We start from the raw sequence: 144,179 nt of genomic DNA on the forward strand, positions 1-144,179 counted from the left end.
AGGGAGCACTTTGGTTACTGTGGCAAAGCACAGACAAAATCTTTAAAAGCAGTGGTAAATGCTCTCCGAGCCAAGTTCTGAAATTTCAGTTGCCTCATAAAAGGTGTGTCCGTACCCAGTGATTTCTAAATCCCAGCATCAGCACCTCCGTGCCCTGTCTTTTCACGACAGGCTTTGTTTTCTGCTTCCTCCACAGAAATCCGAGGAACTCAGCCCTTTGCTCCCACCTAAATGCACAGCCATTGTCCGTTCACATGAGCAGCCTCTGGTGGCTCCTGGTACCATCTTCTCCATGCCACGCGATTCTAGTTGGACAGCGGAGGCACACAGCTCTTAGAGGGTAACAGTATGAAATCAGTGTATGAAATGAGTCAGATGCATTAGTCAGAACGCAATTTAAAATTGCTCGTGTCGCCCATAGCACTTAAGTGATTCCTATGTCATTTTGCTGGCCTGCAGAATGCAGTGTTTTCTGTTTCCTCGTGCTGATGCTGAGTTGTTTTTCCTGTGAGCAATGGGCTGCACCATCCTTTGTCATTCCTTGTCACAAAATGGCAGCCAGGGCCAGCTGCAGGCCGGTGCTCACCGCTCACCCATCGCTCCTCAGCTTTTGCAGCCCTGTTGCAAGTTAAGCATCATGTCTCTCATGTGTAGGCACACGGACATGGGCCTGGTTTCATTCCCCTCCCTCCCAAACGCCTTCACTGTATTGCCTACAAAGAAGCTGAAAGCAATCCTGTTGCCATGGCCTCCTCCAGCAGGGCTGATCGACTCGGCCCGGTTGTTTCCCAGCGTGCCGCCGTTGTTTTACAGGCAGATAACGCTGCTCAGAGGGCTAGCAGAGAAGGGCTTTTTTGCTCTTTTCTCTGTAGCAGCGTGGGAGGCCTGCTATGCCATGCAATCAGCAAGTTCAAAGCAACGAGCCAAACATCCATTTCAAACAGTGCCCCTAAGCCAGATGCCGTATGGCACTGCTGACACCGGGGTGCTGTGAGGGGACAAGCGGGGCCAAGGGGCTGCTCCAGCCGCCAGAGCTGTCTCCGCCGGGAACGGCCGAACCGCCATCTCCCCGCCGCCGTTGCCTGGCGACGCCGCCGCGTCCCCTCCGCGATCGGGCCGGAGCATGGCGGAGCCCACAGAGCCGCCGCTCCCCGCTCCGCTGCCGCGGCCGCTGCCGGCTGATTTCTTCGGGGCCGTGACGCCGGGCAACCCCGTGGTGGACAGCCTGGAGACCGAACTGCGGGACGTCCTGGGCTTCCTGCGGCGGCTGAGAGGCACAGGGGAGTCCGAGCCGCGGAGGCACGAGCGGCACCGCCGCGGGTAGGGCCGCGTCTCAGCCCGCTCTGGGGAGCCCCACTCCGTTCGGTTCTTCTCCGCTGTCCTCGCCGCCTTCCTCCAGCCCCTATCCCTTCCCTGGGCCGCCTTACATAGCACCCATGGTGCAGGCGGCCCTTCCCTGTCAGTTTATCTAGTGGTGTGGTAAGCTGCTCAACCCCTTTTAGCTTTGCTTCTTATTTTCTCTTTTTCTGCTTTATTATCATAGAATCACAGAATCGTAGGGGTTGGAAGGGACCTTTGGGGATGTAGTCCACCCCCCTTCTAAAGCAGGTTCCCTATGGTAGGTTACATAGGAAGAAGTCCAAGCGGGTCTTGAATCTCTCCAGAGAAGGAGGCTCCAGCAGCTCTATGGGCAGCCTGTTCAGCACTATCACCCTCACAGTAACGCAGTTCTTCCTTCTGTTTGTAGTTCTTGATGAAGTTGTGCCCATTGCCCCTTGTCTCATTGCTGTGCACCACTAAAAAGAACGTGGCCTCCTCTGTTTGAGTTGACTTTTAGATATTTATAAGCACTGATAAGATCTTCTCTCAGCTTTCTCTTCTCCAGGCTGAACAGCCCCATATCTCTCAGCCTTTCCTTCTAAGGGAGATGTTCCAGGCCCACCCTCTTCATGGCCCTCTGATTGACTCTGTCTTGAAAGAAGTTCTCTCTTGAACTGGATGCGGTTCTTCATATATGGTCTCACCAGACCATAGAGAGGAGGATCACCTCCCTTTATCTGCAGGCCACGCTCTTTTTAATACACCCAAGATACCTTTGGCCTTTTTGGCCACTAGGGCACACTGCTGGATCATGGCCAACCTGTTGTCCACCAGGACACCTACGTCCTTCTCTTCAGAGCTCCTCTCCAGCAGGTTATACCCTAATTATCTTTTCCTAATTAAAATCTCCTCTCTCAAACACGAACAGCTCATGTTTCTGCACTTCCTAGCGTTTAACACTGTATAAAGATAACACGAGGTGCTGTGGCTGTTGATAGTGCCGCTGTTTGCTGTGTCAGAGCTGCTGGAGCTTTTCAGCAGGGAACCCCCCTCGCTGTGCCAGAGCGGTTGGCAGCCCACCAGCAAGTGCTGCAGGTGCAAGCATGGTGTGGATGGCATACACATGCCTTGAGAGCTGTGCCCATAGCAAGGCCACATGAGGACAGCCCACACAGCTCTTTTTGTGCACGTGTCTGCGTCTATGTAGGTATATTTTTATACCCATCAGTGCAGGCAGAACATATGGCAAGTGTATTTGTGCATATTTGTTTGCTCACATACATGCATATCTGTGGGTATGCATAAGTCTAAATTTTCTAATGCAGGAAATGTAGAGCAACTAAAATTGGAGGATGATTCACAGTTCATGCATATGTCTTACAGGGACTGTGCATTTCTCGTGTAGCTCTTTCTGCTGTATTTAGGTACATTATGACACAAATGTTCAACTACCTCTTTTGAACTAATTGTTGATTTTCTACGGTTATTATCTGAACAATGTTCTGTTCTAAATTTACGGATCTTAAACATGAATATGAAAGCCTCCCAGATTATCAAAATTTCATTCAAAAGGAGCACAGCAGTTAGCTGTAAGGGTGGTTAGCTTACCACTATGTGCGACTTCTACCCTTACGTATTTTGCTTGGTACTTCCTGAGATGGAGCCCACAAATATTACTTCTCTTATGGAGCTGTACACATTTTATGTGGCACTCAAATTTGGCAATCTATTATTTGTCTGCACGGGAGATCATTTGTTTTCTAAATGTACTGTATTTCTAATTTGTTTATGTGGCACGTTTGTCCCTAGGTCCAGGCCTATGTCTCTCACACTGTCTGGAATCTTTGGACTTTTGTCTCTAGTTGTTTTTTTCTATATTGCTTCAGCAAATGATTTCTGTGCTTTGGCATTTTTAAGCCTTCCATTTACAGCTTCAGACTGTTTTTTGCTTTAGCTAATCTGTATTCTTAGTTTGAAAGTATTCCCTGCAGGCCCCTCAGAGGAAGGAGTGTCACTCAGCTGCTCCACACAGCACCAATTCAGCAGAAAACTACTGATCATGAACACATCCATTTTAACTTCTGGCTGTGAGTTGGGCATGCTGTATCTGATCTGTTTGCAGATATAATGCCAAGTAATTGGTTTCTGCGTCCAGTGTCTCCAAGCCATACTTTTTCCTGTGGAATATTTCGATGTGAGCAGACTCTATCTTTTTAAAACTGGTATTTTGTAGCTGTTTCTCATGTCCATGCTGGCTCAGCTGATATGAGAACATTTCCCAACCTGAAGATTCTGCAGCATTCATCACAAAGACAAGAATTAGCACTACTTGGGGCTTGGTTCCAGAAGTTGTTGACAGTACTGATTCATGCTGGAACTCCAAGGCACTGAGAAAGTTGCACAATATCAAACTCCCCATGGCTCTATGTCTTCCAACATTCATAGTATGTACAGAGGCAGTGCAGAGATAGAAGGCTGTAATTCTGATAATTAACTTGCACACTCAAGTAGCTTGCAAATTTACAGGTATCTGTGATTGTGAAATTTCTGCATTGATTTTCCTTTTACTCTCATTGCTCAAGTTTGGAATATGTGCTGCTTGCAGAACTAGTCATAGTCTAGTTGTTTCTAAGAATTGCTGAAGGTAATACCTGTTACAGATGATTTCCTAAATGCTCTGAAGGTTCTTGCTTTGTCATTTGTCAAGCTATGTTTTCTGCCTTGGGTTGGTGATCAAAGTGCTTACTATTAGAGGAGCAAGAAAATGAGCTTCCACATGGCACAGTTTAGAAGACTGACAGCTTCACTGTTCCATTGCTATCAGCCTTTGATGTTGATAAGTTAATAGTAAGGCCATAGGTTAGGTGCTTATAATGTTCTAATGTAAGAAATAAAAACACTGATTATATGCCTTGTACTGGAATTATGAATATTTTACATTGGAAGAAGTAGTAAAAAGAATTTTATTTTATTTTATTTATTTATTTATTTATTTATTTTTTTCCATCAGATAAATGAGGAGCTGTTTTAACCCATTTCTCTGGTCAATGGTCAAGTTCCTGTGAACTGCTGGTTTTGTTTCATGTTGTGTGGTTCAGGTATCCTCATTCAGCATGACATTTTTTGATCTGTATCAGAAAATCCTTTACTAATTCTAGTAAAGACATTTCACCCAGAAAGAAATCCTCATGAGCCTTACCCTGTACAAAATATTATGGATTGACCTTTCAGGAAAAGACTTTTCTTATCCACAGAGTGGCTGGAAATGAAGAAGTTTCACCTTTGTGCTCCAACAGCCCGATTTTTTTTCTGAGAATTCACTTGCTGCTCAACTTGTTCTTCTGGTGTCCTACAGCCTCTTTAAAAGAGAGACTTATTAGCTGTTTGGAAAACATCTTGCTTACCTTTGTCTGTGTAAGACATTCCTGTGTCATGCACTCACTTCTACTTAGTCATGACATTGTAGCAGATAGATTTTTATGTTGATCTCCCCACTAATTTTGACAGTCTAGTGAGATTTGACACTATTTTATTGCTGCAATGAAGAATCTCACTTGTTAGTAGAGTATTCAAAACGTTAAAAAATGAAGATGACCTTCTCTGGGTTTTTTTCATCTGACCAGCCCTAAAGAAGTTTGTAAACTTACCTTCCAGACCTTTTCCCACAGCCATCACTATCAGTTACTTTACAGACTGATAATTAGCTTTTTTCTTCTCCCTCAAGTAGTGTCTATCAAACTTCCAGGATTCATGAGCTTCTTCCCTTGGTAGTCAAGGGAGCTTTGCTCAGAAACCCATTAGGTTCTTTCCTGTGGAGCCTCTGACTGCACTGGTAGTGCTCTCTCCATGTTAAGAGGTCAATAGCCACAGAGGTTTTTAATTGCTTACAGGTGGACCATGAGAAATACAGTCCCATTTAGAAGGCTCTCTTTACTATACTGGGCTATGATTCTTTTAAAGACATAATGTGAAAGCAGATTTTATTCAGGTCTTTGCTTTTGGCCTAGTTTATGCTTTTACTGCATTTTCTCTTTAGGATACACCTCTAGAATGTCCCATTTATCTCTTTGCTGTTTACTTTGAAGAACTGAGTATTGTGTCAAGCTGATACTTTTAGGGAAAAAAAAAAAGTGTTATAATTCTTTGGTGTAGAGATCATTTTGACAAGTTGCTCACACAGCCATCTGTTTCACCTTGAAATGTGAAGGTGACTTGTAGCTTTCTATGTGGGAAAGCTGATGTTTCTGGTTATGTTTTTTTTATTCTTTCTTTTACTGGGAGTCTTATCATAAGATAAAATGAAAAGCTGTCTTGGAAAATGGAAAAATGAATTTGAAGTTCCTGAATATCAGAAAACAGCTGAAGAAAGTGTCTCACATTCTAGCCTACCATCACTAAATTAGGAGAGTGAAAAGGTCCTGAAATCTCACACCAAAAACCTTAAAGCTCAGATGTGTAAATTCAGCTAGAGGGTTATTTTCAAACATTAAGCCCTCTCTTCCCAGTTGTTTCCCTTTCTTATAAATTGCAACCTATCAATAATTTAGCTGTTGTGGTTTCACAAGGCAGTCTTTGCTGAGGTTCCTGTGGAAACAATTAGTTAAGTGATTAAATGCAGAAGATGCCTGGCACTATGAACACTGTCAATATTGTTAATTCTGTAACAGGATTCTTTTCAGAAAATTCCCTGTGCTTATTAGCAGCCTGCCTGAGCAGATATTGTTTTCAAGCTTGAATAAAGATTTCTTTAAAAAATCTAACTCAGCAAAGTAGTACAAAGGCACTAAGATGTCAAAGGCAGCCAGAAGGGACAACACAGCAAGCTGAGAGCAACTCAGGAGATTCCTGGAGTCAGTTGAGGATAACTTTCTGGTTTGGGTATTGGACACACCAACAAGAGGCAAAGCGTCACTGGACCTGGTGCTCACCATTGTGGAGGAGATCATTAAAGAGACTGAGATTAGAGGCAGTCTGGGCTGTAGATACCAGACCCTGGTTGAGTTTGTGATCTCAAGGAATATGGGCCTGGCAAAGAGTGGAGTCATGACCCTGAACTTTGAGAGAGTGAACTTCAGGCTGTTTAAGGAATTATTAGATGAGGTCTCCTGGGAAATTTTCCCTAAGGACATGGGAACAAAACAGAGCTGGCAGATCTTTAAGGACACTTTTCTGAGTGTACAAGCATTCCCCATCCTGCAGCATAAGAAATCAAGCAGAGGAGACAGGAAACCAGCATGGTTGAGCAAGGACCTTGTATATACCTGGTATGAAGTATATTGGTCAGAGGAAGTAGGCAAAGGAGACTGTACCCACTCTGATAAATGAGAAGGTAGAACTGGCTACAACACACATGAAGAAGGCAGAAGATACTCAACAAGTTCTTTGCCTCAGACTTCACTTGCAGTCAGGCTTCCCATGCCTCTCATGTCCCTAATCATCTAGGTGGGAGCTGGGGAAGAAAAATCCCTCCCACTGTAAACGCAGGGCAAGTTTGAGTCTGTGTCATGAGGCTGAATGTGTTCAAGTCTATGGGGCCGGACAACATGCATCTCAGGCTCCCAAAGGAACTGGCTGATGTAGTTGCCAAGGCACTCTCTATCATATTTGAAAAGTTATGGCTCAGGTAAAATCTCTGGTAATTGCAAAAGGAAAACATTACTCTCATTTTTAAGAAAGGGTGAAGGACCCAGGGAACTACAGGCTGGTGAACCTCATCTGGGCCTCAGAAGATCATGGCACAGATTCTCCTGGAAGATATATATGTTGCTCTGAAAGTAGTATCTCTTAGGATAATAGAAGAGAAAAGCAGCCATAGCCATAAAATCTTTTCTTTTTTAACGAATGTGTCATTTACTTGTTCTTTTGTGGAGTCCCATGCTACAGGATTTAATACTCATGAACTTTTCATGCTAGATGCTCTTCAATGCTAGAGGCTTTCTAATAGGCCTCTTCTTTTTGTGACTTGTGGTACAGCTCTATAGTTTATTTCACAGTTACAAGTTCTTAAGTTTGCTGCTTCTGGATAAGCATTGTTATTTTGAGATTTTTTTTCCCTGTTCTAAGTGTCTGTAGCTTCTTGTCCAACAATTGCTCTGACTTGCAATCCACTGAGTTAATCCTTAGGATACCAAAATGTTTCTTCAAAGCTTCTCAAATTCTATCTGCAAAGTGGATCAGATTTTTCACTTATGACCTTGTTTCAGCATTACAAAGGAATTGATATGAAGTCATTCCAGTAAGTATTTATGTGTGAAACAATTCATCCTCTTTTAAAATCTGTGCAATAATGACTGTTGACAGACATGAAACCCAGAAATGTCCTTGGCTGCTTGTTAAATCTAGCTTTAATGATCACTTGTTTTGAAATATTAAGAGATTTCAATACATTTAGAAGAAGGAGGTTTTCACAATTTGAAGCTTTCTTGATTTGTTTACTTGTTACGATGGCTCTACTGCCAGCTTAATCTGGAACTTTTTTCTCCTGTATTTTCTTTTAGAGCAAATGTTCTGTTTAATATCTGGATCAAATACAAGCCTCGGCTGCCAGACTGGTATTACAATGACAAACTTGTGGAAGTTGGTGATTCCCTTGCTCAGATCAAAGTAAGTCATATCAAAACAGAAATGGTTCAATCACAATTTTTTGTTTCATTATGTTTCTATGCTGCTTTAATTTTTAATTATATTTCATAGGAAGCTACTTAGAAAGTTGCAAAAACTTTTGCAAAATAATGCCAATGAGAGTAGGTAGTTTGAATCTCTTAATGATTATTGTAAAATCTCCCAATTTTTAAAATGTATTTGCTATACCTGCATTTTCTATGCACCTGTTGCTTTTTAAAGTTGAACACCCAAGATCTTTATACAGTAATCCTTTGTAGTGGTGATTGGCTGCACAGAAATGTCAACTCAGTGCTCAGTTAAGCAAAGTGAATGTAAAGAATTGCCAGGAGGGGAACACAGAACAAAAATCAGATTTCAGTTACACATCTGTATGTATTAATGGTGCTCTTGCATCTTGAATTCAGTATGCACGCATGGACATAATTTATCCTTTTGAGAAGACCAGAATTGCAACAAGAAAAGACTGAGGAGAGAGATATGAGGATAACCAAAATCATGAAACAGCACCACATAACGAATGAAAGTTGGCTAAAACTATAAAATTAGGAGCAGAGATCAGTGACCAGAGTGTGATGCAGGTATTTGAATTCAAGAGTGAAAGAGGCTGAATAGGACTGATATCTTCCAATATAAGAACACTAAATGAAGCTAATAGGTGACAAGTTCAGAGGAAAAGCATCTTCTCTGAATACATACTTAACAGTGGAGATTTTTGCTACAGGATAGTATAAATGCTGAAAGTTTGTGTTCAAGAGGAAATAAGACAAGTTCACAGTTGAAAACTGATCGCAAGTCATTCTAAGAGTAAGGAGTGGTGTGTAGTTCTGAGTGATACAGTTATGGAGCAGAAATGCTAAAGGATTACAGAATAGCTGGTTGATTATTTATAATGATTCAGTTCTTAATACGTTGCTTGACAAAATATACATAAAGATCAATGAGAATTTGCATAATTTAGAGAAAAGTACAACTCATTAATAGATGCTATCTGCTTAATGTGATTTTGTGTTTATAATGACCCACCAGTGGATTTTCCTGCTTTTTCCTAGGAATTTAGGAATCTAGAAGATCTTTGATCAATACTATGTTTCCAGGTTATAACTCTGCCTGTTTAGTGTCCCTGTATTAGGAGACAATTGTGTAAATGTTACGAATGTGTCCTTCAATCTTCCAGGACTGTTTCAGACAGATTTTTGGTATTATTCTTTTGAAACATTGTTTGTAATAGAAAAATTGTATTTATAGCTCAAAATCTAGTAAAGTCTATAATTTATTTATCAAGCTTTTCCATGGTTTTGGAATGGATTCTGTAAGTTCTTTATTTAATATAATGGCAATAACAAATAGATCAAACTAAAAGGATATTTTTTTAGAAATGAAATGTTAAAATATTACTGAAATGTCAGCATGATTTCATTTGCTTTATGTTTTGTATTAAGCTCACTATTAACAAATTCAATTTTAATATATTCAAGTCTTTATATTGCTTCACTCTGTATGATTAGCATCTGTGATTATGTCTTGCTACAAACCTGACCTTATTGTTTAAATAATTATGTTTTGTGAGTTCTTAAATAGTTATTGGAAACTTCTTTAGATGAAATGTTATTTGGGTTTTTTATGACAATATTGAAGAAACAATATATTTGGATTTGTTTCCTGTTGAAACAGGAAACTTATTCTGTCCCCACCAGCAAAAGAAAAATAGGTAATTGGTATTGTGCTTAAGCTGAAAATAATTTTTAAGATTACCCCATTGAATTTTCTATTAAGAAAGCAATTAAGTGCCATTTGTCATGTTTTTATTATCTGCTGCTGTTAGACATTTACTCTCTGACACTATCAGATTCCCCCTTTTCACCTAGAAAAATAGCAAACATAACTGGAAACTCATCGAGACATTTTGATGAGCCATTTCTTTGAAAGAACGTATCTCCTGAAACTGTTCTCCCTTTGCTTATGAAGTCCAACAAGGATAAAAGCTATTTATGTTATTTATGGACAGTGTTTATATGTTTGCGTGTGGCTATTGGGCCACCTTTACTGAAGACCTGGAGGAAGGAATGATGATCATGTAAATGTTGCAAAGTCTTACCTGCCCTAAAGAATTGCATAGAGGTGGCCTGCCTCCTAAATAGAGAACAGCAAGATATAGCTCAACTGTGGCAATGCTGAATACTCACTGGTAGGTTGAAAGCACATAGAAGAGTTTGTAATTGTGGCATTATTATAACTGAAGATATTGTCTCATGGTATAGGTTTAGAGCTATTCACAGAAATTCTCGTGGTAGTTCTCAAGTAACAGCATTTCTTAATAGCTCCTTCATCGCCTAGGCAATTCCACTTATATTTTCTTCATATTCATATTTTCCTTAAGCTTTCATAGCTTCTGGGTCTTGGCATTGAATTGAGTATTATGCAGCAATTTTAGTGCTTGAAACTGCTGCTCTCAGAATGCACTCAGAAAAAAATTAATTTCAAGTAAATCAAACCTTACCCTCTTTGTTTTGCACTGACTTCCCATAGCATGACTCAAAGATGATAGTTTGCTCCTTGTATTCAAGGGGCTTCTTGGCATGGCCCGGTGTTGCCTAAAATAATGATTACAAATTAATTCCTCTGTTATAATGTGGTGTTCTACTTTAAAGTTTTCAGAGTCATAGAAAAGCTTGTCTTGCTGGCTAGCATAAAACTTTGAAACGAGCTGTCCCCAGAACTCCCATTTTTAAGTGTGTTGCTTTCACATTTTTACAGATTTAGCTTTCAATGTATCCACATTTTTCTCAGGAGAAAAGAGGGAAAATAATGTGATGGGTGTTAGTTACAAATTTCAGTGCATTATGGGAAAGACAAATGTGGTGTAACAGCAAGTTCCGTAATAAGTCGGGTAGAATCTATTCCATACATGAAACATTCTTTTGGTCCCTTTTGATTCATAGTTGAAAACTGCTGACGGTCATTTTAAAACTGAATCCTCCTTTATGTTCTGTAATGCTTAATGATACATGGTCTTTTAAAATGAGTTGCTGGTGATTGAGCACCAACTTAACTTTCTGTCCTCCAGCAGTTTATTTTAATGCTATCTGAATTCCCTTCTATTACACATCTGCTATGTATCTTTTAGGACACACCTAAATTCATTATGTTATGTATATTGAAATTAGATACCTGTTAGTCATCATACTAATCAGTACTGATTCATTTCTTTGCCCCCTCCCTCTGCCTCTATCTGTCTCTTATCTCCAGTCTTACACATGTATTTTAAACTGTCTGGAGGAGGAATCACATTTCATTAGTTAGTAAGTAGCTGATGCGTGGTTCTGATCCATTGGCGTTGTTGTTACAACCGTCCATGGAGAGTAAAAGTTTCTGTTCATCACCACTCCTTTCACACAGCAAAGGTAATGGGGTCATGCGAGTAAGATTCCTCAGACATTGAAATATTTAGGGGAAGTGTTACTGTGGTGGTGGGAATTTGAATGGAAGATAGCGTTTATGAGGAAATACTTTTGGATTTTCTGGGATTAAACATCAAAGGACCATTTTCTACAGATACAAATTAGCTATTTTTGTTCTTTCTAGAATTTCTCATGATTGGTGTTTGTGTGGTCTAGCATTAGTGAAGTTGGTAGAGAAACCTCTAAACAGTCTTTGCTGTAGGAAGTGACAGGTGATTCATTAAGTTAAATGGCACTTGGGCAGCTGAGTCAGAGCTCACTGTCACAGTATGATGTCAGAATGTATCAGAGTGCTGCTGGGGAGCTGAGCACTGCGTGACACAGAGCTCAGCATCCTGTTTCTTAACAGTTCTTAAAGTATCAGTGGGACTTCTGCTCTATTAATTCTGACCTCTTGGCCGTATTTAATTCCAGTATTCACTGGTTATGTTTTTCTTCTTCTGCATCTTGGTTGAAAAGATGAGCTTTGACATCAGGGAAAAGGGGGAGAGAAGTGATATCTGCATATTTTTTATAAAGCTCTGCCTTGTGACATTGCTCAGTGTAGCACCGTTGTCATTACTGTTCACAAATTGCAGGATATTCCAGAAATTTTGTTTGATTTTGACTTTGATTTTGTTATTTTGATATTAGCCTAAGATCATACTCTACACTTGTTCTCTGGTTTGTCATATTGTAGCAGAAATGCTAAGTCAGGGCTTGAAGTAATGGTTGAGCAACTAGCGGGAAGGCAGGGCCAACCCAGGGGAGCTCAGGTGCATGCAGTGCACCTCAGCAACCAGAAGGGATGTGAGCAGGACGCACCCCTTCCCAGACTTTACTGAAGGGTTGGCAGTGGAGGCAGTGGATCTCTTGCTGAAGATCCCTGTGCACCTGAGGCATTTTGAAGATAAGGAGAATCTTTCCTTTGTTTCTGTGCCCACAGCTGTTGTATTTGAGCAAGTCCTCACTTGCTGCAGTCTGAGACTTTGCTATTCTGTTGTTATTGCTGTGTTTTCCATCATGTTACAGTATTGCAAGTATTTATGACAAACATTAACAAACTCTTATCATGAGCTCTTCTTTTAAGTATTTTAGCTCTCCTCCACTGAGGATTTTCACATTTGAAATAATATTGATGAATGTTTGCATGAAACTGTTGTTTTACTTCCAGCTGATCTCTCATGTTGATACTTCTTACATAAGCATAATAAAATGACACGTTTTATAGAAACAGATGTAATATGTAAACTATAAAGGTAACTTATTCTTCATTTTTCAGGAGTATAAGTTGGCACTTATTCAGTGCTATGGAAGATACCTTCAGCAGTTCTGTTCTATGAACCCTGATGACATCACAGCCGATGAAAATCAATTTAAATCCACTTTTTTTCCAAATGGTCTCAGGGACCAAAATGCAGCTCTTACGGTAGGATGGTGATCATTTTTCTTGTTAAAGACATTCACAGTTTCAAAGCAAGTAGTGTGTTTTATCACCTGTAAGTGTGCTTCATGTTGCTCTGTTAATTAAATATTAATATTAATGCATCTTTTGCCTTGCCTGTACAGGTTATACAGACTTAAGCCATATGTATAATATGAATATCCAGAAAGGTGTATGCTTCGGAGAATGAATAAGTGTTTATGCTTCTGTGACATAAACCAACCTCTGTCAATGTGAAAAAGGCAATTTTCTCTGAATAGGCTTTGTTCTGAAATAATTGCTAATAGCCACTGTCAGAATCAGGGTATGGACTGAAGTTGTTAACTGTCTTTTAACTGTTGTGGAAATTTCCATATGGTGTGACCTAAGAACTGGACAGAATGCAAGAGAATTTAAACATCATGCTGTAATCGTTATCGTATATATGCAAGAATATTCCTAACAGCAATGCTGCATTACAGTCAGTAGATTATTTGCTCAGTATGAGAAAAACAGAAGAGGTTTTGTAGGTGTTCTAAGCTCTTGGGGGGCTAAATGACCTCAAGAGTATATTAACAGTCTTTTGTATTAACTTTCATTTTAGGGATAGGTGTTTGCAGTTTTATTGCTTTTTATCCAAAAAAGAAAATGTTTCAGTTGGTATAGCAAGAGTGCTATAAGCATACTAGATTTTATCTTAACCAGTGCTTTGCTGAGAAGCTTTCTTTTCATTACATGGTGAATATTTTGAAATATATATATACATATATACATACATACATACATATATATACATATATATATACGTATATATATATGTATATATATGTATACACACACACACACACACACACACACACATATATATGTATATACAAACAAACAAACAAACAAACAAACAAAAAAAGTAATGCAAGTAATAGAATAGATTGGCCAGAGAAGCTGTAGAAACCCGGCCCCTGGAGGTGTTGAAGCCCTGTGTTGAAGATAGGCAAATTAAACCCCAGTCTTTTGAGTGCAGTTTACATGTCTTAACATTTCTCCCTTCAACTATTTAAATGGCTTACATACTAGGTGCATTTTTACCTTGTGGTACAGTAGAAACTGATCCAACCTAATAGTAAATCAACCTAATACCTTTGGCTCTTTCTCCATAGTCTAATTCTCATTTAAATGTCATGCTGATTTTTTTTTTTCTCTGTGTGTGTGTGTTCATGCTGGATCTTTTCATGCTCAACATTTTATTATAGTTTACCAATGTAAAAAATGTGTGCAAAATATGTGCAAAAGTATAAAAAGTTTTAAAATATGTGCAAGTATATTTTACATGTATTTCCATGTGTTTTAGTTCCATGCTCTGCAAGAGAGGAATGTTTGTGTTTATCAGATGGTTTGTAAAAGTGACAGAAATCTTCAGAAACAAGAATCCCTGCAGGCTTGTTTCAAAGTCTTGTCATCATTACGACTCACCATGCAAGTGGCTCTACCTCAGCAGAATTTGTGTTGGCTTGTCTACAATGGTATCTTTGCATTTTTTTTTGCTAAGCAAGCCATCTTGGACATGTTTTTAAGGTCAATGTAAGGGTTGTGAATAAATCTCTAATTAGTTTTTAATAAACTTCTAATGAGTTTTTAATTGCAGCAGGGGATTTTAAAAAATGTCTCTCGCTCTAAAATAAGAGAGTTCTGAGTCTCCATGATGTGCTTTAAATCAAATGGATAGTCAGAAAAGTCATAGCTCTTCCATCATAGCTGTGGTTTGAGTGTATTAATGAAATGAAATCTATGAGTGTATAACAGGCATTTTTTGAAACTGTGATTAAAAAAACCTCATAAGAATTCTTATTGATAAGATATTTGTATTGATGATTTTTTTCTTTATTGAAAATGGAATTGCAGGTGAAAGAATACAAGATGAAATCTTTGTATTTTTAAAGAAACATTCTTTAAGGTTGCAGTTAATAACAGAATTCTTATCACATGATATTACCACATTTACAAATTTGAATGCATCTGTGTATGATTTTAATGTGAGTAAATACTTAAACTAGGAAAACTGTGAGGCAGAAAATGGAGCTTCTGTGGTCTAAACAGACAGAATAGTGTATCAAGGGTTTTACTTCAAGAAGACTACCAAACTATACATGTACTTTGAAAGGCCATTCTATTTAGTCAAAACTTTGGACTATCATATTGTTCTATCGTGGTCAATTGTTGTAATATAGATTGAGGATAGCATTTATTTTTAGTTTAATTTATCAAAAATACTGATATTTATCTGAGCTATAAGCAGTTGAAATTCTTACGTGTGTTTTCCTGGGCCTTATTTACCTTCATCCTAGCTGAGGTGTATTTTTGTTTGTTTTGTTTTATGGATAAATAATTAAAATTAAAATATAATCACCTTCCATTCTTAAGTTCAACTATTGGTCTCTGTACAAAGCCCAGACAATAAGGAATTTTTTTTTCTCTAAATAGAAATTAATACTAGGTAATTAGTCTGACTTTTCCCCATTCCCAAGCACTTCCCTGCAATTTCTGGTAACAGATTTTATCTTATTACATTTGAGTGATTAAAAAAATAAATCTTACTAGTACTTCCTAAATTCTTATTGTTATTATTATTATTATTTTCACCCTTTGGAAATACCAACTCAGATATGAGGAAGTTCCAGTCCCTTAACATATTTCTTCTAGGAATCCAGAACTTACCTGTTCCTTTATTTTATTTTTACAGGTACGATTCATATTTATACCATATGCAGACATTTGATGAGGATAGGTCAGTCTGCTAAGGTATGGAAAATAAACAGAAATATTTGAAAAGATGCACAGAAGATTAGAAAATGCATCTCTGTCTTGCGTAACGCTGTAGCCTGATGTCTATTTTATTCTCCTTGCCAGCTGTAGTGCTTGTCGCACTCAGATAAACACTCTAGGTGGCATAATGGCCAATTCAAAAGTCCTTGTGCCTTGATGCGGCTGTACCTCTTTAGCTATGGAATGGAGCCCAGCTCATTGTCTCCCTGGACCCTGAGATGGAATGTTTGACAATTTTAGAGCGCTCTGGATGTTTTTCTGTCTGAGCAACTCATCAGGATCCAGGGATTGTTTTTGTTTCTTAAAAAGTGGAGATATGCTGACACCTGGTGGATAGATTCTTTTTTAAAGTGCTGCTTACACCAGCTGTTCCCCGAGCAAGAGCTTTTACTCCTTGTATGTCCTAATAGGAGCGAGTTAGCATCTCCTTTAAATTTTAGCCTTATTGTACCATATTCAGAGAAACTAATCGTTGGCATTTCAGATTATTTTAATTTATGTAGGGCGTTCCAGAATGTCTCCTATTTATTTCTACAGAAGCTACACTAGCTGCAAACAGCACAATAACACTCTTTGACAGAGCAAATTCTCAGCCACAAAACACTTTATTCAACTCAGTCACCACTGTTAGCTGTAGGTTTTTGCCACGGATGGATGTGCATGCCACACTAAAAATCTGCATGACTGTCTGGAATGTGGCTTATCTTTCATATTGCTGCTGCTACTACTGAAGTGCACCACTCACTGCCTTGCTTTGCTCACATCCATTGTTTGGTCTCCATAAACATTCAGGAATTGTCTCTGACTATCAGTGGGCACCTTTTTTTCCATATGGAGGAAATCAGTTCCACAGCTTTGCTTCATGCACACTTTTCTCTCAGACTCCATTCTGTCCAACTGCCCCTCTGCTGCCATCTGTTGCACAGCAACAGAAAGTAATGTTGGTGTAATCTTCAGTCTCTACTGCCATACCAACATCTGCCTTGTATGTAACAGCCCAACGTAATAAGCCCTCATCTATTTAATATCTGTGCATTGATTTAGTTTGGAACTAAAGCTGTGTGTATATAGTGTGCCTTGTGGAGCCTCACACCAAAGAGAATGGAAAGGAAGATATAGTTCAGCCAGTATTAAAGGGCTAATTCTTTATACAGTGTTTGCTGCAATGACTATGTTAGTAGAGACAGATGTAACTTAATATTAAGAGCTGATAATGTGGTTCCATGGTTATAAATTGATTTCAGTGCAGGCTGTCACCAAAGAAGGCAGACTCCATTGTGTCACAAGTCCGCTTGCTGATCTAATTGAAATGTAACTTAGAAAAAAAGATGATCACTAGAGGTGGCACAAAGGAGAGAGAGAGCTCTCATAGTAAGAGTAGATGTGAGAAAAGGGTGGGACCATTGTCTGGTGGCTAGTCTACAGTGAAGTAGAATGGCAGAGTAGCTCAGAGGTTAAAATGCTTGCCTGTAGGTTCTGATAGAAAACCAATAATAAACAGGAAGGTTACTTCTTAATCAACAAAATATGTTAAAAATCAATATAAATTCTGCACCTTCTTTTTCCTCTTTGAATTAGTCCTACCAAGAGGAGAAGTCTCCTTACCTGATAGAAAGTATATTGGTACAGTAAAAAATGAGTTCAGTTTGAAACTGGATTTTTTTTATTACAGGCGCTGGAATATCTACTGTGGGCCAGTGTATGTATGGAATTATCCATTCCACTCTTATCTGTACATTATTTGACATGGAGAGCCACTCTATATGTTGCAGTTTCTCAGTGTTATTTTGATTGTCAAGCCGGCATTCATGGAGAGGTATCTTGATTTACCATATGTCTATTTAAATATGCCAGCTTATCAGACCATATGCATTTAGAATTCTTTCTTTATTCCAAAATTTAACTGCATTGTGGAAGTATTTTGACTTGTAAATGAGTAAACGATTAAATTAGTACTTTGCATTCTAATAATACAGATTTCTATTGCTGAGTAGTGGCAAACCCCAGTGCAGATGTACGAAATATATCTTGCAAAAGTTTTCTTATTTTCGATTGACTTTCACTGAACTTCTTTGCAGTTTCCTGAATTCAAGAATGATGTGACTCTAAAATTACATACCTGCAAACAGAAAAGGAAAACCTAGTCACAGGTTTTTGGTTTTTTTTTTGTACTTTGGACAGGTATTTGCTCGCCGTGGTCTGCTTCAAATCCATGAACTGAAGCAATTAGAAAATATCAGTTCTTCACAGAAAAGTTCAGAAACAGAAAAGATTTTTAGAGAGGCCACTATAAAGGTATAATTCTGCTAGTAATTATTAGCAGCTACAGTAGCTATGCAATCTCTGTGCGGGGCATATGACACAGTTGTTTGCTTTTTTCTTTTGCTAGATGTCAGTAATGATTTTCAAAAGAGCAGTATATGAATCCAGAAGAAAGCCAAAAAGCCATTTTCGACCTAAGTTAAGAGTTAGCTTGAAAGAAGCACAAAATGTAAGTTTAACATTTTGTATAATCCTTCTCTTTGCTTATTCTTTGTAGGTGATGAGTATGTGACAGTTCTGCTTAGTGCATATGATGCTATATATACAAAGAGGAAGTATTAGTCTTTCAATTTTGTAATTAATGCAATTTATCATTAAAATGCAGAAGAAACTTGAAAAAGAGAGAAAATGTGGCAGTTCTATGAGAAATACTGACTTTTGTACTTTTTTGTTTCCTTAGCAATAAAACCAAGAAAAATCTTGCTTAAATTTATACTGAATGTATGGGCTTTTGCCCTGCTGTGTTCAGTTATTCTGATGAAGGGATACCTTGAAAAAAAGTTTTAGTGCTTTCATTTTTATTTATTTATTTCTAATCTGCTTATTAGGACCACTTTTCTGAAAGATGTTAGAGAAGTTCGTTAGAGAAAGGTATTCAGAATACAAAGTAGTCATCTACGGATGTAACAATTTCCCCTAAATACCATTCTATCTTTTTGTTCTTTGCAGCTAGCATCGTAAGATAGGTAATCCACTGGCATAAGAATTATAAAATATTAAGGTGATGATTTTTGGTATGTGATTGCGTTGTTCCTCTTCTTTTTCATTAAAAGAAAATTGCCTGCTGATATTAGAAAGGCTGATCAGGAGTAACTGAGCTTATTCGTTTGATGCTGCTAATGGCTAATAAAAAGGTTATAATGAAGTTATACTGATGTGCTACAGATGCAATTTGATCATGGTGAACACTTTTTTTTTTTACATAACTTATTCATTTAAGCTTCACAGAAGACTGTCTGATACCTCAGTTTTAAATCACCGACTTAAATCAGAATTGATATTGAATTACTGTGTGGACAGCACAATTGTTTTGTTGCAGACTTACACTTACTAGAAATTTCCTATTATCCAAGATGGGGCTGAAACCTCAACATGTTCAAATATGTGTGGTTTGTTCATATGAAGCAGCTGGTTAACTTTCTTAAAGTCAACTGATTCCAGAAGACTTAAGTACTACTGAATGGTGATCATTCAAGAGTTTTGCTCAACAGTCAGGATACTGGGAACTCAGCATACTCTCTTATTGTTAGTTCATCAGGCATTCACAATAGTACTATGTCTGTCACACAGGAGGAGCCTCACGTATCTGGTCTCCATACAGTGGAAGAATCTACAGTAATTAATTTTGTTCTGCAGTTTCTGATTGAATGCCTGACATTAACAACACATTGTTAGAAACTGTACAGTTTCCCCACCAAAATTCTTTTGCTTCTAAAATGTTCTCTGACAGTTTTCATGAATTTATGCAAGAAGCAGTAATACTGAATTTTCATAAGTGTTTCTGCATGTGTTTAGTAGTTTTAGAAGATTTCTCATGTGCTGTAAAATCTGAAAGCACTCTTTTATATAATTTGAGAATACTTTGTAGATTTATTGTGTCAAGTAAATTTGTAAGTGTAGGACATTTTTTTTTGCTTGATGTTCTGACTTTAAAAACAATTTCCTCTGTTATTTATAGAATATTTACAAGAATAGTATGACAGGTAGAGCACTTGCATTTAGAGCTCATTCCAGCATGTTAAAAAGCACATAATTCTGGAATTAGCAAAGAATTAACACTCTTCCTTCTAGAATGTGTGCAGTGCAAATTATTTTTACACTTAAATCAGCTTGAAAATTGAAGCAGGCTTGTCACATCTATTTAGTTCTACTTAGCTTTCACTTTTAAGATTATTTTCCATTAATACAATGCTTGTTTTCTAAATATGAAAGAGCAATGGTTATGTGAAATTCTGCTACTTGCAGATTACTTACCATTCTGCTCTGCATCTTAACAAAAATATTTAAATGAAACCTGCAGTTTGAGATCAGCCTACCCTAGAATATATGTGAAATGTGTTGCTTTCTACTTGAATAGATCTGATTCCTGGATGGATTTGATGACAATGAATCCACAGAAATGTTGCATATGACAGTGCAGTATATTGAATAGCTTGCTGTAGTTTTGTATAGCTTGCTGCAAACATTGTTGCAAAGATTTAGGGGAAAGAAAACAAGAAGTGTGGAGAATTTATTTTGGAGTTATTTTGTTAGGAGGAATCAGAATCCCAGAATGGCTGAGGTTGACCTTTGGTGGTCATCTGGTCTAACCCTCCATTCAAGCAGTGACAAACCCAGAACAGGGTGCCCAGGCCCATGTCCAGGTGGCTTTTGAAGATCTCCAAGGAGCTGGGCAGCCTGTGCCTCTGCCTTTGCAGCGAGGGTACTTTGTTGACTTAGCTTCAATCTGATGTCCACCAGAACCCCTAGGTCATTTTCTGCCAACCTGCTTTCCAGCTGTGTAGCCTCCAACATATATTTCTGCTTCTGTATGAAGTTGCTCCTCACCAAGCTGCTGTCAGCCCATTTCTCCAGCCTGTTGAGGTCCCCCCGGATGCCAGCACAACCCTGTCATATATCAGCTGCACCTCCCTTTTATGTGTCATCTGCAAACCTGCTGTTGCTACGCTCTGTTCCATGATCAGTATCATTAATGAAGATTAATGGATAAGCCAAACTGGAGCCAGCAATTATCTCTGGAGTACACTGCTACTAACTGTCCTCCAGCTAGACTTTCTGCCACACACCAGCACCCTCTGGCCTGGCTGTTCAGCCCATTTACAGTTCACTTCACTGTCTGTTTACCCAGCCCCTGCATCAACAACTTGTTAATGAGTATCTTATGGGAGACAGTGTGAAAGGCCCTACTGAAGACTAGCTATACAATAATCACCGCTCTCACCTTGTTTACTAGATGAGTCATTTTATCACAGAAGTTTATGAAATAAGTCACGCGTGACTTCCCCTTGGTGATTCTATGCTAGTTACTCCTAATGATTTTCTTGTCCTCGATGTGCATGGAAATGGTTTCAAGGATCATCTCCATTCATACCTGGTATTAAATGCCTTTCTGTATTCGCTTTGTATGCTTTTTACAGCATCAAAATAGTTCCTCTTTCATTGGAAAAGACAAATAGTATTAATGAGGTTCACTTGTTACATAAGCTTATTTGGAAATAAAAACAGCCTGCCAGCTTTAATACTTAGAATACTGTCTGATATTGAACAGATCAGTTTTATTTTCATCAGATGCACAGCTCAGCTTTTCTTTAAGCATTCATTTGGAAGCAAAAATATAAGATGCTAGTGCAACAAAGTGAGAAGGAAATTCCAAACTTTTGTCTAGTTAAAAGTGCCTAGAAACCATTCAGAGGTGTTTCTATGTGGGGAAGTGCCAAATAAATAGAACTGGAATGTTGCTGGAGTTATAAGCAACTTTTTCAAGCACCGTGTTTCTGATTTACTTTGTGTCTGGTAATGGTTTAGTTAGGAAAATTAATAATTATGTGGAAAGAATATTGAAATAAAATTTGAAAATGTTTTCTTATGTAGATCTCTAATTTCCTAATTATCAATAGTGAAAATGCATTGTTTGTGTGTTTTGTACTGTATCTTATGTTAGACTGCTTGCAAATGTGCTAGCCAGTGAAGGTAGTGCTTTCTCTGCAGTACAGAAAATCCGAATCTTTCCCTGATTCTCTGTGAAGTATATAGAACTTGGTTTGTAATGGCCCCGTTTGTATCATGATAAGGAGAGTTCTGGATGGCTTTGAACTGTATGACCTCTTTCACTCCTAATTTCTACTCTCATGTTTTCTAAGTGAAATAGTATGGAGAATTGTGTGATTGCAAAGAAATTATAGAACTTCCTAAGTACTGTACTCACAGCATGAGGCTTTGCTATGCCTCTGAAACACAAAATTTGTAAAAACAATGTATTTTACCATATATTTTATAATGTTTTAAATATGTTCTTTCTTTCTGAAAGAATACTGTTTCAAAAGAAGTTCTGCTTTTTTATGAGATATTTAGATATTGCAAGACTCGCATTCTTTTTTCTTACACAGTTATCATGGCCTCGCACCACTACTGAACGGCTGCTGACGGAAATGTTTGCTGGTACTGCAGCTCAGTTCCTGGCCATCCTGGAAGCTCTGTCTGATAGCAGTAGGCGCGTGCTGCACCCTACTCCACCTGTTCCTGATGAACCTGAAATTCGTGATGTGATTTCAGAGCTTTTTTTTGCAGGCCTGGAAATCCTCTCAGGTAACAGCATAAAGAACCAAGAGTGTTGGTGAGGAGCACAGACTTCCATTTTCTTAGTTTTTCCTTGCTGTGAAAGAAAAAGCTTGCCTGAAGGCATATATTTTAAGAAGGAGAGGAAATGGAAGAGTGGCTGGGTGGCAATGTGACAGACAGCCAAGGTCAACCTGCCACAGTGATTTATGGTTTTTTTATTTTTAAGTTCACTCAGAGTTTGATTTAAAACTTGAGAAAAGCTTTGGACTCGTTGATTCCTTCCAAACCATTTTGCTATGCTATAGACTGAGCATAGCTATAGGTATAAAGAAATTCTGTTAATAAAATTATCTAGAGAAATTAAATGCTCTTCAGTATCATATTTACTTTGTATGACTGTTGGCTAATTGGCATATAGCGGGTCAAATACAGTATAAAGCAGTGTAATGAATTGTCTGTTTTAAAGGTGGAGTGAGCAGTACTGATGTTCAAGGAGATGACTGCATTGATAAACTTGGTATAATTAATGCATCATCAACTCTTCTGCAGTTGATACGAACAGGTAAACTAGCTTTGAATTTTGAGAGGATGCTGTACCCAGCAACTGCACTAATGCTTGGTGAGCAGAATTTGTTTTCATATTAGTTGCATATATGTGCATGAAGGTATTGCAAAACACTGTCCTTTTCAGGTGAATTGTATATATATAATGCTAAGGCATTTAAAATGAATTATTTACAGAAATTGTTACAATTTCCTTGAAACAGATGCTACCTAATTAACATATAGACATATATGTACATTGTGGTGATTATGTGCTGTTCAGATATGTTAATGTCCCTAAGCCATTTAAAGGCCAGCCTCTATGGTGATGTCTTGGTATATTTTTGCAAAAGAGAAGTGGGATGTGGCAACATTAGGACTGCCATAAGCTTCTTGAGATTCTACAATAAATCACTGTGCTGTTTCAGAACATAGCAGCTCTCTATTACGAAGTCTGTATATTTTTTCCTCTGTGTGTCCATTTGCCCAGATGAACTGTGGCACTTTCTTAGGATAGTATAACACTACTGAAGATACTAGCTAAGCCACATTCCTAGAGTTCGCATGATCAGAAAATCACTCTTACACTTGTCTGTACTTAGGATAAACTTGGAGAGTGGGGAAAAATAGACTCTCTCTGTATACATTATGCTTTCTAACACTGCAGTGAGAAATGCTCAGTTGTTCCTGTTTCTATGCATTGCTTTTTAAGTGAATTGCTGGTGAGGAGGGTTGCCTTGAGAACATATCCAGATTTAATCTCTTTCTGCATTAGAAAGGACTAAATCCTTGATGCCCTCTACACAGACAAATCAATATCAATGAATACAGCCTCTTCATAGTGAAGCAGGACAATGTGAATACATCTTTATGGTAGTATGCAAATGTAGATACTATGGCAAAAAAACCTCTTCATTGCATTGTAGAGATATTAAGAAATCTTTCAGGATTATGATGAATGTACAAAAACAATTTAACCTTTGTATTTATAAACACCAAATTATTGCTTAAACTTCCGAATATATATATATGTGTGTGTAAACTATTAAATATTAAAATGTTTTGTCATCATTATAGGAGAAAAGAGAGTGTCTGGAGAGGCTGCTGTGAAGTTTGTAAAATTAGCTTTCAACTATGAAGAGTGGGATGTGTTTGATTCTGCTGTTGTATTTGTTACTAATTTTCTTCAGGTAACCATGATTTTTATTATTATTTATTATTAGTAGTATTTTATTATTTATTATTATTATTTATGTAGACATTCTTTTTGTAGTCTATTCCCATGAGGAACAATATTCAATTTGCAAATTTTAAGACAAATTTCTATTGATTGTTTCTGTCAATTAGGCTCAGGATGACCCAAGATGGAAGAAGGCAGAACTGGAACTCAAACTTCTTACCTTGATGCGACCATTCCTATTTCCAAGAAAATTTAGGCATGGTTCTTCTGTTAGTGAAAGCAATACCAGGACTGATCAAATGCCTCGCGTTCCTGGTAGGAAGAGTACAGTCAGAAGTGAGTGTTTTTGGTTATGGCTCTGTTTGCATTTCAGATATTTTTGTGGCAAGAAATATTGTTTATTGATTAAAAGCTATATAATATGTTGCATGCAGTATTCTGTGAAACAAACAAACAAACAAACACAATAGCCAGCAATTGATAACTTGCCACCTACTGACTTTTGTCCAGTTGTCATTTGCCAAAACCTGACTTCATGCTGTTTCCCTCACATGAAATGGCATGACCTCTATTTGAGATGTATCATCTTATTATATGCAAATATGTAAAATGAATAGATATTTTTGAACAGGAAAAACACGAAGCAGACTTTCTTTTGCCCATTATTTTACTTTGTTTATTTTAAAATCCTTGCCATTGAAGCAAGAAAAAGCTTGTTAAAGTAACTAATTTAATTCAATGAAATTCCAAAAATACAAAATCTTGAGAACTTTTTAACTGCAAAAATAGTAGTGTTTGTTTTACACAGTAAGGGAATTAACTTAGGAAGATCTGTATTCTTTGTATTTACTTTTCCTCATACTATGTTATCTGCTGGTATAACTTTGTAAGTTGATTCACTGAAATGTTTTTGAATGTAAGGTTGTATCCAGAAATAATGTCTTTCCTTTTCTCTCCTTTGTATAAACACTGAATGTAGCAGGTTCCTTAAAGATTGGAGAGCCTTCTCATGATCTTATCAGTTTGGCAACAACAGTGTTTTCCTGTGTCTCTACATCTAAGCAGGTATAACAAGATTAGAGATGTGTCTTATTAATTATTCACTTAATCTGTAATGAATGTATATAATTTAAGACCAAAGGAATCAGGGGCATTAACAAACTATAAAAGAGAAATAGTAAAAATGAAAAAAGAAAGCCTCTAAAATGTGATCTATTGGGATTTTTTAAAAAAGTTTATTTATTAAATCTAATCAGGCTACCAAAATTTAACAGGTATTCATTCAGTCCATTTGGAAAACCATAGGACTGGTTCCATATTTCCCAAGCAAGCAAAGATAATAAATCTTTTAGTATATTTCATAGTGGTGGGTGAATATGGTCAGCTGTAGAAAACATTCCTGCAACATTTTACAAATGAGAAGTGTGACCCTGAGGAATGAAAATACATTTATTGTAGCAGCATGCCTGCAGTTTGTGGTAAATTCTTATTGAAAACAAAGAATCAGCATCAGCAAAACCAAGATGACTTGGACTTTCTTGTACTGAAAGCTCTACTACAGAATAATGCCACTATTCATCTAAATTCATCTAATTTATTATAGTATTTTCAGTCAAAAAATCTTGCCTATGAGGTGATCGTACATTTAGATAGTGTAATTTGTCTTTTTTTTTTCTTCATTGATCACTGAATTTAAACTATTATGGTTCTTCTGCTCCTTCCCACAAATCTCTGTACCTTGTCTGCTTGATGGAAGGAAGAAAAATTGTCCCTTAAACAGCAGAGAATCCACTGATTATGAAGTTATGTGATATATAGATGATCCAGTCTAAGATCTTGATACCACATAGCAAAAGTGTCAAAAAGGTCTTCATTTATTTGTTTTACAATATTTTTCTTTACTTTTCCTTTTTTTTTTTTTTTCTTTTCTTTTCCTGATACAAACACCCATGAAATCTTATGCTGACGCACAAAGAAGCGCACAGATACTGTGCAAATAGTGGGCATAAGTTTCGTGTACTTGAGGCAGTAGTTCAAAACTAGCATAAATTACAGTGAATTTGTACTTAAAGTAATGGTCCTTAATAACACGGTACATACATGCTCTTTTGCCTTATTAACTGTGTTATTTAGAAGGTTAACTGAATGGAGTTTTAAATTTGTTAATTATTCTCTTCATAAGATATATAGGCCAACAACCTGTGGAAGTACTCTGTCGATACAAAATAATACCTACTGATTTTGACCTCCTGCAAATATATACAGTACTCCAATAAAAAAATTCCCAAGGATAATGTAACAGTTAAATTACATTACAGTTTTCCAAAAATTTATTGACTATTCGAATGTTTCAGTGACTGTTAATTTCCTTGTTTCTCCCTTGTATTTTTCATCTCATTATTATCTTGGTATGACTTTTAAAAGCTTGCCAATAAAGAAGGAAATAATAATAATACTAACAAGCTTCTAAAAGCACATGTATTGTCAGCAGAAGAAAATTTGGGTGACTAGAAACTACTTTAATAAAATATTTCTTAAGCTTTCAAAATGTTGCCACTCCTTATCATACAGATAAATATGACAATGGTTATTTACTTACTTTGAAAACTTTTAATAGTGTTTATGTACAGCACATGCAGATCTGTTTCTACAATCGTGTTCTTCTTTTTTCTCTTTAATTTCCAGAATATCCTCCCTGACAAAGAAATACTTTTTGATGTCCTCACCTTTTTGTGGCAGAAGTGTAAAACAGGACTTCAGTCAAACCAGATGAATGGAAGTGGCTACTTTAAATATAACCACAAACACAAAGCTTCCAAAGTACTCCTTTATTATAATGTGTTTCTCTTAATACAAATGTCATCTGTTATAGTGAAGCCAAGAAAAAATACTAGTCTCCAGACTAAGTGCATTTTCTTATGGTAAAATGCAGATAATTCACATTCAGAGAATGTGAATTGTACGTACACTCAGAACAAACTGTGCTCTCATATGCCATATCCAAATATCTCAGCCTTTTCCCAGTAAAGTAACCCTCTGTCTGGCAGTAGGCCAGTCGATTTCTATAAAAATTATTGATAGATTCACCAGAAGGGAGCTTACAGTTAATGTCCCATACATGTACAACAGAAACACTGAGGTATCTTTTACGCTGGTTAAGTGGGAAGATATGGAGATAACTAAGTGGCAGATGATCATATTTGCTGCAAGGCTTACTATACTATGACCAAGTATGAATGTTCATAGTATTTTCCCTTTCTAGAATAATAATAAGTAATAACTTTCTAATGTTTTAGTGGCTTGCATCTTGGTCTGGTAGCACTAAAGAATAAATGTCGACTACCAGTTGTGTTCAGATTTATGAATGTCTTTAAACAATGTTGAGTGCAAAACCCTACCTGCCTCTAATATATAAATATCTTAAAAATGTTTTAATTCTATCTTGATCCTATTTTTATTCCCTACTTTTTTAGTGGGTTCGTGTACTTTGGATAATAAACAAAGTAATTTTGCAAAGTGATGTAGCAGACACTGATGCTGTAATGGTAGCGGAGATAACCTTATGTCTGACTGCAATACTGGAAAATATGGCTGATTCCGCAAGTAAATCTAAGAAAAATGCAGGTAAAGCTTTCAACAGAAAAGTGATTGTTTAGAACAGTATGATGCAGTTTTGTAAATGCAGCTTCGTGAACAGCTCTATCTGAGAGCGAAGGAGCTGCTTCCCCTTGTTAGGAAAGGAAGACGTAATTCTCATTATTGTAAAGATGTGACCTTACATGTTTAGAAATCGAAAAGTTCTATGTTCATTAAAAAACTGTTGTGAATTAAATAAAAATAGATTTGGATTGATTTAAAGCTAAAATGCCAATGTGGATCATAACATAGTGAGAGGAGGTGTGGAATGAGTCCAATTTTCATTGCTTGGATTTAATATTACTATGAAATATGGGGCATACTGAAAAATACTACTTTATTCAATAATCATATACTAAATTGTTATAATTGCATGTAGGTAACAGTGGTGTTTAAACTCTCAAAACCTATTCAAGAAACAGTATAATTAATGGTCAAGTATAGAAGAACTGAATTGCCAAGCTCTTAAATTAGTGGTAAATTTAATCCAACAGTACTTAAGTTGAGCTTTTTCATTTTTACTTTCTGATTTTTTTTTTTTTTCTATAATAAAAGGAAAAAGAAGTGTAATTCTCTCTGAAGATGAAACCTGTGACATTCCTGAAATATCAATGGTAATGTCTAATATATTTTCTCTAGTACAATGTTTTTGAATAGCATAAGAACACTTATTTCCACTAGTATCATCTTTATAACATTTTATCTTAAATTTTATAAAGTTGAAACGATTCATGCAATGATACTATTGAAGAGGAAGAATAAGCAAAGATTTTTAAAAATGAAGTAAAATTCATAAATGTTTGTGTCATCTTTTATAATAAACAGTAATATGAATGAAATTTTGTTTGAAATGTTTTTAGCAGCATGATCATCTTGATTTCCACTCTCTCATGCCAATGCTTATAACCTGCTTTTAAATGTTTAATAACACTTAGTAACATCACACAGTTTTTATGTTATTTGGGGAAATACTTAGAGTTGTGCTTTTGTTTGTTTTGTAAGACTGGTGTGGAGCACATGGAACATCCATGTTCTGTTCAGTCTTTTCAGTGCTCAGCACTGTGCTGGGATGTCAAACCAAAAGGCCAAAATTTCTTAATAAAACACAGTAAAAGAACCGGTATGAGGATTCAGAAATTTTATCAGTATTGTGTCTTAATGCATCACACACAGAGAATCTTCAGTGCAGTGACAGTCAGCTTAAAACTGTTTGTTTCTGAAATGGCAATGTTTTCTTAATAGCTAATGAAACTTTATGAAATGACTTCTGAAAATGTCGTTTGTAAACTCAGTTCTCTAAGTTCAGTTTTATTCTGCTCTGAAATGGATTCTGTGATATAGCAAATTTCTTTTTAAGAGCTTAGGGAAAATTCTAAATTAATTAAAGTTTTGTGTTCATCTCAGAGAAGTCCTACAGAACAACTGCAGCTTGCTTATGAAAATCTTGAAAAAACAATTAATGAAATGAACAAATCTCGCTCAATGACCTTTCTACCAGATGGAAAGTCAATATTTGACAACTGCTGTACAAAGGTAAATCCTACACAAAGCTGTATTGCAACTAAGTATAGAAATAATATATGGGACTTTTTTTGTCACAAAACTCGTATTTTCTACTTAGAAATCTTTGCATTATCAAATGAACTTCATCTTCTGGTCTCCTGTAAGATGAGGTAGAAAGAATAAATCATTGTGTGGGAGGCATAACATTTTCTCATTCAACAATAAACTACAAACTCTTCTAGGTTTTGCTGTTTTTGTTTGGAGTCATATAATTTGTAACTTTCTCCTATATTGCAGAAAAATAAATCATTTTCATCTGTATTGTTTGCAGATATTCATTACTAAAAGTAATTTTGGTTGTGGGAAGAAATCTAGATTTTCTAAATTTTGTCATTCTATGCCAACTCAATCTTTGTTTCATGATGTGAAACTATGAAAATAAACCAAAATCTTTTACATTTTCCTGTTTATTATTAACCCTATATCCTATTGATTATTAGTTTTTGCATATTCCTTATCCATTATCCATGCTCTTCTCCGTCTAGACATTGTCCTTGTGTGCTTTCTTTTATGATTGCATGCTACAGCTATGAATAATTTCAAAGTGTTTGTTAGCTTACTGAAATAACAGTATAAACATCAATATAAATGTAGAAAAACATTTGAAATAAGCTTGTGTTTGCTTATTTAACATTTTCTATTTACTAGGTGGACTCACAGAATTTGAGTTCTGTCTTGGAATGGAGCAGTGATAGGACAAGAACAGGAAATAGTTTTTTAATGGATTTACACTTGGAGCTCATTCAGGCTCAACATCGAATAGCTGTGAAAATTCTTAAACTGACACAAGGTAAGCTGCAGTAAAGCTAAACGATATTCATAGCTTGATTGCTGTCCTCTGTTAATACTTTTTGCAATACTAATAAATAATGGAGTATCTGCTTTCCAAAGAGGAGCCAATATAGGACTATTGGTGTGCCCTATGCTGACAGAAACAGGATACCTTATTTGTAAGAATTTCAGTTTACCACATGTTTATCTCTAATCCATAGTCAGCTGAAGGCAGTTAAACTTTGCTAGCATCTACTAGATCTGATTCCTATAGAGGATTTTTTTTTCTGTTTGTTTGTTTTGTTTTGTTTTTTCCAGTTACAATATATTTTCAGTTACAGTGTCAATAACTGTGCAGGTGTTCTTTTTCCTGCAACATAGAAAATTTTCTCTGGAGGATTATACTTGGGTACTTTCATAGAATTGTGGAATAATAGAATCACAGGATGGCTCAGGTTGGAAGAGACATTTAAAGATCATCCAGTTCCAACTCCTGGCCATGGGCAGGGCTGCCACTCACCAGATCAAGCTTCCCAGGGTCCCATCCAACCTGGCCTTGAACACCTCCAGTAATGTGGCATCCACAGCTTATCTGGCAGCATGTGCCAGTGCCTCACCACCCTCTGAGTAAAGAATTTACTCCAAGAATTTAACCTAATTTTCTCCTCTTTTTGTTTAAAGCCCCCCCCCTCCCCCCCCAACCTCCCCTCCATCCTATTACTGTCTGCCTGTTTGAAAGGTCAATTTCTCTCCTTCTTATAAGCTCCCCTCAAGTAATGAAGGTTGCAATGGGATCTCTTCAGATCCTCCTGCCAACTGCCTCCTGCAAATAGTGTTACTTTGTCTTCCATTCCTGTATTTTTGTTTGTTTGTTTGTTTGTTTGAAGTTATTATTAACTTGAGTTCCTGTGTGAACTGTACTCCACAATCAGACAAGATCCCTCTTTGTGTGATATTGGCATAACTACTCAAGTTGCCAGAGTATATGGGAGGGACAGGGTTACTGGCATGGTCTTTCCAATAAGTTCTCCTTGATCCAACATAAAGAGCACATGGTGAAACAGAGCCTTTCTACAGAGCTATGTGTTAACCCTTCTTACTGAAATCTTTTCAATGGTACTATCAGAATGAATTACTCAGGATTTGCTTCCCATATAGGTGTTCCAAAGAGTGGCAGAAGTCTTAAGTCTAGGAAGTATCATGTGAAGAATACTGAAGATTCCCATTATTTAACAGGTAAGGCCTATTCATTAAGATTTTAGGAGTATAATAAATGATTACTGCTGTTTTACAAACGCCTTAAAATATCTGTTTTACAGAGGCAGATATAATGGGAAAAATAAAGAAGAATAAGCTATCCAGAGCAATCTTTTTGATGGAAAAAGCTGTACAGGTGTTCCCTAAAGACTTAAGTACTTCTTCCCAAAGGCAGCTACTGAAGGTAGTATCACCTGCAATATCACAATTTTCCATGTTCTGTAAAATTAAGGCTTGAATTACTTCTTTTTACAAACAGAAGAAAAATTGAAGGAACTCTAAGATCAATTAGTGTTTTTGGCAACTTTTGTTGCCACATTTTCCTTGAGAAACTTCATCATGGTGAAGAAATAAAGAGACTTAAACTAGGAGAGAGGATATCTTCAAATTTTGTGCATATGTGCAGGTTACAGGAAACCTGAAAGGGATGACTTTTATTTCTACACCTAATTACCTAGGTTTTGCCATTTTCTACACTTCCTCACCTATGCCTTGCCAAAATGTAATGAAGGTTTCTTCTTCCCACTGCAACCTTCAATATTCGTATTTTCTGAAAAATCTGGAAATTGTTTTTTTTTAGATTACTGTGTCTGGTGATGATGACATTAGTTTTATTTAAACTTAATAAAAAAACATTTTAGAATTTAGAGGTTTGGGAATTTATGGAGGTTAAAGGTGGACTGTGCATGGGTTCCCTTCAAAGTCTTCTGAAATCAGTGGAAGTCTTTCCACTGTGTGACCTTAGTGACTTTTTTAACCTGTATCTATCCATGAAAATAGACTATTCATCAGTAGGGCACAAAATTTGTCCATAGCCTGTAGAAGGCATATCTGAAATATTCAGTTATATAATACATGAAGAAGTATATTAAACAAGAAGTTACAAGAAAGTGTTTTTCTTTCAAGTGCTACAAGTTTAGAAGCATGATAATGTTGGTGTGCCTCCGGTGGCGCAGCGGTAGAATTCCCGTTTGCAACACCAGGGGGCCCGGGTTCGAATCCCCCCCTGTGGAGCAGGGGGTAGAAGTGCCGCTCTGCTACACAGAGGGCTCGAATCCCGGGAGTTGGACTCGATGATCTCTAAGGTCCCTTCCAACTCGCACAATACTATGATACTATGATACTATGATAATTAAAACATGCTAAATTGATTTGAGTGCAAAAACTGCATCAGAAAAGGCACACTAAAGTTAGCAAGAATATCAGATATATCAATATGTTATGAAAGTTGTAACTGTTGCCACCAATGAAGACTTCAAAGCAATTCCCGAGAAATGTATGGTTATCCCAAATAAATGTTTGTATAGGCCTTATGTTGACCTTCCCTATATTTTTGTTCTGTGCACTCTTTACAGAGAAGGGAGTAGGTAAGATTATACATTTGCATCTGGTTACCAGAAAATGCCAGGTTAATTTTGGACAAATTTAACATGGCGATTTTAGATATTTTTACTGTGATGTACTCTATTCCTTTTCCTTCTTGAGGTAGAGAATACTCGCTTCACAAACAGCAAATTTATGTGTTTGTTTCTATGCTTCTGTGTAGACATTATTGCCTTTTTATAGTGGAATATCCAAGAGCTTTACATAGAATCACCTGTATCTTTTGATGTTTTTAACAATAAGATACGAATCCTTACTTATATAGCAAAATAGAAAAACATTCTTTCTGCTGTTTATTTATTGTGAAAACATAGATAAACCTCTTACTATTTATCAGACCACTGGACAGGAATGGAGACTTCTGAGTAGTATGAGTATGCTCATCCACATCACACTGTTTAACTACTTAAATTGCTATGCCTCTTTTATTTTGTTTGATTCCCTCTCTTGTTTCATCCTTCCTTTCTGTCCTCTATGGCTACTTGGATACACTAACAGTTCCTGTTGTCCAGCTCTAAACTGAATAAACGTGATCAAGCTCCTGCTAGGGGGCAGGTCTGTGCCAGAACCTTCCTCAATCATAAGATTATTCTTTCTCCTCTTGTAGCACTGCCACACTGATTGCCTCCTGTTCTTCAGTTAATGATGTAGAGGTCATGCAGGGCCTCTTGCAGTCCTAGTCCTATCTTTATTCACGCTGGGGTAGCGTGGATTGCCCTGATAAGAATTATGTCCTCAGGGAAGAATGATTCTATGATCCTTTTAATTAAAATTTCTATCATAGTACAGTTTGCCATAAAGAAGTATTATTTTTAAGCAAGCAATGGAGTTCTTCCAGAAGTTGACTGGATTTGTGATTTCTTGTTTATGTTATATTCTTCCTTAGACATTTCCCACTAGGGTTGAAATCTGAAAGTGGAGGGAGTGGGTAGAAATAAGGGGACTGAGCTGTGCTTCCCCTGGGGAAAAGGATTTGAGGATGCTGGTGGGCTGAAGACCCAATATAAGCTGTCAGTGTGTGCTTGCAGCCCAGGTGGCCAACTGTATCCTGGATTGCATCAATAGAAGCATAACCGTTAGTTCGAGGGAGGTGATTCTGCCCCTCTACTCTGCTCTTATGAGAACCCACCTGCAATTTTGCACCCAGTTCTGGGGCACCCAATGCAAGTAGGCCATTGAGCTGTTGGAACAGGTCCAGAGGAGAGCCACAAAGATAGTCAGAGGGCTGGAGCACCTCCCCTATGAGGAGATCTAGGGCTCTTCAGCCTAGAGAAGAGAAAGCTCTGCAGGGAACTTGTAGTGGCCTTCCAGTACCTGAAGAGGTCCTACAGGCAAGCTGAGGAGAGACTTTTTATAAGGCCAGGTAGTGACAGGATGAGGGGAAATGGTTTTAAACTGGAAGAGTTAGATTAGATATTAGGAAGAAACTCTTAACTGTGAGGGAGGTGAGACACTGGAACAGGTTGCCCAGTGAGTTTGTGGATGCTACATCTGTGGAAGCATTTGAGGTCAGACTGGATGGGGCTTTGAGCAACCTGGTCTGGAGGGAGGTGTCCCTGCCTGTAGCAGAAGGGTTGGAACTAGGTGATGTTAATGGTTCCTTCCAACCCAAACCATTCCGTGGTTCTATGTAATCTGATTAAGACTGTATTAAATTTTAACTTTCCATTTTGCTATAAGTTTAGTTTTTTTGATCATTTTGTGGAGATGAGGTACAAGATGAAGTTGACCAGTAGCACTATGGCTGTTCTTATAACTTTATCAGTGTCTGAGAACAGAAGTGAGGAACTGTTAAGGTGCAAGTTTATAGGACAATGACTGAATTATCAGTAACTTGGGATTTTCTTTGTCAGTTCATCATCCAGAGTCAATTCAGCCTGAACTTTTTGTCCAGTGTATGGACAGTGCTATAAATGTGTGAATAAAAACTCTAAGATGTTGCATTTCTCCCAAAGAAATGTAATTTGTCCAAGACTTCCTTGATTTCTTCATCTCTGGGAGCTGGCCTTTTTGATTTTGTTTTGCATTGAACAGATACTAACAAGTAAAGATATAAATGTAGCAAGTTCTTAATATTAATTTTTTAAGCAATATTTCTTTTACTGTGATGATACAAAGTAAAGAAATCTACCAGTTTGGCATTTGGTTCAGTTGGGAAAAAATGTACCCTGTAAGCCATGTAATTGCTTTATGTGGGAGGTCCACGCATTTCTGAACTAATGCTAATAGACTATGATGGCAATTATGACCATCAGTCAGATTTCAGCTATCTCCGGCTAAACAAGAGGACTGGAATAGCCCTAATTATTTCATGACCGCATCCTCCCTTTTCATTATTTCTTTTCTTTCTAGAAGGTGAGTCTTCAAAAATGCCACAGGTAGGTCCTCAGCTCTCTCCTAAAGAAAAGTTGTTTATCTTTTTTCATATCTTGGAGCTAATCACTCTTCACCTTAAACTGCTAATCATTAGTTGTAACTGACTTTCTTTCTGTAGATTCTTTCAAAATTGGAGATGCCTCATCCCTGCCTCTTTCAGACATAACTCTGCATTCACTTTATTGTACAGTGTAAAATTAATCTGCGTATGTAAGGCATGCACAACATACCATTCATACTAATTTAAGACCTAAGAGAATGTGCAAGTCTGAAAAAACTTCTCTATGTAGCAGTGATTTTTTTTTTTTCTGATAAGATTTCTTCTGAAAACAATTTATTACATTTGCTGACTGTTGTTTTAACAATGTTTGCCTTTTGTTTTAATTTAAATCATAGGAGGCACTAACTTTAATTGAACAAGTTGAAGCTGAACAAAATGCATTGTATCACAGTCTCAAAGAATTTATGAGCAGCAAGAAAAAAAGCAAGATTCCTCCTCCTCCTCTATTACTTTCTAGATCGCATTGCTCCATGACATTTAAACCAGCCTCATTCTCCTCAGATGTTCAGGTAATGTTTTTCATAATGACTGTGGAAGAAATATATTAAATAATGCATGAGAGAAAAAGTTGTTTCAGCAGTGCTACACCATCACAGTTTTCTCTGTTAGTCTCAAGAAGATTATGTTACCCTGGCTTAATTAAGTATGCATTTTTTTATATCCTGTGACTCAGTCATGACTCACTGTTTTGATCTTCACATTTACATTGAACTTTCTTTATCTCACATATAATCTTCGGTTTTTCTGCTTTATAATTCTCATTTATTATAATTGTCAGAAGTTCAGTCTTTTTCTGGGGATTGACATATGCCTAATCACTCTCTGAAGAGAAGGAAGACTGTTGTATCATGTGTTGCAAGGAAGTATCACAGTCAAAGCTCTGTTAATAAAGTGCTAATGTGCTATAACTCAGGTAGAAAATCTTCCTCCTATCATATGTGTAGAGTCAAACCAACTCAAACCAGAAGGTATCTTTGGAGAGTTCTTTAGTCCAAACTTTTGCTCAAAAGTGAGTCAGCTGTGAAATTAGACCATGTTGCTGGGCTTTGTCAAGTCCATTCTGAACATCTCTATGAATGGACACTGCACAACTTCTGTGGTCAGCCTGTTCATGGGGACATTTTTTTCCTTATGATAAACTCTCTTGCTTCAATTTAGGACTGTTGTTTTTCATTATCTTACTGTGCACTACTGTGAAAAGCCTGACTACATCTTCTTAACCTTCTTGCAAGCATTCAGTGACTCCTGATAGATCCACTGAGGCCATCTCTTCTCTGGGCTGAATAAGGCCAGCTCTCCCAGACTCTTCCGGCAGGGCTAACTTTCTATCTCTCAGCCATCTTGCTGGCCCTCTGCTGTAATCACCGAAGTTAGTTTTTTAACATCTTTCTTACTAGAATGGTGGGGGCAGGAGGGAAATGTAGTCTAACAAGTTCTACGGGAAAAGAGATAATCTTTTTCCTTAATTTCCTAATTCTATTTCTATTAAGATAGTCCAATATGATTTTATACTGCTTTCAGGCCAAGGCACACCTCTGATTCATGTTCAGCTTTTTTGTCCAGCACAACCTCCAGATCCTTTTCAGAAAAGCTGTTCTTCAACATGCCAGTCCATTTCCTATATTCTTGCAAGAGATTCTTCCTCAGTGCAAGACTTTGTGTTGTTTTTAAATTTCATGAGGTTCTTCTTGGTCCATTGATTTGGGAGCTCTATGCCAACCCTACCCTCAAGTTTCAAGGTATCAACTATTTCCCTCACTTTTGGCATCATCTGCAAACTTTCTGATTCTTCTCAGGTCATTGCTAAACATATGAAGTGCTCTGATTGCTAATATATTTTGAGTATGGATGCTTAACAACCACTCCAAGTCTGATCTTCAACTGTTATTTTACCCATTTATCTTTCTGACCCATGTCATCCTACTTCATCATAAGAATAATAGAAGACTGCTGAAAGCCTTGCTAAGGTCCTGGTAAAGGCCAACTATTCATCTTGGCTCCTCCATCTCACCTGTAAATCCAGCCATTTTGTCCTAGAGAACAGTCATGGTGGTCTACAATGATTTGCCCTTTGTAAATTTGTGCTGGCTGTTCTGAATCATGCTGTTCTCCTTCATATGCCCAGAATGCCCAAACAGGGTAAGATATGGAAATTCCACTAGTTGCAGTTTTTCCGAAAGAGAAATTTTCATAGTGATTTTGCAAGCTATTGTAAAATAATAGCATGCTTTGTAACATGTATAGAACCAATAGAAAACTAAATTGTAATACAAAGGATGATTTTGTGAACAGTTGTTTTAAAACTTGCAATTTAATTGCTGCTTGGTTAGCAAATTTCAAACAAAACGATTAGGAAAAAGTCTTTCATTTTTATTCCTAATGCACATAAAATTAAAAATAGATACTCCTTAAGGTCTTGGTGTTCTTTGTTAGTAACTGTTTAAGCTTTTATTTTGATACAGGGCATTGAATATAATGCAGTGGGCCACTAGATGGTGCTATGCGATTATTATTCTTATAATTTGAGCTAGAATATAATTCTAGGATTATTATTATTTTTCCTAAAGATATGTAGCTGTTAAGCAAACATGAAAAGCAGGTTTTTTAATGACAAACTTATTAATTGAAAATAGACACCTAGTATTAAGTGAAACATATATAGTTCTTGTACCGGAAATCCAAGTATCTCTACTTGTTTTCTGAAAATAATTTCCTCTACTTCAATATGAAATTTTGAAAACACAGTCAGGATTTGATACAAGACAAATTGCATGTAACACAAGAAAAATGAATGTTCCAATTGTTCAGAAATTTCTTATGTTGATAAATGATCTCATCTGTCCCACCTGAGATCTACTGAGAACAAATTGATTTAGTACAACTTAATAGAAGTTTGCTGTAAAAGAAGTTACTGTAATCCATCTGCCCAGTTCTGCGGAGCTGCATCAAAATGATAATGTTTGATTTCAATGGGCATGTCTGATCAAGGTATACATGCTCACATTCTCTCTTGATTAAATATATTGTAGAACTTATACTGATATACCAAATGAGATTATCAGAAACTCGATGGCATGAAAAAAGCATTTATTTCAATAGAAATTAAGAACACGGACATTTTTGAAAATATTACTAGGTTTGTGCATGCATTTCTATTGCCTTCTTGTAAGGATTTTTCCTCAAGTGATTAGCTGAATCAGAATGATGTCAATTTTAGAAGAAAACCGTTGCAAAAATGAAATAAGGGATCTTTTTAATTTACATCAGCAAGATGACTTACTGAGTTTATACTTTGGGATGTGTTTGAGGTATAGGATAGGACAAGGTAGGAGACAGAAAAATGGAGTTATCTGCTTTCATCATCACTATAGTATACTTGTTTTTAAAACAGCTCATTCTGTCCCCATTTTCTTTAAAGGTTGCATGGTACAGTATTTTGGGCTGTGTAGCAGAAGAAAATAATCAGAAAGTAAGATTAAATAACAACAAACTTCCAAATGCTGGAGAAGAGGTAAGACAGAGCTAAAATCCATTCAGGTCATCCTCTAATCCTTAAAAACCAACTAACCAACCAACTAAGATAGCAAACAAACAAAAACTACAAGAAAAAAGACCACTCCACATGCATCTGTTATAAGTGTATGTATTTATGTCTTTTTAAAATTAGGTAACGAGCCAAGTCTTTGACTAACAGTTCAATTTTTTTTATGATACTGAAACTTTGCTAGGTGGAAGGCATGATATATTCTGGAAACCTTTGTTGAATAAGGAATTAAATGTTTTCAAGGGCTTCGTGTTAAAGAATTCTCTGTCATTTCTATAATAACTTTTTTTTTTTTTTGGGGGGGGGAGAGTGCATGTGTGTGTTTTGTTTTCTTTGAGAGAGAGATAAGAATTAGAAAAGCAAATGAATGTTTACGATGTATTTATAGTGTACCTTGGATATTGTTCTGTTTACAGGAAGTCAGAAAAAGATAAATATAAAATTCTAACATGTTGGTTAATTTTCTAACATCTCTCAGTTATTTCTCCATAGTAAGAACATGTGTTTCTTATTTCTGGCAACAAGGTAATATAACTCCTTCAATAATCCATGTATTGAGACATGGTTGACTTCTATGTTCATGTGTTTAGAGAACTTGAGCCATCCTCTGCCCTTATCTATTTTACGTATGTGGCATGTAAGGAGGGGAGCCACATGCATTTTTGCTGGAAGCACAGCACAGGTCAAGAACATCTCTGCAAGCATGCACACTCACAGTGTAACTCTGGAAAACTATATGTAGTTTATATAGAGAGATATGTAATTTTTATATTTAGCAATCTCTTGGAAAAAGGGCCTTTGTAATTAACTTCTACTTTTAGGTTATGTTGTTTGTACAACCAAATTGCATTTCATAGAGAATTGATACTTTGCCTACTCTCATTTCATTGTTTTCTCATTGTTTTCAAGAGTTCAGTATGGTGTAGAAATTATGTGCTGATTTTGGTTGTATCCAAGAACATTAAATAAATTATTTAAGGACAAAAGCGTAGAGTTTTGTTTTTGACATTCTCTGAGGATGTAACCAGGAAATATTTTTATTCATAGATACCAGCTGATGGAAAAAGCCTACTGGAAATAGAAGGCTTAGATCCCAATGAGGAATACATATTTGCTGTTGCAGCATATTCTTCTGATGGAAAACTTATTGGCAATGCTACTGGGGAAACAACTAGGCCAATCCTTGCATATCCACCGCTTAATGTTACTGTTGTTCGAGCTTATCTAACTCAGGTGGGGTTAGAATTTTGGTAATAAGCTTTAACATGGTTGTAGTTACTGTTTTTTCTTTGGTAACTCTAAGATTTCTAGCCATAACTCAATACTCTCCTCCCAAAAGCAGAAAACAGAATTTCAACATTCTGCAGTAGTAACAAAGGTAAAATGAGTCTAGATGAAATAATTTATATATAATATATAATATATGTTAAGTATTCCACAAAGGAATATTAAAACCTTGGTTAACAGCCAAGAAACTTTTTTGCCTTCCCTGATGCTACTTCTGCAGAGAAACTATTATTAGCCTAATCAGATGGCTACTACATTTATTTTATTCAAATACATCAGAATATTCTTACAGCTGCTGTAAGCTCACATGTTGATGGAAGAGAGTTTTAAAACCTTTCTTTTTCCTGTAATCATATTTGCTTATCTGAAGGCCACAGGAACTCAGTCAATTAGTTTTAATTAGCTGTTAGTATAAAAAAGGAAATCTAATGTGTATGTATATATATATATATATATATATATATACACACATATATATACACACATATCTGTAAAAAGTTGCATAAATATATCTGTATTCTGACAGGTAGCCTATCAGACTGGCAACTACATGTTAGCCAGAGGAGCATTTTCACCCATGTGGGATTATTTTGTTTCAAATTCTTCTCCACTGCCCACCAATGCAGCTGTTATTTCTGCAAGAAGTACCTTGACTATATCTGGAAAGAGGTAACTGGTGAAATCAAAATTAAAATAATAGTTAATTATAGATGTGCATATTTTATTTTGAAGTGTGCCAGGGTGTGAAATTCTGTTCAGCCTTCTCATATGAAGAACATTCTACCAAAAAGGTGTGAAATGTGCTGTAAAGATACAGTGTTGTGTAATTAAAAGAGGGTTTTTGTTATTTATGGAAATGGTAGCATTTACACACCTAACTCTTTAAAACGGTTGTTTTATTACTCTAGACAATTGGGAAATATTTAAAAAGTGGCCATTCATACCATAAAATGAATTACCCTATGTGAAATATGTAATATTAACTGGGTTCTTGACTTTCAGTTCCAATAAAGGTTGTAGTAGTGCTCAGAAATGATACATAATTTTCTTGGAACACTACACAGAATGGGTAAATGCTTGCTAATTTTGTTTTGAGCTGATTATATAAATGTGCTGTACTTTAGGAGAGACATTTTAAAAAAGCCCAAAACTATTCTGTAAAAAATAGATATTTCAAATGTTTAGCCATAATATGGATTTGTTGTGATAGCAAAGCCAGGCTGGAAATACTGTGATTAAACTCACTGCAATCCTTTAGATAAAAATGCAAAAACAAATCAAAACTTAATTAATTTCTGGTTAGAAAAAAGAGACTTGTATGAAATAGTAGATATGAAATACAGCAGTTAGAAATAATTCTTTATAATGTTGGTCAGCTGCTTGTAATTTAATAATAAATTAACATCAACGTGTCTGATTGCAAATAATCCTCTTTTCTTGTGTTGAATTCTTCTAAGACTAATTCTTTCATTAGGAAAGCTTTGGCAGCCTGCTGAAGGTGATAAGTAGTCTTGTAGCTTCTGAGTTTCAGTTTTAGCAGGCTGCCTTAGTTCTGAAAGTCTAATAACAGAAAGCATCCTTGCTGCATGTGTGTTTAGCAGTTCTGTGAAACACTGATCTTAGTTTCAAGAAATAGATATTAGGGCAATTTTGTAGCAGTTTGGCCATAATACTTTCACTTCTACCTTGTAGACAGAATAACCAATAATCAGCTGTTGCGAGACATGTAATACATACCGAGAGTTTTTCTGTATTGTTTTGTTAAACTTGCCCAGGGTTTTCTCTGCTGTTTGAATGTGAGCTGATCAAGTAAGTTTGTATGTGCTTGAGTCATGTTACAAGTAATGCATCTATGTGTACTTGTTATATGGGGTTCAACCATATTTCTGGTATATATCTTCTGTGTTCATCGATGCCATCAGTGTGTCTGATACCTGCCATACAGTTTGTCATGAAAGTCTTGATATTACATGCTTTTGGGGGGTTTACAGACAGCCCACGGGCTGTTTGACTGAGACTGATAATCACTAGACATCCTATGTCATGGCTGTATTTATGTCTTAAATCTGTCTGTGGTCTAGGAATGATGCAGGAATGCCGTCTGGTGACTACGACTTTTTTATTCTTGTTTTTCATTACTTATTTTTTTACTAATAACTTTCTCCATTTTATTTTATTTTATTTTATTTTATTTTATTTTATTTTATTTTATTTTATTTTATTTTATTTTATTTTATTTTATTTTATTTTATTTTATTTTATTTTATTTTATTTTATTTGTTACTTTTAAGCACATACTGTTATAGAAGTAACATTTTGAATTAAGCTCCGTTCAAACAAGGAGCAAACTTTAAATAAAAAAATAAAAATAAAAATAAAATAAAAAAAAGGTCAGGAATTTTGCTTTTCTGCTATTTAAGTTAGGACACATTATATTATTATTTTATGATTTTTTACAACAGGAGAGAGTCTCAAAGTTACATTATGGGACCTGAAACAAGACAGTTTCAGTTTTACTCCTTGGTAGGTAGGAAATTAACTGGACTAGCTTGACAGCACAGGGAGCATAAAGAGACAGTAGAGGGAGCTGGAAGGAAAGGAAGACTCCTGTTTCCAGACAGAAATTCTGTTGATGTCTTGTCAATGTCAAGTATGGGAATGTGTCTATTTGTTTTCCCTTTTCGAGTTCCAGTCTCTTTTAGGAAGCGCGGTCAAGGAGAAGTAGAAATTTGAATCTTATACTTCAAAATGATAGAATTGTTGCTGTAATAAGTAACAGAACAACAGCAACAAAGAGGAAACAAAAAGCCCCAAAATAAAAAGGACAAATACATCCCTGCTTCTAGGGAAGAAGAAAACAGTCCAAAAGAAAAAAGGCAGAAGAAAAAAAATAGCATTTTGAGACTTGTGATACAGGCCTCAGTGATGAGAAGGAGTCTGTTATTAATATCAGAAGGTACTTTACAACTGCACCCATCATAGTCAGTACAGAAAATAACATAAATAAGACAGTTAAGTGAGCTGTGGCATCCCAGATTTCCAAAGGAAATTCAAACTGAGCTTCACTGTATCAGATGAACCTACTAAGGAAAAGATACCTTAGTATAGTAGAAGGAGGACAATTTGAAAAGGAACTTTATTCCTTTTATTTGTTTTTAAGATAGACATATGAAGCAATTTTTTTTCAGTTTTATGTGTAAGTCTCATTTCCAGCAGCAGCTACAGCAATCCATTTTGCCTATCATTCTACTATTAAAGATTGCATTTTTGTATAATGTAATTTCAGACCATCGCTATCTTGCTTTTACCATTCTTTTGCCTTTTTGTTTTGTAGGTTACGTTTCGAGGCTATATGTCAGACTTCTCCTATCACCTTGTATCTCTTTCTGAGGAATATATTTGTTATCTGTGACATTAATATCATGGAAAGAGCACTCTACTGTGATTCCATTTGTTGCAATGAGATACTTTATAAGGAACAAGTATGTGCAGCATAAAATAATATACTGTATTTTTTTTCCTTTTTGATCAGCATGATTTCATCATTCCCAAATAACACAATACACTGCATTAGTCTTAATTTGCAGAGTACTTCATTTTCTGTCACTTTACTTGTCCTCCTTTCTGAGATATTTTAGTTGCTCTTGGTTACTTTGTATCCTAGTGGAAAAATTCTGAGCAGTTACTTGCTCATTAATATCCTAATCCAAAGCCCACTGATTCCAACCGAGGAAGTGTTTTTTTTCTTAACTTCAGTGTTGCTAGACTGTGTTTAATGAAAGAGATATAACTGGCTGGTTTTGCCCACCAACCGCCTGCCAGGTTCTTTAATTTTTAGCATTCATTCAAAATCTATGTTTTCATTGTTATTGAACTTCCAACAGAGTTTCATGGTTCTAATATGCTAACCTACTTTTTGCTTATTTCAGGCTCTTTTATATTACAATGGCACGTTATGTTTCTCTCTCTCTCTCTATATATATATATTTTACTGCCTGTATTATTCTATTACTATTCCACTCTTTCTTTGCTAAGTGTTTACCTCTTATACATGTGAGTATTTCAGTTACTATAGCTTTAATGTGTCTGTTCACATGTACAACAACCATAGCAGACAGGTGTTGTTATCTTCCACTTACCTACTCAGAGATCTTAGCATGTAAAATTTCCACTCTGACTATTATGAAGCTTTCAAGGCATTATAAGCTACACAGATAAACTCAGTGGGCAAAATTGATTCAAGACAAGCAGTTTCTTTCAGAATAACCAATACAGCTCCTTTTGTTTATATACTTTTAACTAAAAATTCATTGGTGGAGGTCAGCCTCTTCTCCCAGGTAACAGTGACAGGGCAAGAGGGAATGGCATCAGGTTGCACCAGGAGAGGTTTGAGAGGAGAAATTTTTTCTTTGTAAGAGTGGTGATGCATTGGAACAGGTTGCCCATGGAGGTGGTGGAGTCACCATCTCTGGAAGTGCTTAATGAAAGGGGAGGTGTAGGACTTAGGGACATGATTTAGTGGACAGTATTGGTGGTAGGTGGGCAATTGAACTAGATCATCTTTGAGGCCTTTTCCAACCTTAGTAATTCTACAATTGTATCATTTTTAAACGTTTATTTTTCTTTCTGCTTACACTGCTTTTTAAATTGCAATAATCATAGAATCATAGAATGGTTTTGGTTGGAAGGGACCATTAAGATCTCTAGTTCCAACCCCCCTGCTATAGCCAGGGACACTTTCCACAAGACCAGTTTGCTCAGAGCCCCATCCAGCCTGGCCTTTAATGCTTCCAGGAGTGGGGCATCCACAACCTTGCTGGGCAACCTGTTCCACTGTCTCACCATCCTTACAGTAAAGAATTTCCTCCTAACATCTAGTGTAATATCTGTCTTCTTTCACTCTCTGAAATGATTTTAATCAGTGGTATTTATATTTAAATCACTATTTATTTATTTATTTATTTTCACCTACAGGTCAGTAGATTAGAAGAATGTGAAAGAATGACTGTGGCAATTGAACTTAGTAGTTTCTTGAATGATGCAAGTTATGCACTGCAGTCAGTCGTACAATGCTATGGTCTCCTTGCTCCACTTATTTATCACAAGATTTCTGCAGTGCCAGTAGTTCAGGTGAGAGCATTAAAGACCTTCTTGGACCCAATTCCTGTGATTCAATCTAAAGTGCACATGTTCAGTATGAGCTGCATAGGTTCTGCTCTGATATGCTTAAGTAAATGCTGAATATTGATCATATCTTTAGGACAATTCATTGGTATTTTTAAACTATAATGTGTTACAGCTTCTACTTGTATGCCATTTGCAAATAGCAATTTTAAGGAAAGAAAAGCAGCATTTTCTCCTTGAAAACAGAGTACCTGAATGCTCCTCTGCCATTTCTAAAGCACAAGGCATTTTTTTTTGAGATTCGGCATGGATACAGAAGGAACTTGCAACATTTTTATGGTCTTTTATTTTTAGAACATACTGAAAAGATTTTTCTTTCTTTTAAAATTCTGATCAGCTCAATGTATTTTTAAGCAGTCCTCTACTAGGAGTATGTCATCTCACTGAATTAAACATTCTTTGATTTCATGTTAATTAAATCAGCAAAAATATCCATCATGTATCTATAATTTAATATCTAAGATATTGTGTGAAGTTGTCATTTATATCAAAGGGCTGTGGATGGAATTTTGACACTATTAAATTCAATGGAAATTTTATTATTAGTTTTTGTAGAGCAAGCATTTCATCATAGCTGCTAGATCTTAAAGTATTTTTAAAGTTCACCACCAAATGAACACTGAACAGAGGTACAAACTTGAAATTGTGTTACGGAACTTCAAAACTATTTTTTAACCCTTGTATTTACAGATTCTCATTAAGTGCTTGGCTGTTCTTGAAGAAATTCCAGGTGCTATTTTGCAAAGGAGACAGGAAGGATGTTATGAGAGTATTCAGCATATGATAGCTTGTACTTCATTTTATACTGCAAAGGTATGGTACAAATTATTGCATTTCCAACTTTGTTTAAGATACAGCTCCTCCCATACAGGAAAAAAAATAAAAATAAAAAATCTGTGATATCTTCAGATATTTCAGTGTGATGTCTTAGAGAATTGGCACTATTAAATGGGATGGAAATATTTATTTTCACCTTCATATTAGTGCATTTTATATAATAATGACATTTAGAATTTTAAATAAAATAATGTTATTTCTTCACAAAATAAAAAGTAATTATTAGTCCTTGACATGAAATCTGTATTTTATGTGTTCATGTGAGTTTACATTTAAGGTCAATTATTTTCAGTAAGACACATAAATATATAAATTTAAAAAAATATTTACTGAAAAGAGGTCATAGTTTTAGTTTTAAGTTGGTTAACATACATGTCTTATTTCCTAATTAGATATGACTTTATGCTATTTGTTTCCATGTGTTGATGGCAACATAAACATGATGATTTTTAAATATAATATATATATATATATATCTGTAGATGACATTTATAATTCAGATAGTAAGTTTTGTAAGATTAGGAGAAACATGGTACTTGTAGGATATTTTAATCACAGCCATGTTAGACTCAAAGTACCTGCCATGTAAAAGTAAACATATGACCTGGAACAAGCTAGATTTCCTTTGTCTCTGAGTGCACCTCAGCAACAAGTTCATGCTGAAGCAGAGCTGTGGCTGCTGCTTTGAAGGATTCCATCACATGAGTCATTATTAGAGTGAGATCTCTGTACTCACCTTGAAAGATCAGATCTTTAAAGAATGTATGAAGTCCTAAAATCAATACTGTTTTCTTGATGTTAATTAATTGCTACATGGTTGTGAGAGCAGTGTCAGAGCACTGATTGGGCTGAGAAGCTAGGAGCTGAAAGCAGTACCATAGCCAGCAGGGCAGCGCCTTACCAGCCAAGCCCACTGCCCCAGTCAAGGAGAAGGGCAGGCCAGAGGTGGTGGTCAGGTTCAGCCTGGGGTACAGGTTATTGGGAAAGCTTGTGGTGGCAGGCAGGTCAAGTTGAGAAGTCTACAGGTCAGGATCACATCTCATGAAGGTAGTGGGGTCAGGCACAGCCCAGCATGTGGGTCTGCCATGATGGGAGCAATTTGAGGTTGAGTTGAGGAGTTAAGCCATGGGTCAGCTGTCCAGATTAGTGGATCCATGGCCAAGATAGGAATGACTTTTGAGTATGCTAGAGATTGGGACTCCAATAGTGTAGCTCAGGTAGGGAATGTACTCTCAGGTTTGAGCTGAAAGGAAGCTCCTATAGCCACGGGGAGAGGACTTTGAGAGGGGATTGAGCTGTCCACTCAATGTCACAGTATTGGAAGTACAGATTTATGGCATTAGGAAATGTAATTCTGTTGTACCTGAATCACTGTTGTGACATCACCGCTAAAGAAACTATTACTATGAAATATTTATACACTCATCTCCAAACTTAGTAGTAAAAGGTTGTTCACTGTAGGACACCTGACTTGTCAGCATTTAGGAGCTTACCAAATAGAGGACATGCTGTTCAAAAGTGAGCCCAAATTAAAAGAAAAATAGATAGTGTGCTTGATGTCATATGATGATTTTTTGGAGGTTATCAATGAGACATTCACAACAGATGGCTGAAATCTGAGGAAGCACTTGCTTGAAAAAGCATGTCTTTAAACATAGTTTGAATCGCCTTGTATCTCAGTTTGCAATAACTTTCATGCAGGAACATTCCTTATCTAGATGTATTTGGAGTTGAACTAACTGATGAACTCATTATTTTCTGTTTGATAGTGGATATGACATGTCCAGTGTCACTGGTTCTCTTTTGTGTCTTTAATCCTGAATGCCAATTCAAAATATCAAATAGATAAAGCTGAAGTGACTCAAGTAATTTCACCATGAGCAAGGCAAAGCTTGTTTCAGGATCAAAAAAAGTCTGACCCACAAGGCATCCAATAGCTCTCACTGCTTTAAGCAACTTTTCAGGATTTTCAGAGTTCCACTGTCTCTTGTTTCAGTGTATGTATGGTATTCTGGATAGGCTTTAGTTAATATGTTGAAAAAATATATATTATTTAAATGTCCTGATTTAGTGAAGACAGTATTCCATGACTGGTTAGGGTTATACCAGAGAAGATGCTTCTGCTAAGTCTCTTACTGTAAAATCTGTTCTCAACAAGTACAATATTTATATTCTTAAGTAAATCCCATCTATAAAACAGCTGAAATAACAATATGATCTGTACATGTTTCCTTGTGACTTTTTTATACATCTATTATCAGTCCCCCCCAAATTCTTGTTTTGTTATTTTTTTCTTTCTTTCTTTTTTTTTTTTTTTTTCCTACCAGGATCAACATATTTTACAAGACCAGCTACCATGATTCCTTCAGTATCAGATCTTTTTTTTTTCTTGGAATCTTAACATAGTGCTTGTTTGTTGTTGGATTCCCAAGTTAAATGATTATCTGCTGGCACTGCAGATGTTTTTCCTTAGAGACAGCTCTGAGAAAGAATAGGATGCAGAACAGCAAACAGAACAAGTTAATCGCAAAAGTTTCTAAGTAATCTCTTTTATAGTTTTCTGTTGAGTTTCATTCAGGCTGTGTACATTATTTTTTATTCCAAAGCCAAATATCTTAATTTGAAATTACAGTGCATATAGTAAAATTACTTGACCTTTAAAACTCTGAGGGAGATGAAAACACCTAAAAAACATAACCCATAATGTTCAGTTACAAACTTCATATTTTTCAAAATAAATTTCACCATTCTATTTTATTAAATAAGTTTTGCCAGTACGGTTGAGTTTTTCAAGTGTGCACTTGATACCAGAGAGGTAAATGAGGATAATGTAGTTACCTTTTATATTCTTTGATAGCAGTACTGCCTGAGAACAGGGAGAATGTCAAGCACTGCTATAGGTACTTATAGCTGAGTATTTTTATTCTTTGAGGAACAGTCTATGGGTAAGCAGAACACGCAGAACACATCGACAGATTATCTGTAATTCCAAGTATTTTACAGGTCTATAATTCTATTGTTTTCTTAAAGGAAACCTAAGTATTGAGTAATTGATGTCTATTTGTAATGTTCATATGTTTTGTAAACTGTATGTAGATAATAATTAAACATGTATTATGCAAAACAGAAGAACGTAACTGATTATTCCTTAATAGGTTCTACGTTCATGGAAAGAATATGAACTAGCAGTAGTTATTATTAACTATGGGAAAAAATGGTTGGGTTCCTCACAAACAACCACACCTGGCCTACCGGGAGCTACAGAAACTGAAGAAACACACAGAATTAAGGTAACTGCTCTGATATTCATTTTTCTTTTTTTTCTTTTCTCTCAATATGCTATTTTTTATTTTAAAGACCATATGTATTAACTTTCTGTTCATATTGTGTGGAATAGGAGTTTAGATGTAGAGTATGAGTTCCCAACAATATAGACTACTGAGAAGCTTCTTTTTGTAGCCATCTGTTAGGACCAGTTGCAGACTACAGTAGGTACAGGGTCTCATTTAGTTAAACTGGAGAGGAATTAGCAATAATACTGTTCAGAGCCATATGACCCGATATCAGTACCAGCATCCTTAACTGATCTGCACATAGTGTTTCTGCCAAAAAAGAAATGCTTTTCTGGGCAGGAAGAAAATCCATAGGGCAGGAAAATCAAAAGTGTCACAAACAGTGTAGAAACAGCTTCTCATTTTGCGTAGCAGCTCCTTGAGACTGAATCTTTTAGAATAGTAACTTGGGAATGTGTAGAATAAAAATAAAATCTAAATGAAGGAAAAACTTTCAACGTCAAAGACCTCTATACATCAATTATGAAGAGATGGACTAGGTTGCAAGGTTTCCTACAGCTTGGGATAAAGTGCTTATTCTGTATAGTTCCCTGATAGATTTTACTAGTAAGGAGATTTGAAAAAGAAAAGATATAAGAAAGTAGGAATAATGAAGCAGGAGGAAAAGAAGCACTAAAAGCATTAAAAGAGGTGAGTTGAGGAGAGGAGCAGCAAGTCAATCAGTTTACAGAGACGGATTTCTGGAAAAAAATATATTCTAGGACACTGGTAGGATCCATCCAGGACAATTTTCCTCCAGTATTTATTGCCGAATTTGTGCTGGTTGCACTCAAATTCATATTAAAAAAAAAGAAGAAAAAAAAAAGGAAAAGAGAAATCTAAGTTCAAAGGAATATTATAATACCTTGTGATAAATAGAGCCAACTAAAAATTATATTTTCATTAAAATGAAAATAAGATCCTTTTTTCTTGAGGAAGATTTTCATATCTCTAGAAAATAAATAATCTACAGAAGAGTATTATTTTTTCTGGAAAACAACGTATCTTGTCTAAAAGTCTGTCCAAATACATTGTTGTAGTAGCTTGTAGCATGTGAGAGTTTGCAAAATTTTTCTGTGTCAGAGCACATCCAGTGACTCCTTTGGGAAACAATTAAGAATAAATCATGGCCAAGATTTTGGAGCCGTACCGAAAATGGTATGAACCTCAATTTTAACTCAATTGAAAAAGAGGACAATAGTTGTTAAATCACCAGAATTAGAAGATTTGGAATTGAATCCAAGTTCCACTGTCGATGTGCTCTTTTTAGTTAGGTAAAATCTAATTTATTTAAAAGCTATTCATTATTCGATGTTTCAGAACATTTCTGCAAAGACATCCCATTTAGCTGCAATGGAAAAAGCGACAGAAAATCTAAGTGCTCTTGAATCAAATCTCCTGAGACTGACACAACCAGGTGGGTGCACTTTGTCATCCACCTTCTCTGTGTATACATGCTTAAGTCTTAGAGGAGAAAGCGCTCTGTAACAAACAGGATAAAAACCATGATGCAAAACTGTTCCTCTGTGTGCTGACCCTTCTGTTTTTGCTACTGACACTGATGTCTGCATTCCTGTAGGACAAGTCACAGGATGAATGAATTCTGTAAGTTAACTGAAAATTACATTGATTGTTTGACAAAATGATCTTCCATTCTTACTTAATAGAAAGTTAAACTAATGGGTTTATCAGTTAGAGAGGAACGAGTTTTCATTAACTGACAAATACTTGACTGCTGAAGTCTGCTCTGTTGCTAAAACAGGATAATTTTATACCAATCAATACAAGAACCTTCTGGTGAGACTATGCATAACAAATAACAAAGCTTACAGCCATCATTACAAATATGTATAGGTGATTTAGAAAAAAAGAGCATGCTTGTAGGGCATGCTGTTGAAAAGAAATATTGGCAAAAGCCTTCTGTAGGATATCCTTAAAGTGAATCAATACTTACTATTTCATTGATGTTGGCCTAAGAGAAAAATGAAAAAGAGCTGCATATGCATCTTTGGTAGAAAATGGAGGAAAACAAAATGTTTCACACACATTGCAATTTTACATTGTGAAATTTCAGATGTGTTTTCCTATTTAAAATTTTTTGGGAATTACTTTACTTTGTTAAAATGCTTGTTTGAAATAACATCTTGAAATAACTTATCAAACAGGAGATAACACCAACATAGGTTGTGGCTTGACCTAACAATGATAACTAAAAATCTACTTATCTTCTTGTCCAATGTATTTGATTTCACACTATTTGCATGCAATAGACTGTTGCCACTGGAGGATGCAATTCTTGATCCACTATCTCAAATGGTTGTTCCAGAGTTCATTTTTAAACTCACTTTTTTCAGGGACTAGCTGCATTCATCTTTTTCAACCACAGAACTTGCAGGCTTTTACATAAGTCTGCCAGTCACTAATAGCTTCATGTGTTAAGTTCATGATATACATCTTTAAAAGTAATGTCTGGATATTTCCTTACTGCACAAGTGGTCTCCTCCATAGATGATATATATGGACCTTTGTAAGACATGTGGTGAACTCCAGACATTTACTCATGAGTATAATAGCTGGAAGTTCATCAGTTACATCTGTAAGCTCTCAATGCCCAAGCAGCACAAATGCTTATGTGTTCTGAATTTCTCTCAGAAAGACAGTGAGAGATTTAAAAGCCAAATAAGGATTTTGATAGTTTTCATTTATGATTCCAAGTGCAATTTCTACTGAACACTGTCACTACTTGTCATAATGGATTTTATTTGTTTATTCATGTAGCTCGTGGGTCAAAGCTTGCAGGACAGGAAGATCCTTTCTTCCTCTACCCTATAATTTCATGTTGGACATCAAACAATGCTTATCGAGAAGGTAGGATAATTGGCATCTATTTCAGTTGTAAAGGGTTGCTTTCTTTATATAGTTTCCAAGAAAACAATCTTTTTACTGCTTGGAATAAACTCTTAGAAACCTTTTCATCTTTTTATTTTCATATATTTAGAATCGATTAAAACATAGCTTAAAAAATCTTTAATACTGTCACATTTGGAAATATGAGGAATACTTAAATACTAAATACTAAGAAACTAAAATACTTAAATATTTATATGTTTATATTTAATACAGAAAATACTAAATTTTAAATAATTTGAATAGTATTTATTTTCTGATCGACCTGAAAATGAGCTCATTTTTTAAGCTTGTGCCAAGTTTTCCTTTTTCTTTTCTTTTCTTTTTTTTGTTTTTTGTTTTTTTCTTTTTTCTTTTTTTGGTTACTATGGAATGATCTTTTAAAACTGATATACCTCATTTCCACATTGATTTTCACTGCTGAAGGAGGAATTCTCAAAAGGTGCATACCCTTGTGGTTTTCAAATAGTATTTAAGTTTCTGGTATATGGCTTTTGCCAATACAATTTTTTTTAAATTCTGTAATGTTTGTACACTGATGTGGCTGTCGCTGAAGAGAACAGTCTTTGTGAATAGCATGCTTTTACTTTGCTTGTCCTTGCTTTATTGTGGTGCTTTTTTTTTTTTTTTTTTTTTTTTCTTGCATTTTCAGGCAAGTATACACTTGGACATATTTAATATTATTAATTTATGCTTTTGTAGTATGCACTGTGTAACACGAAAATAGTTCCAAAACTAATTTATCAGTCCCTAGAATTCTTGTCATTCTAGATGTTTAAATGTGTAAATACAGTGAAATTGTGATTCTGGATACCCAGCCACTAAAATAAGTATCTAACAATGGCTGTGTATCATGTCTTATCTAACTTCAGTATTAGTTCGCATTTTCATCATCAGTCTTCAACATAATATAAAAGTGTGCTGTGAGAGATAAATAGCTATAATTAAAGCTGAATTCAGAAACCTACTATATGATATCTGAAAAAAAAAAAAAGTGTTCTTTATTATTGTATTGCAGTGATGAAATTCAGAAAACAATCGCGTTTTCTTGAGTTCTTTATTCAAGTTTTGCACAAAATCCTGAATGAAGAGAAATTTCACAATGTTCTGGAATGGGCAGAAAATGTACAAACAGACTTGAAAAGGTAGGTCTCTGTTATAGTTAAATTATTACTTAGTTTCATCCATGTCACAGTAACAATAAAATGTGAATTGTATGTAGGTCACTCTTTCCATGGAAATGATTATAGATACAAACAGCAGAATAATACTATTTGATAGGAAAAATTCTCGGCTACTGAACACTCTTTTTCATCATAACCACCACTATTAGCTATGCATTTTCACCAGCAATGAACAAGAGCTTCCATGCTACGCTCATAACAATCTAGTGGAGGTGACCCACTGTTTAACAACTACTACGATGGCATCGTTTCTGCAAAAATGTTGCCCATTCAATACAACTTTCTGTGTGCTTACATCCAGTATTTGCTTTATAAACATTCAGCAAACGTCAAGGAATATCAGTGGGTGCCACTTTTTCTGCATGGATGAATCCAGTGGCACAGCTTTTCTTCATACACACTTCCATATCAGACACCACTCTGTCACACTGGCTCTCTGCTGCCATCTGTTGCACAGCAACGAAATTTCATGGAATTTTGGTGGGAAGGTTAAATCTCTGTGGCCATACCACCAGCGCCTACCTCTGACACTGCAGGCCAAAGTAATACATTATGGGTTGTTACTTCTGGAGCAGCCCTCATATGTTGTAGGGAACAGAAATTTCTATTACAAAAAAAACCAAAAGAATTGAAGCGGAGAGCCACAAAGATGGTGAAGGGCCTGGAGCATCTCCCCTATGAAGAAAGGCTAAGCGAACTGGGTCTGTTTAGCCTTGAGAAAAGATGACTGAGAGGGGATCTAATCCAGGTTTATAAATACCTGAGGTGTGGGGGGCATAGTGGTGAGGCCAATCTCTTTTCAGTAGTACGTGGAGACAGGACATGGGGAAATGGACATAAGCTGGAACATAGGAAGTTCCACACGAATGTGCACAAGAACTTCTTTACAGTGTGAGTGATGGAGAACTGGAACAGGCTTCCCAGGGGAGTTGTGGAGTCTCCTTCTCTGGAGATATTCAAGTCCTGCTTGGACGCCTACCTCTGTGACCTGGTGTAGGGAAACTGCTTTGGCAGGGGGGTTGGACTCCATGATCTCCAGAGGTCCCTTCCAACCCCTACAATTCAGTGATACTGTGATTCTGTGAAGGATTGCTTATAAGGGATTTCTCATCAGCCTTCCATAGCTACATGTTAGGAAAGTGAGATAGTTATTAACTATCAGTTCAGATTTGTATAATGAATTTTGATGGTGAGCACTCTCTGAATAAGAAGAAAGAAAAGCTGATGAATTCACAAATTCTAGTGAAATATGAATTACATATGCCTTATGTGTTCCCAAATATAAACCTTTAAATATCAAAGGAGTTTAACATGATGATGATAATTTTATCATTATTATTTGTCAGGAGGAACAACCACTTTCTTGGCATCAGTGAAACACCAGGACAAAAATCAGTTTCTCCCAGAGAGCCTGAGGGCACCAAGAAGAACACTGTAGGAGTTAAGGAGTCCCAGAAGGTGAGTTTTACTTCTGAAGAGTCATGTTAGTCTTTACTAGTCAGCAATGCCAAGAACAAATATATTTTTTAAAAGCTATCTTATAAAAACTACAGATGGAGACATGCATAACTGCTAAAATTTGAGATACAGACTCTATCCCTCAGTAAACCTCTGCACAGGAAGAAAAGTTCACATTGGATTTCTCTGAAAGACCAACTGTTGTGAGGCATTTCAGTCAGAGCATTGAATTCCAAAATCAATGAAAGCTTTAATCTTCCCATTTTAGAAAAACAATATGAAATGACTTGGGTACCATCACATTAAGAAAGAGAGATCAGTTCTGGCTTTTCTTTTTGGTGCAGTATGTTGCACACTTTATGAGTGATTGCTCATTATTAGCTCCCTCTGCCATTAAATGTCTATTCAATGGCATTTTGTTTAAAATTCTTTTAAAATACATTTTTTACTTTTATTCCAAGGTAAGACAAATCCTAATGGGTTTGTATTATTTTTGAGGAAGAGATTTTTCCTTCATAACCCTCTAGATATGCTGTAATGCTGCTAGCATCTCAGATGGATGAGGGTAAGGCTTCTGTGTGTTTTTTTGCATTGCAGATTTTTACTATTTCCTATTTATAGTATTAAAAAAAAAAAAAGCACATTATGTTTGAGATACAAAACAAAAGAAAATTTGGAGACCTGTCTGGATCTTAGTGTCAGTATTTGAAACATCCCTTAGAGAAAAACTGTAGAGTTTTCAGGGATATTAAGTATTCTTTTTCCTGCCACATTTTTGAAAAACAATTTGAGAATTTACTGTTCTGTCGTGTTACTGCATAAGCCAGACTGCTGTATAGCTCAAGTAATTAATAATATAGGTATGAATAAATATTTGAGTTATTAAAGATTGTTATGGAATATTTTTTTCAAAGAGTACGAAGACTCCACCTTTAAAGAAGCAGGAAGCATCAACTCCGAAGAAGCAAAGAAAAGAAACCCCGAGTCCCACTAGAAAAAAGCAGGCTCTTAGACAGTATCTTGAGAAACATCCAAACATAATGAAATCTCCAGAAGAACAAAGGTAAATGAATACAGACTGTCAGGTTAATTTACAGGAAAAAAAACCCAACAACAACAAAAAAACCCAAAAACTAATAAACCCACAACAAGGCTGAAAACAAGCAGAAAAATGTTTTGGAATGTTAAAGAGATCTGTTTATTGTTTATCAAAAAGAAAAAAAAAAAATTGAGCTGTGATTTCACTACAGCATCATTATTCATCTCCATAAAGAGAAAATACTGGGTCACGAAGAATTATTTGGTCTGGCAGAGAAACAACTGAAAAAATCTGTGGCTGTAAATTGAATCCAAGCATCCACATTTGAAATGGAATGCTTTCTTCAAATTAAGGATGGTTAGCTACTAAAACAAAGCAATAAAAAGAATGATCCAAATTTACAGTAAAATAGTTGATCCTCCATCTCCTGAGCAGACTGTGTGAAGCAGACACTACATTTTGTATAATAATCTCTTTGAATGATTGAACTACAAGTAACTGCAGTCATAGAGCTAAACTTACTTTTAAGTACTAAAACAAATACCTTACTGAAGTTGGTAGGATGTAGGATTTACTGTGTGTTAAGCACACTTAAGATGAAAAGCAGAATTGATTTTCTTGACTGAAGCAAAAATCATTTTGCAAGAAATGCAACTTCTTAGTTAAATACAGGTCTGTGGATATGTAATGGGATATGTCTGTGTATCTTTATCATGCTTTGGAATTCCAGATCTTTGAGACAACCCAGTTTCATTTTTTTGCTACTGCTTTTTTAAAAATTATTTTAGGAAACATATGGAAGAATTAGAGAAAATGGCTCATAAAACCTTAGTGGTATTGCTGAAACCAGTTGTGAGTAATTACTTAAACCGAAAGAAGTTCCATCAAATATGTCTTGAAGAGATGCCCTGGAGATCCCAGATGAATATTTATCTGGCGATTGCACACTACAACTTATTTACAAAGAAACTAGAAGAACAGTATAACATTGGAATTTGTGGTTCACATCACCAGGACAGGTATGTCTTACTGAGTTATCAATGTTTGCTATTAATGTTGATTATTGTATTATTGCCATTAATGCAAATAGATATGAATAACAGTATCATCAGTCAGCTTGCCTTATGCACAAATTGTCTTCCACATACAAATGAAGTTACAGTTTAATAGATTTTGACTTCAATTATATTGCAGGTGGCATGAACATTTCTGACTGCTTACTGGACTGGTCAGGTTTAATGTCTTCTGAAAGCTTTGGAATGTACTATACTGCAGTGTTTTTTGGTTGTTTGCACCTTTCACCTATTTTTTCATCTAGTTGCTAAAGGAGCTAAAAAACAATGAAAACTCACTTTTGAGAAACTGAATTTTGTGCATGTTTATATAAAAATTCTTTGGTATTTGTCGTGGGTTAACCTAAAATCTACCTGCACCCATGACAGGGGAATAGACGGTCTGCAGGGCTGCTATCCCAAAAGGAAAAGGGAAAAAGGGAAAAGGAAAATAAATACAGCGGCAACAATCTAAGGAGGCACACTTATTTACTAAATACTATATCGGAATACAGAATAACACAATATAATACAATATAATTGGAATTAAGGCTAACGAATCAAGTAAAATAGGAGAGAGTGAGTCCCGAAACCGAGAGGCCTACTGTAACTCTAGGTGAAAACAGCTGGAACTCTCCCACACGGCTCCCTTCCTGGCTGGCAGGATCCAAGAGAGCGAGTCCAGCACTGAAGTGAGATTATATAGAGTCCTTGTCATATGACTGACCGTGATGTTCTCTGGGACATTCAGTCTTCTTCTGTGAGCAGCACATTTGTCAAAATTATCCATGCTTTATCATGATGTTATGATGTGGAATACTGATAGCAAAATTACAAAGTTGCAAAACCATGACAGTATTATTATTTATTTCTCTTTTCTTCCATTGTGCAGTTACAATATTCTAGATCCTGAAATATTCTCATTAAATAATTCTGGAACTGTAGTGGTGAGAGAAGATGTGGAGAATGACAGAAGAACATCAAAGCTTCTTCCTCTTGAGAAGTCACCATCAGAGATGACCAAAAAACGAAAATGTAAGAACTGTTAATGGATGCATGATGGTAAAGAATAAAATAATGAAACAATTCTACACATATTGCAGATTTTTTCAAAAAGCCCTTTCTTTCTAACTTCTTTTAAGACTATGGTTTCAGATTCTTGTGAGCTTGACAGATGGTGATTTCTTCCTTAAATTTGGTAACTTCTAGGATTAGTTGTGTTTTGGCTTTGAGGCTGAAAACTAGTTGGAACATATTATTGTGCTTTCTGCTTCTTCCTCCTCTTAAGTAAAAAGCATCTTATATTTTAAATATCATAACCTTATAAATATGATAACCCCAACTTTGGCATTTCCTGACGCATAAGTATTTAGCTGGCACAAAAATCCTAGCTGTCTGATAATGTTTTCTTTCTTATGTTTTTGAGAACTTGAATACACTATTAACCAGTGAAGTTTCTGTCTTCAGATATGGATAGATCTTCTGAGCGCAGCACTAAACTGGGGGCAAGAGATACTCCTCAAACTCGAATGACAAATGATATGGAAGTATCCTTCTCACTTTCTCCCAAAGAACGCAAGCAGGTTCCATCAAATACCATTTTATTGGACCATTTTACAAAAATCTTTCTACATTTAAGAAGAGCAGCGGTAAGATAAATTTTCTTGATAAAAATTGTATGTTCTACTAAACACTGCATTACAAAACTTACTACTTTTTACATGTAAAAAAATCCTAAGTCACTTCAAAAAACATTTTTCGAGGGGGTAAAAGCAATGATTCCTCATCTTCTGCAAGATGTCTAAGTATACTGTATCAAAGGTCAGAGGTATTACCTATTGTAATGTGTCCCAATCAAATATATAATAATGTGTATGTGTTTTTTAAAATGCATTTAGACTTTGCAACTTTCCCTTTCATGCTTGTTAAATCTCAAACAGTTGTGGACTTACTTTTCCATTTATAGGTCAGAGCAGATACCTTGCTAGTATAAAAAGAAATGAAAAGTAGCCTGACTAGTTTTTCCATAAACCTTCCTAAAATACAGTAATTTTTAGGTGATGTGATTTAATTTGTTTTCTTTTTCTCGCACCAGAAGCAACAATTAAATGCTGTTATTAGTTAGTGCTTCCATGAAAAAAATCCCAAATTAAGTTTTTGCAATTCTTTATATAAAATGAAATTCTGAGGAAGAATCTGTTACTGAGGATGATTTGTTGAATGTAATTTTGAAAGACTAATCCTGCCTAGAATCTGCCATGAAAAAAGGAGGCTTTTCATTTCTGTATTTCTGAAGTATAATTTTGAATGATATGCATAGGTTCTTGCTCACCGTGGAGGCCACTGGACATTGCTTCAGAATGCATGCAGAGAACTGTGGAACTACACTCAAGAATCACAGTCAATTGCTAACCATTCCTATTCCCACAAGGATGCATTTCCCATTACCAGGGAGTTTCTTAGGAACACAATTTGGTTGCCATTTTATTTGGCATCGGACATGATTATTGATATGATAACTGAACTACAAGCAAGCAATTCTCTTAAGGTAAAAATATGAAGACAATGTACCCTTTATTATCATGCCTTCTGTAGAGACAGTTTTTTCACTCTTTTTTTATATTCTCATATCTCCAAGTTATTTTCTGTTAAATGTTTTTAGACAAGCACAATATTTTCTGATATTTATAATCTGATTTCTCCTAAAAACAGTTTTGACAGTACCAGGTGGAATTATTATTATTATTATTATTTTTTGCTATAGACTGTGGAGCCTGAAGGAGATTTCTGCATTCCCAGTTGCTTAGGAGGTACAACTAGTGAGAATGGCGGTTCGAATCTCCATCCACAGTCTCCCCTGGATGATGTGAATGTGGTTGACTTGAAATGGATATGTAATCTGATTCTTAAAACATTAGAATTTTTGTATCAAATGAAGAAATGGGAAGCACTGGTACACATAGCTCTACAGTTTAATGTATTTACACAGTAAGTAACACCAACTCTGACAAAAACTAAAAAGCATCATTATACATTTAGACATACTATTATTTTGATTAATTACTATGCTTTACTTTTTCTTTCAGTGAGAGATATACAGAACAAGTGAGTCCATTGCTGGTGTACGCTCAGAGGCAACTACTGGAAAGGATAGAGCAATTCAGCGGCCCAGACAGCCATGAATCTCATTTCACAAAGTATCTAACCAATAACGTAAATAAGGTGAACCACAGATTTCTTTTTTGGGTACTAACTGTTAATGCCAACTAAACATAGAAAAGTATGTTTGCTGATTAGATTAATGTGGTTTTCCATAACGTTCACAAATAGAAAATTAAAATAAGAACTTAATGAACATTACTGACTGAAGTGCATGAGACGGCTTTCATGATAGGATTCCCACAACAGCAGAGGTCTGGACTTGCTGACCCAGAGAACATTTCTTCCATGCATTATGTTCTCTTTCCATATTATGAGTCTAAATCTAATTTCATGTTAGTCCTTGATGCTGCTCTTTTAACTGGAAAAAATTTATTTAGATATTGAGTAATCTTTATGATTAATTAAAATTAAATACAAAGAAATTCTTTCTTTCCACATTGGAATGCTGCTTTTAAATTAATCACGTGAAGTTATCCCAAGCATTGACAACACCAAGAAAAAAACACGCAATACTTTATTAAAACAAACAAACAAACAAACAAACAAAAAACCCAGATGCTCAGCAAGTTCCTTTCATTAGAAGACATGGCTTTCTATGTTTACTAAACTGATATCCCTGCTTCCATTTTTTTGTGTAACTATCTACTGAAAATAAGGGTTTTTCTTAAACTTTATTTTTAATAACTGGCATGATTTATATTTTTTATATATTTCTATTAACTAACATAAACACAGGACACGAAGGAAAAGGAGAAAGTGGAGGTGGAAATTCAGCTAGGCATAGTTCTGAATTTGTTTTCGGTTCAGGATCCACTGCCTTGTCTAGAGACAATTTCTGCATAATACCTGCAAGACATTCAGAAGGCACTCAGGGCTTATAAAGGGAGCTGAGGATATTCTATGATTCTCTGATCATACATCACTGTGAACTGAGCATTGTGGAAAAGCAATCATAGTTATGAAAAGATCTTAATTTACAGAATAAAGGCTAATGTTCTTTAAGAGTAAATAAGAAGTGCTCAAAAAAGACAGCATCGAATTAGAGATTAAGAGAGTATGGCTACATTTTGCAGTGCTATTCAGGGAGACTGAAACTAGCTCTGAATTGATTTGTTCTTTCCTGAAGTGATGTTACTACATGCACACAACTAAATGCTACATTACTCCTGTATAGAAGCTAAGTACACTTTTATGAAAGTTTGCCTTTCTCACAGGGTTAGACTCCTGTTATTTCCCTAGAGTTGATTTGGGTATCCGTCGTCAGGATGACAATGTGCTTTGCAGGCAGGGTGCTCTTCAGGCATACATACACTTCTACGTTATTTGCAAACATACATTTGTCCGGATTAAGAAAGATAGAATGTCTGCTGAATTTCAATAGCTTGCTTATGATTATTGCAAACACAATGAAATTCAAGTTTAGTTCATTAACATGAATTGCTTATATTTTCCGAATCCGACCCCTAAAGATAAAAAAATTTTTGACATGAAATTTCACACTTACGTGATATCTCTACTATTTAAATATTGTGAGTGCTGTACCTCATATTAATCTGGATACTAGTAATGCGTCGTTACTGTTTTCGTAAGTTAGTCCTCTTCAATTCTGTGATATAGGACTGCTTAGATGTTTAACTATAAACATGAAACTTTTTTTTTTTTTTTTTTTTTTTTTTTCTCTAAGTATTGTTCAATGATTATGAAATAAAACTTGTTTTTTAGATGAGCTGCAGAGACTACATAGGGCAGAATCTACAGCTACCTGTTGCCCATTCTGCTAGTATACTGATCTTTTCTGGCTGCTTTTTCGATCCTGAGATGAAAAATGACTATGCAGGTAAGAGCACCTTTCAGTGTCTTGAGTTATGTTTTTTCCCCAAACCTTTTTCTTATTTTAATCCTTCTGGATATTGTGTTTTTATTTTCCTTCTTACTGTTTGCCTTACATTGTTCCAATAATAGGTTTCTTTGAATTAGTTTAGTCTTTAAATTATTATTGTTGATATTTTGATTGGATAATAATGCTGTGAAGACCTTTCCAAACACATTCAGACTGCATCTGAAAGCAGAGAAGAGTATTTGTTGTCCAGCTGAAAGATGGCCACAGGATGCTGAGTAAGCTTGGTGGTCTTTGCTCAGTTTTCTGAGCATGTTGTTGAATGCCAAGCACCATACCCAGGAGTTAACACGAACTCTCACTGTTATTGGTAGAACCAGTACAAAAATTGAGATAAAGTATGAAATGACAGAGCGCCTTTTTTACATGTAAAGATGTTATTTCCACTCAGGATTAAAATGTTTTAATTACTGATTTGTAAGTTTGTAAAACATAGTTCCTCATACTTCAGAGACATCAGGACATTGCACAGAAAACTTTGCATGCATTTCAGTGGAGGAAAGTCATTAAATGGTACATAATGCTGCAGAGTAGATAACATTATGCAAGCAGTGGAGAGAGCATGTCAGCTGACAGGTTTGGTATGTAGAAGCTACAGGAATTGTAGTAAGTAGGACCAGTGGTTGTAAATAAATATTTGTTCCCGTACTAAAGACATCTGAACCCAAAGAAGAGATATCAGCTGATTCATGCTCAAGACAGATGGAATTCATGGAATGTAGGTGTCATGTAACAGTAAAAACTTAATGATGAAAAAGACACAAATGCTCAGAAGTGCTGTTCCTGATTGTTAGTATTTTGCTTTAATTCATAATCCAACAGGAAGCAAAATAGTTTCGGTGTTAGTTTATGGAATACAAGTGCATGTACAGGTTGCTCTCCTAAAATATATGTGTTTTTATATAGCAAAATTATTCCCCATAATTGTTAATTTCTTTTAGATGGCAGCGAAGCTAAACCCACAGTTTATGTGCCTCTTGATGTAAACGACACACTGAAATGTTTTAGAGAAACTCTACAAAAATCTAAACATCACAGCAGAGCATTGAGACACAGCAGAAAACTGCTTTCACTTTTTCTTGCATCCACACAAGGTGAGTACTTCATTGAAGTGTTTCTTACTCAGCAATAAGTGTGTTTACAGTTAAAATATTACAGAGCAGAAGACAGTTCTTTAGAAGATGAGTTATAATCATTACTGAGAGTCAGAACTAAGATAATATTATGCATGAAATTCTTTAAATGCAGGTTTTAAGCTGGATTTCACGTGATTTGTGCCTCTTAGTTGGATGATAAAAATTTTTCTTGTACAAATATGTAACTTGTATTTCCATTGTCAAACTTCCATCACAGGAACTGACTGGCAGCTCTTATCAAGCTTATTTTCTCTTCATCGCCCTGCATTTTCATTTTGATGTGCTCCCCAAGCAGTTATGACCAATGAGCCTGATTAGAAGACACTGACAGAATCAGAACATAGGAAACTAGATTAAAAGAGGGCACGAAAGAATCGTATATTTCTTTGAATGATGCAACATGGAAATATTTTTGGTGTTAGAAATAGAACAATACTTTACTGAACTGTTCATATAAATTGCTTTTCTGATCTAGAAAATGTTGGAAGAGCAATCATCTCTCCAAATAGAAGACTGGAGTTTAATGTGGGAGCCGAATTGGCATTTCTACCAACACCAAGTGACCCTTGTCAAGAAAAATTTAATTTCTCCAGTAGCATTGAGAGTAAACCAATACCACAGTCACAGTTTTCATTAATTGTCTCTTCCTATGAAGAAACAATTGGTAATTGCTTTTTATAAATTTCTGTTTACAGCTAACACCACCTTTCTATCTATTTGGGCTAACTATCTGTTTATTCCAGTGTTATTTTCCTCTATCAGACAGCTATAACTGTGTGGAAAATGGTCTCCAGAAATACAAAAGCTTCTCTCTTAATTCTGAAAATGTATATTAGCTCCAAAACAAAGCATTCATTGGTCGTCACCGCTACAGTATCTTTTCTTATGGAAAAGTAATACTTCTGTGGTGTCATGGTGATTGATCTCAAATTAAAAGTCTGTCAAGTTCAAGGAAGCCATTTCAGTTTCATGATACATACATACATACATACATATATATATTTACATCTGAATATGAGAACATGATTTAGTGGAGGGTTTTAGTTAGGGTAGTATGGTTAGGTTGTGGTTTGATTCAATAATCTTTAACGTCTTTTCCAACCTGAGCAGTTCTATGATTCTGTTCTAACCTGTTTGTGTGTATATTACTTTCTAATAAGACGTTACTCATATATTTACATCTCAGCTTGAGAACGTTTTCTCAGTCTAAGAAAAGAAAAATACAACAGCTTAGGTAAACAGATGTGTGTAAATATGTAGTAATCTAGCTTTTAGATTTAGTAGAAATAATAAATTATACATTTAAAGACAAAATGTACAAGCTTAGTAAATCTTTAAAACATTCTTGCAATGAATTACATGCTAATGCATGTCTGCTTTTTACGCAAAATTTGTTCAAGATCCTGTAAATGACTTAATGTTGTGGTATTTTTTTCTACTTCATTATATAATAAATAACAGAAATCCTTAAAGTAAACAACCAGAGAGACCTCAAAGTTCAGGCTCTACATGAACTTGGAAATCTTCACTTTTATGCTGGAAACAAAAGGTAGGTAATTCTTGGATTAAAAAAGAGCATAGATTCTTTTTTTTTTTTTTTTTTAAATTGTGATTCTTACTCACACGAACTGTCTTGTAAGATCCTGTGCTGTTTTGAGGTCTGTATCACTTCTTTCATGTATCTCACTACTAGCTCTATTTTGAGATTTATTTTTTCTCTGGCAATGGTTTATCTTTCTTTGCTGACTAATTGTCAGATTAAGCATTGCTATGTGTATTTAGGAAATAACATTTATCTCGTGTCAATTTAATCTCAGTAAGTGTCCAAATGAACAAGTTGACCAGGAATGGTATCTTTTTCTCAAAACTGTATTTCTGTTTTTGACCTAATCAGAATTAGTTATGGCTTGGACAGTGGAGGTAATATGAGTCTAGTCTTATCTTCTGCTTTAGAAAATGTCAGCGATATGATGAGTAAATTTTCTTGTGTGTTGCAGAGCTGCTTTTAAATATTGGTGTCAAGCCCTTGATGAAACACTCAACACTGCTAATATTCTTAACACCTGGCAAGAGTTAGGCTTTCTAAAAAATGCTACGGAGTGCTTTGCAGTTGGAAGATCTACGAATATTAGTCAGAAATTTCTTTCTCAGGCTGGAATTTGGGGATGTTTGCATGCAGCAGTTTTAGTAGCTAAGATAGCTCAGTAAGTATTTTATTACTATAAATATACTAATATAGTAAATATAGGTGTATACATTTCTTCCATATTTTAAAAGAACTGCTTGTCCAGGACATTTCACAACTTGAAATTAATTTAAAATACTAAAAGTTTGCTATAAAAAAGACTCAACAAAAGAAGAAAAAAATGTTCCTTTCAGGAAGAAAGTTGCTCTTTTGGCAAATAGTGTTTTTTCCCTTTCCTGTAGTGCTCATCTTTGATCATAATTGCAGCTGTATATTACATGGAGAGATCTTGGAAATAAAACAAGATGATAAAGGGTCATAAGCACAAGGATTTCACAGTCTTATTGATTTTCAATTGAAATATCACATCCCCCAAGTCATTGCATGTATTAAATATTAATGTATCCTAAGGACAGATTTGCTGCCTAAAGTACTCATTTTCTGGTGAATTACAACTAAATAAGATCTGAGTTACTGTATGAAAGTCTGCCATCAATAAACATTTCATTCCAGTACTGCTTGGCTGCTGGTAAAACACTATGGATGTAACTCTGAGCTGTTTCTAGATATATTATGTATTATATAAAATGTACAAAATTTAAAACTTAGAAGTATCTAAGCCAGTTCCAAGTGACCTTAGAAATGTTATTCCCATGAAAAGGCAGAGCTTTATCTGAGTGAACTGCATTAGCTCGCAAGCAGGTCCTAGTAATAGCACTGTAAAATATCTGTAAACCAAAGTACTTTTGAAAGCATTAACATGGGTATTTCAGCATGAAATGGCATGTGCAGCTCACAATTAGCAGTCCTGTGAGAAGAAGTGATTTTACATGGATTCTAAACCACCTTTGCACTCTTCTAATTCTGAGCTATGATGCAGCCTCAGGCTCAAAACAGGACCCAATCCTGAGCTACTTGTGCTTGTGGTACACATCTGCTGCACTTTATACTGTCTTACTTATACAATACCCATTCCAAATCCTGGTAGGGATCTGGATGGAGTATCTTCTCAGCTTCTTTCTTAGGTGGATCTTTTCTCAGACACACATTTGGCTGTTAGCAATCCTTAAGTTGCTCTTTCTATAATAACTTATTATGATTGTGAAATGCACATTAGAGGACTCCAGTATTGCATTAAAGATTTTTGAATATTGTAGATCACAGGAATATCCTGCTACCATGATGAATTAAAACTAGTGAGGTAGCTTGTGTTTCATTTAATCTAGGTGAACAGCTACCATGTGAAGTTCAAGTGTGCTAGACCTTCTTTATGAAAAGAAATACACCTTATAGACATACTTTATCTTTCTTGTTTGGGGTGAGATTAATTTTGTTCTTAAATTGCATATTTTTCTTCCATAACTTTAAAGGGAATCTAGACAACTCATTTTATCTAGGTATGCCTTTGGTCAAACAATTCTTTCTTTGTGTGACATGGCTGAGCACCTATCTACAGAAGGGGCAGCTATTTTCCAAGATGGAAAACATCTAGGTTGTGTTAGTATTATTATTATACTACATTATAAAGGGTTTAAATAATTTATATTGATGGACACATTCACATCTCTTATTATTTGTTGTACTTTAGGTATGTAACAACATCAAATGTGAGATTAAGAACTAAATACTGCCACTTTTCTGCTATACTCTTTAAGGTAAGGATACTTTTTCAGTTAGAATTCACAAAGATGACAAATTGCTTATAATATTTAAATCTCAATAACATCCTATTGTAATATTCCTTTTCTCATTCTGATTGTAACAGAAAGCTGGAGATCAGAGGTAACTGACAATTTATGCACATTAGATGTATTTATTCTCTGTTTTTAACAATATTCCAATTCTAAAGCCTAAAAATTATCACTTCAATAAGACATGGGTCTCTCCGAGAAATAAAGAAATATTGAAAACTGAAGATGACTGAAGTATTTGGCAGTCAAATATATATCTTTTTCTCTTCAAGTGTTTTGCTCAAGAAGAAGTAGATAGTATCAACAGGATACTCAGTCACTGAGCTGATGTACATTGTACAAAGTCTTCACAGATTGTCATACATTTTCAAACAGGAGAACAAACTCTTTTGAAAAAGTTGTGGGTTTTTTTTGTACTTTTTAGCATTGCAATTTTTTTTTTTTTTTTGTATTAGTAATATAATACAAAAGAAATTTGCTGTAGAAGTAGTGGGTAGTCAAAATAATTTGATTTCATTTACTAAAACATTAAGCTTATTAAAATTAAGTTTGCAAACTTTCAGGAACAAACCATGGAGAAAATAGAAGTGTTTCATTTTACTTCTAAAACAAGGCTTTAAAACTTTAGTAGTTGAATTGATATTGGAAAAAATAATGAAGGTATTCTGCCAGTCAAGCTCCACTGGGGTCAATGCTAACTCATCTCAATACAGCAACAGGAAGTTAGTTGGCCTCTACAGAACAACCTGATGTCAGTTTCCAACATCTCATGCCAGCTGAGATTGACTGTATGACCTGTTCTAGGTCATATTTAAAACCTTGTTAATTTCAGCAAAGGGAGAACAAGTTGAAGAAACAGAGATATAGGGGAATTATGATTAGCTTCTAGCTCTGTGATCTGCAGGTGGTATAAAGCTGAACAATTTTGATTCCTCCTTTTGAAAAAAAAATAGTAGTTACAGTTTGTTACAGCTATATAATGGTAGAAATAATTGTGACTTGACTGAACTGAGACTGATATTGAGATAGGAGCACCTTGCAGGGTGAGAGGCTTGAAAAATACTGAACTAAGTTACTGAACTTTGCCAAATTCAAGCCCATAATTTTTTCTATGATGTGGAATGCTCTTTTAAACCTTACTTAAATTCCACCTCTGGTATTGACTTCAGGCTTATTAATATCTGAGATCTAGGTATGTCTGTCTAATATATCTTTGCTAACAATGACATGATAAGCACAATTAGAAAGGAGTATCCTACATCAGAGACAATGTTAGTGTTCCTTCCTTCACAGAGATTCATTTTTGAGTTATATCACTTAAACTGCTCTAGACCTAGATAAAGACTGAAGCAGGCTTTGGTTAGTATGCTTTGGTCTGGTTATATGGCAAAGAGATAGTGGCAAGGTGGATCCTGCTTCCTACAGTTTTTATAGTATGCAGGACACTTATTAATTCAGAAAGATAACAGTACCTAGTTCACATAGTTCAGGCGTTTTAGAGGAAATGTCCTATTATATTTAATTTGAAATACATTCTATTCAGAATGATTTTAAATACAAAATGGCAAAGTTTTAACCAGCCTCTAACTGGACTTAAATAGCGTGTCTCAGAGGTAATGATGGAGGTGGTGATTGAGCAAGTGCTTAATGGTGAATAAAATCAAACTACTGCTCTTAGCTTAGGGAAAAAAAAAATCAGATGGAAGACATTTGCCATGAAACATCTGAGTACTCATAAAGAGATTGAATATTCCCCCAGTCATTGTAGTGATTTTTTCCTTGGTATATTCCTTGACTGTGGAGATGTTTGAATATATCACTGTATTATTTCAGTGTGCTGATCAGAATCTTACCCTAAGCATAAAGTAGTCTTTAAGAACCACTAGTGACTTCCTAGTTTTTTCCAGTACTTCAGAAGGTTTGTTTGGGATGCTTTCACTTGGAATCTGAGAGAAATGCCATTGGCCCTTCAGGAAGATTTTTCATTGCTTAGGGAGTACTTGCTAAGGAATCTGTCATGATTATTTTTCTGCTTGTGCCATGAAAAGCTGTCCATAAACCATTTTTTTTTCTTTTTTTTCTTTTTTTTCCTTCTCCATCAGGTTCACTTATAAATCAGTAATCGTTTAAAAATAGATATTTTTCATGTTTTTATCCTGAAACTAGATACTTTGTCATTGACTTAGTTTCATTTATAAAGTAATTTATGAATCTCAAGGGTTAGAGATACTTAGTGTCTCACCTAACAACTATACATCTTTTTATATGTATTTCATTGCTTTTTCTTTCAGACTCTGTTTAGGGCCTCTCTTCCACATCCCACATCTGACTGTGACTTTGCACAGTATGAAACATGTATGCTTATTCCTGGAATTGACTTGTTCTCTGATCGCTACAGAGCTGATATCTCCACTGTAGTTGCAAGTCTGAATTTCCTTATGTTTGAATTGCATTGTGCGAAACAAAATTTAACAGTAAGTATCATTTAATAGCATTTATTTATTTGTTTTATTTGTTTAATGATTAACCTCTTCTGGTTTAATCTAACTTCTTTCAAGGGTGCCATGCCATACAGTGGAATAAATAGACTGTGTTGCTTACTAGTACTGAAAAGGGGCAGTTCTGTATCTGTTCCTATTTGCACCTGGATGCTCCAACAGATTTTCTTACATCTTGTCAGACAGTTTGATACCTTAATAAATCATCTCCCAGCTGGAAAAAAAAACACAAAACCTTTGAATCAAAACAATAATAGATAGATAGATAGATAGATAGATAGATAGATAGATAGATAGATAGATGCTGTTTTAATGAGCTGAATCCACATAGATAAAGCTCCTACAAGTGGTAGAGCCAGTGTGAGGGGATAAGATTGTATGGCTATCAGGACAAGTTTGGAGGTGGAGATGGAAGAGGGGTTAGAGAAGAGGTGAGGTGATGTGTTTCTCCCTTTTGTCAGCAAACCATTCATTGGACTGATTTCTCCTGAAACTTCAGGCTAACTGTCAGTTTTGTTTCTGGTTGATGTTTCTTTGCACCTTTCTTTACCGGAGCTCACTTTGTTAGTGATCTTTATCTAACCTGCCCTCACTGTGGGAGATACAGTGAGGTAAAAGAACAAACAGTTACCTGGAGGCAGGGGTACTTAATGTGGCTGCTTGCATTTTTTGATTCTTTTTGTGCTTGTACTGGCAGATTATAGATCCAGGCTCTAGATTATAATCAAAGCAATAACAAATTCATCAGGATGAGAGCTTCATTTCCACTGAATGCTTAATGCGTAGGAATATTTTGGTTGATGAGGACTGAAATGATTTGACATAAATCATAATATATCAATATTAAAGTTTTATTAAAAAGAAAAAAGAGACTTCAAAGACTAATTTTGCAGATGCACCTCAAATTTCAGTTAGAAACAGTATGGGTACAATTAAAATGTTTGCCTGAAGCTCTTGTAATCCAAATTCTGAAGCTATCCTATGAAAAAATAAAAGCACATTTCACAAGAAAGTAACAAGGCTGATATGATTTGTCTTTTCTGAAGGCTTTTATACCGTGTCTGCTTACGAGAAAGTTTTTTATTTTGTTTTTTTGTTTTGTTTTTTTAACATTCATGTAGTTTTTCCCCACAAAACAGAAATGGTCAAAAAGCCTCCTCATCATCTAGTTTATTTTACAATTGGTATCTTTTCACCTAGACAATTGCTAGACACCACTGTATTTATATCTAAAGCTCACAACATTCCATACTTTTGTTGCTTATATGGAAACAATTGTGGCATCAAAGCACAGACAGCTTTAGAAACCCTTTATATCAATATCTCTCTAGTAGGTTTACTCACCAACAGTATCAAAAAACAAAGCAAAACAAAATCCTGAAGTTTGGAGAAACTTTACTTTGTGTTTTGTGAATCCCATGTAACATACTGCTAAATAATTAGGGGTTGCATTTAGCCAGCTGAAAAACTGTAAAAACTTCATCTTTCACACACATAAGGGAAATAGTGGTGACATCCTGGCATGTGGCAGTGAAAGCAGGACTGCTTTATTATCAATGTGTTTGTGGTATATACTTGTGACACACATTTCTGTAACTGCAACCTTTATGACCTATTATTTTCCTACAGATTTTACCTTTGTTCACATTATACCAATACTTTGTTTCTGAGATTTGTAAGGACCCCGCTAAATGCATTGAAGGAAGAATCTTCAAGGTAATCAAAGAAGCTTTCTTCTTTTCATGGCACACTGTAATTGAAATAAACTTTTTGCTTCCTTGTTAAATGTAGTTTATTTAATATGTCTTCATATACAACTACTGTAAAAAAATGGTGCTTTGAAGTAGAGTTGGTTTAGTATTAAATGTGGAAGTTGGTGGCCCTGCCTGTGGCGGGGGTTGGAGATTCATGATCCTTGAAGTCCCTCCCAACCCAGGCCATTCTGTGATTCTATGAGCAGATTCTCAGTATTTCTTAATAAAACAGACTGCAGAATAAGAATACTTTCTAAATGAATAATAGAATAATATTTATATTCTCTCTCTCTCTCTTTTTTTTTTTTTTTTTTTGGTAGGATGAGGGTTATTTGAAAAGTTTTATTATTAATGACTTACAGTGAGTGCTAAATAGCTCCATCGTTTTTCTACTTTCCATTTAGAAGATATGATTTTTCCCACTTAAATCCATACTCATTGTTTCTTGTTTTATTTTCTTCTGTTGTTCTCTTCTCTTTTCCTAAGAGCAAAACATAAATTATTTGCTCATAATATTCACTTTCAGATTTGTGATCAATATCACAGCGAAACCAAGTTGTGAGACTCCTAGGAACAGACTTTTATGATTCCACTAGTGTTTTCAAATAATGTACCTCAGAAGAGCCGAAGTATTATTGCTTTTAGACATCTCCAGGAAATACTGAAATGGATTAGAGAGACTAGCTGAGTACTATGAAATTAACACAAAAAAGTAGCTGATCTTGGACTATGACTCAACTGCGTGAATTAAGATCTTTTCCTTTCACAGGAGGTTTTGAAGAAGGTTATGAATTTTTTTTACCTTTTTTTTTTTTTCCTTTTTTTAAATATCCATATTTGAGACTTCACTTAGGAAAAAATATAAAAGAATTAATTATAGAACATTCTCCATCAATGTACTGATCCAGTAGCCAAATCTATTTGAAAATTACCTTTGAAAATATCTGATTTACACAGAATCACAGAATCACAGAATTTAGAGAAAAAAAAAAAAAAGAAAAAGAAAAAAGCTGAATATTTTTAAACTTAAGTCTCTGTTATTTTTTTACAGATTAAAGTACTTACAGATATAGGATTTTTTACAGAGGCTTTCCATGAACTGTATTTACTTAATTGTGGAGAAAGAATCCCGTGGAAAATACCAGCAGGGTACAAACAAAATGAAGAAATGAAGGTAAGCACCAGTAAAATATAACATCAGTATATAACACTTTCATTCTCTACATTAAAGAGACATAAAGGTTATTTCTCATCCCATTTAAGGTGGATGACAGGGACAGGACACCAGGGGGTCCGGGCAGCTCCCTGGGGCTGGGCTGAGTCCAGGCTGGGCAGGGCTGTAAGGAGCTGGTGCCTGGCCCTCCTACAGCCTCACTAGGACCTGGGACCTTGGGTGACATGGCTGATGGGACCTGGGGTGACATGGGGCCAGTGTGATCAGTGGCCTGACTGGCCTTATCCTGGCTAGAACAAGCACAAAGCATCAGTATCTTTTTTCACAGTAGCAAACTGTCTGAGCTAATTAATAGGGGAAATTACAACTAAGTTTATGATGTTAAATATTTACATTTAATATATTTGACAAGCAGTCAGACCTTTTGAACTTACCAATGACTCTTTTGTACAAACTGCATGGAAGGATAAAAACCTGAAACCCAGTCTTTTTCCTTAGAGCACAAGCTTCATTGCATTTTCACGAAGTTGAGCCTCACAGAGTTATTAGCACTCCCACTAAAACTGATTCTGCAAAACTTCCTTCTTTGTGGCTGCAGTAAGGAACGTATTTGATCCTTACTGATGCTAATGAGATAAAATACACCCTGAAGTCATCTTAATTTGGATATTGTGTCAATAGCTCACAGTTAGAATGAGGTCTGGTTAATTTTGGTACCTGTATTTTTCTAATGTGGCTCTTAGATGAACATTTGGCTGAACAGCAGAGGAAGTTCAGTATTAGGACTCTTGCTAGGATGTGGTTCAAGCAGTAATTCTTGCTGGACTTCTGTATGGCTCTGAGACTGTAACACATTACTAATGTTTTTATTCTGTTGATTTTTACAGACCTTACTGTACTTTGACTCCTCAAAACCTCTCCTGAGTTCTACAAATTTACAGGTATAAAAATAACCTGAAAGTACCAAAATTTTAATGCTGGACATATAGATTTATTTCAGTGGCTTTAGTTAGAGATTATTTGGTTCAGAAAACATATTTTAGAAAACTCAAGTAAATAGAAAACATATTCTCCTCAATAGTTTTGTTGCAACAAGTAGCAACTGTTCTTCATCCTACCAAGAACATCAGTTGTTTGACGTTCTGATTTCTATCTGAGCTGTCTTCATAGGCTTATCCTAATTTAGATTGGAGCTGAAAGAAAAAGATGAATCTGAATATTAATTAATCATGAGTAAATTCTTATTTTAATTAAAATTATGTTTATCGGTAATTTTTTTTTTGTTTTGTTTATTTTTAATTGCTCTGTCACAGACCTGTTGAGCAAGTTGAAGTAGATGTTAGCAGAAACAGCAAAAAAGCCATACCATAAAACCATACTGATAAAATAGAAAAAAGAACAACTTTTTCCTTTCACTTTCATCTCTTATTTACAGCAAGGTTATATGTCTCTTTCAACAGCTGATATTGGAAGATAGAAATGAAATGTCTATCTTGACAGCTTTCAATTTCACTTGTTTCAGATTTATTTCTCAATTGTGCTTTTTCCTGAGATTTTGATTTGAACACTTCACAGTCTGTATGCAGTTCTTATTGGTCTCCTCCTGATTTTGCAAAGCTGTATAGCTGTGTAGACTTTCTACTTCTAAATGTATTAAATGTATGAACCTTTTTTTCTTCGCCTCACCTTTCTAGTTAGGGGAAGTCATAGCAAAGTTTCCTTTGAGTTTGTTTTATGAACTACAGTTTTCCTACAGACTTTTTGTTATCCCTTTAGCTAAAAGAGTGCTATGGACAATGTAGAAAGCTAGAACTCGCACAAAGGGTTAGATGCATCTTCTGTGGGAAAACTGATCACTGAGGCTAAAGCCTCAGCAGTAGCTGCTAGGGAGTGAATTAAGTTTGGGAAGAAAAATGTTAACTATGACTAAGACCAAGATCACATCGCTAATGCCGCTCATGTTAACTGTTGATAAACACTGTTATTATTAGAAGTAGAAAATGCCTTGAACAATGAAAATATAAAATACGTCATTTCAACTAGTCACAATTATTTTTTTTTGTAGGTCCTGGAGGACATATTTAATTGGAGTCTGTCTTTAACAATAGTGCCACTGTGCGACCAACAAATCATGAATAAATTAATCTTAGCCAAAATGCATTTCATCATTTGCCTCTCTGCCACAATAAATAATATACCTGAAAAAGTAGAAAAATGCATATATTCTGTTGATAACAAGGCAGATGGAAATACACGATCGAATGTAAAAGGTAATAGTTTAAGGGTGGTGAAAAAGTGGATTTATTCTGTAAATTATGAAACATTGTTTTTTTTACTTTTAACAATTACACATGCATTAAACTGTCACATTTTAAACAATATTCATGTTAACTGTTGCCGATCATATCAGTCTTTATGGAAATAAACAACATTAAGATCTTTCAAGTCATTTTAGCTAATATATCTAAATATAGATTTGATTCTGCTTCTGTTATCTGAAATTTCAATTGAAATGCATTTGACAGTTGATGCTGTTAAGAATTCAAGACAACGGGAACAAAGAGACACAGTGATGCAGCTCATTGACTGTAAAGCTGAATTAAATATGACCATGCTGAAGGTAATTTTTCTTTTCCCCCCAAAAAAGGACTTAATAAATTTCAGATTGTTCCAAAAACATAACTAATGTTTTCAGTGTATCTGAATTTATGATGGCAGAATGACATAGATGTCCATATTTTCAGTCAGATCTCAGAATGGCAGTTTCAGCAACAAGATTAGAGAGTGTATGGATTTTCAGGAACAAACTATCTCCTTTCGGAGGTGGCAGTTGTAGAACATGTCAGAGGCTTTGATGAAGCGGTATGTTCTACAAATAAATGGAAATGAATTCTCTATCATATATGAAATATCTCAAATTTTTCACCTTGCGCTCTCCCAAGATTTATTTGGAGAAAAATACCATAGGTTATTTTTTAGTTGGTTTGTTTGTTGATAAATTGTAACTTTCATGTCTCGCAGATCCACATCGTGAAAAGTCAAAAGCTGACATATTCTTCTTTCAGAGTGGTTTTCCACTTCAGAAGTATCTGCTTTTAACCATTCTAACAAACAGAGTAGTATGTGAAATACATCTGGTGAAATGGGGCTTGGTTTTGAATGGCAGTTGCTACATGTCATGAATGAGAAACTTAAAAGTTTTAGTATAACTTTAAAATGATGTGAACATAGCATCTTGAAGATATTTAAATTAATCTGAATCAGACTCATTTAAGAGGCATAATATATTTCTTACACTCTGGATTTTTCTTTAATCATTTGATCCTTTCTCTTACAGTAGAGCTCTGAATTTATCAGAGAAATTGGCTAAAAAAGCCAAGGAATTCTTCTGAAGGTTCCATGATTGAGCTTTTATGTAAAACTTACTTTGTTTTAGTCTTGGCTTTCCCAGCTACTTGCAGCTCTGTTTGTTAGAAAGACTGCAATTACAGCTGAAATTTCAGGATGCATACTATGCTCAAAGATCTGTCACAGTACAGATAGAAAAGACTGTAATATGTCTTGCAATGTCTTTTATATTGTATTCTAATATTGTATTTTATTATTTAAAATTACTAAGTAAGTAAAATTACAGTATAAAATTATCAAGTATAGCTATGAGATAATGAGAGGAATTAAAATTATTGAGTACTGCTGTTAAGCTGTAAAATAATCTTTTATGGTATATAATGTAGTTGCCCATAAATTAAAATAGTCCAGGCACAGTTAAAATGTTGCTATTTTCAGCACTTGGAACCTGCAAAATCAAAATGATAAATCCCAGCTGCTTATAGGAAAAGAACATTGTCTGAACGTTGGTTTGTTCCAGGGTGTAGTGCTATTAGGATATCATGGGAAAGAATACTTTTTAAGAAACATTTTGTGTTTTGTTGTTTTTTTTTTTGAAGTTATACAATGCTGTGTTCTTCTCTAGGGAATTCTGTTAACGGAAGCTGAAGAAAGTCTTAACCTTCTTGTGCAGAACATACAGGACAAATATGATGGGAAGATATCCCAGTGTTCTGCAGAAGATTTAGAGGTTCTTATTGAAGCCAAACTTCAGCTTGCAGCTATTTCTCAGCAGTGGCACCGAGCAGCTCTCAGGTAAATATCCTTTATCCTTATGAACAACCATATGCTATACAGCCTTGCTTATGTAAACTAACCAAATAAATAAAAAGCTTGCAACTTCTTCTTTGAATCCTTTATGTCTACAAAGTTACAGCGATTTTCTAAATTTTAGTAGCTAATCATAATAAGCCCATTAATGCACACACAGACATAATTTGTACTGGTATTTCATTTTTTATTACTGCTTTATCTTTCTTTTTTAAAGGTCATCAGATATAAGCCTGTGATTTCTCTGTGAGGTGTTTTTGTGATACGGTTTTGTACAAAATCAAAGAAAAAGCTGCAAAGTTTTCTCTTTTTTTAGAGTCTGGATTTGTTAAGTCTTGCATTTTTTATGATTTTAAAGTGTTTTGAGGTTTTCAATTATTTTGAAGAACTTCAAGAAACTACAGTTGTGCTGTTCCTTGAATATACAGAGCATACATAAATATATTAACTACTTAGAGATATTGAATCTGAGCATTGTTTTGATCTTTCATCTAGGAGGATTCTTCTGCTTAGTATACTTGTAATTTTAATTTTAATTTGTATAAGAAGGATAATACTTTAAAAATACATCACTTTTAGTAGTGACAGGCTCCTTCTGGGCATCTTTTATTAAACTGAAAACATTTTGAGGATACAAGCAGCTTATGCAGGCATAGCACTGTTACTTGTCAGGCTGTACTGAGGTTAGATAGAAAGTAATCCCTGTTTGTCACTTTTGTCAGGTCTAGTCTGACTAAACAACACCAAAATTATTACATAAAATCATATGTTACAATGAGCACCAGCCAAAAAGCAAATTAATGTTTTCTTTTATTGTTAGAATACCCTTATTGTGAAGATTCCTGCAACACTTGCTGAAGCTGTAGATTATTCAGGTGGCCAATCAATCTCAAACTTTTTTTCCCCTTTATGCCTAATTAAAAAAAATAAAAAGTTTCACGCTATGTCAAAAGCAAACTACTTTCCTTCACCCAGCTGTCTTAGGCAAACAAACATAGCTCCAAATCAGATAGCTTTTAAATAGCACAGTTTCTTTTTAGCTGTTATGTTACAGCAATAAAAAACATTAACGAGGACAGGAGCTTCAGAGTGCTGTATGGAGTACTAAAATGAAAGCAGTAAAATAATACTGCTGCCCGATCTATCACCTAAGTTTCCATTAGATTATTTTAAAACCTAGGGGTCTCCTTAAAGTTCACAAATTAGGACTACAATAATTTATATCCAAGCTAGTAAGGTCATTGGTGAAGATGAGAAATAAGAACTTGTAGGCTATTGTAGGCATTTCTACATTTCTCACTATGAAATATTAATCTATTTGAGTACTCTCTAAATTAGATTAGTTTGCCATAAATTTGTCAAAGAGGTAACAGCAAATCACTGGACAATGTTCTCATCACGTTTTTGAATGTGGATTTTATTAAGTTTTCGTATTAGCAACTAAAGACTAGCACACAGATTTATGCAATATTTTGTGAATAATTCTGGGTTATCTTGATAGTAGGCTTGGTGAAAGTCTATGTTAATAGAACACTGACTCTAGCATATTCACCCTGCTAAATTGTCTCCCTTCTTATTGACCTGTCATTATTTCTTATAGTTTCTCTGCTGACTTATAACTTGCATAATACTGAAGTCACTATTTCACATTGTCAGTGGTTCCAATAGATGTGAAACATTTTATAGACAATTTTTTTTAGGGCTCGCAAATTTTTGATGGCTGTTTAATGGGCCTTATATATTGACAGTGCTCAGATAGCAGAGAAGAAGAACCCAACAGCCTACAGATAAAGAAAGAGGGTTTTTGTTTGTTTGTTTGATTTGTTTTGTTTTGTTTTTTTACACAATTTTATAACTATATTGCAATGCCTTCCATGGAAACTGCTGATCTATCTGCCTCAGATAGAAATGAAACATTCCTTTGGACAGCTAAATGTTTCCTGCCTGCCAGCCTAGAAATCAAACTTTGCATGATATTACAGAAATTTATCTTTTTTTCTTTTTTTTCTTCCTTTGGTGAAATGATTTAGTGGTGAAATTGATACAGTCAGCTGTACTTTCCTATTTTGATCATCTTGCCACTTTCTGAGTTGGCTGATGAAAGGATGTGTATTTTGTCAAGGGAAATATATAGGCACATCACTCTTGTTGGCAGCAAAAGAGGGTCACAAAAATTTCATCAAGGAAAACTTCTATGTTATAGCCTCTGTCTTGCAAAAAATTAATCCCTCGGTATAACTGTATGTATAAGAATATTTGATCTCAATGAGAATATCTACACAGTATTTCCCCAAGTTTGTCAGGTTTCTAATTATCTAAATATGTACTTGTCTGTTTAAGTGAATAAACTACTGTTTAAAAGAGTGTATATATGAAGTCTTGGCCTTGCAGCCTACATTGTAATGTTGAAATTGTATGTAAGCATGTTTAAAAAAATCACCTCATTTTCGGAATTGCTGGGCACACAGTTAACTGGGGGCCATGGCGCTTGGGAAGGTAGGTTAATATTTCTTAAAAGCTTGGATATACCCTTGAGTGCTGCACCTTCTCCATTTTATATGAGAAAAGTCAGCCATAGAACCTCAAAAAATGTTTTGAATAATGTCAGTTTTTGCCATAATTTTAACTTTGATGTCTGGTTTCAGGAGGAAACTCTTCTTAATAAAAAGAAAGAAAAGCATCTGGGATATTTCACTGCAATGTCCATAGTGCCTGTTTTGCTCTTATAAGCAAATTTTGTTTCAACTTTTCAGGTTTTTTTTGAGAGAGTTGTCATAAAATTCAACACTGATTTATTCTATTTTCACTTCATTGAATAAAACTGAGGTAAAGGGATGATGAAGGAGATTCATAAGGACTGAATTCTGAAAGCTGAAAGACAAGATACTAACGGTTGTGGTTCTCACTGCTACTTTGGGGTCTATTTCTGGTGAATTGGTGCAATCCATCCAATTCTGCATCACAAAAACAAGCAGAATAGAATTAGAAATGGCAGGAGGACTTCTAAATACCCTCTTATCTCTGGAGCTTATGTATCCTGTGGTCACGTAAATGTTGGCAGAACAGTGTGAGTAATTTCAGAGTAGTGCACTCTTCATGCATGAATCAAGAACTTTGCCTTCATAGCAGTTAATCTAACACTTCTCAAAAGCAGTATATTCAAACAATCCAAATCCTTCTCACATTATAAGCTCTTTATATTACCCTGGTAGTGCAAGTAAGAAGGCCTTAAGGTATTCATAATTTTTTCCTTTTGCTTCATAGCAGCCAGTCTCTGTATAGAGTCTCTATATGTAAAATCTATGTAAAGAGTCTTTAGCATAGATCTGAATTTTGGATATACATCTTTAACAATTAACTGGAAAATCTCTGAGGTGACCTAGAGATACCCCTAAGTACTTTTCCATCATTAGGAGAATGTGTTTCAGTGGGTGAAGAGTAAGTAGCATTGCAAAACAAGCAAACAAACTAAAGATGTTTCAGAGAGCTAGGAAATTAGAAGTTTACAGTTTCAGGGGAAAATGTATAATTACAATTGGAAAGTTAATACTGTGAGACACTGCTTTTTTTTCAGCCTTGGAATATATGGAGCAGCATTTTCTTTGGGGAAAAAGTCTTGTTCAAATGATCTTCTCATTATGTTGGTTTTGCAAGTGTCTTCGTATCCTGAAAATAATTTTATTCACCAAGTCTGCTATTATAGCGTTACATTTTCATAGCTGTCATAAAAGTTGAAAAGTGTATCTGAACACTCTAAAAACACTGTGAAAAGGGAAAAAAAAGCACGGCAGTTAGTATTATAAGAAAACTGGCAATATATTGAGATCCCAAGTCATAACTCTTCGGAGTTATGTGAAGTTCAGCTAATTGCTGCAGTAGTCCTAGTAATGCCTGTATCATTCAAGATGCTGTTTGGAGAGCTCCAGAAAAGGATTTGTGATAGGGCAGTGGGAGCTCAGAGCCAAAATCACATGATTGCTTACTAGCAAGGTTACCCAGAATGGCACCTTGCTCAAGTTTTGATAGATGGCGTTTACTGAGAGTCTGCAATTATTTAATTATAGGGGATGTAGCAAAAGGAATAACACATAGTCTGGAAAAGATTGATTTAGAAACCTATTTTCTTAGCTCTCTAGTTCTGGATGACATAAAGATCTCTCCCAGTTTGTAATTTTCATTATTTTTACATCTTTTAATTTCTAAAAGCCCATCCCTGGAGAAAGACATGGATAACTGAAATTTAGATTGGAGTTACATTTTAATTGCTCCAACAGAAGATTGTATTTCTTGACTTACCCATTATTATCAGGTTATATCTGTTCTTGGCAAAACAGTTTCTCTTCCTACTCTTCTCACTTTCATACAGATTCAGAACATGCTCCTAATGCAAGTTTTATGTTCAAATGAAGCAAAAATTGATAACTGCTTACAAATATCTCTGATAGAGTCAGAAGTAGAATATCTAATATAATGAAAACATACAATGAGAAGTATAATGAGTGGATTTTAATAATATTCTTCTGTCTCATAGCGTTGCTTTGGCTTTCTCTGCAATTCAGCTTCTCCAAGATGCAGATATTTTTAGGATGACAGCAACACATTTTCGAGAAAAAAGAGATAAAAGGCAGAGTTTGGTACGTACTGGATTTAGTAATTATATGACTGTTTTTTGTAATATGAAGCCTTGTACTAAGTGTTGGGAGATTTTCAGAATGTTGGAACACAGCAGTTGCCCATATCACATGGTTGCTGTTATTTTGGGAAGAAAATGATATATAACGTGCTTCAATTGCCTGATTACCTGTACTGTATTCAACATGTCTCTATATAATCACCATCTTTTTTGTATGCGGTTAGGAATTACATTTTCTATATGAGCACTCTCCCGTGCCAGAATTGAAAATCTCCTTTTATTTTATAAAAAAACAAGATTGAAAGTGGAAAAACAGGTAGCAGGTGTACATTTCAGTCAAGATAGCTTGTGGATTTTTTTCTTTCTTTTCTTTTTAATTGAAAACCTTTCACAGAGTATTCTCTTTTTGTAAGAGCCAAACAGAACAGTTCTCATTATTGCTGTATTCCAAATTTAGCAAGGTATCAGTGAAATCCTGTTGGCTAGCATGGAGAGATACTGACCTATGCTTTGGGAAACCAGTGTGCAAAACCTATTCGTCATACACCACATGTTTGTATTCACACAGTTAGGCAAGTAGACTCCTATGAACAGAGCAAGTGTCCTTCTATTGCTTTCTGGAGCAATCTTAGACTATGGACTGCAGAGCTTTAGTAATAAAAAGACTTTTTAATATGTGAAGAATGGCGCAGGGAGCTAAGTTGAGAATTCTACTAAGTGCTTCCAGTCAGTACTACATTGGTGCAATGGTTTCTTTTTGATACAAGTCCAGACTCTTAGAATTATTCTCCATGAGACGTGTGGTGGTTCAGGTTTTCTCACTTACATGTGATATATAAGCATATTTATGCACACTCCCGTAAAAACTGGTTTAATTAGATTATGTTTCAATTTTTGCATAGATTTTAATTTAAATAATAAGTGGACTCCTCCTATGTATTTAAAAAACAAGCAACTAACAGTATCTTTTCTTCAAATAAAATTTTTGTTATGATTATGTATTTATGTTTAATATATCTGCATTAACTTGATTTATCTTATACTGATACTGTCCTGTTGCTTTGTTTGTAGTAAAGCAATCGAATCCATGATTAACATTTTCTTGCTTTTGGAAATATTAGAATCCTTGTGTTGAAGGTGTCCACGAGCCTCACAGTGCTATAGCACAAGACCATTTGAATATACGTCTGTGGCTAAGGTGTCGTAAAATGTTAGTGACTGCACTAGCAACACAGCTACACCGTGTTGGTGATAAGGAAGGTATTACCCTTTTTTGATTTAAACTTTTGGAGTATAATGGCAAGACTCAATTATTTTTCATAAATAAAAATGCTAACAGTACTCCGCAGTTATTTGTAATAAATTCATCCAATGCAGCGAGGACACCATACTGTATTTCTGAGTATCATCTCAGAGCATTGAAAACACAAAACATTACATTGGTGTTTACTATCTTTTGATAATCACGTAGTAAAAAGTTTCAAATGTAATTAAAAGTGAAACTAAATTAAATCATTTTGCCTGTTTTAAAAAATACAAGGCACTGGTTTTAAAAATATAAAAGCTTTCTTTTTTCAGTTTTTATATTGCCTATAAATGAAAATATCATGTTCTAGATTCTTTTTAAGATTTTAAATGAGATCCCACGTAGTACATTTAAAGATTTGTTTGATGATGAAAGAAAAAGTTTTCCTACTTAGTTCTATAAACTGTATAAACTCTGAAGCTCACTCTAGTATCAAAATCACAGTTCAGGTCTGCAGTCAAACTTTTATAATAATCTCTCCTGTGGTTCTATTTTGGAATGCTAAGTAAGACCAGATTTTTGAATATGATGTCTACTCTGCAAAATCTAATTATTAATGCTGGTGACTTACATACATAGAATGCAATTGGATGAATTTAAAGATTGGATGAATTAAACACTTTTTTTTTTTTTTTTTTTTTTTTTTTTTGAGCAAATTTGGCACAAAGTGGATGAAGCAGTAAATGTGGAATCTGTATTTTCAGTTTCCCTGTAAATTTTTAGAGAAGAATCAACTTCTGTTATATTTTACTAATCATATATTTCCTTGTTCTAGAAAAGTATGTGGCTGAACGCAGAAGTATTATAAAAGAAGTAATATTAGAGTCAGAAGCCTTTCGTGATACTGAGACTCAGGCTGAAATGATGGTTCAAGCAGCAATTCTTGACCTGCAAGAAGGATGTCCCCTGGCTGACATTAAACTTCTTTTGCAGGTTTGAGCACAAAAGAGAAACTGTTGGCTTTTCTTCGGTACATTTTTTTTTGGTAGTCAGAACAGCTGATGCCAGCATTAAATAAGCTTGAAATAGTGCCTCTGCAGTAGATTTCTTTTTTCAGTTTCTGTGATTTGTCCTCATAAATAGACAGCAAAAGTAGTAACTACATTGGTTTTTGTTATCTATGTCCAAACAGAATATCATCAGTTTACTGCAAGAGGATAAATTTATTTCTCCTCCAGCTTCTTTGACTCTTGTGAAAAGTATGCTTCTGATGGCAGACGTGCTAGAGCTGCAAAGAGCAGAGAATATGGAATATTTCTCTTCTGCAGTGGAACCATTAAACTTACTAAATTTGGCACATGAAATCACCTTGAAAGAAGTGAGTATTTGATTTATATAGCATTTGCACATTCTTACAATGATTCTGATAGTTCTTCTAACAATTTATTAAGAGAGCTATTCCCATTAACTAGGAATTTTCCCAAGATCACGTAGTATAAAGAAGTAATTCACCTTGCCAAACTTATTTTGTATATTCATCTTGCATACTCATGGTCCTAAATAGCCTGATATTTTTGTGGTTTAAAAAACACTGAAAACTTGCAGGTGTATATTCATTTGTGAGAACTGAAATAGGGAGTTTCATTTTTCGTAGGTACTGAAAGCTCAGATTTCCCACTTGAATATGAGGGATACATTACTCTGAACACCTCAGGGAAGGTGTACATCTCATAAAATTCCTGACTTTTGAGCACTGAAGTTTAAGAATTTAGCTTTATTCCTTAACTTACTTAGAGTCATTTGACTTACTTAGAAAATCTTTACAGACTTAACAATGTACAATGTGTTCCCCCTTACTCTTATGAATTCATTATGAATGAAAAGTTTGATTGACCCATAGGTACGTTATTTTTCTTTCTGGCCTCTGCCTTTTGTTGTATGTTAGATTTCTTTCCAGAAATAACAGTTTCTAATAAGAATGTTACTTGGGAGTTCTGCTTCTTAAGGACAATTTGTTTTGAGGGAATTTGCTTTTAGAAACAAAAATAATGTTAATAAATCTGATTAAGAGTTCATTGAAATTCTCCATTTGATACCAAATTTCTCAGCAAAGATGACAATCACAAATTGAAGTAAAGGAGTTCAAGAGCATCAGGCTGTCTTCTAGTGCTCTTTTATAAGAAACCCTTGAGTTCTAGGGTCTTACAAGTACCTAACCTAGTTCTTCAAAGGATTTAATTTGCTGTCTGTAACTCAGTTTTATAAAACATACTCTTTTCATAGATTTTTTTTTGTGGAGAATGTATTGAACAGCAGATAGAAGACAGTACATTGTCCTGCCTTATCCTGCCTGCAAAAAATATCTACTTGCCCTACATAAACCTTCTAGCCCAAGTCAAAATGAGAATTGGTAAGAAAAATGCAATTCATTAATATATATATATTTTCATTCATTTTCATTCATATTTTATACATCAGCAGATAAAACAATCTGATATGTCAGAAGTAAAGATAGTGAAGCAATTATTTCAGAGAAGGGTCTGATTAGTAGATAAGGAATTTCAGAATTTGTTGATGCTCAGAGAGGGGTGGGTTCTGCCTGTAGCTGTCAAGTGAAACAATGGTAGGAAGTGGCTTACTGCAGGTTCTTACAGATCAGTTGTGTCAGATATGATTAGTGTAGCCTAAACTTATTATCGTCTAAGTAAACCTTATTAGCATTGTGAAGTAGTGAAATAGTATTATACTTCCATATCCATATCCATTAATCACTCCGATTTTTGAGAATTGGATTGTAATGGCAAATATGTAACAGTATTTGTTCTAGGAAATTAACTTTGTTTTGCATAACTTTTTTTTTTTTTTTTTTTTTTTAAATTATTATTAAATCATTTACTAATAGGTATCTGTTTGTTTTTCTTTAGGAAACACATTAGTTGAAAGAGTAGCTTGCACACCTGAAAGAGAAGATCCGCTGCAATGGTTACATGCTCTCAAACATCTAGAAACAGCACTGAAGCTTTGCAGGGCATCTGCAACAAAAGTATTAGATATGGAAGCTCAACTTCTTTTTCAGATAGGTAAATAAAATCCTGTTCGTTTGTCATGATAGCATTTCTGAGACAATCTTATACTTGTGGGCTTTCTTGAAACTAAGATGTTTTCCTGTCAAAATAGAACAGATGTGGATATGCATCCCTGTAACTGCAGACTTCTTTTCTGTGTTTCATATCATGATAACATAATTCAAGGTGCATTATGCAATAAAGAATTTCAAAACTGCAGTAGAACCTTTCCCATCTCTGTGTTATCAGGGATCAAAGGGCATAACTGATGAGGTTTAAGATACTGTAGAGAGCTAATTAGCTTATTTGCATCAGTCTGAAGTAAAGAAGATGAGAGCTTCATAAAGTATTTCTAAATGACTTAACAAAGCTAACGAGTTACACAATGTCTGCATGCATTTGGACTTCACTGGCATTATGTTTTGCACCTGGAAGAGCTTGTTTGTTAGGATCCTAGCCAGAAAGGTACTTAGACTATAAAGTAACACTTGAAATGCCATGTGCAAGAGTTAACACTATAAAGGTGAGGATAGTGCAACAGAACTTATCCTAAGTTCATTCTGTGGCCAGGGGACATCCTTCTGGCCATGTAAAGGCCTACACAGTGACTGCTACATAGATCTCTAACCCCACAATGTACAATGATCTTCTGGTTAAGTCTGCTGCATATTAGGTGTTGTTAAGGTTCCAAAGATTGATTATTTTATCTACTTTATGAAATAAGTTCTAATACAGGATTTGTGTATAACATTTAAAAGATCTGGAAAGGCTTTTGCTTATCGGGAAGAAAAATCATAGTGCAATACATTGTTGAATTTTCCTACTAGGCAAGCAGGTTAGGTCTTACAGGAAACAAACAAAAACCAGCAAAATCTTGCAAATTAGCTTTCTGTATTTCTTTCTTAGGTAAGGTGGAATGCCAGATAACCAAAGCAGGCAATAACAAGCCTTATCAAGCTGTTGAAACCCTGTTGGAAGCTATAAAACTGAGCCAGCAGCATGATCAAAACTTTGAGTAAGAAAAAAATATATAGAATTATCAAAACATGTTTTGACCTTTTTCTAAGACTTGATGATGGATTTCTTGTGATTTTGGACAGTTTTCTTTATGGGTAGTGTAGAACTACAGTATATTCATTCTCTTCCTTGAAAGAAATGTGAAGACAACTTTAAAACATATTTTTGAGTACACAAAGCTATGGCTTTTGTTTTTGTTTCCAAATTTCTTCCCCTTCTCCCAGCCCAGAGACAGTGCTAGTTAAAGAGGAGTTTTATTCATATTTCAGAAGATGAGCTGTGGCCTGCCCCCTTCCAGATAATAGAAATCCAGCTTGAAAAGGTTAGCAGCCAGAAAAAGGCAGAACAGAGGCAGAAGGAGCATAGGAAATGTGTTTGTAACAGATATCAGGACAGTGACTTTGACATTAGTTATCTGTATAGGAGATGCCTGAAGAACTGAGCCAAGCCAGCCAATAAATTCTTTCAAGCAGCTCTGACATATTGGACTTCAGCATTTTTTTAGATCCTTGACCAGTCTTAATGAATAATGTGCCATGTATGTTTACGGACAGTGTGAAGGCAGCAGTTTACCTTGATTGTGTGGGTATTCTGCTACTTAAGTTAATGAACCAGAACTCTGAACACTGGAGCAGTAGCATAGTGATAAACCTCTACAAGCCATCAACATGATAGAGGATAGTACAGAAATGGGCTGTGGTAAAGTTCTCCAAGTTTAATTTGCTGCACTCTTACTTAATTTGCTGCAGTCTGCACAGCAACATCAGTGAACCCTGACTCTCTTATTTTAGATAACTAAACATCCCAATCACCCTCATATAAGCCCTCAGATATCTGTGGAATGGTCATGTCTTCATGCCTGAAATACTTATTTATTAGTGAGACTAGAAAGTTAACTAAATTGTGGCCAACTGAGTGTAGAACTTGTCATCTTCACACTTAGTTCTCGTTTTCCTGTACATCATTCTGTGACTTTCATATTTTGCTTCAACAAGTCACATAAGCTGAAATTTATGGGACTGTCTCAGCAGCCAACTCTGTGCAATATGACTGTCCAAAAGAGTAACTGCATGTGCAGGAGTTTGTTGCTGAGATTAAGGAAGCCAATTCTTAGGGGAAATCTGCAGAGTTCTGCAGTGCTGGGAGGAATCTACATAAAAAGTCTTAGAAACATACAGTGAATATAAATGTACAAGAAGTTCTGCAGATACACTTATTTGGGCCTGGTTTATGATAATACTGTAAAAGTGAACAAAGGAGAAGGAAGTACTGGAAGGAGCTGATAAGGAGAGTTCATCTGAAGATGGAGAATGTTCTGGTATAGAACTCGGAACTAAGAAGGTTCTTCAGTTGAGTCCAGAGATTATTTTGGTCACTCTTAGCATTTTTGCTGGTTCTTGGAAGAGAGAATGATTTTCTATGGAGTGACTGAAGATTCATATCCAAATTTTGCCATCCATACATCAAGGAAAAGCAGGACAACAGACAAATGCCTTGACTTGAGGAAGGAAGGGCAACCCTTGCCGGTTCTGTACTGAAAGATCACTTTTCTTTTAGAACTACAGTTTTCTTACTAAATATTTGCCATTTATTTATTCACTGCTTGTTCCTCATGGCACAAATTGTATTTGTCAAACTCATAAACCATTGTGTTATATGTTAAACATACCATAGAGACTTCAAAGCAAGATTGCGTGGCTCTGAAAGGAGATGTGTTTTAAGCAGTTGATTTGGACTGGATGAATGATTCATATGGTGATGCTGCTTGGCAAGTCTTGTCATCATGACACTATCTTTTGTAGTAACACTGATTAACCTGCATGTTGTCTCTTAAAGGTTAATAAGAAGATCATACCTTGAAATAGCACTACTATATTTGCATTTTGCCACAAATAGTGAGAATTTGTCACAAAGAGATGAGGTGATCCCTTCAAAATCAGAGGTATATTTTCTGTCTTTTAGGTAGTGGCCTCTTCAAAGCAGGAAGCATCTTTCTGTTAGAGCATTGTTCTTCTTGCCAAGCTGTTACTTGGCAAGACTTACTTATTACATATAATATATAATATATAGTATATAATATATAATATATAATATAATACACACATATATTGTAATATATTAATTATATTTATAAATTATATTTATTATATGATATATAATAATATATATAATATGTTTATTATATATATTATAGATATAATACTTATAAATAATACTGGTAAGAAAATCCTAGTAGAAAAAACACATGAAAAAATCACATAGTACTGCAGGAGAATTATATAATGTCTGATGTGATTTGTCATTTTTTACTGAATATAATGACATTTAAAACTTTTTTTGTGTTGTTGATGTTATTATAAAATGGGAAGAAACAGAACCAAGTGGTTTCATTCCTGATTCTGTGCAAGTTAAGTTTATCTTTGCAAAGAAAATGTAACATTCTAACATGATTCTTACATGGTAATACTCATACTTTACCATATCTCAACTTTTTTAAATACAGACATGGGAAATATAAAATGTTTTAACTATGTTACAGCAGCTGCTAACCATTTTCAGAGTGTAATGTTTAACATGAAAGAATAACTAAGATTGTAGAAAACAGAAAATTATACCAAAAGTCCCTAGAATGGTGAGGGTAATTATATAAGCTGCTCTGAGAAAATTTTTAGAGGAGCAGCCTTATAAGTTTTAGCATTGAATCAATGGATTTATTAAATCAGTGCCAATTTTTAGTTTTAAATGAAACAATTCTGTAAGTCTAAGGATTTTTGCTACTAGCAAAGTATATTTTACCACAGAACATTTGGAACCATAACTAAGAATGGGTGTATAATTTTAGATCTCTGATGGAGAAAACACTTCCTCTCCCGGTGAGGCTCTGAAATCAGAAGGCTACAGAGTACGAGCTTGGATTGCAGTAAGAGCAGCCAGACAGGTTGGGACAATATTCTAAGGAGTTAATTTTTTTGTCTGGTTTTATCTCATACAAAGAGCATGCAAAAACAAGACAAGAATTAAGGCTCCCTGAAATTTCTGGCAGGGGTCTTAATTTGAGGAAATCAGAATGGACACTGTGTGAGTGGTGCATTTAATCTCTCATGGACAGATATGACCCTGTTTGCCTCTATGTTGATTAAATGCAAATATAACAGCACACTGCCTGATATGTGCATATGTATTTGACGTGTGGGTAGACATCCGCAGCACCCAGGTGAAGATATCTGATTTGAAATCACTTGTATAGTAATTAAGCTGCCAGCAATAATGATTTATTTAAATACAGTATGTACCATATGACAGGTGCTTTAAAAAATATAATATGTTGAATAATTAATTTTTCATTGTTAGCTTGTCGGTCTCACGTTTTAAAATCTGTATAAATATAAAAGTGAACAGGTCTTAAAATAAATATTATGTTTAGGTCAGTGAAGCAGTGGTTGCCTCTCAGCTGTTAATTGGAATGGAGAACATTAAAGAACGCAGTGTGGAGGATGCAGTACAGCAGAAAATTCCAGAATTTGCTTCCATGGATCTTCTTGCTTCATACATAGACTACTTGTCCGGTATTATTTTCTGCCTAGTAATATTAGAACATTAAAGAAGAAATAATTTATGGCATATAATCTAGTAATATGTTTGACATCTAATTTTCATTTATTAAAACTGCAAGTCAGATTTAGAAAATAAAAGCTGAATCCTGACAGCATGAAATAAGAGCAGTTTAGGTCACCTGACTAATGGATCTTCAATATCAGCCGGTGTATGTGTTTGATAGGCTAAGGAAAATGGCACTGTTTGCATCCTGTGGATCAGAGAAAGAAAGAGAAAGGAATAGTGCACATCTTTTAGGAAAGCACATGGACCTTACAAGGCTTCCCTAGGCTTATACTAGCTCTTGGCCCCCAGTCAGTCATCACAGTCTTTTTTAATCAAGCAGTCAGCTAGAATGCATTTTTTTCCTGTAGCTATACAGCTTTTGCTTGGATATTTTCACTTTTCCTTATGATTTGGCAAAGAAATGTTGATATTGAATAGCTCCCCATTAAAATAAAGCAAAACAGCAACAACATAAAAACAGCAAACCAAACAAACAACCCCAACTCTTGCTAAATTATCTGCCCAGGCACTGCATTTTACAATTACAAGCTAATAAGGATCCGTCTTTCTGGTTCAGTGTATTATCTACAAGGGACTGTTCCACTGGCTTTTCTGTGGAACTATGCCTGGTTTACTTCCAGCTTCTACAGTTATTTTATGATGACTGGATTTGATGGAATGAAAGTTTTTCAGAAAATATAAACTGAATGCAATTAGGAATTCTGTTTATTTTTACACTTGGAAACATTTAGTAACAAATTTTGGTTCTGTGGCTTCATTTCAGTCATCTCAAATGGCTGACAAAGATTGAACAGTTCTGCCTGATGGTTGCTGGCAAAGCTGAGCAATGACTGCTTACTTTACAGCATTTAAACATATGTGTTTTGATTGGTTTATGAAATCAAGTGTTTTCGGCTAAGACCTCCCATCAATCTGATTGTCTCATGCTGGCATCATTTGTTTATAATTATGGATCCTTTTTTTTTATCGTAGCAAACGCAGCAGGTGTTTATCCTGATAGGACTGTTTGGCAGTCCAAGGAAAAATGAAACCGTAGAAAAGCAAAGTGGGCCAAAATACACAAACACAAATTGAAATGGAATTGATCAGCACAGCATGGCAAATATTTTCTTGAAAGCCATTGATGAAACCCAGTGTTTAAGTTTTGTTAATACACAATGTAGATATTTTAAGTAAATTTCTGCTTTTACAATTGTCTGTGAAATGTCAGGAATACAGTTGTACAGGAGAGCACGTGGTGTAATTAATTTGGCCTTTTGTGATTCCACTAGTAAAGAGGAGTAGGATTGCATTTTGCTGTGGATTTTGAGGATTCAGGGTAAGTGTTAGACGACAGAGACTAGACACGGATCTCAGTTTAAGTTAAATGGTTTATTTAAATGTTTTAATTAACAGAGTTTTGTAAATAGATCTAAACATGATGTATATCTGTACATTAATGAGTGATGCAGATGGATGGCTGTGTGCCCCACAGATTGGAGACAAAGCTCCGTGAATTCTGCATTTGCTTGAATCTTCCATAGCTCAAAGATAGAGAGGGAAGAAAGACATTCTCTCTGCCCTTCTGTCTTTCTTGCCAGGATCCCTCAGATTCTTGGCTATGATCAGAGAAATATTTTCTTTACAATGTTCAAAAACTGCTGAAACAATATGAAGAATATTCCTCTTATAAAAACGTAATTGAGTTCACAAGTTGCTTGTTTAGTTACAGCCAGCCAGTTGCAACACAGTGCAGAAACAGGCTTTGAATTGCAACCTTTGGCTTAATATCTATTTTTGATCTGTTACTGGATTTGCAGATGGATACAGTGTTGTCTGTGGAAGTCATACAGCATCGTCTACTGAAAGTAAACAAATCATACAGAAGGAGCAGAACCAAAATGAAGGAATGGAATGTCTTGATGCCAGCTCCAGCCAGAAGAAAGAGATAACAACATGGGTTCACCTAATTCGCTACCATAGTTATATAAAAGGGCTTTGTCACACAAACCTATTTGGTATGATTTTTTCTTCTTTCTGGGAAACTGCTGTAGGCAACATACTTTTTATGGGCCTAAAGTTTCAGATTTTAAGTCCATAATCTCAGATAGTCTCATTTTTAGTTCCTTTAAATTGTGTAAAAGTTAAAAGTCTTCACTGAAGTCATGATTTATATCAGTATTTATATCAGGTGAAGATATCATGACCTTTTTTAATAGTTATTCACAGACCTTAATGATACCATAAAGAGCATCCCACAGAACTTAATTTCTGTTACTATCTGTAGCAGAAATGTTAAGTCAGGGCTTGAAGCCCTCAGTGATTGAGCACCTGGTGGGAAAGCAGGGCAACCCAGGGGAGCTCAGGTGCATGCATGCAGTGCATCTGAATAACTGGAAGGAGTGGAAGCAGAACTCACCCCTTCCCAGACCTCATGTAAGGGCTGGCAGTGGAGGCAAAGGAATCTTGCTGGAGATCTCTGCCTGCCTGAGACTTTCTGGAGGTAAACAGCTTTTTTCCTTTGTTTCTGCATCCACGGCTGCTGCATTTGGGCTTATCCTCACTTGCTGCAGCCTGGGACTCTGCTACCCTGCTGTCATTGCTGTTTTCCATCGTATTATAGTGTTACACTATCTCTGGAGCATTAAAAAAACAACAACAAAAAACAAACAAACAACAACAACAACAAAACACTTAAGCTGTGTATTATTTTAATTCTAGGTACATCAGACTTAAATCAGATCAAAAATAAAGCCATTCAGTTTGGAGGTCTGTTTGTGAAGATGGGTACTGACTAGTTTAAATTGGATGCTGAACATTGTGGAGCATTTGGGCTAAATGTCCAGATATTACGTACTTGATTTACTTCACTACAAACCTAGCCAGAACCTTTTAAAAAGAGTAACAAACTATTACTTTCAGGGCTGGATATACAAGTGCTACTTTAATAACTAAAAGTCAGGTCAGATTGTACATACAGGGATTTGTTTGAGGCTTCAGTAGTAGGCTTCCTCTGGAGAGAAACTTAGCAACTCCGAATTCATCATTACAGAGAGGGCTGGAATCTTTTCCTTGTAGCACCATATTAAAGTATTGTACCTCACCATAGAACTGTAAGGACAGTAAGGTACCTACAGGTAGGTGTCAAAATGTGCACATCTATCTCAGCTGCAGTTACTGTTGATGCAGCCTGGAGAGTTGCTCATCAGCCACCAGCTGTCTAAATCTGGGTGAGCAAAAGAGCTTCTCTTCATGGTCTTGACTGAGTGTGCCTTTATTCCAGTTTGTGTGTTGAAGTCTAGTGAATACACTGATGCTTACGCACCTAAATTTAAGTTGCTAAACCCCAAATATGCGTCTCCCTCTTTACAGTACCTTATTACATCTAGACAGAGCTTTGTTTATGATCAAGTCTCCAGTGACAATGTGCAGTGTGAAAACTGTAGCAATATTCAAGGGCAATCAGTATAGTTGCTGGAAATATATTTATTTGCTATTGAATTCATTTATATAATTTATGTATTTTACTATATTTCAAAGGGTATGAATTTACTCTTTAAAATTTACTTTTACGTGGCAAATGGTAACTTAATAAAAATAATGTCTTTTCAAAGCTGACCATGAATCAGCACTTGGAGCTCTTTCTGGAAGAGACGGACACTCGGATTCTCTTTTCAACTCGTGGATTGCTCTGCGTGTGGCAGAAATGCATTCCTTTCTCAAAGAACACTTATCTGAATACTCGGTGTGTTGTCTCGAGGATTCCCCAGAACAGCTACAAGATTTAGAGCCGTCACATGGTTGTCCGCCTGATTCATCAGAGGTATTTGCTGTTCTCATGGATTTTTCAGTAGTATTTATTACAGCTGTGTTTTGTAACTCTTCAGGTTCTTGCAGTTCTGGAGCTGATGTTTCTGGGAGCACTTCTGAGGGAAGAAATTATTTATCTGGAAGGTGTATTTTGTCAATATTTAGTGGAGCCACGTGTCTCAAATTTAATTGATGTTTGAATTTTTTTCACTGCCTGGTGTTGGGCTAGAAAATCAGCCTTTTCTGACTTGCAAAAAGCCTATCTGAGCTTTCAAATACATAAGCAGGTCAGTCGATGCCACTGAGAGAAATATCAAATTGAAGTTCTGGAGTCCACGCTGATCATGGTGTTTGTATAGAACACTGAATGGGAAAAGGTGCTGAAGATTCAATTCCAAAGTAACTTTCTTCCAAGTTTCTCCATTCTGCTTCTCGTATTAATAAGTACCTTAATACTAAAAAAAAAAATAAATTAAAATGACAGCTTACTTCTAGGTTTATTTTCTGCCTACTGAGCTCAGGGTTAGATAAAGGCAGGGGAGCCTTGCAGATTGAGAACTTTTTATTTTATCAAAATGCATAAAACTACTTTTTTGCAAGTAACTCTTCTAGAGTTGGTGAACTTTCTGCAGTGTTGGACAGCATATCATCACTCATTTCCCAACAAAGAGCTGACTGTGCCGCTGAATATATTGTAAATATATGGTATGTGACATTTGTAACAGCCGTCGTATATCAAAAATTATTTTACTCTGTCTGCTCTTCTTTTGACATAATTAGTATTACAGTGTCCTGGAATAATAAGCTTCAGAGCTTGCTGTCATGTTCGTGACAGGTGCAAGCCGCATAATCGTGTGCTCGCTTCACTGTTGCAGACAGCTAACAAGCATAAAGCTCTTAGTTCTTTAAATTCTGAGCTTCATTGAATTTTATCACAATATTTTTAGAAGCTTTAACTATTCAGCAAACCATATAAGTTTCTTTTTTTATTTTATTTTTTAATGTTACTGTAATTTGATAACGGCATTTTTAAGAGTACAAAAAATTCCAGAAAGAGTAAATTTTATGTGCAAAGTTTGTTTCATTGTTTCACATGTCTTGTAACTGTTTTTAACTCACAGATTTATGTTTTGTTTTGTTTTGTTTTTTCCACTTCTACTGAACAAGGAATCCAAGTACATAGGGTGTTTATAATTAAAATCGTGTGCCTGTGACATTTTACATGATTTTTTTCCCCTCTCCTCCAATCGATGATAGCACATAGGAACACTTGAAGTCAGCTTGTTGTTCTCAGACTTTCAAGAGGGTCGAATGGATAAGTAGTTGTATGTAATTCAGCAACCCTCCAGTTTGACCAGAGCAGTTATAGTATCATTCCTAAAAAAGAGTCAATCTGATATAAATAACAAAAGATGTAGTTCCATGAAAGAAGAAAGTCCACCACACATTTTAGAAAGAAATATGCCCAAGGAGGTTGTGGATGCCCCATCCCTGGAGGCATTCAAGACCAGGCTGGATGTGGCTCTGATCAGCCTAATCTGCTGGTTGATATCCCTGTCTATGGCAGAGAACTGGATGATCATTGCGGTCCTTTTCAGCCCAGGTCATTCTATGATTCTATATATCATGAAACGAACTTTTGAGAACTTCAATTGAAAGACATGTCACAGATGATATTGTTCCACCTCCATGTAGACGTATATCTGTTTCTTATAATTTTCTTTGCTTTCCACGTTAGCAGGATCGTGGGTGATTCATTGTCAAAACTAAAATCCTGAATACAAAATATTCTTGTTCTAGATGGGTTAACTAGCAGTACTAGTGATGGCTGTGGGATATGGCCACTTTTAACACTGCCTTTGTAGTCTCAGTCTATGTGGCATGGATCAGCAGCCCCAGTTAGTTGTACCATGCCATAATGAAGGTATGCATATGTGCCCAAATTCATGACTCCATATTTGTCCTTGCTTTGTAAAGCCATGTCAGTGAAAAAGCCACGTCAGAGTGAGAAATCCATCTTCCACTCATTTAGGTTTGTTGCCTTATGTCAGTCACGAGCTGCATTTTCTGAAAATGAGTTGGGTGAAGTTCTCCAGGCTTTTTCAGCAATGAATATTCAAAGTATTCAAAATCTAGAACTAATGCCCCAGGCGGGTGTTTTCACGTTTTGGAATCAGTGATGGCAACTCTATGTCTCCAAAGAGCAGTAGTATTCCCCTAAAATGTCATTTTTTTTGCCTCCTCTATTCTTTGCATACCTGCAAAATACTTTTAAAACTATGAATGGAGTGGCAGTGTTCAGCCTTTTAATAAAATCTTTAGCCATTTTTAAAGGCTTTTATTCATAAATGAACAAATACTTGCCAATACTCCTCCAATTGTTTCCTTGGTAAATGATGTCCAAAAAGTGCTAATGCTCCACATGTATCTTAGTAGACAATATATATGAAAAATCCTCACAATTTAAATGACTGCATTTCTGTAAGTATCGCTGTTTGTGGGCAGTACAGCTAATGTCAAACAGAAAAAAGTAAAAAAAAGTTAGGCATAAATAAAACATCAGTTTGGCATTCAGATCTGTTTTTTATTATCAATATGGATAGCAACCCAATTTCTTTCTTAGCAATAACTCTTGTGTGGTGTGTCAGATCTTATTTTTTAACAAAAAGGATAAAACCATGAGGAAGATGAGTCAAATATAACAATCACAGGTACTGCAGCTGCCTAAGTCAGCCCAGAGGTCTTTTGTATTGTCACTAGAAATATCTCTTCATGTGAACTTTGCAAAGCTTTCACTTGGTAAAATCAGCACCTTTTTATATTGCCTGTTTATCTAAATAAGCATATATTTGTGCAGGACTGAATGTCATACTGATTGTAAGAGATGGTAGATTCTGATAAACATTATTATTTAAAAAAAAGAAAAAAGAAAAAAGTATGTTGTACCAAAAGATTATTATTATCATCAACATTATTATTCTTCTTCCTATTTCATATGTGTGTGTTTCAGACGTCTCTTGAAAATTCTGGAATTTCACCAAAGGTGTCCTGTGTGAAGATGGCTTCTCTGGTTTCTGTCACCACAGAAGCAGGCAGTCAGATGGAGAGTAGGGCGGCAAATGCTTCAAATAAAGAAATTAGCATTCAGTGGTATATTCCTCCTCTGGCAAAGCCAACCAATGACACAGAGACTCAGGTATAACTACACCAAAGCAGTTCCTTATATATTAAAACAAATTAAGTCTCATTTCTAATCAATATTGTGCCAGAAACAATCAGCTTTTTAACTGAATTATACCTACATAAGTTATCAAGCTGGACAGCAGGGAGCTATTAACTTACATTGACATAAAACTGCTATGCTGGGCACAGAACGCCCTGACAGTCATTTGGTGACAGGCCAAAGAACAAGCATTGGAGGTGATGTAGAGCCCCCAGGCCATATTGTATTCATGCCTTTTGCAAGACATTGAAGTCTTTAAAACCTCCACTTTGTTAAATTCCGTTGAGATCTCCCCTCTGTGAAATTTGGCTGAAGGTTAAAGATGTTCATACAGCAGTGTTTGATGGGATGCTGTCAGAAAAGCCAAGGAATGCATATACAGAGAAAATAGGGTTTCTTGAACCTCATTTCCCTAAAAAATCAGATTGAAAATGAAAAGCAAGAGGAACTGCGGGTGTGTGTAGAAGTGAGAGACTGGGAGAAGGAAGTTGTGTTGTCTTTAAACAAGAGTATGCAAGAGCATGTAAGTACGATTTCTTATACCCACTGTCTCCAAACATTTTGGCTCAACGGATCAGTGTTAAATTTCTACTAGATCCTTTTCTTATCTGCTAGAAAGCTAATAAAGCTTTGTGAAATTATGCAAAGAATGTCATATTCAATATAGTTGTTTTTTCTTTTGTTATTTCAACTGGGCCTTACAGATCAGTAGAGATCTGGAGACAAGTCTTGAAAATAACTTGCTTGTGAATGCCGTGTTCTTGACACTCTCCATATAGCCAGTATATTCAGCTACTACTAGGAGCATACAATTCATCGTACAAAAGATTAATTCAGTGAAAGAAAAGAACATTCTAGTTCATCATCTTGTGCTCTGATATTGATACTGCTGTATTAGGCTGGTGAGTTACGTGCAGTTCATGGATTTAATTTCAGTGTGATGACAGCCATGCACAAGGTCATATGGGAACCATAAATAATTGCCCTTTGGAAACTCAGTAAAAGCTCTCTGTCCAGCCTACTTGAAGCAGGAACTTTTGAATTGAATGTAAGTAGGATTGATTGACTAGGATCAGGACTAGACTGAGATTTTAATGGTGACTCTACAGAGTACAACTCATTTTCAAAGCCATATAAATTATATCCCTTAACAAATTGCTTTAACGTCTATAAAAACTGAGTGTAGTACAAATGCAGAGGATCCCAGACACTACCTTGTTTTTGAAAGCCAGTTACCTAAATCTTCATCAGCACGATGAATTTGTTAGTAATTATGAGTCAGTATCACTGAAATAGCTCAGGTCTACTACAGCACACTACTTTATGGCTTGCCTATTCCATCTCTTTTACAGATTTTGTTGCTTTATGCTTATAATACAAAGCCTGTCAAGATCAGCAATTTCAAGTTTTTCAGTTCAGTGTCTGTGTTTTCAGGTCAGTTGTGGATTCCATTAGCAAGGTAAGCAATCACTGACTTTGTCCTGATATTTCATGCCATATTAAATATCAGACAACCATTTAGGACTAGAGAAGATAAAATAGAAAATATCCAAGAGCTGTAAATCTTTTAAAAGCATCCATTTGAGCTTCTTGGAGACTTTCTCTATAAAAACTGTAAGATGAGCACTGAATTAAACCTGTCCAAATGTGTGCCTTCAGAGTATTCCAGTCTTCTAGACTGGTTTCTTAAGGAGCTGAGTAACATACATTAATTACGTTACACTGGCAAAACAACAGAAGAAAATGCTACTAAATTTAAGAACCAGTCCAAGCTGTTATTGCCAGTCTCTCATAGGATCAGCTACTCTCTTCTTCCCATACAGCTCTGTCTGCAAGAATTTTCCCAGCTGTAGCCCCATGTTCAGCCCTTTATTGTCACACATTTACCCCAGATTTTCTTGGAACTGTTCAACAGACGGATGGGAAGGACTAATTGCACAAGAACTAACGGCTGCCTCTGCCACCCAGCCAACCCTCTGCCAACCCACCTTATGCTGGTTGAATGAGGGCTGGGGTTCTTTTTAATTGTTAAAGAGGCTTTCTTAAACTACTGCTTCGTACTGTTTTAATGCAAAAAGATAAAACATTCCATATTTCCACTCCCTTAATAGGAATTATATTGTTAAATTATGAGATCAATCTTGAAATGAAAGAAAACATAGAACCTACTGAAAACATAATTCAAGCTAGGCCAGTTTAATTGCAACCTGTAGATCTATAAAAACAATCTAAAAAAAATGTTGTATTTCAGAATTATTTCTCTAAGAGAGAAATTATCTAATCTGAAACATCAAGTTGAAATGCTGATGCAAAGTTCGGGAAACTCTTCAGCTGCAGAACCAACGAGTTTTATTGAACAGAATGAAACCCTGAAAACAACTCCTTCAGAGAAAGCTGAAATGAATATTGCAGGAGTGCACCTTGATGAAAAAACAGAAGTATGTGAGAAGAGTTCTGCTCTTAAATATGTCTGACAGTTTTATTTAAAATGTCTATTTTGGGAAAATAAACGACAGGTAACTTGGAAGGCAGACACAGGAGATTAAATTTGCCTCTCTCTTTTCAAGGAATGTTGAGATATTTTCACTTTTCATTTGCGGTTTTACTTTTTCTCCTCCTCACATATTGCTTGATGCCTTACAGAAAGGCCAGGCGTGTTCAGCCTTCCCCTTGAAAAATACAGGCTACATCTTCAGGCAGAGAAATTGGAAAATCGATGCCTAATTTAGAGCAATCTACATTTGAAAATGCTTGGCACAGTGTTAAATTAGCACGGAGATCAACCCAAAAGTGGTTTTTAAAAATCAGTTACGCGTCTTCAATGCAAAATGGGCAGTGATGGTTTCTGAAATAGGAACCTTGTAGTAATACTATTGAGAGCGAAGTAAAACTGGCAGTGAATTTATTTTCATTTTCTCTATGCCCCCTTTCTCTTTCTTTATTATTAAAAAGGTTGAATATGGTCCGCAACCAAATAACTCCCCCAACATACATACACAAAAGAGGTAATTTCGGAATTTTCCATGTGGTCTCTTTGAGATAATGTCAGTGGAATAGAATGTTGCCACAGCATAACTGCTGCTTGATAAATGCCAAGGCAAAATAGACGTTTATTTTCAAAGTGAGAGACATTTATCATGTGACAGGATTCTCTTTATATCTATTATATGAAATGATTAATGATGTAGAGGCTGTCATTTGGTCTGATGGATGCTATGAAACAGTGACAATTGTGCACCGTGCCATTATTACGTGGCTGTATTTCTACCAGCTTGGAGAACAAATGATGTTTTGGCCAATCACAGCGTATGGTGTTTTTGGTAGAATAGACAGAGCTGTCCTTTAGTGGGCATTTCTGATTACCTGTAGGTTTTTGCTCAGACTTTCATTAATATCTGTCAGTAATTGGGAAAGCAACATTTTGAATACTAATAAGATTGACATGCCGTGTATTAGACATGTATAAATAACATCTTGTCAGATAGTTTATAATATCTTCAGTAAACATGTGGCAAAAGTATGTGTGTTGGATTTTAAATCCGAGCCAGCAGCAATTTATATACGGTTGTTTTTTTCTTTTTTCTGTGAATTCAACTGGAATAAGGAAAATCTTGATTGTGCTGAAAAATGTTGTAAAGCCAGACCATCTGTTAGCTTAGCAGAAGAGACTGATAGAACATCCATTTTTTTTTCTTGCTTATTCCACTAGGAAATGGCTATGAGGTGCTTATCTGAACTCAAAGCTCTGCTCTCTGCTGTTCCAGTCCTGACCTTGCCATTAACTGAGGTATGCTATTTCCATTAACTGTATTCACAATAATTATGTGTTTTCTAAAGTAAAAATGATTATTTAGCTAGGCTGAAGCATGGATTTTACCAGTTAAGTAACTTTCAATTCTTTTCTCGTATGTTGTTGGGCTTTTTGTTCTTTTTCTATCTTTTCAAATAAAATACAAATGTGCACGATTACCAGCTGTGAATATTGTCACTGTTAGAGTCACCTTTTTATACATACAAAAATGCATTCGAAATGAATCTCGCTCACAATGAATTTATCTAGTTTATCCACCATTCTCTGGTCATTGTTTACATGGACTCCATTGAATTTCCATGATGCAATTGCCGAATGCAATTTACTTCCATCCCTGTCTTTTTTTTTTTTTTTTTTTTTTCTTTCAGTTATTCAGGTTTCCCGTCTATTTTCTCTATCTTTTTCTGCCTTTTCAATGTCCTCAGAGACAGCATACCATTTCTCATCCATGCTGTTGTATTCAAATTGTTACTTTAGTTGAGTATCCCAGAGTATTCCATGGAAACAGGAGATGATGGGACCTGACCCACAGCAAGCAACAATTCTGCTCAGTGTTCTTGGCCATCCCAGAGGATCAGTAGAGGAGAGGAGCTGCTAAGGCTCAAGGAGCTCCAAGAAAGGTTTCTGAATCCATAACGAATGATATCAACTGAGTAATCCTCAGATATCTTGCTTATCATTGTTCAAAATAGAATGATAGTAGATAAGCTTTCAACTATATTCCTTTTTAGTCAGATAGCTCTTTTTTTTTCCAAAAGGAAATACCTGGTTATATCTAGAGTTTGGCTAGTGGCCTGTTATTGAAGTGAAAATCAGTAATGCTGCTCTGTACATCCTGCAAGTTGGTTTTGCAAGTTTTCTATTCCCCTGTTATATTTATTGCACCATTCATTCATTTTCTACAGTCCCACTGTAATACCTCCCATGGTATTGACTTGACAAAAACCTAGGCAAAGGTGCAGCTGAGCTTCCTTAGAATCCCACGGACCTCCCAGACCTGTTGAAAATTCTCATGAATCCTTCTTCACTTAGCTTCTTTTTGTGGGTCTATAATGAAAACAAGAGAGCAAGATTTAGCAGCGTCCTGCCAGTAAGGACATGCTGCTATGTGCTCTGTTTTATTCTGTCTTAATGCCACAACAAACTGAACTGTCTCAACAGATGAATCAATTGGTTTTTCACTGTGAAGCATCAGTCAGGGGCTTCAAACTAGAGTCTATTAAATATGGGGGATTTGATTGAGCCAGTGAAGCCTTATCATTAAAGACTTTGAATATCTTCATTCTTCTCCGGAGCCAGATGAAGTAGTAGATTCCTCAACACTTTGTTATGCATATAATATTTCTATGTACCGTTTCCAAACTTTCAAATAAGTTGTGTGTGTGCACTACCGTGTCTTCTTTGCAAAGGCTGGAAACCTCAGCATGGGGTTATGTATGCTATAGAGTAGGACATTCCCTTTGTTTTCAAACACACAGGAAAAAGCAGAAAATACATTGCTTATAAGCAGTTTTACATCAAATTTTCCCCACTGTACACTTTTCTTTTTGTTGCTGGTCTTTTGCGAATTAATTGGGCAAAGTCGGTTCTAATTTGTGGTATTTGTTTTCTCATTCTCTCAGCTGTCACACTTTAACTTCTCTCGTGTTTTCAGTTTCTCTTCTTTGATTCTCTTTTTTCTCTTCATGTGTCTTCTGGTGCTTTTGCTTCAGTATTGAGTTACATTTCTAAGGGGAAAAATACGCCTTTTCATTGAATTATTCATTTAAAATGATTTGACTGTTCATGTTCTAAGAATAAAAACTGATTCACTAGCTTGTTTTTAAAGCTAGTTAATGAATAGCTATGTCCTTGAGGGAGATAATAAAGTATTATGCTTGGGAGTTCCAATTTTAAATGTTTAAAGCGAATTTCTCAATAAAATAATTGCATTAAAATTTAACCTCCCTGGATAGCCTCTTCCAATGTTTCTCTTCCTACAGTTAGTTTTTCTTAATATCATAATAATCATTTTGGTTGTAAAATCAGCTAAATAGCTCTTTTCCGTGTCTGGTGGGCACACAAAACAACTTAACCAGTGCCCGCTGTTTCACTGGTTACAGCTAGCTCAGTTCTTTCAACTTCTCATCCTAGGAAAAACCTTCCAAGTAGCTGATCATTCTTTCTTCTCTTTTCTGATGTTTTCATTTTACCTACAGATGATCAAAAGAAACTCTGAATACACCACTCAGAATTTCCCTCCTTTTAGCCCTACGCTTCTAGGTTCAAGTTAGAAATGTCATTAACCACAAACTTACCTTGTGGCAATAAGCATTTCTAAGTATTTCTTTGGTTGCAGATCTTTAATATGAGATATTTGAATACTATGTATATTTGAATACTAAAGTATGTACTTTCTGGTAGCTGTACACTTAATGAAGTTATTTATTGGGTATCAATTTTCCTGTTTTTCAGATTCCCTTTGACATTACTTTGCAGTCAATAGCAAGCTTGGAAGATATGTTTGATCTTGCAAATGGATGCACAATAACTGAAGAAAGTCTTTTCAGTTGGATCATTTCTCTTTTCCAGTAAATTCTGGTTTTGCAGTAACTCAAACACTTGCTGCTTGTTAAACATTTTGACTTCAGTTCTGGTGTTAACCAAACAACTTCACTTGGCTTCTAATGTGTTTGTTTTATCATTTTCATTTTCAGGCCATTTTCATCTATTTGAAAATTAAATTTTAAAACTTAATCCATGTTTTTAGGAATTAAATGTACTGAAGGTACTTTCTTAAAGAGGAGATTAAGAATCTGTGAGTTTGCTTGTTGGGGATTTTCTATATTTTCAGAAATGTCTTATTGATTAGAAAAGCTGGATAGGCTTGTAGCATTCCAGCATCTCTTCAGAGATGCTGCTTCATCCTAGAGTTTTATTCTCATAGAATACCTTGGGTTGGAAGAGACCTCAAGGATCATCAAGTTCCAACACCCCTACCACAGGCAGGATTGCCAACCACTAGATCATGTACTAAATTAGATTGCTCAGAGCCCCATCCAAGTTGGCCTTAATCACCTCCAGGGACAGGGAAATTATGAGCAATTTTAAAACTGGTTTTGTAATAACAAAAAGGGGTTTTTGGTTTTGAGATTGGGATTGTGCCCAGAGAATTGTTGTCCATGGCTTCATGTCTGAATGAAGACAAGGACTGACCAGAGCGTTGCCAAAAACGACTTGGGGGTACTGGTGGATGGCAAGATGGACATGAGCCAGCAGTGTGCCCTTGCAGCCCAGAAAGACAACTGTACTCCAGACTGCATCAAAAGCAGCGTGGCCAGCAGGGTAAGGGAGTTGATCCTGCCCCTCTGCTCTGTGCTGGTGAGACCTCACCTGGAGTACTGCATCCACGTGGGGAGTCCTCAGCACAGGAGAGACGTGGGCTGTTGGAGAGCATCTAGAGGAGGGACACAGAAATGATCCGAGGGATGGAACATCTTCCTGTGAGGCTGAGAGAGACGGGGCTGTTCAGCCTGGAGAAGGGAATACTCTAGGGAGACCTGGGAGTGGCCTCTCAGTATGTAAAGGGGGGATACAAGAAAGGACTCTTTAGCAGAGTCTGTTGTAATAGGACAAGTGGAGATGATTTCAGACTAGAAGAGGGGAGGTTTAGATGGGATGTAAGGAAAAAGTGTTTTGCAGTGAGGGTGGTGAAGCACTGGCACAGGTTGCCCAGAGAGGTGGTGGATGACCCATCCCTGGAGACAAGCAAGGTTGGGCTGGAGGGGCTCTGAGCACCCTGATCAGCTGTAGGTGTCCCTGCTCAGTGCAGGGGAGTTGGACCAGATGGCCTTTACAGGTTCCTTCCGACTCAAATGATTCTGTGATTCTAATCTGTAATTCTTCTTCTTTTTTTTCTTTCTTTTTTTCCCCTAGGAACATCAGTGTGTTTGTTCTCTCACGCTTCCACATGGAAGCTAGTATTTGAGACTTCTCTAACTTCTGTCAAAGAAAAACACATCATGGATTGTCAAGGGTGAAAATGATCATTCAGATGTCTCCATAACTTTCTTGGTCTGAAAAAAAAGCCAGCTTAAAAAATAAGTATAATGGTACTATAGACAACCTTTTTAGACATCATTCTGAAATGCCAACAGATCCTCTACTTATGCTGTCACTATGGCAAATATGATTTTAAAGTGCTGGAGAAACCTTACTGAGTCCTACCAACAACCTCCTAAGGATCTATATTTGTCCCAGTTGGGGAATTTGGTACAGAACAATTGAACAAGGCTGAATAAGAAAATGCAGTAAGGTTTGGGGGGGAGGAGGGAAAAGGGAGGGGAGAAGGAGGAGGGAGAGAGAGAAGATTCAACACAGCGCACATCTTAAATGTGTTCAGGAACAGGAAAAAACAGAGTAACAGAGTTATGTGTCCCACAGTTTGTTTTTATTCCTATAAAAGAGAAATGTCTGAATGTATTTGAGATGTGTGCACTATTTTTTAGTTTCTCTCTCCCCTTCTGTAATGTTGTGGGTAGCAGAAAAACTAAAAGGATTGAGATAACATGATAAAAAGAAAGAGAAAAACGCAGTAATGGAAAGGGAAGGTATTTCTGTGAGACAATTTTAAAACCCAGTTTGAATGGTTATTTAACTCAGCTGCCTAACAGCCAATTTGGAGGAGATTTTCCTTGGCAATCGCCTTTCAATTAAAAGAATTTCTGGTTCTGGAGCTCTTAAAAAAGCAGGGGAGATACAAATTGACGTTACTCGTTTTTCTCTTGCAAGAAACAAGTAGAAATTCGCAGCTCTTTCAAAAAGCTCCTCGTGCTCTGTAAAAAAACCCACCATACAACCTTTATTTTGAGTCACCTTGAGGATTACCATAGGAGTTTTGTGCAGCTTAATGAGTATTTGTAAAACGCTGCAGGAGTGTCAGGTGAAAATGGAAGAAGTGGAAGTACCCTTCTAGTGCAGACAAGATGTTTCTTCAGCGCTGCCAGTCTGCACCTTGTTTTAATTCCTAGCTTCGTACTGTAAAGAGAAATATTAAGTGAAATGCTTTACATATGCTTTTAAAACATGTCACACTTTATTTGCCTGGAAACAAAAAATGTTATCTCACCATCTCCTCCAACCCCGCACAGTAAAATAATGATGAAAAGTTGACCTCACTGTATCCATAGCAGCAGCGTTTACTCTCAGAAGCACGGGATTAAGTATTCAGTGCAGGTTTCAAAAGGAAATATTAGAGAAAAACATTTTTTTTCTTTAAGCAGAGAATTAAAGTTTTTGTTTAAAATCTGTTTGTAAGGAAGAAAGGTTGCATTTAAACTTCTCCAGTAATTGCACAGAAAAAAAAAAAAATAGGATAAAGCTAACAGCAAAGTAAAAAGCTTCTTGTTTTAGTTCTTACAGCAGGTGGGTTTGTCCTTAGCATTGAATGCAGGTGGAAGTTTTCCATGGATTAGAATAGAATAAATTTGTGTCAATGTTGTGTTCAGTTATGTTTCTATGGAATACTTCTGTGCTTCACTGTCTCCAAAAGCATAAAGGAAGAGAGGGAAGGCACCAGGTTGTTTTCATGGCCTGGGTCAGGAGGGCCCTCTGCGGCCTGAGGCCTGCGCTGCCCAGTGTGCCCGCATACCCCTGTGGAAGGGCTGCTTTCTGCTTTTGGCAGCTTCAAACAGATGTCCTGCCTGTAAATTCTTTTCATTGTAGCTGAAAGATGTACTCAGGGATGGTACTCAGGGATATGATTTAGCAGAGGTTTGTTGTTGTGGTGTTGTTTCATGGTTGTTTTTTAAGAGATAGGCTACTGGTTAGGCTGCGGTTGGACTTGATGATCTTCAAGGTCTTTTCCAACCTGAGTAATTCTATGATTCTATGTCTCCATTCCACATATGGAAAAGGAATTGGTCGTATTTCCAGATCTGATAAGTTGTGGGACAGGGTAAGGGAAGAGAGAGTACCGTGGGGACAAGCTGAAAGGCCCGCAGAACTCATGGCGTTTATCTGCCGTGCATCCCCTGGATGATGCACAGGATGGATCCCACTGGGAACCAAAGAAAAGGAAAAGCAGCATTTCCTTTACATTCCTTTGGTGTTCTCTGTTCTGTGAGCTGAATGTAGTAACAAAGCAGCAAGCAAAAAATAAAAGCTTCTGGTCCTGTAACGAATAACTGCACGTGCCAGGCTGTGGTGGGCCTCAGATTGAAACTGAATGGAACTGAACACGCCGACAACTCTGAAGGTGTTTATTTACTTATTTTTTAATGACTATTTCATTCTTTCAAATTCTGCTTTGATATATTCTTAACTAATATTGCCATCCCCCCTCCTCATTTGTGGCACTCGGAGGATCTGTCTCACACCGACAGATATCCAGCAACTTGGAATTATTTCTGCTTAAATTAATTTGACGATGTGGAAATCGGTAATTTCACACAGATTTATTCAATTGTATGTGACTGGTTTTTAATTCCCACTGCGGCTCCGGCTCACTTTCACGTTTTGTTTGGCATCAGGATTTCCCCAGTCTTTGGAAGCCAGCAATCTAACAGAATAATCCCGGTAATGAGCCGCTCTATGCCTCAGTTTCTTTATTGGATGATGACAGCGATCCCTTCATCGCCGTGTATTATGGAGCTTTTTGCATCGACATCTGGAAAATGTTTTCAGATCCTTGAATTAAAGAGGCGGAGGATTGGAGTTATTAGGAAATTGATTCGCAGTGTAAAAGGGGCAGCCAGTTGTTTCCAAAACCGCTTTCAGTCAAATCCAAGAATAAAGATTTTAAACATGAATAATGACGGAACTCGAATTAATTGTTGGAATTACAGGCTAATATGCTGAACTAATTAAGCTAGCAAAGAGTTCCATTAATGTTTGCCAAAGATCCTCTTTGTGTTACAGATACTGAGTATATCATCAAACGGGAGAAATGAAAACATGAAGCATAGGTTTATCTTTAAAACAGAGCGGGTGAAAAGGGTCCAGAGGCAAGTGCAGAAGTGAAACATTTACCAGTGCAATTTAATTTTCCACTTTGAAACACCAGAGATAATTAGAACGATTCTCATTTGTCTCCCGCGTCAGCATGATTTAGGATTCTACTTAATGTGAAAAGAAAGGAAGAAAAAAGAATATGCATTGAAGCAAATGAGAGCAAAAATCGCCCTGTCACACAGTGGGAAAACAGAATGTGCCGTAGAAGGAATCGTGGCAAGATGGGGGATCAGGTTCTGAGGTCTGTCTGTCTGAGGCCTGTCAGGGCTGTCCTTAGCACAGTATTGGGGGAGGGAAAGGTGAAAGTCAGGGCACATTGGGAGCTGATGAAGCTCCTGGCCACGCACCCAGAACCAAACAGCTCATTTCATAGAATCACAGAATGGCCCGGGTTGAAAAGGACCACAATGACCATCCAGTTCCAACCCTCCTGCTACGTGCAGGGTCACCAACCACCAGCCCAGGCTGCCCAGAGCCGCCGTTCAACACCAGCCGCCTCTGCAGCCCGCCCAGCGCCTGGACGCCCCCCAGCCCCGCCCCGCGCCCGGCTGCTGCTCGCCCCTTCCGGGCCACCGTAGCGGCGGCGGGAGGCGGGGGCGCGCGGGGGCTGTTGGGACGGGTTGTGAAGTTGGACGCGGCGCGGAAAGTCGGCCCGCGCGGCGGGACGGCGCTGATTGGTCGGCAGTGTGTACCAGACCCCGGAGAGAACCGCGAGCGGCGGCTGCTGAGCCAATCGGCGCGGCCGGCTCCCGGCGCCGGGTCCGGGCCCTGAGGAGGCTCCGCCGGGCAGGGAGGGGCAGGCGGGCGGCGGGGCCCGAGAGGTACTGAGGGGAACCAGGGGACGGGCTGGGCTGGGGGTCGGGGGGTTCACGGTCGGCTTCTGTTTCTGAGGGAGGGAGGAGCGGAGAGCCGAAGCCGTGTGGGAGCGTCCCGTGAGAGCTCCCGGCTGGAGGCCTCTCAGGTTATGTGAGTGCTGCTGGTGCTTGAAGTTAACGGAGTGGCGAAGAAGCGGGAGTAAACTTCACAGGGCTGGGCCTGGCGGGCTGGGCCTCGGTCCCAGCGGCAGCACAATTCAGCAATACGGCGGGTTTTCCTGCTTCTTCATTCGAGAGCTGCCTTCAAAAGACCTCCTAGTGTCACATTTCTTGTAAATTACCTTGTTCTTGAGGGAACGGGGTTGAATGGGGCTGTTCTCGACTTGTGACCTGTTGTGTGTCCTTAATTCATTATTTTTTGTTTTAATTTTTTTGCAAAGTAGGTGCAGCCATGCAAGAAAGCATTCGTTTTGCTTCATCAGGAGATGACATTAAGATATGGGATTCCTCATCGCTGACTGTGGTGGAGCAGTTCAACCCACATACATCTCCGCATCCCGTCAGCTCTCTGTGTTGGGCCGCCAATAGTATCCTTTACAGCTTCAGCTGCAGTTCTGTGTGTGCTCTGCGAAGCGCCACAGCATTCCTTTTGTAAATGACAGGTCTGGTGTCAGACTGAACTGCATGAAAAAACTCTTCTGTGCTCTTGTTCTCTGTGCTGAAATGATTTACAGAATAAACTCGTGCTGGTAAAGGCTTCCAAAGAAGCATATCCTCCTTTAAGAGGTTAACACGCGTTTGGTGATGGTGATGTGGCTGGATTGCCAACCAACTGTAAAACTTATTAGTCTGTTTTTTCTTTATGAGTTGATTACGATTATGACTTCCAAGGCAGCCTTTAATTTATTGACAAGGCTGAAAACACCTCATTTGTGTGATGGAATTCTATATGTGGGGAGAAGAAACGTAATGTAACCGTAATCTGCTCTCACCCCTCACTCTGTAGGCAGTGGTTAAGCATAGCAGGAAGGGGAGGGAAACAAGATCTGTGTATTTTTGTGCGTACAGGTCTGTGTGTGTATGCGTATTTACTGTGTCTATATACACACACATCTATATATGTCTGTGTCTGTTGTTAAGTAAACTTGAGCATAGACACTTTCATCCTACTTGCTTTTTCTCTTTATCTCTGCCACCAGAGCTGAACAGAGCATCCTGCTCCATATGCTTGTTAGGTGTAAACAGTTGGGCTTCATTCTGCATAGTTATTTAAGGTAAAATGACTTGAAATAAAGAAATATTAGTCACCACTCTGCATATTGCCTTATGGTTGGACTAGATGATCTTAGTGGTCTTTTCCAACTTAATGACTCTGTGGTGTTAAATCCAGCCCTATAAGCTGTGTTCTTAGTAAGCAAATATAGAATCGCAATGGGTATTAGCCTGAAGATGTAGGGGATAAACATCTGAGTGATTACCCAAATAGTTTGGGGTAGGGTGCAGGGCCAGTTGCTCTGCTTGTATACCGGAGGCTTTTCTTAGCACTTTGACCTATTTGGTGCAATAAAAGGTATTTTCTACCTTACCCCCTTCCCTTTCCCCCCTCCATACAGAGAGAGACAAACTAGCAAACGTATTCATTGTACTCCAGGGGCAACATGACAAACTGCTTTAATTAACATTTATTATGAGCAGGACTCCTCAGTGAAATTCTTTCACTCTTTCAGTTTGTTCTGGTAGCAGCAGCAGATGTCACTCTGAACTCCACTGATAAAGGAGCTTGTATTTGGGGTGGTGGGGTTAAAAAGGAACGCAGGCTGGGTGAGCTGCCTCAGCAGGGAAGAGCTCTTAAACAATATCTGCCAGGTATTTCTCCTCTGAAAGAAACTGCACTGTTTTGTATTGGGAAGCAAGAGCTACAAACGCTGCGAGAGCTTCTTAGTGGAAGCTCATTAAATAGCCTTATGTTTCTATTTCTAGGGCCCTTCAAGGTGAAGTACTTCAGATAGTTGGGCTTCCTGTTATCTTTTCAGTATGGGAGACTCGTGGTTGCTTGTATTAATTGAAAGTTTGATATGGTTATCATCCATAACTTGTCCCTAAGATAGCTTCCTGGTCAGTGCTTCAGCTGCTGGGGATAAAATCGTTGTGTCAAGCTGCAAAAGTAAACCTGTTCCACTTTTTGAAGTAGCTGAAGGAGTAAGTATGGGGTGTGTGTGTGTGTGTGTGTGTGTGCGTGCATGCCCAACCCATCTTGTGTGCTCTTTGCATCTCATCTCTTCTGCACATTGATTATCAGTTGAATTTCGGAGGGGTGAAAAGTGAACATGAAGTGGACAGGTGGCACTGTAAAATCTTCAGAAAGCCAGACTTGGTTTTGGTGGGGTTCCTCTAATGACTTCTTGTATTCTAAGCCATTCTGGTTGTTCTCTTTTAGTAGCTATTGCAATGTTCATTAAATTGGGAGTCCTGGGAGGTGTGCAGAGTGGCTTTTAGGTGTGCAGAGCAAACGCTTTCAGAGGTGGGGAGTTTGTTGTGGAGATTCCACCAAATCTGATGCGATCCGAATGCGATCATTCCAGTTTAACCATCCCAATCATTAGATGGACTTGTGTGGTTTGCTTGTTTTTTTTCTTCTTCAAATCTCGGGGACTTAAAAGTGAATTTTCAACGTGATAGAAATGAATAATTTGCCCTCACTGTGGGTCTATCGCTGAGACTGACGGGGTTTTTTTTTCTATTCCAAAAGCTGCCACTGGGGTGATTATGTTAAAAAGAAGCACTTTGTGGACTGGGGAGGTTTGCTGCTTTAATATTCTTTGTCATGTTTTGGGAATGTGAAGTACGTGACTTAGACAACTTCTTAATATTCCGAGGGCTTTTTTCCCCAGACTTAGCAGCTTCTTTTGAAGAGTCTCTACCCAAATAGAAGCCTATGATTGTACTTTAGAGAGCTCTAATTTAAAGGGAAAATGCGTTTTGAAGGAAAAAGATGCTCAAATAATTTAAAATGGTGATACGAGAATGTAGTGTTGGAGAGTTTATTAGTTAGAATATTTGACCATTGAAGTATATTGAATGTATGTCCAAATTGGGTTGGACTTGAAATGCTTCATGTTTGGCAATGACTGTGGCGTACCAATAGGTCATCAGGCAGTGTGGTAAGTTTGTTCACCAAGATGAAAACACCATCATTGTGCTTATAAGCAGATTTGAATAAATCTTTTAATTACCCTTAGAGTACAATTTTTCCTTTCCCTCCTTCCCTGTCAGGCAAAACAGACGTGTGTGAGCTTAAGTTCCAGTTCTTTGTATGCTGCCAGCGGGGGCCTTGATAGCACCGTTCATATCTGGGATCTCAAATCCAGAAGGGTTCACCGCAGCCTTAAGGTAAGCTTGACTGGAGAGGGACTGGAGCTTACATGACTTCCAGAACTTGTTGCCAGTTGTAGTAATGTACTTTCTCTGTCATGGATCTGTAGGATCAAGTTCATAGGTAGGAGCTAGAGTGCCTGCGTGTCTTACATAACTTTGTGTTTTTTATGTATGGTAACTTGCAAATTTAATAAGCAGGCTTAACTTGATGTCTTCAGGGTACACATCTATAATAGCTTGTGTTGAAACTTTCAGGATAGATTTCCTATTTTGAGAATATTTGTTGCTATTCTCTAGTGTTTTTCCAAGGGCCGTGTTTTGGGTAATTGCTGCTTTTGATACTTGAAACCTGGAAGGTGCTTCTGTATCTTGTACGGTCACACGATGGCTGAAGTTGGAAGGGATTTTAAAGTTCATCCATTCCAACCCCACCAGCTCAGGCTGCCCAGGGCCCCGTTCAATCTGGCCTTGATGCCTCCAGGGATGGGGCACCCACAGCTCTCTGGGCAGCCTGTGGCACCACTTCACAGCCTTCTGAGTAAAGAATTTCCCTCTAACATCTAACCTAAATCTCCCCTCTTTTAGTTTAAAGCCACTGTTGCCCCTTATCCTGTCACTAGTTGTAGGATACTGTAGTAGAGCTAATGCCAGGCATGACTCGGTAAGAGAAAATGAATGCAAAGCTGGTGGCCATTTTTCTCTTTTAAACAGATCTAACATAAATTCTCTAAGTATTTCTATGATGTGAAAAATATTACAGTGTTCAATGACGCATGTATCTCCACAATCACTTCAGTAGATGATTTGCCCTCATTTAGGACCGCTGTTAAAGACGCTATAGCGCTGCTATGGTGGTTTTATAAAACTGTGGGTTTTTTTCTGAATGTCTTGGCCTTTTTCCTCCTACCTTCTTCCACAGGATCATAAAGATGAAGTTACATGTGTTGCGTATAATTGGAACGATTGCTACATTGCTTCTGGATCTTTGAGTGGTGAAATAATCCTACACAGCGTTACCACCAATTTATCCAGTACTCCCTTTGGTTATAACAGCAGTCAGGTAGGATCTCTATTAACTTACTGTTGTGTGTAAAGCTTAAGTTTGCATGAGGTATTTAGAAATGAGAAGTATGTATTGAGAGCTGTACGACTTTTTCAGAAGCTGCCAGAACTTTGTTGGCTTCTTTTTTTATCTTTTGATGTTTTTAGGGGCGCCTTAACTGGAAGGAAAAAAGCAGACCTCTATTTATTCTAGCCTTAAATAATTGGTATCCTGAAAGCACAAACTTAGGAGATGTAATGCCAGATTGCCAGTTTTCCTTAGCACAGGTTTTTGCCCTTTCTGAGTCGGTTCTGGTTCAGTGTTGTCTTTTCTCAACTCTGCTGATGTTGTTGGTTTCTGGAACTGCAGTGGTTTCCTGTGGTGATTTTGGGGCATCCTTGTACTCTTGCAACAGTCTCAATTTCTCTGTTACTTTGATGACTGCATACCACATGGAGTTCAGTTTACACCCTGGGATTATCCCCACAGACCTGGGATTCCCTCTAGCAGAGGAATTCCCACCCTCTTGCCAGTGTTATTTTCCTCAGGACTGCCTCCTACACCAACTGTAATGCAGAAGCTCCAGTGCTTCTGCACAAGGCTTACTGATCCCAAAGGCAGTACACAGAGGCAAGTGAACAGCCAGCACTTTAATGGAAGGGTATTCAGGTTACCGAGAGCAGCTGGCACATAGCGTGTCCACCAAATCCTTGTTTCTGGTGGTGGCTGGCTGGTAGGCTGCCTGCTCTGGGTTTTCCCCCTGCAGGTAGAGGTGGTAGCAGGCCAGACAGATGTCCTCATGGCCCCTTGGTGCCGTGGCTATCTGTATAGCAGCAGGAGACTATAAAGCATCACGTATTGGAGTAAGCAAGGTCATTCGTAGGAAGCAGCAGGACTTGTTTACAGCTACAGAGCAGTTTCTCACAAACAAGTTTCTTCTAGCTGTGTGCACAAGCTAGAGGCAGTTTACTTGCATTTTCAAGCTAATGTGAGCTCTTTCTCATGGGCTGGTCACCCTTTCAGGCCATGATCATTATTTTTCCACTCAGGAGGTACATTTAATTTTATACAGTTTACAGCAGATTTTATTTTGTAGGCTCTGCTGCCTCAAGAACAAACTTCTGGGCATCTTAAGACTGAACAAAATATAGTCAGCTCTACATGCTAAAGCAGGATTTCGATATTCTACTCAATGTCTGTTGTTGCCATGAGCAGACTAGGTAGTCTGGTTTCTGATTTATCCAATTTAATCAGATTTACAACTGAACAGAGCCATCTGTAGAGTAAATGAGAATGTAAGCCTATGTTTGAAAATAATACATTTATTTAATCTGGAGATTAAAATTGCACAGCTGCTCACAGAGTAAGAGCATTGAGGTTTTCTATTACCTACTTAGGTACTTCAGTGAGATTTTTTGAATGACTAGTTTGAAGGGAAACTGTGAAAGACAAATAGAAAACAGGTGTACTATTGAAGGCTTTGGTAGTTTCCACTGCAGTTCCTTTCTAAGACTCAGAAAATATTGCAGAATTAGCGAAGTGTCGTTAAGATATCAAGGCTTGGTATCAAAGCTTCCACAATAGTGAAGGAGCTCTGTTGTCCCGCTGGATGTTACACACTGAGTTCTTACAGTGACTTCAGGTCCAGAGAAGGGCAATGAGGCTTGTGAAGGGCTTGGAGAATCAGCCCTACGAGGAGAGGCTAAGGAAGCTGGGGCTGTTTAGTCTGGGGAAAAGGAGGCTGAGGGGAGACCTTGTCGCCCTCTTCCAGTACCTGAAAGGTTCTTACAGCGAGAGTGGGGCAGGTCTCTTCTCACTAGTGACAAGTGACAGGACGAGGGGAAATGGGCTCCCCAGGGAGGTGGTTGAATCGCCATCCCTGGATGTGTTTAAGAGCCGTTTGGATGTGGTACTCAGGGATATGATTTAGCAGAGGGTTGTTAGAGTTAGGGTACTGGTTAGGCTGCGGTTGGACTTGATGATCTTCAAGGTCTTTTCCAACCTGATTAATTCTATGATTCTAGCTAAGGAATGATGAAGGCGTTGTACTCTGGACATTTTTCTCCCTTTTTCATTGAGCCACTTTCATAGAGCCAGTGTGGGGACGTTTCTAGTGGGGAATACTGAAGTTGTGCCATAGTTTTCTGTTACTGCAGCAGCATTTTTTAGTCTTAGATTGCGATGGAGTAGGAGGTTACATTTTTCTCCTATCTAACCTGAACAATACAAGCTGATGAAGAATGTCTTATGGCTTTACGGCATCACAAAGATCGTGGCGCATTTCTGTTGAAAAAATCTCCATTAAGTTCAAACCCTACTTTCAGGTGCTGCAGTATCTTTGATCCATCACCGTAGTCTCATACTTATATTGAAGCAAAATTGTACTTCATGCTTGGCTTGATCTTAAAAATCCATCTGTCTAGTCAGTTCATTTTTCTGGTTTGATTGTTGCTGTGAAAAACACGATGTGAGACAGGGACTGCAGGAATATCCATGGGTGGATTAAAAGGCTGGGATGAATATCTGGAGTGGGGATTGTTCTGCTAGTTAGTTGGAAAATTAAAGAAGTTCTGGTGAGGATGATTTGCATCAACCTGTTTGATAGATTTCTACTCTTTCCACCACGAAGTGATTAGGAGTAAGTGATGCAGTGAATAGCTATTTTGGCAGATGAAATCAAGAGGCCTACTGCAAAGCTGAGTGACCTTTAAGATGGCTGAAGATCTCTGAAGTGTTAAATCAAAGTAATTGCGAGCACGGAGTTACTGTTCGCTTTCTAAAGGGCCTCTAACATGTTTTAAACCGGGGCATTTGATTGCAGTGTTAATTTAAAATGGAATTGAGTTGTAATTTTGTAATGCGGTGACTGCTTGGGTGTCCCGGTTTATCAGCTTATCTCGTGTCCTAATAATGATCTCCGTTCTTCTGTGCGAAAAAGTTTAATTTTTGTTAGGGAGTTTAATTGCTACTTGCGGGGGATTGCAGGATTAATTGTGCAGTGAAGGAAATACATGAAGACTCGAGTCACTCCCTTAAAGAAATCTAAAAAGCCTCTACTTGATTTATAGTTTAGGGGCACAGCTATCTTGAGAGTGAGCTTGAATAGATACACGGTGTATTGTTCTGCCCAGTCCTGGCGAAGCCGTCTGGCTTAGTAAGGATCACCACTCCTTAGTAACTTTTCTCCTGTTGGGGAACGTGAGGTCAGACTAACCTTATAAAACTGAGCTCGTCTCTGTTTGGTTCCCTGTGATGGAATGTAGTTGCCTTGCTAGTTAATTTCTATAATTGTCTGGACTCTACGAGTAGCAGAATAGCCCAAGGCTGCGGTGCTTTCTGTGACTTTAAACAATACTCTTTTCAAATGAGTATTGGCCTATATTCTATTAATTGATTTTGATTTAGAAACATCTTTGTGCTTTCTTAGAGCTAAGTCCTTACACTGAATTGTTTGCAGATCCCATAATTTGTCTTTGCTGTTGGTATTCATTAAGACTACCAGATTCTTATCTGCTTGCTGTTGTGAGGTTGAATTAAAGTTTGTTTTGAAGCATAAAGATTGTTCAAGTCTTCGCTGCCTTGTGCTATTCTCCTAGCAACAGGATTTAGTTTAGCTGTTTGATCAGCTGGCTGATTTGTAAAGAGATGTGATGAGTTTTGGTCACCTCGTATAATGAAATAGCCCTCAGCTTTTTAAACTGTCAATTGGGTTTACAGCCGCCTTCTCTCTTACAAGGCTCACTGAGGTGAAAGGAGGTAGTGTAGTTTCTTTATCTTTAAATGAGATAGTCGATAACGCTGGACTACTTTGTGTTTAGTTTTGAGTGTGTCATTTGTTTGCCAACCGTGGAAAACCCTGAGTGCAGACAATGCTGAGCAATGGGCTAACCACTGTCTGAAGCGTGCTTTTCCTGGTCTGCCTGTTTTACGGTGAGGTGTGAAGGTAAAATGTACTTCTGGGTCTTACAGAAAGTCTGCTTCAGTCACAGCTAAGGCAAAAAAAAGCGTATGGTTTGTGCTGTGTTGACTGGTTGTGTTCTGAAGAAGGCTTTGTTTTTGCTTTGCCCATTCGGCACCTTGTGCTAAACGCATTAGTGGAAGTTCTGTGCATGCAGAATTTGCAGGAGTCACCAGGAGCTGTACTTGGGGTGCAGTGAAACTGCCCTCATATCTGCTCCTTTCCTTGTAGCCTTGGCCGCTTTAGCTCCTGAAAGTGGCTCTTTACAAATCACTGCTGTGTACTAAATAATCTTGAAATGATTGTTCCTGCTAGCTTAGAACACAGACACCCGCTTCTATTCAGTGATGTACTTAAGTGTGTTTGAGTTTCAGCCACAAATTTAAGCCTCTGTTTCCTTGAGTGTGGTTTAGCAGTTGCATTAACGCTTGTTTAGCTTGAAGCTTGTTGCTGACCAGGTCGTTGACAGCGAGGAGTGAATGGGAGCTTCCCTCACACATCTTCTGTCAACAAAAGTTGAACTGAAACTGCTCTGAGGAAGCACGATGACTTTAATGAGAAGTGTGGAGCAGAGATAATACGGGAAGGGTTTGTCATACGAAAGACACAAGAACTGGGCCTGAGGAGAAGAATCATTAGGAAAGAAAATGGGAGGCTTGAAAGGAGAGCGAGGCGGGTTTGAGGAGAGCTGAGAGACTGAAAGTGGTGAACAGGAGGATGGGTGAAGGCAAATATGGAACATGAGCAGGTGCTGGTGCAGAAAGGAAGGGATTTGAAAGTGAGTAAATAGGAGAATTGTGAGGGATGGAAATGTGTCCCACGTAGATCTTGTAATTCATTTTCTCTATGGACATAAATTGAAAGATGCCAGTAAAAAAAGTCTCCATCGTGTCTGGTAGTGGATCATGTTAACTGTATCAAGTCATACTCCGTCTTGCCTGAATGCACAGTTGAAGGCACCGCTTCTTTGTTAGGCATCTGTGCTTCCAGTGAGACATACAACACGACTGCTAGAAATTGGGCTGGAGGCATACAGTCCAACAAATGTCTCCAGTAAAATGAAGAGAAAAATACGATAATGTTTAGTACGGTGCACTGTGATGAGGGCCATGCTAGGAAGTACAATAGCTCTTCTTGTGAGAGCATTGTCAGACAAGCCGATGGCTCTCATCTGTCTGGACTTGAGTGAAGCACTTGAACTTGTGCCTTTTGAGAAAATATTAGCAAGGATGGAGGCTGGAAGAGGAATAGGGATGGGTAAGAAATGGGCTACGTGAAAGAAAACAGTAGGTAATACTGAAGGAATTCTTCTGATTTGGTTATCATGAGCTGACCTTGTTTAGTATTTTAAGTTGTGGTTATGATTTTTTTAGTGTGATGTATAAGTTGACTTCTTATGTATTCAAAACCAAGAAACTTTTCCAGTTTCTTTTTCTTCTCCATCATTGGATGGATCAGGGCTGATCAGGGCATGTGCTGCCCTCAGACAGTAAGTTGAACACAGAACGAACTATTCACTTATGTGTGTAGAGTGGCCGGCCATTGTAGAGTCAGCTTAACATCTGTACTTCTAATGTGTGTGCTGTAAGTAATTCAGCAATGTCTAATGGCGGTATTGCAATCTGTGTTTGTTTTACAGCCTATTCGGCATTTGAAATACTCATCCTTTAAGAAGTCCTTGTTGGGCAGTGTTTCTGACAGTGGAAATGTAACGCTGTGGGATGTAAATACTCAGAACCCGTACCGCAATTTTGAAAACACCCATAAAGCACCAGCTTCCGAAATCTGCTTTTCTCCAGTAAATGAGTTGCTCCTTGTAACTGTAGGTTTGGATAAAAGAATTAATCTCTATGATACTTCAAGTAAAAAGTGAGTATGTTAAACACCTTTGATTTTTTTTGCTGTATGTGAACGTTTTATGAGCTGAAAAAGCACACCCAGTAATGACATTGAATATTTAATTCAGACAATGTTCAGAGTGGTCAATGGGAACTAATTGAAGTGCTGCATGAGTGACCACTTGCAAGTGCTTAAGCATGGGCTTTTCTTATTGATGGAGTGCAATTGGCTTCTGCGGTGGCCAGTACAGCCTGTGAGGACCTGCAAACCACCTGGCCTTAGCTTGCCTGTCCTTCTAGCTTGCAATACAAGACACAGCTGCTGTAAGGTGCAGAGCTGCTGAGCCCTAAATATGGACAGGGTGTTGGATGAAAAAGGAGGTGATGGGCCTGTGAAGTAAGAGAATGGGGTCACAAGTGTTTTCATGGAACTTTGGTTTTAGTTTGGAGTGTGCTTTTAGTCTAGCTGAGTAAAAGCAGATGTTTGGTCATAACTCGGAGGGCTTTAGTAGGATTCAAACACAGACCTAAAGTTGTTCCTAGAGTTGTGGGGAGGTTAGAAGTGATACACCTGGGCAACTGAAGGATATATGCAGCGTGGCTGCTGCTGGAAATGATGATTGCAGTAAATCTTTGTGTCAAAATGGTTGCTTTGAAGATGAAATCTTTTGGAGCACATACAGTTCTTCACTGGTTAAGCTTCAACACTTAGTACGTCTAAGCCTCTGTTCCATACGGTGTATCACTGAATTTACTTTGCACGAGAGAACTGGAACTACTGACCTGCTGTTGAATTCTTAGAGCTGTTTTTTAATAGGTACTCTGTTGTGAACAGTCTAACCATAAAATGAGCATTGTGATGAAGAAGTCTAAAAGCTTTTCTCCTGTTCTTTCTCCTCTTTGAAGATTACTGACAACAATAGTAGCAGATCATCCTCTGACAACAGTGAACTTCATGCCTGATGGTACCACTTTGACTATAGGAAGTTCCCGGGGAAAAATCTGCCAGTATGACTTGAGGAAACTGACATCGCCAGTGAGAACAGTTATTGCTCACAAAGGCTGTGTGACATGCATACGTCTTCAGTCCAGTAGCACTTTTTCCAAGGTAAAAACAAACAAACAAGAACCCAAATCGGAAATTTTCCAATTTATTATTCAGTGTGTAGATTGATAAAAGCAAAATGTAAGCTTAAGATCTGAGAAATGTTAGTAATGAATTTCTAAGCATCATAAATGCCAGCAAAGATGATTCATACGACACGGAAATAAGAGCTTTATAAATCGCTCAGTCTCATGTGAGCAAGGTAATGTTAATGACATTTTTTTTTCCTCCTAATTTTCAATGCAGAGATGAGCGAAACTTTAATCTTGAACTTCCTGGTGTGAATGTGTTGCCGTTGCAGATCAGTTTGCGGCATCCTAAATGGATTTGCAGACAGTAGTGCAAAGATCCTTAGTAACCCCTTTTACTTAAGGGGAAGACACACAGCAGCCCAGCTTGAAGTATTTTGCCTGCGGAGAACTTGATTAAATAGTATAGAAGGCTTAAGACGTTCTTCCAAGACCCAAGTAGGCTCTACTTGATCCAAAAAACACAAATGCCAATTCACTGGAGGTGGGAGAGAATGTTTGAAGTGTATTTTCTTTTTAACTGCTCCAAGACTTTCTTCTTCCAGCTTGCTTGCTGCTGCTGTTTGACTGTCCCATTGCAATTTCTGCTAATAATCTTATTTCTTGCTTTACCTATGTCTAAGCCTAGGATTAAAATTGACTAGTACCAGCTCACTGTCACCTTCAGTTCTATTGCTATTTTCTTGCAGTTCCACACAGCGTTCATATTATAATGCACAAGTTTCCCATGTTCTTTGAAATTACATTAAGATATATATATTTGTAAAGGCACATCTCCTAGGTAGATTTTGGAAATTGAAACTATTTTAGTGTTTTGAAACAGGAAGAATATTGGCTGATATTTTTTCCTTCTAACTGAACAGGGAGTAACTTCTCTTACTTTGTTCTTTTTTCCTCAGGCAAACCTTAAGGGTTCTTCAAGTAAACCTGTATCCAAAAGAGTAGAAGTCAAAGCTGGTAGTAACCTTACAGGAATTCCAAATACTGGCATCAAAAATCTAGCTTCTCAGGCATTGGCAGCTATTTCCTCCCATCTGACACTGACAAATGAGAGTAAAGGGGGAGAGGTTTTTCAGGAGAAAACAGGTAGCGTCTTCTTCCTACTCTTATATATTTGATATAATGTGGAAGATAGGAGGAATAAGTCATGCTTTGACTGCTACAATAGAAAAATTACATTGAGGGAAGGGCATTTGTTTCAAAGAAGAAATGTATATGCACGCACACCTGTACCTTCTTCAGCTTACCCTGCTGCATTCATTGGACAGGCTTTGAGCCTGTGGGACACGAATCAGGTCCTAGTTTAGAAACTCTTGCTTCAAGTCCAGAATTTTAGACTACTTGTATGTATGTAAATATTAAAGGGAAAAGTTCCATGGTGACATCGTGGGACTTTTCTGTGTTTTGCTTTCTTGCAAATTATCCTTATGTTCATAATATACTTTGGGTCACAAAGTCTGTATGGAATGCAGAGCTAATGGTTTGCAATTCTATTAATAAATTGGAGCAACAGACCTCATCAAATTACTAAACCAAACAAACACACACACAGAACAAAACAAACCCACAAAACAAAACCCAAGTGAGAACTGTGCTGTATTTTTCCTATGTCACACGATAGAAAAATGTTAAATATAGTTGCATGTATGATTAGTTGTATAACTGTACTTGCTATTTTTGCTTCTGAAATTAACAAGTATTTTTGGTAAGAATTCTAAGCGTTATTCTGAAATTCTGCCTCTGTGTGAAATGTGCTCTTAATTTTAGTTAATTCAGGAGTTCTTAAAATATGATCCCATCAGCAGCTGTTAGTTTGATTCTTGGAGATTCCTCGCGCTGTTTAAAAGCAATAGCACTTTTCCCACACTTTTTAAATAAGAAGATATACATTTAGAAACACTAATTAGGCAATAAGCCACTGCAGTCCACAGGGATGTGTATTAATGACCTCCCATGGGCATGCAATGAATTGTGAGGTGAAGTAGGATGATTCCTATGTACTCCAGAAGAGTTGCTAATCAACATTACTGTATAGCATGGAAAATTTTATTTAAGGTAAGAAATTCATAGTTTATTGTCTCTTATTGCCATTGCACTTTGAAAGTGTGATTGATTGTTACCTCTTAAGTGGGACCACACGTAACAAGTTAATGTTTGAAGAAAATAGAGGTTTATCAAATAAAACATATTTTGTGAAGCAAAGTATTCAGCTTGGAAAGTGAAGGAAGTATGCTTAGGAAGATCATAGAATCATAGAAAGGCCTGGGTTGAAAACTGTCACATAGTTTCAGTCCCCCTGCCATGGGCAAGGTCACCAGCCTCTGGACCAGGCTGCCCGGAGCCACATGCAGCCTGGCTGTGGTCTTCAAACTTCAAAATGGGAATGGTTGAGAGACCATAAACAGCATTTTTTTTTTTTTGCTGTGGAAAATCTAAGCCAAGAGGATAGATTTTAGCATTGTAGAAATACATAGTATTCAATGAAGTGACCTGATAGCATATTTAAATTAAAAAGCAAACAGCAACCACCTGTTCATACAACTTACAAATGGTCCGGAGCTTCTAGTCATAGATTCCAAAATATATTCATTTTGTCACAGAGTCCAAAAGTATAAAGTAATTAAGAATGTGATAAGTTTGTATATTGTCTGAGCAGACTTCCCATGAGCTTCAATTGAATGGCCATCATCCACATAAGCTAATTCCTACATTTAGGTGGCAGTGAACTCGTAAGCATACGCAAAAGGTATCTTCCTGTTTTATGAAGCTTTTTTCTATGTACGTAAGTCTTCTGTAATTTGTGACACAGGGGTTGATATTGCTCTTCTAGTTTGACTCATAGTGCCATGTATTACTTAACTAAGAAATGCCATCCCATACATGCCTCTCAACTGGCACATATAAAGTGAAAAATTGAACCCGAATGTGTAGAATGTTCTGAAGTACTTGCTGGAGTTTGCAGGCTTGCTGTGAGTTTATTTAGGGATAATGCATGATATTTTTGAAACTGTCAGTTACTAACTGAGTGTTGTTGTCCTTTTAAGGCCTTCCCCACAGCTGCAGCCTGGATGTGATTCCATCGAAAGAAACAGATAATGGGAAAAGTGCAGATTTAAATAGTTTTGATGACTTGGGTCGAAGTAGTTTAGGAGATCTGTTTTCTCCTATCAGAGAGGGTAAGTTGCTAATACTGAAATTTGTTTTAAAAAAATAAAGTGATCTGCATATGATTATATTCTGGCCTGTGTGTACTCACTTGGTCTCTTAATTTATCAATGAACTGAATACGATTATCTGAAAACTTCAATGATGTTCATTTAATTAAAGAATTGTTTCTGTTCTGCTGTTTTGTAGATGTTACTGTGTCTAAAGCAAATGAAGATCCTCCAGGAAAAGGAGACGATAAAGATATTTTGAGTATGTTTTTTCTTTGTGGTCACTGGAAGCCTGCACTTGTTTTCCTATGCTAACTTTGTCATACCATAGAAAGATGTCAAATGATGCAAGCAGGCACTGAAACAGATGAACTTGATGAGCTTTTCTGGAAGTTGTCTAATATTGCATGTTAAGACCCAACATGCAATAATGGGAAATCACAGATCTGGTCACAAAGTGATTTTGCTGTCCTTTTAGGAAATTGGTAGTGGTGTATGGAGGCTCCTCTTATTTTGTTGCTTTCATGTAGACAGCGACAGCATAATTTGGGGATTCCTTTGTTGTGGTGGGTTGTGCTTTTTTGAGTGAGCTGTTTGTTTTTTGTGGATGTGTGGCTTATTTTTGTTATCATGTCTTTGTGTGATTGTGTTTTATTTGTTTGTTTTTTTCTTTCACTTTGAAAATTTGCATGTTTCACCCTTCTCATTTTAGGTCTGGATTTTCAGTCCTACCTTTCAGGTATGGATTTGCTCCCACAGCTCGCCACTGCCTTTCCAGTAAAAAGAAACCCAGTGGGTGGTAGCACACAAGGGATACGGTCCAGCCCGTTACATGCACAAGTGGGATCTCCAATTAAAGAAGAGGAAGAACATCCAGAGACTGACATTAAAAAAATGAATGTTGGGAAACAAGAAACTAAAGAAGCCTTAAAGCAGGTATACAGGTGTTAATCCCTGTTATGAGTGCTCGTTTTAGTATCTGACAGAAGTATTTTTACTTGAAGGTTCTTAAGCATCCCAGCTAATCTTTTTCAGCTCTTTTCACACTGACACAACCTGTGAAATGTTCAGTGTGAAGTATGCTGGTTTTCAGCAATGCAAAGTAGTTGTATATTCCTATATTCCTGTTAAGCTCAGATTACAAAAATTTATGTGAAACAAAACTGGGCTAACTTTTAAAATATCTTTGATTTTTCTAAAAACATCAAAAATGTCATTATTAGATCACATCGCTATGTTTCTTTATTGTTATTAGGTCAAGTGCAGCAGCTTTTCTCTCTGTTCTCTCTGCCATAATTCTTTTTTGAGATACCTTTGACATGCTGATGCTGAGACCCCGACTCCTTCTGTTTTCATTTTGAGAGGTCTGGTTTACTAGGAATGATATTTATAACTTTGGCTGCTCTTTTTGTACTCCTTTCTCTATGTTTGCAGCCGAGGCAATTTTGAGATATTTAAGCAATCAATTTTTGAGGTGTGTTACTAGAAGAAAAAAAAACAAAACATTCATTTATTAGTAGTTTCTTAAAGCCAAAAGTATTTGAAAGCTGTGTGTTCTTGAAAACTTGGTTTTCAAGTGATGCTTAACTTAGTTTTCAAGTGCAATTAGATAACTGTAATCAGTAGGGTTGCGTTTTTGATTTTTCAGCTTTCGAAGTTGAGCTCAGTAAATGCAGAGCCCAGAACTTTAAGTCCTCCTCCACCAGTATCCACTGCTGTAAAGAGTCTTGAAACAAATGAGCGACTAGTGAAGAATATTCAGGCCCATCCTGCGTATGATCTAGCAGTGAATGGTACTACCTCAGCAAGTAAGTTGATTGGTTTTCTTTGTGGGGTTTTTTTTTTTTTCAGCCCATCAGTTGTAGATGTGGTTCATTGCAAACTGATGCAAAACCTGCTAAAATGGGCAGCATTACTCAGCCTGGATTCTACTGTAAATTCAGATGGCTCTCTTAGAACATCTCTATTTGCCCATGAAAAAAAACTTGTTCTACATCTGTATTTTTATGCATTTCTTGTTAATTGTATAGGTCCAAAGATAACTGTGCCTGTCACTACTGGAGTTGCCAACTCACTGTCAGAAAAAATAGTAGAAACCATTGGGAGTGGCAGACTAAATGCACCTCTGACATCAATCCAAATAAACTTCATTCAGAATATGATCCAAGAAACACTGGATGACTTCAGGTACTGACATTTATGCAGAACGCTCTGTTTTCAGTGACGTGTTTTCTTAGTAAGGTATTCTAACATTTACTTTAGCGTATTTCTTACTCGCATTAGGAGATGAGTCCACGAATAGCCTCAATCTTGAAAATCTAGGCATGAGACTTTATTTTGAACAGCACGAGTGTTTGATTAGATTGATGTCTCTGAACGTTTTTTGTGTGTGTGACTTTGCTAACGTATTTCCAGAGTGACTGTTTGAATAACTCTCAGACAGTACATTTATCTGCATAATGAAATTCTCACTGCTTTCACGCGGCCCCGTGCTGACTTCTTTCCCTCTCCTGTAGTCCTAGCAGGAGAAATTTCTTTTCTTAAAGTTGATACGTGATGAGCGTGGTTGATTTGTTGGACAGTTGATTTGTGTTGGCTTTGATTGATTGTTGTTTGCTTTGCATGCGTAAGGTAAATCACTTTGTATATTTCTGTTGGCAAAGCTTTGCATAAAAAGATATTTGTGTTGTAAATCATAGATCCATAGAATATCCTGAGTCAGAAGGGCTCTGTAAGAATTATAGAGTCACTTTCCTTTCCTAAAACATGTAGCAAACAAGGAGAGGGAGGAAAACAGTTGCTGGGCAGGGGAGGTGTTGCCATCTTGGTGAGAAAAGGTGACACAAAACTATTGCAGGAGGTCCATGTGCTGTGGATGGCTGCATCTGCCCACAGAAGAACACACTGTTAGTTACTAAATATCTTTAAATAAGAATACCATGCTGTAAATCTCTGCTGGGGATATTTGGCTATAGTTGCACATCTAATTTTAAAACTTTCTCATGATTTAAAGTGCAGTTTATGGATTGCGTTTCCTTTCTCTTCAAAGTTTTTTATTTTGGCATTTTAATATTGGAAAATAAGTTGTTAGATTTGTACTTCCAGTGTCTGAGATGCAGAGTTTGTGAGATTGTGTTTCTCACAATTTATTTGAATTGAAAAAAAAAAAAAACACTCATCTGTTGAACTTCGTGTTTTTGGGAGACAACCAGCATTTCTGGACTCTAAGATAGCATCTGTGCTAAATATACGTGAGGAAAATGTTTTGCCTCTAGTAGGAGTTCTGCAGCACAACAACATGTGGAGACTGAAATTGAAGGTCATCGTGCCTTTTGCATACGCTGTGTGTTTTAGGAAAGGAGAATGGTCCATGTGTGACTACTTACAAAGTACCTTACTTTGTCAGACCGGTGACACCAATAGTACAGTACTTATTACTGGGCATTGGCACTGCCAGTCTTCAGGAAGAGCATATGAGCTTGCCTGCTTTTTTTTCTTGGGGGTGGGAGGTCTGGGGGGCTTGGGGGTGATGAACTGAAGCAACAGCTTTTTAGTAGCAGATAAATATCACACAGTGGTGCTTGTGGTCTAGGAACTGAAATTCAGCTTTGCATGGTAAAAATGAGGGTTAGAAGTTAACAGCTTGCAAGTGAAAAAGCCATCTTGATATCACCATGTATATATTTCTGTTTCTAAATGGAAAAGTTCCTAAACAGAGATTAAATCTTCCAGAAAATAGCTGGTAGAGGAGTCAGTTGTGCAGTTTAAATGTTTTTAGGCTGATATTTCGTAATGTCACAAAGGCGAAGAAGTAGAGTTCTGGAGATAATTGCTGCTTCCTAAATAAAATAAAGCATTATCCGTCTGTAATTCTTTCCCCAGAGAAGCATGCCATCGAGATATTGTGAATTTGCAAGTGGAGATGATCAAACAATTCCATATGCAGCTGGTATGTATAAAGAGTGTTCACTTTTAGTAGTATCGAGGTATGGCAGCTATTCTGTCAAAACTGGAAATCAATTTTTGCTTACTACGAACAAGAAAGTGAAGATGGGATGTGAAGGAGGGAGAAAATGTTATGAAATGGAATCTGTTAAGCTGCTTTGTGTTTAATAAGTAAACATATGTGTTGGATAGGCATCATCAGTTCCATATTTCAGAAGTTAGGACAAAAAGGATTCAAATTTAATTGTCCTTCATAAAGGACCAAGAGCTGGGCTAAGTAAGAGTTAGATGGAGTTTATATGGACTGCTTTGCTTACAGGTACCACGTGTGCTGCACGGTGCTCTGTGTCCTTTAACTTCTCCTTTCTATGAAACTTTGTTCTTTTGATGAGCGCTGAAAAGACCTTGTCTCAATACGAAACATTGTAATGGAACCTGCATTAGTAGAATCTCATCATAAAGAAATGCAAAATAGACTTTGATAAAATATTCACTAATGTATTAATAATCAAAATACTGTATGTTTAATAAAAATAAATAAATAAAAATACTTTACTTTCCTTACCAGAAGTTTAAAACCAGTGTTATTTAGGTAATTTAATTACCAAAAGGGATATAAAAATGGATGGGGAAAAAAAAATTGATATGGTTGCTGATTGGTTTGGTTTTTTTTTTCCTTTTTTCTAGAATGAAATGCATGCTCTGCTTGAGAGATATTCTGTAAATGAAAGCTTAGTGGCTGAAATTGAGAGACTGCGAGAGGAAAACAAAAGACTGAGGACTCACTTCTGAAAGCTTCCCACTGCTAACTTTGTTAGCGTGAACTCACTGCGTGTGGTGCGTTGCTTGTGACAGATCGTCCATCATCACTGACGCATTGTGTGGAGACCTGCTATTATCTTGAATGTGAATCTTTCCTAAATGGTGTCAGATACTGTATGTAATGATAAGATTTGTAACAGATAAACACCACATAAAGAAAGTTTGCCTAGGCATGCTTACAGTCTTGAAATACATCCTTCCAATAGAGAAGCTGAAAGGATAACTACTTGATCAGAGTTTTAGTGATATGCGAAGTGCCTTTTTATAAGCAAAACCAAAATAGGACAGATGCTTTTTGTATAAGAATTTTTTGGTATACCAACTTTTCTATCTGTTTCTGTGTTTTATTGCTGTCAGAAACAATCACTGTAGCTTGCCTTTCAGATACTTTTCTCAGAGAAGGAGAGAGAAGGCTCAATTTCCATATGGCACAGAGCCTGCGGTATTTTGTTAATCCTATGCAGCTGGCAACTCTTCAGCCCTGAGTAAAAACTAGTTTCAACATATTCCCAAATTCAGTACCTACCACCTTGCTCGTTATATTTGTAACTCTGAAACCTGTGCTTGTCTGCAGTGAACTCTGTTGTTGCAAACACTACTTCAGCCACATAATGAGGTTTTTAATTGTACAACTTCAGCTGTGAATCTAGAAACCTCTTTTTACTCACACATTTGGATAATGTCATGGTTTGCCTGGTTTGAATGCAGCCTTAGTCTTCCAAAAATGAGTATATTCAGCCATATAATGTAACACTGTGTAAACGCGGTCCTTCAGTCTGTGATTTAAGCACCTTTGTCCCCCCTCCAGTTTTTTTAATGCTCAGAGGCCCATGCTTACTACTGAGCAGTTGTTTTACAGTTTTGACTGTTGTTTAGCAGCATTGCAGCCTTTTTCTTTGAGGTCAACTGCAAACCAAACGTGGGTGTGTGAGTCACATAACAAATGGCATAGAGGAGAAATTATTACATCCGTGTGGTAATGTTATCATAGTTGTGTGTAAGTACACTGAAGTGAAGCTCAGTATTGAATCCTCACTGCTGAAGTCCATAAGAAATTTATCTTGGCCTTTTTTTATTATAAGCCAAGAGATTAAATTCAATTAAAACGTCAATTTAATTTCATTTAAAAATGGAATTAAATTTTTTAGTGTTCAGTTATAAATTCCTCTGAAAAGTCTCTTCTATAGAAGTGCGTTTTGCTATTTAAATTGTTCTGAAAGCTTCTTAATTTTCTCACTAATATTTCGTGTTTTTTTTTCATGGAATCATTAAATCTCAAGCAAGGGAAGTCTGCGAACGTGGTGAGTTAATTAGTTAAAACATCAAGTGCTGAAAGTCATGGTGGCACTCTTCCACTAAATAAGAAAGCCATAATATATAATGTAACTTATTTTTAAATGTTGTAAAACTAAGAAAAAAAATACCCTATATCTTTTCGCTATCTTAACTTCTTTTACAAGTTAATTTTTAATGTCAGTTAATGACAAATAAAACCTCATATCAAAATGAGGGTGTTCAAGTCTTCAGTATTGCGGACAGGAGTTTGCACATCTGCAGGCTTACTGCTATTGCCTTTTAAATGCATTTCTATGCCAGAACTTCATGGGGAAAGGATGTGGAGTAGATTAAACTTTTGTTTTTGTAATTTAACACAGTATAAAGAATTTAAGAAATAAGATTAACTTATAGATGATGCAAGTTTAGTCAACCCATTAACCACAGTTTTCTAAGACAATAGGAGTTAAAGGCATCAAAAATGTTACAGTTCTTCAACTAGTTTTTCAGCATTAACAAATAGCCTTGCGTAGTCGCATCTCTTGGTTTGTCCCCCAAGTGCTCTTGCTGGTATACCCAGATGACAGCAGGGAATTAGGTAAGTATCTAGGGTATTTGGCTTGTAGATACTTGTTTTTCGCAACTGAGAACTGGGTAATGTTTTTCTGAGTTCCCAAACTGAGACAAATATAGCAGCAGTGATTGAAAGGATACATTTTGGCCTTTCACAATATTTTAGGGCTTCTTTTCCATATCTCAGGATTAGGGTAGCACAAGTGGCCGCACATGCTGTGAGATATAGTGCGCTACCGCTATAGGGAGCTGTTTTGCCTTGTACACAATCTGATTTGTATGTTAAAATAAAGCTTGTTTTAACTTTTACAAACAAAATATTGTGGCAACCTATTTTTTAAAGATGATAATTTAATACTGTAATCTTGCTACTTCATTGCAGCCAAAAACATGTCCCAAAGAATGTGTAAATAACTGCTTCCTCTCTGGCTTCACAAAAGTGTTTGTATTACCTCATGCTTTTGGAGTAAAGAACAGATGCAATCTTCCTTCTTCCAGCTTGGGAGTTATTAGAACCATGACAGAGAGATCGTATTCACAGCTAAAAATAATGTTCAAGCAGATGTTCAGGGTGGAAGAGTAACCTCACAACCGAAGCTGCTGGTAAGCTGGAGATCTTAGATCCTGCATCATCATCATACTGAATGTTTGACTTTTTTATTTTATTTTAAATCCCATTCTGTGTCATGCATAAATGAATGTTTTTGTGAGGGGAATTGTATTTGCACTTTCAAGATATTGAGACTTTGAAAACATATGATGACAAACTGCATTTTTTAACGAGGATAAATCTGCATCCCAGAGTATCAGTTAATTCCAGGCAGGAGCCCACCGCTGCCTGACACATGAACTGTGCTGTTCACACACACATAGCAATGATGAACATGCAAGCTGCTCACTGCCCCTTTCTGTAGGATCAAGATGTATGAAAAGAAAGAAAATGCTTTATGTGCTCTGTCACCGAACTGTAGATTTCCTTGCTCGCTGATACCATGGATACTAAAACTTAAGAAGAAAAATGGTCAAGGATTTTGTGGTTATAAAGACAACAGCTCTGATAGAACTAGATGCATAAGACTGGCAGATGCACTGCTCTTTACTTGCCCCAGCTGCATACTCATGCCACTGTGGTCATTATCAGAGGGTATCAGGATCCGCACCTCCTGGTCTGGCTCAATATGGCAGTTCTCATATTACATCGTGCAGTGCAAGGGGGATGATGATGATTAATAAATTATCTAACAGCAAACTATGGAAAGAATCTTCAGCATCCTGTGCTAGGCATTTGCTAAGATGATATATTGGGCTGGAAAGGCAGAAATGAAAATTCTGAACTGTAACACATGAAGTGTCAGAACACAGTTACTATCTATGCTTTCTTGTCTACAGAGATGGCAGCTCAAAGTTCTGAGTAAGCTTAGAAGCCTCCCCTGAGCCTGCAGAGACTTCTGGGTTCTCTCTTCAGCTGGATTCAGGCAACTGAAGGCTAAAGCAAAAGGGAGAGAAGAACGGACTGCTGACATTCATTCATTAGCACCACTGGTACTTTAATTACATCTAAACCTGAGAAATTGTCATCCCTTTGTTTGGAGAAACTATCAGTAGAATGTTGTTTTCTCCCTTGGTTCTAACAGGCGCAAGTTGCAGCACTGGTGGCTGTGCTTTGAGCTCTCTATCTCTCTTGAATTCATCATCTCTGCTCTCATTCTAGCTAAAAAATACCTAGGTGTAAAAGTACGCAGGGGTAAAAAATAACTGGTGTAACTGAAAGTTACGGTGGTGCCCATCTCACTTCTTATGCTACAAAATTCTCTGTATAGAGGTCACTGGGAGACAAAATGCTTTTTTCAGTCTATTATTTTGCAAGGGTGATCATTGTGATTATTTTGTTTTTCCTCAGCCCTATTTGTACTTTGAGTAATGGTCGTGGAAAGAAATTACACAGAGAAAAGGACGCGTGAGGAGAGAACACAATTTTCTATACAAGTTATTTGCATACAAGTGCCTTAACAGGTTATAAAAATGTATATCAGGTAATACAGGGCAGAAAAGTGACAGAATTCATTTCTAAAAATTAACACTATAAATAAACATTAGTACACGGTGTAGACTATGACACTACTTAACAGAATGACTGAGTAGCCAGAGCTTTCCCGCTGGAGATGCATATAATACCTGGAGATATTTTTTTTAATAATTATGAAGACGGGATGAGCTGTGTTTTCTGAAACGTCCTCTGTTTTTGTAGGGCCTGAGTCTGGCCAGCCAAAAACAGAGCAAGCAAAAAAGGCTGTTCTTGGCAAGTTTGAGGCAAAGTACATCAACTCATCGTTGCTGATTTCTGTAGATCCTATCCTACTGGCTTTAGTGGAGCAAAACCATAAGGCAAAAGAAACCAAACCCCAACATACGCTGAATCGTCCCCTGAATTCTGTAGCTTCCAAACTCAGTAGTAGTTCTGGATTTGTACTTCTCCAGTTGTCATTTCTGAACAACTTCTGCAGTAATGCGCTTAAAATGTAGGCCAAATTTAAATGAAATAGATCCTGCAACCTCATGCCATGTTAGCGTTAGAAGTCAACAAGCGATGCCTACAGCTAGGAGTCCAGTTCACACCATTAGTCTGAGCTTGCTCCGTTAATCAAAGTTTGCTTTGTCAATCTGAGCTCACTTTGTTAATCTCTGCTCGCTTCCCACTGCACACAGGGTGGGGCTGGCACAGAAGTGACATTGTGGGTTTCCATGGTAACTTCGATGCTTCGGAACGGAGAAGACAAAACTGAGAAGAACAACGGGATGATACAGGGAGCTAACAGCTCTTCAGTGACACGTGCGGATGGCCCTGTGTTATTCTGAAGTGACAGAAAGCCCAAATGTGATAGACAAGTGTTCTCCTACAGTGATACTATGATTGTGATGACTTTTGTAACTGCCAAAGCCATTTTCATTTCATTTTGTAGTTTATTTTGCTCAGTTTACTTATTTATTTATTTTTTATTTTTCCAAAGGTTCCTTTCTACACTTGTGATTGAGCAAATCATAGAATGGCCTGGGTTGAAAAGGACAACAATGATCATTCAGTTTCAACCCCCCTGCAATGTGCAGGGTCACCAACCACCAGACCAGGCTGCCCAGAGCCACATCTGGCCTGGCCTTGAATGCCTCCAGGGATGGGGCATCCACAGCCTCCTTGGGCAACCTGTTCCAGTGTGTCACCACCCTCTGTGTGAAAAACATCCTCCTAATATCTAGTCCATTTAACCCCTGTCGCAGTTTTAAACTTATTTATTTTCAGCAATACTGGTGAAGTCATCCGGTACAGGCATTTAAGGGTGCTGGTGCCCTCAGAGCTGTGCCAAGCATTTTTGAACTATCAGAAATTTAAGCATCCATACTTCTTTCCCCACTCATACCTTTGTAAGGTCAAAAGATACTTAATATTTCATGTAGTTTACTGAAATTGTGGAAGTCGTGCTGATCTCTCAGGTGTTGCGTGCAGCATGCGCCTCTATCTTAGTGTTGAAGGCAGCCCACTTGGCTTCCTGCCTCATCTGAGTGGCAGCTATGTGTCAAACTTCATGGAACAGTTTCCTCACATGGGGTGAGGGTATCACTAGATTGTCACTATTTAACATATGTGTCGCATCCCAGTGATGGCCAAGGCTTTTACACTTGCAGAAATGAAACAGTCAGCAGACAGCCTAAGAGTTGCCCTTGCCAAAAGCCCATGCTTGGCTATGTCTGGTGATGTTGTCCAGATGCTCCTTGAACTCTGGCAGCTTGGGGCCATGCCCACTGCCCTGGGGAGTCTGTGCCAGTGCCCAACCACCCTCTGGTGAAAAGTATCTTCCTAACCCCCAACCTGACCATCTCTTGGCATCTCCATGCTGTTCCCTCAGGCCATCACTGTCAGGCAGAGCTCAGTGCTGCCCGTCTGCTCTCCCTTGTGAGGCAGCCAGTATCAGAGTTAATGGGCAAAGTATTGAGCAGGAGCATGGAAGTTTGTCTTTCTGCACCAGGAAACGGCAATATGATGTTGTTGGTCCATCAGCATCTCCTCTGGGTGGAAGTTTTGCTGCAGAGAGAGCCCACCCTCATGTCAGTGCCAAGCAGGAGCCAAGCTCATCCACCTGGCTGTCCTTGATGATCACAGTCTGCATCTGCAGTGAGGAAAGAGACCTGTCAACACCTAACAATTAACCTGCTTCACCTGCTAATCTGCTGCGAAGATAAGGACCTTGAATGTGATCTGCAATCAAAGAGAAAAACCCTAGCTACTATTGCAGCAGCGCCTCTCAACCAAAATACACTAAAAAAGCCCCTAAAAATAATGAAGAATTCCTCTCATGCCTCCCTTACACAGCTGTTCAGCTGTTTTATATTTTTCTCTGCACTGAGGTTGCTTTTCTGACCTTTGCTCTTCCTAGTAAATTGCTGGAGAGCAACCCAAGCTTGGGACTTGGCTGGCAGCAGCTGGCTACAGCTGCAGGAGGAAGGACGGAGACATTTCTTGCCACTGTTGCTGAGTGCATGTAGGAAGTAAAACAGCTCTCTGAGGATTTACAGCCCTTGCCACACACTGAGTCACAGCGTTGAGGATTCAATCACAGGAGCCCTCCAGGTCCTTGAAATGCTTCTTTCAATGAGCATCCACTCAATCACACCAAGGCTGAGCATAAACAGACCTTCCTATTCACACGCTCATCTCAGCCACCAGTTGGGTTTTCCTGACAGTGCCATAGCAGGCTGCAGGGCCACACAATCGGCGTGTGCTTCAAAGTCAGCTCCAGGGAGCAAATTAACTTCCCAGAGGGGGCGACGATTTAAGGGGTCAAACTCCAGAGGGCTTGTCTGAGGGCACAGCACAACTCGAGGAGAGCGTGTGGGGCTGCGTGAGGGACACAGGGTGGTGAAAGCACAGAACTGAGATCGCCGGGAAGCCTACAGACCTCGCTCCACACCCGCCTTCACGGCGGCCCGCACCAGCTGCTTCCAGCGGGGCTGTGGGGAACCACCCCCTGGGCGCGGGGCAAGCAGTGCCACCCGGGGTGGGCTCGGCCCTTCCGTTCCAGTCGCGGGCGATCCCCGCTGGCGGCAGCAGGGGGCAGCGAAGCCCCGCGTGGGCTCGGCCCTGCTCTCCGCCGCTCTCGCCTGCAGCCCCGCGGGGTTCCCGCGGCCCCCTGGGCATCCTGGGGTACTTCAGTGCCTGTGGGGATGGTTCTGGTTGATCGCCGCTCTTGGATGCTGAGGGACGTCTAAGTGCCTCACTGGCCTGGAGCGTCAGCGTAAGCCCGTCTGCACAGCTGCTTTCCCGTGTTGGACAGTCAGGTCAGGCTGTTCTCTGTGGGTTAAAGGTGTTACCGGTGTGGTGGAAAAATAACACACAGAGCTGATACCCAGAATAAAGCCGGATGACCTTAAAGCTAATTACACAGGGAGAGAAATGGTGACCTGAATTGTTCTGTGTGGCCACCGCTTAAGGTATCTGTTAGAGTCTGAGCTATTTTTACCTTGTTTATATCTTTCAACAATAAGAAAGTTTCCTTTTTGCCCCTGGTCACTACGAGTGGAAACAGAAGTGAGGGGAATGGTGGACTTTGAAACCCTCTGTCTCACTGTTTTCTAATATTTTAGGCTTCAGTGTCTGTGGGAGCACAGCTGTGCACGTTCTGAGGGCAGCATCCCATTCCCCTGGTGCTGTAGCAGTTTCAGCTTTACAAGATGTTTTGTGTGAACTGGGTTCAGTGCAGGCAGGGCGAGGAATTCTGTGCCTGGTCCTGCTGTCACTGGGTGCTGTGGTCGTTTGTGTCACTGGTAGGAGTGGGCTATGTGGCTTTGGGGACCTGGCTTCTGCAGAAGGTAGTGTGCAGCTGTGATGGGAACTGTGGTCAGAAAGGGAAAAATATCCAAACATCTGCCACGGATAAGTGAACTTTTGTACTCAGTGAAGAGCCAAGATGAGGAGAAGGGAGTAGGCTGCTTAGGTAACCTGTTCAAATGAACAGGTAGGCTGCTGTCCTGTAGCAGAGGTCTGGGTTGGAGAGGTTTCTGAGGTGCATCCATAGTAGTATCACAGGTGTGACACAAATTGAAATTGAAAGATAGATGCTTCTGTACGCTGTGGAAGTGTCCAGAAGAAACGTGTGAGTGTATGTCCTAAATGTGTCACTGAATCAAAGAATTATTGTGGTTAGAAAGGGCCACTAAGATCATCTAGTCCAACCATCAGCCCATCCCTGCCAAGCCCACTGACCACGTCCCTCAGTGGCACATCCACATGATTCTGGATCACCTCCAGGGACGGTGACTGCAGCACCTCCCTGGGCAGCCTGTGCCACTGCCCAGCCACTATTTTTGAGAAAAAAAGGATTTCCTAACATCCAACCTAAACCTCCCCGGGCAAAACTTAAGGCCATTATTTCTCATCCCATTGCTGTTATCTGGGAGAACAGGCCAAGCTCTGCTCCATTATAACCTTCTTTTAGGTAGTTGTAAGGAGTGATAAGACCTCCCTTGGTCCTCCTCCAGACCAAATAATTCCAGTTCCCTCAGGTGCTCCTCAAAGGGTTTGCTGGGCACTGCTGGTCAGTGCTAGATATTTTCTCTCATGCTTTGGCTGGAGGGGGACCACAGACCCTGACTAATGACTGTAGCATTTGGGCCTGTGTGGCTGCCTTCCTGCAGTGGCTAGCTTAAGAATTGTCTTTAGCACCTGGAGAATGGGAGACTTACAGCACCCAGCACTAGATGCTAGCCTTGGCTGGTGATCCTTGCTGGGCCTGCTCCCCAGCCAAAAAAGAGACATCTCTTCTGTGGGGGTAAATGGAGTCTAATGCCCCGAGGGAATGTCTCTCCTCACTGAGGTGTTGCTGGAGGTTCTAGAGGATGGTTCAGGTGCTCAGCAGGGTGGTATTTATCCTCTCCTGTGCAGTCAGGTCATGGTTGGTCACAGGTTTGCTGCCTATCCCAGGCATTGCTGTTTGACAGTGTGCTTGAAAGCCTTTTCCTGCCTTTTTCTGATTCTTCCCTATGTTGTCCAGAATATTCTACTCTTTCATTTGTTTATTAATGGTGATGGCCATTGCCAATTAAAACAGAAAGAAGAAACAGATGCATTTCATATGAAATAAAACAAAAGCAATATACATCTTGTACTAATGCAGTTTAAAGCAGGATATGTGCATATTTCTTTGTAAGCCATTGTGGATATTTATTTTTAAAGCTGTTTTTCTTCATCCTGGCTACTTTATGATGGTTTTTATTTATTTGTCTATCACAGCATTGATGTTAAGCTCATCTCAACATCATTTCTACTTTTCAACTTTTATTTCTAGAAAATCTAGTAGAATGCTGCAGTGTTTACTTGGAGAAAAGCAGTATATTTCCGACTAATAGGCTGAAATAAGGCAATAAAGAACCAGTGTCACAAGCGTTCATAACAGCGAGGTTTGTCACCTGGGAAAGAGGTACTGCTGCTTCACTCAGTGCTCCTGAGTTATTAGGGTTGACTCCAGGCTTTGGTGCTCTGGTTTGGATCAACACGCAATTTCTGACGTTAATTAGAAGCTGATGCCTCTGGAAGGCCTGAGACAAGCTGCTGTGGAATAGTTACTGAATAACCAGCCCCAAAGGAAGGTTTTTCTTGCCTCTGTTGGATAAAGATGGACTCATATTTCTAAAATTTTTAAGTATGTCTTCTACTTATAAATGCAGTAATGGGGAATGTCTCACATTCGTTGTAAATGAGTTTGGTTTAACTCTTAATGGTGAGCTATAGGAACACAGGGACTATAAATTTGGAAAACAGCGATTGTTTTTAAGCAGAACAGCATCTTCTCAGTATATGGTCGTTTCACTCACACTGTACATTTTCTTTTAAAATGTGATAAAGAATGGCATAATATCTGACTTCTCTGTAGCTTTTATTAATGTGCATTTCTAGTGCATGCTCTCTCGTTTCCTCTCACTTTGGCGTTTAATGGGGGAACAAACTTAAAATGGTTTCAAGAGATCGTTTTTTAATGTTAAGACTCTCCAGGGCTGTCAGAAATAACTAACAATTAATGCCAGTACCGTTTTAATGCTTCTTTGGAGTTGTGAGTCACGCTGATGCTTGTAGCATGAATTTGCAATACAGGGAAAATAGGCAGCGTGTGCTTGGTGCTATAAAGCTCCAGGTTTGAAGAACCATAAGGGAGCTCTGAAGTGGGTGAAACCCAGGAGGAGGTAGTAAATAAAGCAAGACTGAATGCTAATGGGTGTTTGGTATGAGTGAATTAAGCTGAGTAATCTGAGGAGGTGTTGGAACAGAGGAAAACAAAAACAAAGTCAGACGTATACTTAAGACCATATGTGAAGGTTGATGGTTATTTGGTTTGAAATGTATTATGAAAGCAAGCAAGGATGAATCCGTGGCTACAACTGGAAATAAAGCACCTAGAATGTGGCTGAGGCAGGGCAGAATAGCAGGCATCTAACTTCTTTAAGGTGCATAAGAATTGTAAATAAACTTGAAGTTAGGATACTACCCTGTTTCAGGGAACAGTGGGGAAAAAGTGAAAATGATTACGTTCACTGTGTTTATCGATTGCTTAGCTGATGGGGAATGGCTGGATTTTGCTCTCAGGTCATGAAGCTGCATGATGGGAAGAGCTGGTTGTCCTGAAATTAGAGGAGAGAGGAAGCTATCAGGTACAAAGTGCGTGAGCTTCTGGAAATGAGAGTGATAATGCAAATATTTAGGCAACTGCTTTAACTTCCAGACTGTGATTTTGAAAGTATACACTCACATGCTGCAATGACAATGGAAAGAATGAAAATCAGAGAGGCTGATGAAATAGATGGAGCTGCACCAGTGCAGGATTTGTTCTGCAGATTTCCTGTTCGGTACTCATTAGAACAATAGGGAATCTTTCATAATATAATGAGCTGGTGGTTTTGAGAGTTCACTCTCAAACAGTGTGCTAATTGGAGCTGAAATAGTGTGGTGTGCGTGGTACCCATTGTGAGTTGGAGTTACAGATGACTGGGACCCTCAGTATAGGAAGGATGTGGAGCTCCTGGAGCGGGTCCAGAGGAGGGCCACTAAGATGATCAGAGGGCTGGAGCACCTCTCCTATGAGGAAAGGCTGAGGGAACTGGGCTTGTTTAGCTTGGAGAAGAGAAGGCTCCGGGGAGACCTCATTGTGGCCTTCCAGTATTTGGAGGGAGTGTACAAACAGGAGGGGGGAATGGCTGTTTACAAGGGTGGATGGTGGTAGAACAAGAGAGAATGATTTTAAATGGAGACAGGGGAGGTTTAGGTTAGATATTAGGTGGAAGTTCTTCACACAGAGGGTGGTGACGCACTGGAACAGGTTGCCCAAGGAGGTTGTGGATGCCCCATCCCTGGAGGCATTCAAGGCCAGGCTGGATGTGGCTCTGGGCAGCCTGGTCTGGTGGTTGACAACCCTGCACGTAGCTGGGGGGTTGAAACTGGATGATCATTGTGGTCCTTTTCAACCCAGGACATTCTATGATTCTATGAAATTAAACTCCTGTGTACGTTTTGACTGTGCTTCTGTGAGCAAACGCATCACATTTTGGAGAACAGTCAAGAGATTGTGCTTTGCTGTAACTTTGCTGGACATCTCAGGTTTGGAACGGAGCTTTCCTCATGGCAAGGTTTTCTGGAGCATTAAGATTGGGTTGCAAAGGTGCAGTGAAAGGTACCAGATATATTCTGGTCTCATTTTGCAGCTAACTAGAAACCATTTAACTGTTTCAAACTGAAAAATAAGATATATAATTAGAAAGAGAAGTGCATCATGTAAACAGATGTCCAAAAACTTATTTTATGAACCAAACTATGTTTCGTGTAGTTTTTCTGCACGTTCTGTTGCCAAGATGTTATGCTTTTGTATTGACACTACTTAACAACGTCGTTGAAATTTGGAAGACAAGCCGGAAAGAATCTGGACTTTTTATAGCCTGCTGAAGGACAGTCAGCACTTGAGCAGTTTGGAATTTAGATTGAAAATTTTAACTGGATATTCCTAAGAACATCATCAGGGACACAAAATTGATTAAGACCTCCCCGCCTCCTTGTTTAGGTCTGTGAGTCGACTTGATTAGACGAACTGCTCAATTCTTCACTTTTCAGATTTGTTTGGACTGTCTCCAGAGTGAGGAGGATGATATTGCACTGGATTTCATTTGGTTCACGTCAGTGATTTCACAAGTAGGAGAGCAGGAAATGTGCTCTGCTTTCGAATGAGAGCTTAGGTTTTGGTGTGGTTGTGCACTGCAGGAGCAATAGCTCTAGCAATTTCTGCAATGAGTGAAAACCTAACGCGCGATTGCGTGCGCTCTGAAACCTGCCAAGATATTGTCTCATTCCCACTGCTGCAAGTCTCCTGCCTCAGGACTCAAGCCATCGTGGGGCTGACTCTTATCATATGAGACATCAAGAGTGTAAAACTGGTGGGTAATTAGATGTTTCACTGATGAATATTGACTCAATTATATGACTTAGCAGTAATGTCTGCAAATGGGAGTGAAGTGCAGGGGGAAAGAGGCATTGTAGGCCTGTATCCATGAAACATGAATTAATTCTAGCAGTGAAGAGAACACGGGAGACTTCTGTAGTATTTTTCTGAGTGTTGCATGTGCTTCATATTAATTGCTTGATGCTGTTCTGCCAAACTGGATGAGATTAAATAAAAGGAAACTGCTAGAATAAAACAAACAGGAAATGCAATAAGAAGTGGGGTAAAATGCGTCTAGAGAGAATAGCAAGGGATTTGCAGTAATATTGGAGGAGATATTGGATGTAAAAGCCCCACCTGTGTGCTCCAGAAGCTTTATTTTTCTCACACTTCTATGAAGCTGCATCTTGGAGAAGAATGAAGATGGCAAAGGCAGCGTGCATGAGTAGATTCTGGGATCAGAAGCTTTCAGAGTGGGATATAGTGTTGTGCTTTGTCTCTTCCTCCCCCTTCTCCTTGCCCCTCACCACAATGGCTTTGGGTTGAATGCAACATAACCACAATAAATAGAATCCCATAAGTTGTGAATATATTGGTGTAACCTGGCAGCAGCTCAGCACCACACAGCCGTGTGCTCACTCCAGGTGAGATAAGGGAGAGAATTGGAAGCAAAATAAAACTGTGGGTTGAGATAAAAGCTGTTTGTTAGGACAGAAGAGGAACATGGAAAGAAACATGGAATATTAACCATGTATATCCAGCCACAAGGTAATTACTCACTAGCTGACACTCATCAACAACACAACTGTCCACCAATTTATGCCCTGCTAGCAACACAAGGTCTCACCATGGCCAACTGATGCCCAGCAGCCCCTGAGCAGTGCTTGACCCCCAGCCAACTGCCCACAGCCTTACAGCCTTCTGCATGGTGTCATGCAGTATGGAACAACCCCAGGCCTGATTCCCCAGGCCAGCTGTCCTGGCTCTGCCCTCCCCCTGCCTGTGCCATCATACCAGTGGCTCTGCACAGCCCTGGCCCTGGCCCCTCTCCCATCACTCAGCAACAACCAAATATCAATGTATACTAACACTGCTTTGGCTGAAACCAGGACTATACCTGAGTCTCAAAGCCTCTTTTTCTATAGCATCATTTGCTCTTCAGCTGTCAACCTAAGTTGATATCCATCATCCCCCCATTCCCTGCCAGTATATGTCATGGTACTTCGGTACCTTTCTTTTTCCTCTGGTTCCCCAGCATCCCTGAGACCGCTCAGCAGCATGCCTAGCCCTTTCTGCTTTGTGGTTGGAGCGCGTTGTCATAGCTGATTGAAATTCTGCCCTGGGTTCCCTCCTCTGTGAGGTGCAGATGTGGTTGTCATCATTGGGGCTTTGTAAACTGTTTGCTTCAGTGTTAACTCACCTCCAGTGTTAGCATGGACTATTGTATCTTCAGTTTTTACCATCACACAGCCTAACCATATAACAAAGGAGAAATCTATCCCCTCATAAACTGATTTTTAGCTTAAGCAGGGATCATCTTGCATTGGCCTATCCAAGGCATTGGCTTTGCTGTGTCACAGTTTGGTTAGGGTGGTATGTTCAACGTGTTACCGTAACTTGCAGCAGAACCAGTCTGCTTGGTATCAGCATGTACTGTTAGTTGCCCTTCTGAACACAGTTGGACTATAAGCCTCAAGTTTATGTCTTAGTCAGTGTCCTTTTATGTTTTGTTTTAAATACAAAACAGTTAGAATTTCTTCTGAATGAAGCTCCCACTTATATATTTCTTTCTAAATTTATAATGAATGCCCAATCCATGAAGCTTTCTGAATTCAGAGCAGTCTCTGGTATTTCTACTGCAGTAAATATATTTGGCTCTGTTCTTTTGGAGTGAGTATTGAACATGGGGCTCAAGATATCTAAAGCATGTAGCTTATTGAATTGTAAGCTGAGAATGCTTTTTTTAATTTGTCCTGCAAGCTCCTCCCCATTAAAATGGAGTGAAATCTTGAACATTGCATAGAAATTTCTTACGCTACCTGCCTTTCTTTGTTTGTTTGTTGTATCATCAAAATACTTAGAATTCTTTGTAAGAAAAAAATGTGGAAAAATTGTATTGTTTTGTCTCTTGCGTAGATCCACTCATCTCTACAGCACTATGGGCTTTGTAGAGTAGAATGTGGCAGGAATCGGCATTTTTGAAGGATTTCTTTCTTTTAATGCTTCTATTTAATTCTTGCCAAGTTTGGAAGTCTTTGATAAGTATGTACCAGTAATGAAATTCTGAAAGCCTACCTGTCATCTCTGTACAATTAGACAGTTGATGTCCCATCGTTGCTGAGCCAGCAAGTTGCATTGTAGGGCTGTGGGGAGCTCAGACAGACTTTCCTGAGCAGTTTCTTCTGGCTGCAGGCTGAGGCTGATGGCACCCTGAAACAGAATTGGAAGCTTCTCCTTCAGGTATCCTTTTAGTTCTGCAACCTTCATCCCTCTCTGGTTTCTACAAGCAGCTATACAAGCAAGACAGAGGAATCCCCAGGAGAACCTACATTCTGCCTGTGCAGCGGGGGCTGAGTGCCATGCTTTGCACTTTGATTTCTACTTGTCCGCGTAACACGAATGCTGCTACTGCATTTGCACTTGGAGTTCTTTCACACAGAGATAAGTGTCTGTTGGCACTGAAGTGGAGAGAGAGTGTTTATAGTTTCTGTCTGGAAAAATGTTCACTTGTACCTTGTCTGAGCTCTGATTATATATATTTTTTTACTCTGTTCTTGTAGTTTGGGGAAAACATGTTATTATTAGTAGACGTGCACCTGAGACTATTTAATTGGGATCAAAGTTATCCAAAACAAGAACATTTAAGTTACAGATTAGTCTTGAGGGATTTTTTTTTTCTTTTTTTCTTTTTTATTCTTCAAAGGGTTTTGATTAAAAATTTATTTTATGGATTTTTTAGTGTGGGTTTTGCTAGTTCCATACAGAAGTAGGCAATGAATACAAACTGCGTTGTCTAAAAGCAAAGCCAGTTGAAAATCCAGTGGAGCTGCCACGTGAGACAATGTATCTCTGTTAAAGCCTCAAGACTTTATCAAAATTTTAGTTAGGTGGTGCTCAAGGCCGGGTTGGATGGGGCCCTGGGTAGCCTGATCTGATGGGTGGCAGTCCTGCCCATGGCAGGGATTTTTGGAACCAGAGCATATGTAAGGTCCAGTCCCTTCCCACCCAAAGCATTCTATTATTCTATGAATTACAAATGTTCTCATGTTTAAATGACAGTTTTGTGTTTTTTTTTCTCACTTTGACTTAGACAAATCCTGGTGGTTTTGCATGAAAAAACAAAGCTTTTACCTCCTGAGCATGTTTTATAGTGGAGTTGTTGCACGTGTGCTTCTGCAGACATACCTGAAATACCTTTAATCTCACTAGCTCTCAGGCTGCTAGCATCACTGTCATCACAGTGTAGAGGTCAGTGCGAGGTAACCAGTGTGATGCTCAGGTAGTTTCTTGGATGAAAATAGCTGCTTGAGCTGTGTGCTTTGCTTGTTTAGCTGTACTGCCCAGGATTTTACGGGGTTGAAGAATCCCTATTTTAGGCTTTTCCTCTCAAATGGCCCCCATGGTCATGTGAGTGTCCTAGTATTTCTCAGAACTTGTCTATTTCCCCCCTCAGTGTGCTGGCCCTCATTATTCACTTTTCATACCTAAGCCAGTCTGTGTGTCCAGTGATGTTGCTGAAGTCATCCTGTTGCTGTCTGTGATGTACAGTGCCTGGTTCTCACCAGCTTGCCTCCATCAAATGGTTTGAGGATGATCAGCCTGGTATCCCACCCTGACAAAGAAAAGAGCTGGCTGCTCCTTTGCTAGGGGCTGTGGTCATGGCCAGGCAGAGGAACTGCTGTGTGAGTGCAGC

The 144,179-nt window shown here is 37.4% G+C and overlaps 2 protein-coding genes across 2 annotated transcripts; both read left to right on the plus strand.

Annotated features, from left to right (window-relative positions):
* The first annotated feature begins 1,123 nt into the window (after positions 1–1,123).
* CFAP54 (cilia and flagella associated protein 54) lies at positions 1,124–103,459 on the plus strand. Its single transcript, XM_072348191.1, has 69 exons — positions 1,124–1,320; positions 7,818–7,923; positions 12,664–12,810; positions 14,153–14,324; positions 15,542–15,600; positions 17,297–17,440; positions 17,806–17,919; positions 18,014–18,115; positions 22,053–22,251; positions 22,691–22,786; positions 23,845–23,957; positions 24,115–24,283; positions 24,930–25,012; positions 26,633–26,767; positions 27,421–27,571; positions 28,139–28,197; positions 28,988–29,116; positions 29,795–29,936; positions 31,076–31,153; positions 31,237–31,358; positions 35,330–35,503; positions 38,413–38,505; positions 39,586–39,771; positions 40,352–40,494; positions 43,160–43,307; positions 44,800–44,955; positions 45,700–45,822; positions 49,002–49,136; positions 50,499–50,595; positions 51,957–52,046; positions 53,104–53,230; positions 54,616–54,727; positions 55,642–55,790; positions 56,555–56,785; positions 57,711–57,853; positions 58,286–58,467; positions 59,139–59,366; positions 59,583–59,806; positions 59,905–60,040; positions 61,703–61,817; positions 62,819–62,971; positions 63,489–63,677; positions 64,475–64,562; positions 65,011–65,217; positions 66,787–66,853; positions 69,181–69,363; positions 71,017–71,103; positions 72,193–72,315; positions 73,203–73,256; positions 74,381–74,585; positions 74,841–74,935; positions 76,289–76,458; positions 81,005–81,107; positions 82,228–82,366; positions 83,188–83,345; positions 83,545–83,730; positions 84,636–84,762; positions 85,277–85,432; positions 86,324–86,432; positions 88,271–88,376; positions 89,277–89,372; positions 89,859–90,000; positions 91,855–92,052; positions 93,649–93,857; positions 96,855–97,040; positions 98,420–98,526; positions 99,319–99,505; positions 100,777–100,854; positions 103,333–103,459. Exons 1-69 carry the CDS (start codon positions 1,124–1,126, stop codon positions 103,450–103,452), a joined length of 9,537 nt encoding a protein of 3,178 aa, XP_072204292.1. The 3' UTR covers positions 103,453–103,459.
* A 5,185-nt stretch (positions 103,460–108,644) lies between these two features.
* NEDD1 (NEDD1 gamma-tubulin ring complex targeting factor) lies at positions 108,645–130,110 on the plus strand. The gene is made up of 15 exons (XM_072339179.1): positions 108,645–108,689; positions 109,127–109,270; positions 110,788–110,882; positions 111,957–112,073; positions 112,978–113,118; positions 118,698–118,927; positions 119,803–120,004; positions 120,930–121,116; positions 123,075–123,206; positions 123,385–123,447; positions 123,898–124,121; positions 124,834–124,993; positions 125,216–125,372; positions 127,068–127,134; positions 127,818–130,110. Exons 2-15 carry the CDS (start codon positions 109,135–109,137, stop codon positions 127,920–127,922), a joined length of 2,016 nt encoding a protein of 671 aa, XP_072195280.1. The 5' UTR covers positions 108,645–108,689; positions 109,127–109,134; the 3' UTR covers positions 127,923–130,110.
* The last annotated feature ends 14,069 nt before the right edge of the window (positions 130,111–144,179 follow it).

The sequence above is a fragment of the Excalfactoria chinensis genome, chromosome 1 (genome assembly GCF_039878825.1).
Source record: "Excalfactoria chinensis isolate bCotChi1 chromosome 1, bCotChi1.hap2, whole genome shotgun sequence".
Classification (NCBI taxonomy): domain Eukaryota; kingdom Metazoa; phylum Chordata; class Aves; order Galliformes; family Phasianidae; genus Excalfactoria; species Excalfactoria chinensis.

Bases quoted from the DNA above. Each gene is read 5' to 3' on its own strand.
- CFAP54 (XM_072348191.1), top strand. From the start codon at position 1,124: ATGGCGGAGCCCACAGAGCCGCCGCTCCCCGCTCCGCTGCCGCGGCCG. The intron at 45,823-49,001 runs GTATGGTACAAA...ATTCCTTAATAG, and splicing joins CTTCATTTTATACTGCAAAG to GTTCTACGTTCATGGAAAGA. The intron at 54,728-55,641 runs GTGAGTTTTACT...TTTTTTTCAAAG, and splicing joins GAGTTAAGGAGTCCCAGAAG to AGTACGAAGACTCCACCTTT.
- NEDD1 (XM_072339179.1), top strand. From the start codon at position 109,135: ATGCAAGAAAGCATTCGTTTTGCTTCATCAGGAGATGACATTAAGATA. The intron at 118,928-119,802 runs GTGAGTATGTTA...TCCTCTTTGAAG, and splicing joins TATGATACTTCAAGTAAAAA to ATTACTGACAACAATAGTAG. The intron at 120,005-120,929 runs GTAAAAACAAAC...TTTTTTCCTCAG, and splicing joins CCAGTAGCACTTTTTCCAAG to GCAAACCTTAAGGGTTCTTC.